The sequence below is a fragment of the Oreochromis aureus genome, linkage group 19 (assembly GCF_013358895.1).
Source record: "Oreochromis aureus strain Israel breed Guangdong linkage group 19, ZZ_aureus, whole genome shotgun sequence".
Taxonomy (NCBI): Eukaryota; Metazoa; Chordata; class Actinopteri; order Cichliformes; family Cichlidae; genus Oreochromis; species Oreochromis aureus.
The window spans coordinates 14,897,908-15,042,086 of record NC_052960.1 but is presented as its reverse complement, the minus strand read 5'-3'; the positions used below and the strand labels follow the sequence as shown (position 1 = coordinate 15,042,086).

The window sequence follows — 144,179 nt, the reverse complement described above, 5'->3', positions numbered from 1 at the left end:
GATGTAACGTGCAAAAAAAAAATCCTTTTCATTCTTTGTTTCAATGGCTGAAAAGATCTGCAACACTAAAGATGCAAAGCTGTTTTTCCCTCACTCTCTCTCTCTCTCTCTCTCACACACACACACACACACACACACATGCAATTAAGTCCCTACAGAAAAGAAGTAAAACCCTAACTTAAATGTACTACACTTCACTTAAGTAACCGTTGAAGATCACAGTACTTTCTTTTTTTTGTGATAAAACATTTGTGACATTCCCCTGAAAAACCTAAATAAATTGCCCAGTAAATTTTTAAGCAATAAATTACAAATAAACAAAATAAATCTGGCAATTACTTCATGGTTCAAGCTTTAAAGGGATAAAGAGGTCAAGTCAGAAGCTGGTGATGCTGTTGGTTTGCTTTCCATACAAAACTCCCTAATAATTTCATCCATGTAAGGCAAAGCTAATTACATGACAACCAAACTGATGGAAAGAAAACACAAGAATGCATTTGCTTTTGCCTTCGTCGCAGAGCTAATTATTAACAGCAGTCACACGAGCATGGGGGTGGGGGGTGGCGGGATAAGAAAAAATACACTAGTCAGGAACTTCTGGCAGGTGTTGACTTTAAAAAGGCGTTTCCTTGCATGGTACCAATAACTAAGATTGAGTCTTGAATAAACGTGTTACAGGGTACGCACAAGTGTTCGGGATTGGCAGACGTCTGGATTTTTAACACAGTAAACAGACAGCAGTCTGTGATAAGGAAACGCTTCAGTTGTTATTAATTTGTTATTTCTCTCGTGTTTGGATCCTGGCTGGATTATCATGTTGAACACACAGTCCAAATTCCACTGTAAACATTTGCAATTAATCTTCTCACCAGCCCCCCTCTTCCTTCCTCAAATGACTGATTTACATAAAGCTGATCAAATTGAGTTGTTTGCAGTGGCTAAATTCTGTTGTCACGTTGTCTGGAAATGCTGCAACATTCAGCAAATCGATGTAGATTTCTTTGTGACAGTAACCAACCATCACTAGAATTAGCATTATGAGTGCCTTTTCTTCTCTGCTTTGCATGTCTCAGGAATAGCAGACATTCTCAGCTGGAGCTCTGAACCTGAATCTCTGTGCACAACAGCAAACAGCCAGTGTGATTTATATTAGAGTAATCCCTCAATTAATGTCTATACCATATTAAGTAATTCAGTACAGCCAGTTAATGGAAATGCAGGCAGAGATATCATGTTTTGCATAAAACCTTTAAAGCCACTGCTTCTCACCATGGTCTGCCTCTGTCATTTTGTTCACATGACATATTCACATCCAAGGTAATCCCCAATCTATTTTGGGGCCGTGGCTGAAAATGATCATTCTGTCTAAGAGGTCTAGTGCATGTTACTATATGAAATTACTATTACAGTCACATTGTGTTAAAAAAATACAATTTCTGTTAGATTTAGCAGACCAACTAACAGGAGAATAATAGAAGAATAAAGAGCTATATCATCAACCAGTACTGTAAATGAAATTATATGCATATTAAAGAGTTTTGCATTTACTATCATAGCACAGGTGATCTCATAGCCTTGTGATACAGTCACACTAGAGAAAACAGTGGTTGGACACCAAGGCATGACCAAAACCACTGCAACTGTTTGCAATTAACTTGTGATTTTATTGCCTTTGAAATGGTTGCGTTAGAGATGTGGACCAGATCTGTGACCACTCGCAGTCAGTTCCTTTCTTTATAGTAAATTTAGTGTGTCAAGATTGCAAAAAAACAGCAATAAAACAGTCAGTCAACTATCAGCTTCAAATTAATTTGCGATCGAATTTAATTGAAAATTGGACAACACCTCAAGTATGTGGCTGTACATACACAGAAATTCACATTTGAAAAAAATTGAATAAATTGCTTACATAGGCAATTGGAAATTCCTTGTTAATTCTTGGAAACCACCAGTTTTCCTAGTCAGAAGGACTTTGCCATTCTGGTTTTATTCTACTGTGACTGAGCCAATTGGCTTGTCTCTGTACAGAAATGAGACAGAAAGGTATCATTGGGGTGAAAGGACTACACTGCATTTGTTTAATTAATTTTGAGTCTTCTTATTATCCAAAACGTAAATATGAAGTTCCACAGAGTTAGTTATTTTATATAATTATATAACTGTATATTATATAATAATATTACTATAATATTTTTATATTATTAGTTACAGACTATCTAAACCCAGCATTTAATGTATCAAGTTACCTTTAATCGTGTAAGTAGATAGAATTACAGTGGCCCAATCACTGTTGAAATATTTTTGATACAATGTTAACTATTATGGCAACACAGCATTATATGCTCATGATTTCCATAGGAGTAAAACAAATCCATATCTTTAGTATTCTGGTATGGTTTAAACACACTAACTACAGAAAGGTGTAAGCCTTTTGTAACCCTCTCGTGATGGCCTGAGGGACACTGAGAATACATGAAGACATCAGGAATCCAAATGACTAACGCCTGGAGTCTTTACTGAGCAGTCATTTTTCATAGGATGACTGACAAAAAGAATCTATGGGTGGAGTTTCTTAAAAAGCATCTGACCTGCATCTACATACCAAACCCCATCATGTCATAATGAAATTTTTTGACAGTATTCAAAGTGAACATAATGGAAAGCAGTAAACCATGAATGCTGTTTGAAGATGCGTAATGCTCTCCTGGGAGAAAGCTGCCTTAGTGGCGAACCTTTCTTAAATAACATCATTCAGATGGTCTTAAATTGGTCTGAATGTTTTGGAATCAGCCTTATAAATGTATGCGTATGCGGTGCATAATGAGCTCCAATTAAAAAAGTCTTTCTTCACTTAACATAGAAGCTGTTTCTTTTGTTGTACTGAGGGAGGATGAAAAAAGTAATATGGAAATTGTTTTGTCTATTGACTGTGTAAGAAATCATGTATACTCACCGGCCATTTTGTTAGACAGAGTTTGCTAGTACCCGGTTGGATTCCCTTTTGTCTTCAGAACTGCCTTAGTTCTTCATGGCATAAATTCAAAAAGGTGTTGGAAACATTCCTCTGAGATTTTGGTCCATATTGATATGATAGCATAACACAGTAGCTTTGGATTCATTGGCTGCACAAATGAATGTGAATCTCCTATTCCACCACATCCCAAAGGTACTCTATTGGAGGCCATTTTAGTGCAGTGAACTCATGTTCAACAAACCAGTTTGAGATGATTTGAACTCAAAAATATTGTGCCGTAAGCATCATCAGAAGATCAGATATTGTGGTCATAAAGTAATTGACCACAGTATAGAAACTCAGGTAGGCTGTGGTGTTTAAATTATGCTAGAGTTGTTACTAAGGAGCCCACAATCTGCCCAGAAGATACCCTCCAAACCATGAACACGCCATCACCAGCATGAAGTGTTGATACAATGCAGGATGGTGTCATATACAAAGGACAACTCATCAGATCAAGCAACATTTTTTTCAGTCTTCTATTGTCCAATTTTGGTGAGTCCATGTCAATTGTAGCCGCAATTTCATACCTTGGTTGTAATAACTGGTTGTTTGAGTTACTGCTGCCTTCCCATCGGCTCAAAGCAGTTTGGCATTTCTCGTCTAATCTCTGGCATCAACAAGGCATTTTTGCTCAGAGAACTGATGCTTATTGGATATTTTTCAGAATATTATTTATAATCCCCACAGATGGTTGTATACAAAAGTCCTAGTAGTTCAGCAGTCTCCGAAATACTCAGATCAGCCATACTGCAGTCACAGTAACTTATATCACCTTTCCTCCCCATTTTGATGCTTGGTTTGAACTTTAGCAGGTTGTCTTCATCATTTCAACGTGCCTAAATGCATTGGGTTGTTACCATATGAATGATCAATTAGATATTTGCAAGCAGTTGTATATATATATGTGTATATATATATATATATATATATATATATATATATATATATATATATATATATATATATATATATATATGTATACATATATATATATATATATATATATATATATGTAAAGTGTAATTATATCTAAAGTCACACATATATAACTTTAGGCAGGTGTTACCATATTTGATGCTTTTAGAGCTGATATTCAAGTGCAGGACAAAAGCATGTTTGATCAAGGCTTTAGACCAAACCCAATGAGAAGAGGTTGACAATAGAGATTGGAAGAGCAGTGCGTTGTTGACACCATTTGACTGTTAGCATATAAACCATCCATTGTCAAGGCCAGCAGACAGCCATTGGCTCAACTGATCGCCATGTGAAACAAGCTTAGACCAAGCTTTTTTTTTTTTTATCAATGGAACTGCTTTGGGCCCTGCAAGTCTCAGGGTCTTGAGGGTCACAAGTCTAGGCACTATGGACTAAAGCTAAGGTCGTAAGGCTGCCTTAGGATTATATACCAACAAAAGGGTTTGGGTTAAGAAAGAGACTACGGGTCAGATGGATTACTAAAGAGCTCTCTTACCATTTCTTGTTTAATCCTGACAAAAGAAAAAAATGATCAACATTGCCTTCTATACTGAAAGCAAACAAGAATACATTGCATATGGCTTAGTTAGAAGAAGTGACTCACATGAAAATCAATCAAATCAAATTGCCTGTAGCCGATAATTGTAGATACTTCATACTTCACCAGCTGGATTTCAACCATCCATACTTGTGAAGATATAGATGATGACTTTGGGGATCAGCAGTGTTCAGACTAATTGCCAATGGGCTTGACAATCAAGACAATACATTTTTAGTTTATTCGTGTGAAATATATTATCAAAATAAATCTATATATAAATATATATTTAAATCTATATTACTAACACTTGCAACACTGAAGAATTTATGTACATCTATCTCTGGTTTGGGAGGTACTTAATGTCTAAAGCTTCCCAAGTGCTAATCCATCTAAACGCAAGGTAGGTCTGCCTCACACACCCAACATACATATAGTGACAACTATAAGCATGCTAGAGGTTCTCCTGATGAAATTTGGTGGAGGCAACCCCCAGCACGTTTTTATGGCTTAGATATACTATTTCAGTTGCTGGTATAGCTCTATACATTTTTGAGGAGTTGCATGTAGTTTTCATGATGTCATTGGGCAAATTGTCCTGCAAGGGGATACTTCACCTGCTTCCAAGGTGCATGGAGAAGATGAAAGAATTAAAAAGCAGGAACTCCAGCAACACTTGAGAAACGAAGAACAGCTTTAATAATTGACCAACGCGTTTCGGCTTGTGGCCTTCATCAGGGTGCACGTTTTTTAGCTTAAAGTCAAAAATCTCAAACCACACAAGATACGCAAGAACAGGGAAGGCCATGAAGACAATGGATACAGGCCAGGGGACAGGGATGTCATATTTAGCTCATGATTGCACTCAGGGTAGACAATAAGTAAGATTCATTAGGTCATTTTTTACTTTCGTCTGCCAAGATCTGGAATGAAATGTTAAATGTTTCATGGGCTAAGAAAAGGGCAGAATTTGTCTTTGTGTTTGCCATTAGAGAGAGAGAGAAAGGAAAGGTAAAGCGAGGGGATATTATAGGTAGACCTAAAAGAATGAAAACAAGGATGCAAGGGGAATACCGTAAAAGCAAAAGACAGTCTGTAAAGGAAGGAAATTGGCGGGAGTGTAAAAAAAGAAGAAGAAAAAAACAAAGGAAAGAGTAAAGAGGGAGAACAAGTGAGTAAGGGAGTGAGGGGGAGCAAAGAAAGGCGGGAGCATGGCTGGGTGTTTTGGGCTGTCTGATGGATGAGGGTGTAGTAGGGTTGGTGGGGGCGGTGTCTCCTGAATGATGATGGCCTAATATCATCATCCCCCTGTCAGGCCTAATAGGCTTTCCTTGGTAGAAATCACTCACACAGAGCCGCCATAATGCCCAGGCCCCTGACAGCATCATCCATCCACTCAAGCCAAGCGAATGTCTCCAAACTAATAAGGAAATATATGGTTCAAGGAGATCTGAAAAATTAAACAGGTATCTTATGAACAATTTGTTTCACAGGGATGTTTATTATATTTATCGAATGTTGCACTGGGTTGAGGTGTCTCTTGCACTGCAGCTTTATGTTTGAGACATTGGCTTGGAACCTGATATGCTGACAAGGCAGGTCTATAAAGTGTGAAATAAACACCTCCTACAGCATCTCTACCTCATGGATGGCCTTGTCCTCCAGTGTTGCCTGGCTTTACTTTTGTCATTCTTAAGCAAGACAGACCAGGTCTTCTATCTTGGTAAAGCTATATTGTCTACAGTCGTTGAATTAACAATAAACACAGTGTGGAAAGGTCATTTTCAGATGGAATAAAAATACTTTTTTGAATCTTTATTCCCCGATCTCACGGTCCATTGTTCATATCTTCTAAAATATTCTAATTTTAGCGGCAGAGCTTTGGAGGAGTCACCCATTTCTGTTTTCCTCGCAGTAAGCCTATCTCCAATACACCTGTCATTGCTTTCCCTCATGCAATGGCTGATCACAGCACACTTTAAACATGGTTACTCTCCTCTTATCTCCTCTCCTACCCTACCAATCTCGCTATCTCCAATCGCTGCTTTAATCATGTGACACCTTTGCAACTAACCCCCCCCATCAACATCCACATGAGAATACTGCCGCCATCAATAACGACAAGAACTTTTTCAAAGTCTGCTCTTAAAAGCCCCAGTCCCATCAAAATGGTCAGATTTGATTATCGATTGTGCATTGTAAAGAAACTCTTTCACACATTTACGGATGATGGTTTTGGTTTTGCCTGCAAAGCTTATGCATACATTCCAAACATTGCATTGACACATTTACATCACCGGTCCTCTGGTGTCTTTCTTATGCATATAAACTAATTACCTGAATGCATATCCTCTGTTTGACAGTCAATATTTAAAACTGAAGGAGAATGGAGAGGCCCTACATATGCATTTACGTATTCCTTGCATTCTTTTGTTTTACATGCTGTACTGTATATAGTTACGTTACATTGCTATTGCCAACTTTTCACTGTTGATGATAACAAGTTAGAGATGAACTGGTCCATCAGTCAGAGACTCAGACTGAGCTGTTCAGTCCCAGATAGTATACTTGATTCCAATGATATGAGCACTTTTAACCCAACATTGACATGCCGATGAATGCATCAGGGGAAACTCAATACCAATGTTCTGATGGGTAGACGACCTGTTCTACTTCGTGAGCGTTCACTTACAGTGCAGTGAAAAATTATTTGCCCCCTTCCTGAAGGGGCCATACAACAATGTAGGGCCTGTTTAGGACCATGCCAAAGCATCTCAATTGGATTTAAGTCTGGACTGTTTTGCCTTTTTTAGACTTGCTAGTGTGTTTTCGATCATTGTCTTGGTGCATAACCCAAGTGTGAAAATGAATGTTAGACATTCTCCTTCGGTATTTCCTGGTAGAGCCAAATTCATGGTTCCATCACTTTTGGGATGTCGTCTTGTGAGAGATTTGTGTGTATTAGCAAAAGAAGCAACAAAGCAGCTTGGGACAATCACTACCACTGGTATGATGTTCTTTTTATGAAATGCTGCGGTAGTTTTACACCAGATGTAACATGGCTTTCCAGAACATTCAACTTTTGTCTCGTCGGTCCACACAATAATTTCCCGAAAGTCTTGGGGATCATCAAGCTGTTTTTTGACAATTATAAGACATTTTGTGTTCTTTGCTAGTCTCTTTCTTATTGTTGAATCATGAACTCTGAAGTTAACTTAGGAAAGTGAGATCTGCAGTTCTTTGGATGCTGTTCAGTCTTCTTTTGTTACCTCCTAAGTGAGGGGTTGATGCGCTCTTGGAGTAATTTTGGTAGACCGCCCACTTCTAGGAAGGTTTGCCACTCTTCCAAGTTTCTAAATTTTTCCCATTTTTTTTCCCAGCTCTCATTGTGGTTTGCTGAAGTCCCAAAGCCTTAGAAACGGCTTTGTAACCCTTTCCAGATTGATAGATCAATGAAGGAAGTTTTACTTTTTGAGATATATGAGCCTACTTCTCGTTCTCTTTAAGTGAATTCTTGATTCGACAGGTCTGGCAGTAATCAGGTCTGGGGGTGGCTAGTGAAATTGAACCCAGCTTTCCAAAAAATTTAAGTTAATTCATGATTCAACAAGGGGGAGGGCAATTACTTCCTCACATAGGGCCAGGTGGATTTGGATAGCTTTTTTCCACTTAATACACTAAATCATTATGTAAAACTGAATTTTGTACATCGGTTATCTTTAAAAATAACATTTTTTAAAAATCAGAAACCTTTACGTGTAAAAAATATGCAAAAACCCTCCCTGAAGAAATTAAAAAATCTGAATCAGTTAAGCGATCTGTAATCTGACCGTGTCTCTAGAACTCTAAAAATGTTTTCTTCTCTCAGTTGTGGAAATCTCACTCTGTGTTTTGTTTTGTAGTTAAACTGATGTTCTTCCAAACATATGGCCAAAGATGCATTTCCCTGCTTTTTGATTAACATCTCAGTTTAAATGAACCTCTGTGTATTCAGCTGCATCTCAATTGTGTTCAGCTTTAATGCTGACATATGCTCATCTGCAGCCATGTTATCATTGTGCTTGTGGCACACAGTCCACCCTCTAAACGCCCCTTTCCAGTTGTAGGTTGAACCTGCAGCACCAAGAGTGTGTGTTAATAAGAGAGGGCATGTTAGGTGTGTTTGAGGCCATTGTGGTCTCCACGCTCACTGGTTTTCTTTGTGCCATAAAAGCCTGGCGATACAGTAACAGCCAGAGGCAGAAAGGAGCTGTCTGTCGTCGAGACGGCTGGTAACACTTGCTTCACCCACCCTTCCAGGGGGCCATGGAGAATAGAGGAGAGGCAGCTGGTAGGCTTAACAGGAAATGCAATGGTAACAGTGTCAACAGCTGCCCCCATGGCCACGCAAGCCAAACGGCGGGCAACAACAGGCAATATGAAAAGCAACATGTTTGGATAGCTGGGGGGATTTGCTTCGTACTGTATCTCTGTGTAATGCTGCAATACCAAATGAGTGCCATTGTGTGTTTTCTCATTAGAGCTTTATACTCCAAGCTTAGTCATTTCACAGGTGATGACAACATGGACGCCGGTGAATGTTGAGTAAACAAGGCAAAAACAACAGCTGAAGGAGAGCAGACGGCAGTGCTTTGAGTGCTGCTTTTACGCAGTGGATTATCATTTCAGCCTGCTGTTTACTCATGTGAAGCTAAAACAGTATCCTGTTTCAAATTTTAAGTATCTTCTCTTCAGGATGCTTTTTGATGTAAGAACTCTGATATAATAAAATGGAATTCTTATAAAGAGTCTGAACGTTATAGATATTAAAGTTATTCTGATTCCCTTTTTAAAAAAAAATAATGTGTGTTTGTTTAAAGTGAAGATAAGGACAAGAAAATTCCCATTACCCGTGCCTGTTACAGTGACCTCAAACTTAGGTCAAGATGACCCCCTGAGGAGTCAATAAATCACCGTGTCACCTTTGCTGCCTGATCCCCTCATGCTATCAGTAACTTTGAGCGTCCTTAGCATTCTTTCACTTCCCCTGCTCCTTGCTTGACCCCCCATTCAAACAAACCGCCTGTCAGCACCGGTACGACAGGTACGACAGCTCCAGCTCACTGTGAGGAGTGATCTCCCCCAAAAAGTAACACTCTCCCTGTGCTCGACTTTCTGTCTCCAGCACTCTGTTTCCCCTCCCGCTACCTCCTCGATCTCCCTGGAACTCAAGCCTCACTTTTCCTGCCACTTCCTTTCTCTATATCATCTTGGTCGTGCCATTTGCAATTACTCGGTGTACACTAAGCTGTTTGCAGATGGAATATGTTTTTAGTCTTTATCCAAATTCCATGCGAGAGTTTTCAAATAAGGAACATAAGGGTAGCATTGTAATTTTCTGTCTACAGAAACTGAGTCTTTAAGTCTTACATCCAATTTGTCAGGAGCTTTAATTCACCCTTACAGGATCATTGTTGGACATACATTTTGGAATCTTGTGGTATTATCTGCCATTTGCTAACTTTAATACCTTGCTGGGATTGCTTTGTGCTAGAGCTTATTTTATGTTAGACTTGAAGATTTTGAGCCGTTTTTTTATGTACAATTCATTACTTTAATATGTAAAAGACTCATTGGGGTCATCATGGAATGAATGTAGCCATTAGTTTACATTCTTCGTCGTCATTAGATGAATAAATATCAATGAGATTACCTTGTAAGCCTCGGCAAGTTCCACCCCACGACCCCGCTGCTACCAAGTCTTCTCAGACATGAAGTAAGTATTAAAGGGCTATTTCAGTTTGCGTTTAAAATCCTAGCTGTAAAATAGCCCCCATTTTTGAGCCCGGGGGAATTATCTGAGATCTTTTTCATTTTGCAAGAGAGACCAAGGCGCTTTCTTATTGGTAGCAACACGGCTGTGATAATAGTAAAGAGGGAGGCCAACAGACAGTGGAATCTGCTTTCATTGACCTTAAATACTTTATCTGCACCTTTGAAGCTAGAGCGAGGTGATTGGCAGGTCAATTTGTGATTGTATCGGTCGATGTACTTGGCACTCTTAATGCTCTTTGCTTCAGATAAGTCTGCTTAATATGAAAACTGTCATAATTCATCCGCCTTTTCAGCAATATACATTTTCTCGTGGAATCATCAATCCGGTCACCTGTCAGAAGAGACGTGTAAGGATTCGTATTCCACCATCCGCCCTTCTGTGATTTCACTTTATGGAGATTATCCCGCACTATGAAGCAGTTAGGATTATTCCTCTGGTACGCTGAATCAAAGTTAGTTTTTCCCTCCCTGAACACTGTGTGTTGACAGAGATAGCGAGTTAGAGCTAGACATCCAGGCTCGCAATATGGATGTTTTCACTGTGTCCGCTCTTTGTCCAGTCTGCTGTCAAACCCATCACAGCCCCATCCCCTCTCAGTCGGTAGTTTCCTGCGTAAATTAACAGACTCAGTGGTGAACTAGGTTCCAATTTTGAAGCTGAGTACAGTGTGCAAATTAGCCATGTTTTATAATTAAGTCCCGTGCACGGCACAAACGCAGAGGTCCATTCTTCCGGATGGGGCAGGTGCAAATTTATTCTCTGGGGAAGCGCTGCAATGTCCGTCCTCCAGCCGAGTCCCATCCTTAGCCTAATCAGTCCCCAGCTTGAAAAATGTCTACGTTTTGGCACTCTCTTGCTGGGAGCCACCGCTGAGAGTGGTCACAAATTATTCATTATTTGAGGACCTCATTTGTAACATTTCTATCAAAGGTTGCCACCACGCAGACTAACTCAACATTTGATTTTTCATAATTATGGTTGCTGGACAAACGTATTGTTTATTTTTTCTTCTTTTTTTTGTTGTTGTTGCTGCGTCTCTGTGGTGGTCCTCACCTCCATCTTACTGCTTTCTGTGTTTCCTCAGGTATGCTGTCTTAGGATGCCTTCAGGATATCTCAGTGGATGAAGGAATGCTGGGAATACTGTCATTTTTCATCTGGTTCTTCTTTATGTTTGGCTTGATTTTGTGAAGAGCTGAAATAACACCTTAATCAATTAACTGTTTAAGTTATTTGCAAGCAGATTTAGTTTATATTTTGTTGGGGTTTTTTTCTTCTTCATTAAGCTCATACTGTAAATAATTAAGGTGTATGATTTAACTTCAGAAAACCTAATGCTTTGAGCTAATCTTTGAAATTGAACATCCCGTTGTAGAGTGGGAAGGACGTGAGATACAAAAAGGCAGATTCCCTTTTGGGTGACAAGGACAATTGTGCTTTCTCTTTGGGTTGCTCTCATTCCTCTATGGGGGCTTGAATCAGACGGGGACTAGCCACAGATAATGAGCCGTCTTTAATCATGGCAGACAGTACTTTGAGATGCTTTGCATCGCAGTTTCTGGATGGGAAAAAAAGGGGGGTCTAATTATTGTACTACAGAAAAATCACACAGCTTCCTGTCCATCGGAACTGATGCTGAGTCCTAACGAACCTTGACAGGAAGTGACAACAAACACTTTCTCTAGCCTGAGCACTGGAGAAAAAGAAAAGTAAAAGATAACAAAACTGAGGAGATTCATGATTGGAGAATGTATATTAATGAATATTTTTCTCATCAAAGTGAATCACTGATTCTCTCTCTTTTTTGGGGGGAAAGTATAGATAACTACGAGTCTCGATAAAATACAGTATATTTCTCAGAGTTGACAGCATATACACCGCTATATGCTTTATTGATGTTTTTAAAAATGCAGCTCTTGACAGCTTTGTATGAATATTTCCAATGCTCATCAGCAATACGCCCTGCCTGCTGACAGAATAAAGATGAAACAGTGTACATCAAAATATAAATGCATCAGAAAGTAAGCTGAAGTTGACTTTGACTCAAAACAGGCTCTGACTGAAAATGACAGGATGATGTTTTTGTAAAAAAGAAAAAAGAAAAAATTCAAACACGGTATAGAAGCTGTGAATACATTTCTGGATCGGTGACAAAAACCCAAAACATGTATTCCTTCACTGTCTCAGACACTAATTGCAGTTGACACCTTATGATGTTTTAAAAAATGAAACATGACTCACATTGTACCTGTGAGATTTTGTTTTTAGTGAGTTCAAGAAAATCCAAATTTTCACCTAGCTACAGTGAAACCCATAAAATTATAAAATAATCTTAATGTTTAGATTCTCCTTACTTCATTCCACTACGTAAAGTTCATTCCACTAAATTAAAATGGTTTCCTGAGATAAGTCCTCCAATCCCTGCACTATTTCATCCTTGTCTATATCCATAAAATGCTAAACAAAAAAGAAGAAGAAAAAAAAAGATTTCTCCCATAACCCTGTTTGATCATTTGCATCTAAAACGATATTCGACATTTGTTATTCCATCAATCAATACCATCTCTTCTATTCTCTGTGTGCATAATCTCAGGGCTTGCATGCAAAATGCTTAACAATAACATGTATGTTATACACGAAGCCATATATCATCCCTGGACGCATTTACATCCTGTTAACAATTTCTCAGGGCAGATTAGAGGGCACTGAGACAGCAGCCCAGATCCCATGAGAGGTAGGCTTTGGGAGCTGATAAGGCCAACCATAGGAAGGCAGGATTAATACATATGACCAGGACACATGGAGGCTCTCTGATTATTCCAGCAGAAAAACGGCCCCATTGCCTCGGCCCCCGTGTGATTAAATACAGCCCGAGTGCGGACAGAGAAGCAAAGGGATGGGGAGATAACCGATTTTATTTATGCAAGCCGGTTAGCCTGGCAGATCACGTCTGAGGATTGTTCACGCTACAGGGGTGAGGAATCTCACCAGGGGAGCTCACCCCTGATCACACACAGGGCTGCTTTAGCTGTCACTTCACCACCTTGCCTTCTTCCCTCTGTAGAATATAGATCAAGCATTCCCAAAATATTTCATGTCAAGAATTTCCAAATAAAAATGCAGAATCTAACAGACCAAACTGGAGATTATTTCTGTCGTAATAAATCACTGCAGCTGCAGACTTTGTGCTTAAGGTGCTGTGTAACTTGGTTTAATTACTTGATGGTTTTAATGTCAGCAGGCAGATTTATTGCTTAATAAATTTTCCTCCATTTCAAGTTGAGTCTAGAGTTGTCTGAGCAGCAGTCAAAAATAAGTATTAACATTGCTTTAATGTTTAAAGGTTATTTTTTAATTTGATTGGTCATTTATAATATCATTATAATAAATTAAAATATATGTCTTTGGGACAACAGACAAAACTTCATTCTGCTAAAGCTGAAGATGTTTTTTAAGACTATAAGGACTGTGTGAGGCCAATTGCAAGTACTGCTAAATTTTATGTAAAACTTTATGGGTGGATGTGACTGTTGTTAATCATTCCTGCACGCACACACACATTTAAAACATAAGTCAATTACTATGACCACAGCAGTTTGAGGTTAAACGATCAGCCTGCGGGTAAATTTACATCAACAGCCAAGATTATTACAATTGGGGTTTTAAATTACTGACCAATGAAATCAATGCCTGTGCTGTCTCTTTTAAAATTACAGATTAAAGGTGCACGTTCACAGTGGTCATACAAACATTATGGTATTCTACTTAACGATCAAACTGATTCACAGGTTATTTTTTTGTCATTCAGACATGTTTCTATGTAGCTTGAAAAGAAGACAAATATATATCAGTTTTACACGTCTGTTGTATATAAATAACCAAGTTTCTGTCGTTTGTCTATATACAGTGAATAAACAAAGATATTAAGAAGAACAAGATTAATTAACCATATATGCCTGTGCCCTTGATGAGTGAAGCGAAAAGGGCTAGTAATAATAATAATTAATACTGTGCTTTTTTAGATGTTAACTAAACCAGCTACAGTTATAATTCTAAGTCGTTAACATTAGGCTACTAACATTAATGAAAAAAGATAACCTGTGTTTGGTTGATTGAACATTTGTGTGGTACCTACATGTGATGTTCTTTTCTCCTCTTTAAAAGATCCAACTCTTAGGATTTCTTGCTCAACCATCCATGCTGGACTAAACAGCTAATGGTCGCCACTTCCTGTGGTGACCAGTCAACCAATCAAACAGTTTGATTAGGACTTTTCTCATCAGCTCATATTTAGTCGATTATCAGGAGCAGCCAAACATTCAATCAGCAGTGCCACATCTGTTTACCGAAAACACCCCACTTGCAATTCCAATCTGTCTCAAAGCTAGCAAGCTGGGCATTTTACCCATTTAAAGTTTAACACTGTATGGATATCTTACTTAAGAAATAGACCAAACAGTTTTTAAAATAGCCGGTTCATTTTCAGTCGCACAATTAATTGGCTGACAATTGCAGTTCTGTTATTCAGTTAAGCAAACCCCTTATTCGGGGACCCTAAGAAAAATCAGATATCCTTAAACTCCACTTTGTGAACTCAGCTGTGAAATCACCTTTGTCAGTGCCCACGATGCACCATATGGGTTGTAAAGTTCTTGAGCTGTTCATCGCAAGTGGACAAACTCTCTTAATTTATTTAATTTACTGCTATAGAAAACACTGTTTGTTCTCTCTAGTCCAACTTCTTTGGCTACATTCTTGACAAAGACTTCAGAAAGTTTCAACAGTAACTGTAGTTCACATTAGACTCTGTTCACAAGACGTTATGTGAGCTGGGATTACCTAATTAACTTCTTCAAAAACGTGTACTCATTATAGATTGAATTCCTTTTAGGGTGCTTTATTAATTAATTGTGTTAATGACCCATTAATGGTGAGGCACCAGGAATTCTAATGAGCCACCTTAATTAAATATTATCTCACTGTTTAATCAATGCGTTTAATTATTCACATGATATTTTCTGTGGAATCAATTTGGTCCTGGGTCGTTAGAGCAAAATGCTGATTGTGGGCTCACTCACTGATTCATCACTGAATTGGTCATCCAGTTCAAAATCCTCTTTTAATCATTGGGAGTATAAGCCATTTGGCTCAGATCCATATGTTTTCATGTGAAAGAGTAATTCTGATCATTTTGATATCAATTTTAATTGACCCTGGGTCACATTTTACATCTGTTTGAGAGACGAGTTTTTATTAGAGATATGAAATGTTGCAATTACTTGCCATGGTTGCAGTGAATTCCTAACCATTAAGGGAGATAAATGGTAGGATTTCCGATATTTTCATGTAATGATGGGCAATCTACCTGGAAGTTTTTTTTCATTGTTCACTGTGCTGCCTTATGCGACAGACTTTATGTATTTTCTCTCAACAATGACGAGTGTGGCTCAACAGTTTGAAGCTACCAGATCAGCTGAGGACAAATTCAGACGCTTGTCCCTGCACATTCACAGAAACGTGTAGTTTTAGGCGGAAACACGTCCATGGGATTTGTAGCCATGTCATCACCGAGTTTCTCTCCATCTCTAGGCCCTGAACTTCTGCTCTTCCTCTCTTCCCTGCTTCCCCCCTCTTCTCTAGAACAAACTGGAAGACCTCAGTCATCATCCTCATTTTAGCTCAAAATCGGTGGGATCAAAGGTGGCCAGCTGGGTGGGGGCGTGGAGCAGATGGTTGCATGCTCAGGGGGACCAGGCAAAGGCCCTTCAGGTTTTAACACCTCCTCTCCCTTGGGTGCTCGGGTGGGGGGGATCCGGCTTGGGGAACCTACCTGAGCTCAGTGGCATGACCAGCAGGCTTCCACTGCACCACCCCCTGCTTTGCTCACATATGGCGCCAGCTATGGGGTCTTTTAGCTGGGGTTCTGACCTGAGGAAAATAAACTGTGGAAGGGCAAGGGAAGGTAAGCCTCACTCATTAGGATGAGTGCAAAAAAAAAAATCCATTCATTAGCAAACTGAGAGTAAACTTTGTAGGGATTTGACTTTGATATAGTGCCTAAAAAGTTAGATTGTTTAACAAATTCTTGTATGTTTTACAATAATTTACAGTAATTAGGACATTTTATGAAAACATATAACAGGAAATAAATGGAATTTTCCAAGATATCAGAAGTTCTACTCTGTTTCTTTACCTCTGCTAACCCACTGTTTTGGGGTCTCTAGCTGGTTACAGAGACTGCAGGTGCTGGGGCTGATTAATCCCTTGCCAAATCAGCTCCGCCTCAGCAATCTCAAAGTTCCAGGAAAAAGAGCCTGCTGGGAACGTGAAGTGGTACTTGTGGTCTGGGATTCTGACTTTCAGACTTGTTGGCCTTGAGAACACAAATGTAGCCTCTTGAATCGAATTTGCAGAGGGAATAAGTTCTGTGGCTGGGAGGGGGGGTTGGATTTATCCACCGACCAATGTTTTTTTGGAGATAACTATTTTTCCATAAATCCATCTTAAGTAGTCACATTCTCCCTGTGGCTAATAGGATCATGATGGGAATAATCTTTGCAAATCTGACAGAAAAAAAGAATGTCCTGGCCTTCAACTTCTTCCTCTCGGTAAATGAACAATTTCAAGAGTCTTTCCTGTGGGACAAGGGGAGAAAAAAGACTGGCAACGAGACAAATAAGAGGAAAAACAGCATCATTTTCTCATAAGGTTCTGGTACTATTAGTGAAACCATATAGGTTATACAGTACCTAATGTCTGCATTTCCACTGGAAATGCAAGTGATTAGTATGTCACTCGAGTACAGTTTAAAAACAAGTTTCAATCAAATATTACCCACGTTTCTGTGGTAAACACACAATTTCACCTTTTCTCACTACTTGCGAAAACTATGAATACAGATAAGTTTGGATTTATTTTATACGTGTATAGTAAATTAGTCTGCAAATAATAGTGACCTTAAGGTGTCCAGTGAAGACAACAAAAATAAAACTGCCATCAGATTCACAGTGGACTGAAATGGAAATGTTACGTGATCCGACATTTGTTCCCCATTCTCACCTTGTCACTCACACCCAGTTCTAGTCCCACAATAGCCTCGGATGCTCACGATATGACCAAGCAAACCTCTTATTGTCATATCAAACTGTGACAGCGCTTGGATATGTTTTTGCTCTGCATTTACTCACCTGCTCCACGTGTACAAACACATATTACTTTGGGCCCTCACACTCTCAGTGGACCTAGAAAATAGTGATTGCTGATATTTATGACTTACTCACACATGCCTGGCCTCATAAAATTAAAAACTGTGATACTATCGCATATCAGTCTGATGTTCAGCAAAATTCAGTCTTACTGGAGCTCAAACAATAGAAAATTAATGAATCGTGTCCAAGTTATTCTTAAAGCAAACACTATCTGGTTGAAGCTTCAAATATATGATTTGCTGCTTTTTAAAAATATATAATGTATAATGACTGTTTTTATTTATTAGTGTTCTGTTCTTGATCAATAACTGGGTTATTAACCAGACATATAATGGATTATCAAAATAGCTGCCAGTAATTTCTCTGCTGATTGATGAAGTCTGTAACTGAATAACGGTCAGATTAAACATGCAACTTCTAGACAACACATGGAAATTCTGCCATTGCTTTTTGTGCATATTGTACTCCAAAACAGAGCTATTAAAGAGTAAAGAAATCCCTTGACATTAACTGGAATTGCATTCACAGTGTTTAATCTCTTGAGAGACAGTAACAGTATTGGCTATACTGAAACTGAAATCTACAACTTAACAAAGAGCTGCTAGGCCCATTGCATTCTGGGACAAAGGTGTCATCTAGGATCCATCTATCTTATAGCATCACAGTAAAAAGCACGGAGTTGATTTAGCTTCCACCTTTGTTTTTTTTCCCTCTATGCCTTTTGTTTGTGTACTTGTGTGTGTCTGTGTACGTTTCTGTGAGTGACCCATTGTGACCAGACACCTGCCCACAGGCTTCTTGTCTGACTGATGAATCAGTGTCTAAAAGGTGTCTTTGAAGAAGTCTATTGTATGCCTTTGTTCTACAGTCTTAAGCGTCCTGTCCTGTGCCTCCCTCTGCACACTAAAGAGAAAATAAATCCACTGCTGACACTGCTACAATGAATGGCCCAGGCCACTGTCCCATCAACCATCTCCTCCAGCTCAGAACAGTAGGAGAAAAAGATAATGGATGTTGGATCAGAGACACAGAAAGGAGCATCTCTTTTCCATCTACCAATCTTTGCCATGAAGGAATAAATTAGACTGAAAAAAAAAAACTTCCCCCAAAACTTTTTCTGTTTTTATTCAGTTTTCTCTTTACTCACTCCATTTGATTTCCTTCCTATTTGTGATGTCACACCTGCTATCATTCATGTGCTGCACGGTCTGTCAGGGCAGATTAGAAGCTGGGGCTTGTGCCTCGACAGCCATCGTACAGTATCAATATTGTGACGGCTGAGGAGCCACCCGTCCTCACATCTCCTCAGAGTGCAAAGACAATTGAAAAGAGGAAGCGTCACAAACCTGACACTCGAGTCACTTCAAGGAATCCCTTTCAAGAAGAAATAAAACCTCACCTGACAAAGCAAAGCTAGTCCAGGACAAGAGTAAATAGCATCAAACAGCAAGGGTATTTCCACTTTTAACAAAAGGAAATGCACCCGCTGGAATTAATTAAGATTCAGGAAGTGAAATTGATTATGTTCTTAAAAGTTCTGTTTTTGCCAAAGGAATTTTCATTAGGCATGTGTGCTTTTGTGCATGTTTTTTTAAACAAATAAAACTAGACAAAAGGAATTCTGCTTGTGTCAAGGAAATGCAGGAGGCAGTCGCGGTTAAAAGTTGAGGTGATTTCAATCAATAACAGTCTCATTATTGAAATGAGAGGTATTTTATCCTACGGTTAATGATTGTTGGTGCATTTTTCAAATCTTCTAACATTAGGGATAGTTGCTTTGGATTTTTTTATACGTCTGCCACTGAGATTTTTAGTTTGGCAAAATGTAATAATTTCCCCTTATACAGTGCAGCTCATTAACCCCAATTACTCTTCCAGGAGGCTATCAAAATTACTCTTTCTTCCAGTGTTCTAATAACTCCAGCTGGTCTCCTCATCAACCAGTTTAATCTGGGTGAGTTAAACTGGGATGTAAGCCAAATGAAAAAATGTTACATGAGGTTAATCACCCTTAATACAGCCTCTAAGTAATGTAATGTGTCCTTTTTCTGCCTTTTCTCTTATGTTCCTCATACTCTTACCCTGCTGAATTTGTCATTAAAAGTTAGACGTTCCTTTTTGTAGCGAGATTAGTGAAGTTTGTGACCCACTGACTTTTGGGAAATACATTCACATGAAGACAGGGAGAACTGTCCCACGTTTTTTCCCCCCACTAATCTCTTAACTTGGTCCGTGTTTTAACCAAATTCCCCTGTTTTCACTAGATGGTATTTGTTTTAGACCCTGTTTAACCCTGGTAGCTTTGACCCTGGATTAGACCTACCAGAGTCTACACAATGTGCAATCTTAAGATGCCTACGCAAAGCAGCAAAGGTCCCGAAAAATAAGATGAGATGGAATAAACTGAGAAAGAAAACAAGAAGAAAAAAAACAAGCAGAAAAAAAATCCCAGGGTGATTACAAGATCAGCACGCCACAGTACAATTACCATCACTTTGAATTTGAAATGGCCATTTAAAGGGCAGTAGAGCATCCTGGAAAATTAAACTGGAGCCTAATTAGCACACTCCAACCTGACAACAGTGCAGCTTTCAGCCTGGCTGAGCAAAGCAGTCAAGCAAGAGGAATTGAGTGACTGAAGGACTGAAGGACCAAGGAGGCCCTGCCGCTCCTCCTCTGAACCTATCATACACCCAGCTGGGAAAAACACTAATGCACAGACATGCAAATGCAAACACATACATGCACAGGCACACACAAGTCCTCTCCTTTCCACCCTACCAATGATCAAGTTTAACTTATTTATTACGTATCTGGCAGGTTCATGTTGTCATATGAGGTGAATTCATAACATATTGTTAAGAAATTTGTGTGCATTATGAGAGGCCAAAGTATTCTTTTTCAGAGTGTCTTTTGTTCTCCTCACTCTGCCAGTAGTGGTTAGGTCAGGACGTGACCCCCTGACTCTGTACTGTTAAATTAACTCAGCCCCCAGTTGTGTGTTGTGCCAAGTGTCAGGAGAGGTCTCTAATCCTGTCTCATTGTCTGGCTGGACAATCAGCACAAGACTACCTTTCCTTTCCAGACCAATCTACCTCCAAACCAGCCTTAGCTCAGCTGCTGGAGGCTCTGTTGCACGGAGTGAAGACCACCTCCTCACTCTGCTGGAATGCTAGTTCAACCAATTGGATAGTTTTATATAGCACTAACAGAATGATGCAGCAGCAGAGTTTTCGTTTTCAGATTAAACTTTTGACGGTCAAAGTGGGTGAAAAGTGGCATTGCAAAATCCTGCCGGAGGGATGGAAAAGTGCTGAGGGGAGGTGAAACAAGAAACTGTCAAGACAACTGTCTGTGTGTGTGTGTGTGTGTGTGTGTGTGTGTGTGTGTGTGTGTGTGTGTGTGTGTGTGTGTGTGTGTGTGTGTGTGTGTGTGTGTGATTCACCTCTGTCTTTCCTGAGCCCTGGGGTCTTTACTGAGGTCTGGTCAAAGACAAGGAAAGCCCCATGGCTATATCTGCCATAGAGCCCGAGAAGGCAACTTTAACTTCCCTGAGAACTTTGCTAAGTTTGTGGATAAAGTTTGGAACACGATGTGGAAAAATTTCTAATTTCAACAAATATAATTAATGAGCGATATCAATGGTAGTATTACAAGTGTGCTGCTGTTGTAATATACTAGATCTTATTGCATTGATTGCAGCTTGAGCAAGAGCTCATTTCCTCTGGGCAGATCAATTCAAACCTGTTCCAGAGACCTACATGACCTCTCCATACTACAATCATGGTGCACCAGCATTGTCTGAAGGCACAACTAATTTGATTTAAGTCAAATGTTGGGCTCAATCACTGCCTATTTAATTAACCCAGGTTTTTGTGCACGAACCTCATTGTCAGATCATTTTTCTGTTGTCTTATTCAACTCAGTCAAAAAAAAAAAAAAAAACAGCTGCCAATATGGACAGCATATAGAAACATTAGCCTTTAATGAAGGATGTGCACCAGATAGGAAACAGTGCATTAGGGGTTAAAAAGCTTTGAATATAAGAATCTTTTTTAATTGAGTTTATTCTTAAATTAGGCATTTAAACTGGTATAACATAACTACAATACGCTAAATATGTATATAGATTTTTTGTTAGGCTTTTTTTCCCACTGTTAGGCTAAGTAAAGTAGCACAATATATAGAGAGCAGTTATACAGTTTTAACTGGTCTTGTTAGCTTGTCACATAAGTGTCCTATATTTTAAATCAAATTTCCAGAGCAAGTCAAATTAACAGTGAAGTCTGACACATAAAGAATGAAAAGTGCAAGTCAATCACCTTCAAATAAAATGACATAAATACCATGAAATTCCATAAGATCTTGTTTCACCTCACTCTTCTATTAATGCCTTTCTCTCATTTGAAATGACTTGATATTTTTCCCTGTGATACGCACTGTAATTGACAAAGCCTGGCTACACTTTGCCAAAGAGTATTGAGCTGCTGTCTGGTTGAAGAATACAAATTCATCCTGAAATCGGAGGTGCTCAACAAAACTGCTGCCAATTATCTGAAGCCCTGTAAATGATAACTCTGTGGCCACTCGAGCATAAAACAAGGAGATGAAGATGAATCTTGCTCTTCCCCATCATTTCATTCTATTTAATTGACAAGCTCTCACTCGCTGTTAAATTTAGAAGATTACAAATATGAGCTGAATCTCGAGCACTCAGTCCTTCTGCTCTAATCATATGCAGAACCAGTTGCAAATTAATCTACATATTTTAATAAGGTGCCAGTAGCGGGGAAGGTGTGTGCAGACATTTAACGGATTATCATCCGCCGTCCCCTGAGTTCAGAAATTGAATAAATATCTTTCACATAAATACATGGGAACCTCGGCTGATAGTGAGGAGCTTTCCTCTTACCAACTTGCTTATAGTCTTTTCTCTCTTCCCCCTCTCTTCTTCTCTCGCACATGAAAATGTGGACAAGGCTTTCAGAGGCTTTCACTTCACTTGTGGACCATAGTCTTACACTCAGACCGATTAACAGTCCCAAGCACTTATTGAACAGAGAAGATGTAATTTCCCCGGCTTGCTAATACCAACAGCTCCTGTATTTTTGTACTTTCAATGTAATCTTTGTGAGCACAGGAGTGAAATATCGAGAATTAAACCTGCTTTGGAGATGATGAAGCCTTGTGAGTATAAAAATGGCCACGACTAAAGCATTACTATGAGTTTAAAAAGTTAAGCAGGCATACTCATACCAAGAACTGTAGAAAAACTTAGGAGAAGCAACTTTGTGATTAAGCTGATTTTATTCTTATTTTACCTCCAAACTTTTACTTTGGACTCTCAATTATTTAATAAATCGTCTATACTCCAACAGATTTCTCTCAAATTGTTTCAAATTCTGATCATCAGTCTAAACAATTAAATGTAACTACAAGACTATTGGAAAGTATCAATTATGTGTTAGTTTAAATCTAAAGATCACAAGTATGTCTTTCAAGCTATATGTGGCCCACCATTTATATTTTCACCATCTCTTTCTCCTGATTTTCTGCATCTGCCTCCTCAACCACTGCTCTCTTCTTCTTCATCTCTACCTCATCCTCTTCCTCACATGGAACCTTATCTCCTGAATAGAAATCGGGGTTCTAACATAAGAAAACATGCATAAACGTGCTTATTTATGACACATAGCCTAGCTAACATTGGGCTCAAGTGTCCTAAAGATCAAACTTTGCCTCTGATAAACAGTTTGTCTCACATCATATGAGAGTTTATTCACTAACTGGCTAAGGCTCACCATGTTAAATCCAATACAAAGAAATTTTCAGTAACAGCGGCTAACAGTTGCAAAAACAACAGCCCTTACTGACAGAAAAGTTCAGGATATCCTCGAGAACTTTATTGACTTTATTGAACCATATCGGATTCCTTTCAGTTTTCCAGTGTAAATAGATGTGGACGTTTCACAACCAGCACTGGACACTTAATACAGATGAATAACGATCAAAGCATTTGAGGTGAATCTGAGATAAAAATATCATGAAATATTTAAGTGGCACAAGTGCCTGTTTTACTCTCAAGTATTGTTTAGTATGTATGTATTTAGTATAGTATGTACAAAAATGGTAAATGGACTGTACTTATAACTTTACTTTCAGTAATCAAAGTGCTTTTTTACTACAAGCCTTGTCCCGTTCAGACATGCTTTTTTCGATGCCTAAGGGCTTTGCTTAACATTCACACACCGATGGGGCAATGCATCTTGCCCGAGGATACTTTGGCATGCAGACTAGAGGAGCCAGGGATCGAACCACTGACCTTCCAATTAGTAGACAAGCTGCTCTAATTCCTTAGACGCACCATTGTACATATATATATATATAGAGAGAGAGAGAGATTTTTTTTTACATAGACAGTAGTGAAAATGTGCTGCTGGTGTTACAGAGAAATGTAGAATGGCTGGCCACAGCCATTATGGGGTCGAGAGGGATAATACTGAGTAATCATACCCAGAACAAGGAAAGACTCCTAATTTGCTTAAGTTTCTACCTACACAATGCACAGTTCTTTCATACAATGGCCTTGACATTTCCAAAATTAACCATTTATTTTTCATGTGTACTGGGAACACGAACAATGATGAAAAGTGAGGTTAGCTTGCACTGAAGCACAAACGGTAACATGAAAACCCAATAACCCATTTGCAGCAACCCAAAGTTTCTAAAAATTTCAGAAATTTTCCCACTGTTAACATTTTGATATGGTTCTGGCCTGTGGGAGTATGGGCCAAGCAAATGGTAACGCCACATTAGCTAAAAAGCATGTTAATAATAGGGAATTTCCTACTGTGATGACATTGGAGGTGAAAATAAAAGAACTCCACTGGGACATGTAAAAAGACACGTGTTCACAGCAGCAGCAGCAGAAGATTTGGCTTTGCTTATTGGAGAGACTTTTTTGATGGGAATCTGCTGATTTAGAATTTAAAAAGACAGAGCTGTTTGCCATTGTGGACAGTGCTTATATATTTTGGATGTCAAAATATATGGAAGGACTTTAAAACTAGAAAAGGTCTGAACAGGTCAGGGATTTTCTTGTAATATTTAGTTGGTCTATAGATATGCAGGAGACATTTTTATTTGCTAAAACCACTGAAAAAGTGGATATTGCAAAACACGTTCCTTTTGAAAAAGGGAAAGTAATTACCCAAAACAGCAGGTCACTATGGGTTAATAAATGTTACTCATTAACTCATTAACAACTACTCTAAACTGCACATTAAGGCATATTTTGGTGCACTTCCAACTACTTATGGTGGTAGGAGGGTACACATTGTGTTGACTAAAAATGAACTACGCTGCACATACACACACATATATAATATGTTAACGTAAAACAATTATTTTATTCATTTTAAGGTGAATTATTGTCTTAAAAGTCATGCTGACATTTGTGTGTCATATGTATCTACAGTGTATCCACGTGTTTTAATCCCTGCTCTAAACGCATGCCCTTCAAACCCATAAAAAAACACCAGCACTGAACTTGCAACTTAACCTGTTATTCACCTTCCTAAACATACCTATTTTCCCTATGAAACACTGAAAATTAAAGGCTTCCTCATTCACTGAAAATAAACTAGTGGTGAAAGTCCTTAAGTGGCAGTACAAGGAGTTATAAATTGTTTTTGTCTCACCTTTTCACAATGCCAGAAGGAATATAGCCCCATTACACTCTTGAGGGTCACTTTTAGTGTCTGAAGGCAGTGCTTACACAGACTTTACAGCATTTGTCATTATAGCTTGCCATATAAGGAAGCAGCTAGGATGGGAAAGGGAAAGAAAGAGGATGTCACTGAGGCTGTCAGCTTCCGAGAGGAGGTGATCAACGATCAGTGCTAAATTATCACTACTTAAGTGAAGTGAATCCTTTCATTCCTGCTATACCACCTGTTTGTGAAATCAGCATTTTGAACATGTGGCTCGTCATATAAAGGCCTAATATCTTTTCTTTGTTTTCATGTAGCTAAAGCTCTCTTTCTGTGGCGATACGCGAACCCCTCTGAAAATCTGAAATATCACTCTCAAACAAGTGTATTTATCTTCAATCAGTAAGAGACATATCTCAGGACTAAGACAAAACGGTGATAAACCACCACCGCGACAGTGATTTGTCATTTAGAAGTGATTCGTCTTGTGTTGTCCCATCTCCTGGCTGAGTAAGACATCACATGTCAGCACTGATTGACAGTTCCCAGTTCTGTCAGTTAGCTGCAGGGGAGCTGCAGGGAGAGATAAGGACATCTATCTGTGTAGTCCCTAATGGCAGGCTGGGGTCACATGAAGGTCCCCTCCAACCATGATGATATCTGAATCTAGTAGACCTGGATTGACTCCTACTTTAACATCTGTCCTCGGCTGACCTTTCAACTCTACCTGACACTGTTTATCTGGATAAATTCACATGATCAGTTGTTAAATAAAAAACGTGGCTAAATATACCCCCCCCCCCCCAAAAAAAGAGAGAAATTTATGAATGAATGCCTCTCTTTAGCTCCACAGATTCTGTTGGTATGTCACGTCATCAGCTTTAGAAGAATCAACGATTATTCTCATATTTTTGTCTCAACCTTGGACATTTGTAGTTATTTTAGTAGTATAAATAGGTGATCATGCTAACACTACATTGGGCTTTATTCTGGCAATCAGGGCTCCCAGGACTCAAAATTCTTTAATCTTTAAATAATTATTGAAAAATGTTCAAAAGACATCATATTTTTATTTTCTGACTGTTCAAAAAGGTAAAAGTTTTCATTGAATAATTCACTTTAATGGGAACTTTAAACTATCAGCTGCGGAAGCTAAGGCTCTTGATAGACCTAACCTTACCAGACTGAACAATACCATAAGTGTGTTAGTAGATTTAAGTGCCCTTTATTTTTATCTCTTCAAATCTCCTTATTTGGGTTTATACAAAAGCAAATGGGGAATCAGGCATTGCAGGGGGTAGAGTGGGAGTGGTGGTGGCAGGGATGGTGGATGGGCTGGGGGGACGGGAGGCACTTAACCCTAAAGTACCTTGTATTTAAATCCCTCAACATATGTAGTCTGGATCTCAGATCTGTGTCAAAGTTTGTTTGAGTGTGTTTAACTGAATTGCTGTTTTGTAATGTTATTAGCTCAGCATTACCATGTTGATGTTACAGTTAAGAGGTCTGGGTGCCCTGGTGTGCCCTGGTGGTCGAGTATATTCTATCCATACCCACGTGGAGCCATCTGAACTCCAATTACTTTACCGACGTATTAGAGGACGGATGGGTTTAGAACAAAACAGGACAAACACTTAAACAGAAAGACCTTTTAATTACAGTTTAGGTTTCACTGTCCATCTGTCACTGCGATATCACGAAAAGCCTCTTGAGTGATCTGATTGGGTAACATATGCATCTGTGTATATGTGGTGGCATGCCGACTGTTTGTTATCAAAAATGAAGACCATATGAAGTCACCTGGGGTACTTTAGTAAGCATACTTACCCAGATCTTCCATGTAGGTCAGTCTGACCACATGGCCTTGTGATTTTACTCTTTATCATATATGAAATCAAGTTTAGCAACACAATTATCATATAAAAAAGTACCGAAAGGCACTAATGCAAGACAAAAACAAAAATAGCCGCTCCAAATTCATAAACGACCTTGTCTGTGAAGGAAGCGAAGAAAAAATTCAAATAGCAACGGGAAATGACAGCGTGGAACAACAGGACATTTAAAGGAGAAACGAGACAGGAAAGAATCGGGGGGTGTAAAGGGTACGAGAGAAAGGCTTGCCTATTATCCCAATCATTGAGCGGAATAATAGGACAACAAAAAGCCTGAGTGTGCCTGAACCTAGCAGTCTCTCTGCCTGCCAGTTGGGCCTGATGTGGTTAAAAAGAGTTTGGCTAATCGACTAAGCTCTAGCCGTCCCCACCCCAGTGACCCAGAACAGCCATCTTCCTCTCCCTGCGAGACCCCTACAGAGCAAACACTGCAGGGACATTAAACACTCATACACATTTTTAACCATTATCCTAAATGGCAAGGACTGTTCTTTTCTCCTTCCATAAGGTTTGAGCCATTGAATAAACTCAAATGATAATCCATCAATTTATTTCTACTTAGGCTGGTGAATAATGGTGCAATATGAAGCTGGGAAGAAGCATTGGGGAGTACAGATAAGTTCTTGAAAAATTGACATGATGTGTTTCAGTAGGAATTTCTTTTTAAAACTTTGCAGTGGGAAAAAAAATGCTGCCAGTTCTAACTTCTGCACATTGACTGTCATTATTTTCCTACAGCCCCATTTCGCCCTCCTATAAACACTCACATATGGCTATGTGGCACTAACATGGGCATCGCGCCAGACCCATTGTTAGTGTAAATACTCATGGGCTAGTGGTTCTCCAGAGAAATATAGTTTGAATAGTAGCTCTATCTTAACCACCTGTAACATGTGAACTAAGTTTGTTCCCTCAAACATTTCCTGTCCCAGTAGAGAACATAAGGCTCTGTGGTGAAAGGTGGGTAAAATCCCCATGTGTGGATTTCCTGCAATTACAATAACATTTGAAGTTAATTATGTACAAAGCATTTTAACAGCACGGGTTGCCTGATCTTCTGTGTCATAAATTATTTAAAAACAAGAGGCAAGTTAGTTTTGTAAAGGGAGATAAAAGAGAAGTCAATCTACTAAAAAAGTAAAAATAGAAAATGAATATAGTGAAATATAGTAAAGCAACCCCAGTATAACATCACTCAGTGGCTACTGTTACTGTCTTGATTATTTTTAGTTTACATTTTAGTACAGTTAGCTATGGTATTATTATAATATATAGTTCCATTTTTTGCTAAGACGTTTTTCTTTGTCCACTATTTTTAAATTGTGGTATTAATAATTTTATCTTACCTTTTCAAAAACAGTTGAAACCTTTCAATTACACGGGTTAGGGTTAGAGTGTGAACGGATGTCCATACATCTCAATACAGTATAGATAGAGTAGTAGTACCACAGCCTGTTAGAAGTACATTTTACTTCATCTGTGGCATGGTAAACTGGTGAGGAATGGTGTTATTCATACCAGTGTGGACATAAAAGCATGAGATTGCAAGTTTGAATCATCAGTCAGGTGACTATTTTATTATTATATATATTTTTGTGTGTGTTATTTTATTCAAATCGACAAAGAAAACAGACTTTCTCCTCCTCAAAGTCTAACTTCGATGTCTAGGTGAGATGTTGAAGGCATACCTCAAGCAAACGCTGGACTAACTTCTGTGATGTCAGATAAACTTTCATTTTGGAGCTATTTGTCAAAAGAAAAGACGGCCAGCTGATGGTTACTACTCATCAAAATGTTTGCTGGCAATTCAGTCTCTGGATTCCTGACTACTAATAGTGTTTTGCAGTCTTTTTTTTTTTCAAAGGAGGTTATTGCATGTAAGCCCCTGGACAAGTAATTTTGGTGACAAATGCAGACACAACTTCTGTTTACTTTGAAAAAAAATCTCATTGCACTTGTTTAGTCCACCACAGGTTTGAAAGTCACGTTAAACAGCTCTTTTCACGTGGCACTAACTTATAAAGTCTTCCAGGCAGATAAGAAAACAACAGCCCACTCTTATCAGATGCTCCCCTAATTTGCTATTTGCTTGAAGGACGCGAGCAAGTTGGCATGCTGACTTCCTTTGTGCATGTGTGTGATAAAGTACGTGTGTACGAGTTTGTTATAGCGAGGTGATTGTTAATTTACATCCGTTCATTGGCATCCCCTGGTTTTAATTCTGCCATTAGAGCATTAAAGGCGCTGCTGCCAGAGGCCCCATTACTCTGTAACGGGGGGATGTTGGAATGAAACAGTGTTATTATATAAATACCATTGCACTTTTGACTCCAGGAAGCTACTTCCTGAGGTGTAACCCTTAGTCATTCAGGGACCTGATTTACAGTAACTGGCCAGGGGTGGACGTGCTTCTCTAACACTTTATTTCACCCCTCCGCGCTCCTTCCCTCCCCTCGCTCCTTCTTCTTCCCACTCTTCACAGACACCCAGGTTTCTCATCTAATTTTAGGACTGGAAATCTCACTCTTTGACATGTCCTGGGGTTTATTTTCACCTCGACCACCGGCACAGCTGTCCATCCATGTGACGTCCAGAGGCGAGATGTTCTGCTTTATTAAAAAGTGTGAATATAAAAAAAGACTGGAGCGGGAAAGAGAGTGAGACACGCATGCACAAAAAGAGGTACAATGGCACAGACTGTTAACATACATCTGTCCAATTTGTGCATGCACAGATACAGCCTTGCACAAGCTGGGGCTGAGGTGTGTTTGTTTGAATTATAACTGGCCGCCGTGCGTGTTATGTAGCCTACAAATCCTTAGAAGAAAGCACAGCGTTGCGAATCCATTCATCTGACAAACTTCTCAGGCAATTTGAGGTAAAAGACAATAACAATTTACATGACAGAGACAGGAGGGGTGGGGGTGGGGGGGTGGTGGAAAAAAGATGCAAACTCCCCGCCAATCAAACTTTCTTTTGTGTACACCACAGCTGATAAAAAAGAACCTGACTTTGGAATCAAAAGATTAAAACAAAAGCTCCCTCGTTGAGAGTCTGTAATAACACAGACTCTCTGGCTACTGATTATATAGAAAACAAGTGCAATTACATTTCTGGGCTCAGAAGACAGAGGCGAAGAGGCAAAACCAGGCCCAGGAGAAATGATTAATATTCGTACTTTTATTCAGACACAGCCAATGCACTGACAGCTGCACCGTCTCACCATTTTCTCATCAGCCAAACGCTAGGCATGGCCACCAGGAAAAAAAAAAGGCTGTGTTTTTCTGGCACAGAAAACACATAGGCATCCCACTCTTTTTCTTGCAGTCTCACATTTGATGAGAGAGCAACAGTAGCGTTTTAATTTAAATGTGAAAATCCCAGTTCTCTGAAGGAGAATGATGCTATTTCCCCCCTAGTGAGTCTTTGGAGAAATCCTCAGCTCCCCTGCGCCTCTGTAACTCCTAATTTATTTCAAGAGTGAGTGTGATTAGAACCCCCCCACCCCACCCCACCCCTCCTCAAATTACTGTATCACAAAAAATGGTATAATTAAATTAATATTGGATGTAATAATTACTTTGTGGATTCTCATTTTTCATACACACGGCTGCTTTGTTGCCCGAACCATTAGCATTTGTCTACTGCAATTAACAAAGGCTCTAATGAGATTTCTGTGTACGCCCGTGTGTGTGTATATGTGAGTGTGACTGTATGGGGCCTCGTTTTAGTGTGTGCTTTCGTGTGCGAGTGCTTATGCATGCAGATTTCGCTGTATAGGAGTGCAGGTTAGCAGGCGTGTACCTCACACGTACAAATATATAACCGCTCTGTATTTCATGACGTGTTAAAAGGGTTTTGTCATCGCAGGTTTTTTACGAGTATCTTAGGACAGAGTAATTTAGCTTCAATGAGAACATGAACTTTAAGGAAAAGGTGGAAAAGTTCCCACTTTTTAATGACTAAAGGTTGAAGAATCTCTGTGGTGCCAAGAAAGGTACATTACTCTCAATCTCATCTGTAATGTATTCCACTACTCGTGAAAAATAGCTACATTTGTCTAATGCATGTCATGGAACTGACTTAATTCTGAATGATGACCCTGTCCACCGATTTCATTCACATTCTCACACTTACCAAGGACATGAGTCATTTTCTTTCAGCTTGGAATTAGAGTTTTTCGTTCATGGTGTACAAAGAGTTCAACACGGATGTTTGGACTCAGGGAAATCCACTCCAGATACACTTTCGGAGTTTCATGTCAGCAATAAATAAATTCCATGACATAAATAAAAGTGCTAAATATGTCAGTTAGTCAATAACTGTCACATCCTGTTGGCAGGTTGTGACCCGCTCCACCACCTCCAGTGCTCCTTGAGATAACTGTCCATTTGTAATGACTACAGTGGGTGTCACAGTTGTGTTTTCTGACTGGCAGGTGAACCTCTCTTTTCTTCAAACAGGACAACAGTCTTCTTCCCTCTCCCTCTGTCTCCCTCTCTTCTTCTGTCTACAACAGACACACTTCTGTGCCAGCACTGTCACCACGGATGAAAATGTCCCCTAGTTATCTGCCTGTGTAATTGCTGTCTTGTTTGGTTAGGAGATTAGAGGGCTGAAACTCTTTGTGTGGTCTTGCAGATTGAACAAACAGGCTGCAGTAGGAACCCCTGTCCAAAAACCACAAGACAGACTCTTGTCTGTGTGACGATAGCGAGCCAGATGGACTGGCGCAGGTGATAATTGTGGTGGTTGGCGTGTTGATGGGCCATGTTAGGATTTGACGATGTAGTCTCATTTGAAAGCCATTCCACGCTGTGCTATAATGTTTCCAGATGAGAGCTGAAGTTTTCCTGCAGAGTGTGGAAGAGTATTTGGACAACCCTGCTCACAAATGCATACACATTACACCTGCTGATTTCGATCTAGTTAGCAACAGCAGAAAAAATGTCGTGAAATGAGGCAAAACTCTTTTGAGCTCAGAACCAAAGTTTGCCTCTATTAACTGACCTGCTGTCTTTAGCATACTGTATACAACTGGTTCACCTCTTCAAGCAGTGAAGTCTGGTTAGGTCTTTTGTGCACTGTCGCTAGTCAGAAGTGACAGCCTATATTTCAGCAGTCTGCACTTTTCCTCCCCATCTCTGAGGGTGGTATCCCATCACTAGCACAGCCTCAGCCTCAGCCCCCGCACAATACCGCACTCAGGTCTTCACTATTAAGGCGAATTTCCATCCCAAGCCCTTCTTTGGCTCACATGCTTTTATTTCCCCTCGTCTCACTTCTTTTTCCTTTTTCTTTCTGCTGTCCTCCCTCCCGTGAAAAGCGAAGGGAACGTCAGGCTCCTCTTGTCACGGTGGTTCCAATCAGTGGGGCAAAGCTCAGGGATCATGTTTGATACTGTCAGATGGCCTGGAAAATTAAAAACCCAATTAAAGTGGCAGTCCAGAGGTCAGCTCTTCTGCATATCAAAAGCTCTCCTCTGGCTATTCTGCACAAATTATATCCGTTAACAGCTCACTTTGCTTAGACTGCAGCAGCACAGCACTTAGGGAGTAATAAGTGCTTTCCCTCTCTCTGTTCCATTTTAAATGTAAACCTATGTGCCTGCTCAGCCAGAGGAAATAAAGATGAACAACTCATTACCAAATAATTTTTTTGTTGTTTCGTTCTTTGAGCAAGACACAAAGGTCTGTCGTGGGTGTGTTATTAATGTAGCGGGAGGGAAAGAACTACAACCAGGAGTTTATTTTTAGATATGTTGCCACCTTACTCTTTTTTTTCCCTCTTTGTCCACACATGACATGTTACATTTTCGCCCGTATTTATCTTTCGCTTTTGAGAAATAGCCACCAACCACGCTCCTCATTTCTCTTTCACTTTCTCTATCTCTCTTGTTCTTTTGTGTACCCTGTTTTAGCCACGATTCATTAATTCCTGTACAGTGGTAGGGAAAGGACAGAGAGAAATGGCTAACCAAGCTTAATGGCATGCGTCTCGAGCCAGGCCATTAATATTCAGCTTAATGTTTCTGATAACAGGGCTGGGGGCCACGAGGAGCTGCTGGCCCAGACAGCCTTATTAAGCAGCTGGAGTGGAATGATGCTCGCTCACGTCGGGGATCAAATGCAAGAGTAAACACATATGCACGCACACACTCGTGCACACACCCACTCACAATCAAGACAGTTATCTTTGGGACTTCAGACAGCATCAGGATCTTCCCACTAAATCGCTCTCACCATCCGCCCTCTCTTTATCTGTGTGTCAGTAGCAGCCTCAAAGGTTTGGTAAGTTCCAGTAGCTGTTTGTAAATGCATCACAGTTTATTGTCATGGGTTGGTCAGCTTATTAAATGTTTACGTCCCCACAAATGAACATAGCCTTGACATTTTTTCCTCTATTTTTTTCCGCATTATGGAGTTGGTCCCCCCCCCCCTTTTCCTCTCTTTGTGGAGCATGCCACAAGTCCTTCGCTTTGGGTCTTTTAGCTCCATCTCATTTACATTTAATGACATGATAATACACATTAGCAGACTATTTCAAATAATTACAGCCTTTCAATTGCATTTTACCCTCACCTCTCTCCCCCAAATGTTGTTCTACATCCTGCAAGCGCTTTTCTCCCACCCCCCCAAAACTTTCATATTTCTAATGGAAATAATAGAAAATGCTTTTCCTGGAAACAATATATAATAATATGTCACAGGGACAGAAAAAAAGGGATTGAGCAATTTTCAGGGCGGACATTAAGTTCTTTTCTCTAGTAGAAGTGGTGAGGGTTTTTTTTTCTCCGTGTCATGGTGACAGGGTTTTACGTTGAAACAGCAGCCAGGTTGACAGGAAGGTGACAGCTCTCCTGTCAGGTTAGCCATGGCTGATGTTGAATAAGAGCTGCTGTAATTCTCCTGTAAGTTCAAAGAAAACAGGCTGAAGATGCATTGTTTTATGTTCCCTCATAGATTTCCTTGTTTCAGAACTGCATTTAATTGAAGGAGTTTGGAAATATATTAGTTATATCTGAATCTGAATGAATTAGACTTCAGCTATATTCTTTTTATTCTGCATTTATTTATTTATTTATTCATTTATTGCCCTATGGTCTTGCTCTGTTACTGTAGCTAGTCTGTAGCTAGCTGTGAATTAATAGTAAGGGAAATACTGTATCTCCAACATACTTAAGCATTCACAGTTCCTATTTGTAGTGCATTTACACTAAATCCTTTACATAGAGTGTTTAAAAAGCGAGCAATCACCAACCAACAATATCATAAGCACAGGCTAAATGCTAATGCTAGCTAGCTAGGTAAAGGCAGCAGATCTTTATGTGCTAATGTGTGTTTTGGGGTTTTTGTGAATATTTCTGTAAATATTGGTTATCAATAAAGTATATTTTTTAAAAGTACATTTAAAACAACAAGTTTAAAGCATTAGCAGAAGCTAAAACCTGTGGTTTAAGTAAGCGTATTGTAAGTGTCTTGCTGTGCTTGAATTGAGAAAACTGAAATTCATGCACTACACAAGAGAGTGAGTGTGCACAGTCTACTTCATGGGATTGTACCTGCAAAAAACACAAGTTGAAACACAGAGAAAGTTAGCTTCTTTTCCAAATTTCTATTTTATTTGATGCATGTGTTCACATTACATTATGTTTAGCATGTTTTTTGGCATCTTCGCCTTTATTAGACAGGACGATATATATAGAGAGAGGACAGGAAAAAGTCTGCTCAACCAGCACCCTACTGCCATGTTCAGGATCAGTGGTAGAGATCATTTTAATAATTTGTGACACACAGTAGAGAGGTATTTCAATATTGCATACATATCAGAGAAAACTGAATCAATGAAACAGGAAGAAGAACCTGAAAATTGCATCTTTCATTTCAGTTTTTATTCTTTTAATTTATCTTTAAAACCTGCCAGTAACACAAACACAGTACAAACCAAAGTTTAGTGTAAAGATCAATGATCAGTTTCCGTGATGTTTTTCACCCTTGTTTTTTAAGAAATTGAAATTCTTGTCTGAAGCTTATTGGGTCTGAAAACAGTGAGGAAATAGTGCTGGCGCCCACTGTTCCCTCTAGTCTAGAAATGGCTTCCAATTCCTTTGCAGTTATGGTCCCCTGCAGAGTGATCACTGAACCTAATGACTCTGAAATGTTGGCTGACCGTACCGTTCCAGCACTACACCTTGTTTAACAGATGACAACAGATATTGTGGGCTGAGCCTAAAACCATTTGAATTTAGGCAAAGGCGTTAAAGATAAATCACCATCAAACCATTATATTTCTTTGTTATTGTGCTTTTCATACCAAGCAATGCCAGTGCTGGCTAGTGCCTATACACACAATACAAGTCTCTTAAGGAAATGGCAGTTTTGTTTAGCATATTTTGAAAGAACTTTCAAGGTTGCTTGTTGTCACAGTCAAGTTATTTTGAGGATTTTTTTTTAATGGTTTTCATTCTTTGTAAATGTGTTAATCAAAAGGAAATTTTGCTTTGACTTTTTCTATAGCTGACACATCAGTAACTGACAATGTCCCACCTGTGAAACTGCCTTTGTGAATTTCAAAGAAGTTTTATTCAGGGCTATTCAAGTGTTACGCCAGGTCACTGTAACCTGAGGCCTCTCTACAAGTCTGCGCATGAAGCACATCAGCATCTAATTATTCATATTGCAATGCAAGTTGTCCAGTGGATACTCTGGCGTTGATGCGGAACTACAGCATCAACTACATTTGCACATGAATGTCAGTTCGCGCATGCGAGCGTGTGCCTGGGAAGGAATGGAGGGAGTTGTAAATTAAATGGGGTTTTCTAAAGTGTCTATTTTTTTAAATAACATTTTGTGATAGAATTAGTCATGTGGAAGAGTAAGCAGAGCTCCCTCGTGGTGCCTGCATGAATCTATTCCTCACAGTTGCACTGTACTGGTCAAACAAATTAAATTACTACACCAGTATGTAAGTAATTTTATGTAAATTATGGTGTTAATGTTCTGTGTCGTGCTGTTGATGATGAGCTGGTGTGTTCCTTGTCTGGTGGCTCTTGTCTACAGGCCTGCCTGAAAATGAACAAGTACATTTGCCAAGATTGGTCAACAGTCTGCCCTATTTCTTTCTATCGACTGTCTGCTCTTGTAAAAGAATTTAACATGCCTTTGTTGGCTGGAGGCTAGAACACTAGTGGGACTTTGTTAGAACAGTGGCTGCGCTGCACATGTTGGTCTGTTGCTGTGAATAAAGATCCTGCGTCTGCGTCCTGTTTTGTAGATATTTTAGACTTACAATGTCTGAGATATAAATCAGTATATCTCCATGCCACGTGCTTCCGAAACATTGTTTTATCCAACTTTCAATCCAGGAACGTAACCACTGCAAAACAAATTTGGACTTTATAGGCACATCTTCTTTCTTCCTCACCTCAAGTCTCTTCCACTGCCTCCCTCCCTCTCTCTTCCTCTCTCCTCTGTCTGCTACAATTTATACAGCCACAGAGGAGTGCAGGATTTACACTGGATTTTTGTTTCAGCCATCTACGGAATTAAGAAGTGTATCCTTGCATTTCATTAAATCCTGCCTAATGAGATGACTGTCTCTCCCCAAAGAGCAGATGATAAAGTACCCTATGCCATGGTGCATAAATTAGTATGGTGAGGTTAAATGCTGGAACTGACTCATGTTTCACAAGAGGACCCTATCCAGCAGTTAAATCAACTCGCATAAATACTGCCAACTGCACGCAGGCTGAATTCACCTGCCTACTAGAGTCTCCATCCAAACTAATGGATCATTTGTTGGAGTGTAATGAAATGAAAATGTGAAACAATGAAGTTAAGCGGGAATTAGTAATATTCCCTATGCACTAGTTCTCAATGCGACACAGTATTGTATGGGATTACATGTAGCTGTGTACTGTAAGGAACGGTAAAATATTAGCAGCTTTAAATGCTTGAAATTAAGGCATGTTGGTGTTCCGCTTGTCTTTGTCTGCACTTTCAAACAGGACTGGTAGTGTAGCTCATTTTTAGCTTTAACTTTAACATCATGAGAAAAGTCACTCATCTAGTGCCACCAAATTGACTCTGGCGGTTGTTTTCTGCTGGGTACAAATTGAAATGATCTCAGAGGTCTGATAGATCTCGTCAGCTGTCTTTAGAAAATAAAAGTTTCAAAATGTAACGACAGACAAGATTACTTGACAACATATGTAGTTTTGCGGTGTGTGCTGTAAGTAGTAGCTTCTGCACCCATCAGTTTAACAATGCATCATTTGTCTTTGAAATACAAGAATATTATGTGGCATAAAGTGTAAATGCTCAAGTGAAGCAGAAGCACCTGCAAGCTGCAATAAAATTCCTCTGATACATTTGTGTAGTATAGTACAATATGCATGTATATTTTGTGTATACTAATTCAGTAGATCATATTTTTCATTGTTATATCCCTGCTGCTTTTTTCTGTTGATGTGGGGTTGAGATTACTAAATGAGCAGTGATAATCAGTTTGATATATTTCACCCTAAATTGTTTTACTACAATGAGGAGCCACACATGGCTCCTGCACTTTGATAGAGGCATTTCCCATGTATTAGTACAATTACCACTGATGAGAAAACTAACAAAATTTTCTTCTGTGAGTTCATCTGAAGCTGGATCCACATCACACACACTCATTTACTCACAGGTTAAGACTGAGAGTGTAAAAAGAGACAGAAATTGGAGAAATTGCTGAGAATTCATGAGTGGGGCTCATGTATGATTTGATCATTGCTTCTAATTGGAAGATAATTTTCATAAATCCTCTCAAACAGCTGACAGCTTCCTCCCTCCATTCCTGTCTATCTCTACGACGCTTTGGTCGTATTTTTCCACGCTTTAAAAGATGCCCTCAGCCAGATTGAGAGTGATTAGAGGAGATACTGTGAGTTTGCTGATATTCCAGGTATTTTAAGCTTTTGGGTCCACATGGGTGTAATGGACTTATTCTCAAGCAGTTCTTGTCTCTCTAATTAGTGGTCCCCCCTCGAGCCGTAACAAGGGCACTGACGAGAGAGGCTTTTTCCCAATGATAATGTGAATGAATACCTGCAGGGGGAGATTTCTGCACTGTTCCTCATCCTGTCAGCCACTCTGGGTAACACTGGGGCTTAATGAACCTGAAAACAAGACACTGTGTGTGGTGACCGGTGTGTGTGTGTGTTCTCATAAATTCAGATAGATACATTATAGTATCTTTTAGAGGTGGCTCTAGTACTGTATATCTTGAAAAAAAAATACAGATATATCTGTACACCCCCCCTCCAAAAAAAACGGACCCCTGTGTTGTGATGATGAAGTCAATTATTTGTCTGTGTGCTTTGTATTTGGGAGTTTACTACCTGTAAGGGTAAAACCGGCTCTGGCGAGATTCACAGAGACACAGTTGATCTTATGTAAAATCGTCAGAGAATCTGACTCAGGCCGCATACAGCTTCCCTGCTGGAGCTGCTGAACATGTATTGTGATATGTATGTCCTGTCTGTGAGATGGTTTGACTGATAAGTTGACACCGCGGAGATGCATATCTAGGATGCATGCAGTGTCACAAATGTCACGTGTGATCGATCGAACGCCGCACTGTCAGAGTGAGAGGTCATTGCTCTCCATATACAGCCGGGGGGGAGGACTGGGACAGAATGCCTGGTCAGCACATGGCCACATTTTGGATGCACCATTTTCCCTCCATGCCGTCCTGGGTGTGTAATGAGCTGAGTTGTTGTTGGTGGAGCACACGTCACTCCTGCTGACATTAGACTCAGTCAGTGCAGAGCAGACCCTGCGCTTTATCTTGGACATTTGGCCCTTCACTGAGGGGCTGCACCTACCTTCTCGAGCCAACTGACATGAATGATGTGTTTGTTTATTATGGCAGATAGGTGTCATGTTAGACATGCATTAAGTCCTTGCGAAGTGAGCTTTGCAATTTTTTTCTCCCCCAGTAATAGTGCTGTTGACTAAAGTGAGGCTGAAGTGAGTGGGAAAATGCATGACAGACCAGAGAAAGCAGAAGACTTGTGGACAGGTTGCATGTTAGGGAGGTCGAAAGACAAAGAGAGAGAAAAACAGAGACAGAAAGAGGTAAAGACTGAGAGACAAAGATGGAGGAAGGGAGCCACAGATGTGGCGGGGCCTCGGGCAGTACAAGTCATTATGGTGTAAACTGCTCCAGTGGTGATGTTGTTGAGAGAGCATGGAGGTCACCATCTTGGGGTGTGTCAAGCAATACATGCACGCATACACATAGCAGACACACACACACACACACACACACGGAGGAAATTGAGAGAACATCTGGATATGTGCCACCTGCCTAGAGGAAGTCATCTAGTTTACACGCAGTACAGGAGGGGGTTTGTCCCTTCCTGGATGTGCAACCTTCATGCTAGTCTGCACCACTGGGAGAGGATGGAGGACAAAGTGGAGAGTGAAGAGCGTGCAAACCGAGTGACACACTTTAGGGGTATTAAATGTTAAAGTAAACACGGATATCGTGAGTCAGGACAGGAAATGGGGAGAAATGCACACCACGGTCTCCACCGCAGACCCCTATCATGTCCCCGTTGATGCTTGTTTTACTCAGCTTTAAGTCCCTGGTCAACCGTGTCGGAAGGACACATACCTAAAAGGTATTCATGCAAACCGTGCCAGAGGTAGTAAACTAAGATAGAAGCAAAATGTAATATAACAGAAGGAAGAAATTGTTTGTTTTTGTTTTTTTAGCAGAAAAGCAAGAAAAGAGGAAAAGTAAGATAAGCGCCACAAAACTCTGCACTAAGTATTGACCATCTGGCTCCAGCCCAAGCTAGCGTGCCACAAAACAATTGCATTCATTAGCTTAATTTATCATGGTGGTAAGCTCAATTTACTTTTGCTTGTGCGAGTGTGGCTCATTAAGATTCAGTCTGCTGTTTCCTCAGGCCGTCTTGTGATCACTCACACAGGGTTCAAGCATTCTGGACCAGATAGGAAGCACTCCAGGGTTATCTGCCAGACCTAAACTGTTTAAATAAAGGCAGCGTAAAAAGAGGTGGAGAGAGGGATTGTAAAGGCAAGTCACAGAATGAGAGAGAGCGATGGGGGGAGTATCAGCGGAGGAGTGATCTAAAGAAGAATGCTGTTGAAGAGGACTGGCTGGAAAGAAAGGCTCAGTTCTCAGTTGACAGAATGGATGTTGCATGGCTTTGGTGGAAGAGGAATGGAGAAAGAGCACGGGAAGGGAGGCACGTGACTAAATGTATTCTGATAACTGAACAGCAGATGTCTCGCATGGAGCTCCTTTGTTGCCTGAACAGCAGGACCCTGCACTTCAGTGGGCTCACTTCACACTGCATTCATTTGCCTGCCAGCTGCCAATTTAGGGAAGAGAGTGAAAAAGAAGGAGAAAGAGAGGGAGTGAGAGAGAAAGGAGGGTGGCTCACACCAGTCCGTCCCTCCCCTCCCTCGCTATGTCTTGCAGAGAGGCTGCCATTCCGTTCTCTCTTTCCCCGGTGGCCTGTACAATTAGTGATCTGCATAACCACCCACACCTCCACGCACTGTTCTCGCAGAGCAGAGGGGGAGCTGCCTTTGTCTTTTGGCTGCTGTACAATGAGTCGCTTTGGACTTGGCTGGAAGCCAGAAGCTGTGGTACAAAACTGCATGTTCTTGATGGATGACGAATACTCCCGGAGTCTTGTTTCCTTGCGCAGCTGATTTGCCAGGTCAGAGATGAACTGCATCAGCGGCCATCAACAGCTCTTTTGTTAAAACACCATATAAGCGGTAGCGAGGGATACGTTTGTGAATTGTGAACTCTTATTATCCTCCCAGGTACCTTTGCTCAATAGAGGCACACTCTCATTAAGGCTGCAAAGCCCACAGTTCATTAACGCCTCCGTAAAAACAAATTCACACCCCTCTGCTAAGTGATGCGGGCCGAGGCATGATGGCATCGAGGCTTTGGTGAGCTTAGCTGTGTGAGGAAAGAGACAGGTAACTACAACCGCAGCTTCACAGCTCACCTGATGTTTGATCTCACTGAGAGCCAAATCACATCTCACTTTGTGCCGCACATTTCCAACTTGTGAGCATGAGGAAAAGATGATTGTGATTGTTCCGTTTTAGTTAAAATAATTGGCTCTAGACACTCTTCATATGGAATAGTTTTTCAGAAAATTAGATTTAAAATGATGTTATTAGGCTTTATTTCTATATATCCATGCCTTATTGCCCTCTCCACTATTACAGCACAGTACCACGAACTTTGCCACCATGTTATCTCAAATGTGGTTGCCCTGTTCTTAAGACCTGTATGTAAATAATAAAGATTTTGATTTACAACCTCAGTTTACAAAACTTTATTGCTAACATTGGAAAAAGTTGGACAGGCCAATGCTTTCCACTGTGTAGCATCCGCTCTACTTTTAATAACAGTCTGTAAATGTCTGGGAACTGAGGAGATCCCTTGCTGGACATTTGGGAAAGAAAACTGTCCTATTCTCATCTGATATAAGATTCTAGCTGCTCAGCTGGTTCTTCTCTGTCATGTGTTTTCTTTCATGATGTGGCAGATGTTTACAGCTGGAAATTGGTGGTCTGGACTCCAGGCAGGCTAGTTCAACCCCCGAACCTTTCTACTATGGAGTCATGCTGTTTATGCAGAATGTGGTTTAACATTGTCTTGCTGAAAAATGCCAAGCCTTCCCTCAAAAAGACATCTGGATGGGAGCATATGGTGGTCTAAAACCTGTATATACTGTCCCGAACGTGCAACAGGAAGAGATAGGAGTGAGACAAAACATTTTTTTGAGCATATAATTTATTGAAAACAACAATTAAAGTAAAACAGGCTGTTTTACAGCTGATTAAAAATTTAGGAATACATGCCTTTAAAAGGGCAAATCTGTGAAAAAATGTGGATTCGTTGTCATTTTCTGTCAGGTAGTCACACCGTCATGACGTTCTGATGGCAAAGGCAAAAAAACGTCCCCTTTTTAAACGTGGTCGGGTTGTTGAACTGCATAAGCCAGGTTTCTCGCAGCGCCATCGCTGCTGAGGTGGGATGCACTAAGACAGTCATTTGGAATTTCTTAAATGATCCTGAGGGTTATGGAACAAAAAAGTCAAGTGGAAGACCCAAAAACATTTCACCAGCACTGAGCCAGAGGATCCAATTAGCTGTCTGTTAAGACACTGAACAATCCTCTACCCAAATTAAGGCCGTTACTGGTGCCGACTGCAGCCCCATAACAATCAGACACCATCTGAGACTGAAGGGCTTCAGAAACAAAAAACATCTTCAAAGGCCTCATCTCCTTGAACGCCACAGAACTGACCATTTGGACTTTGCAAGAGAGCACCAAACATGGGACACTGAAAGGTGGAAGAAAGTTTTATTCCCTGATGAGAAAAAATGTAACCTTGATGGTCCTGATGGTTTCCAACATTACTGACATGACAAGCAGATCCCACCTGTTTTTTCATGAAATAGTAAATTATGTCAGTTTAAACATGTGGTGAGTTTTTCATGTTTTATCGTGAAGACGTGGGTTTGTGATATTTTTGTAAATCATGGCAATCCATTTTTATTTACATGTTACACAGCATCCTAACTTTTTTAGGACTGGGGCTGTGCTTGCTTGTCACAGTACAAAAGACAGCACTAGCAGATCCCTCTCATCACCCACTTCAGTGTCAATTCAGGGGATGAGCAATGGAACAAGCATTATGCCCGCTTCCACTTCCAGGTTGGGGTGCGGGTGGGGGGGTGATAAAAACTTTTTGATTAAGGGAAGGGAATTTTCTGTTTCATTCTGATTCAGAAAGCAGGAGAAAGAGCGGAGGATTAATCTTAAGGCCGTCGTTTTACTGCCTATCCCCACTCCTGTCTCAGAGCTGAAGAAGCGCAAGTGAATAATGGGGTGTCCATCAGCCGTGGGCTCAAGCCCAGATTGGGATTTTCTCTGGAGATAATACAAGCAGGGCGACAATTGATGATTCATAATGTGCAGTTTTAGCCTTGTGCTACCGCTGGCTATTGTGGTGGGGTTGGCATTAGTGTTAGTGTATCTGCCATAGAGGTTTCGCTCTGACAGCAATCTTTGGAAGCGTTCTTCTGCTGAGGATTGTAGAATCATGAGTTTATAAATATGGATATATAGAGAATCTTGTATTCTGTAATTCAGATGACAAATTGCACCTTTTGAAAAAACATTCTCATTCGGTCATACATGCACTGTGTAATATTTACGAATCCTCTGAAAGAAAGGGAGGATCTAACTGGCAGAAACCAGAAACGAATAATGGCATCTTGTTATGTTCACTTACTTCATTTTGTACACACGGGCTTTACACTGAACCAAGAATAATCCCGCTAACAAAGTTGTCTGGCTCTCCAGTCATGTGAGCAGCACCTGTCGTGGCAGGGAGTGGAGGCTGAGGCGGGGCTGGGGATCCATGGAAGGGACGCTATCCATCAGTGGTTCCATTTGATATTTAATTTAGACTTTTATGAGCCTTAGAGGATGGGCCATGTCATTTTCCTCTCGCAAGCTCTCTCTGTAGGGATGGAGGATAAATTCCTTCCATCCGTGCAGCAGCCTTACCAAGGCTCCTGCAGATTTATAACTGTATTGTGTGCTGGTGATGCTAGTGGCGGTCAGTGAGTGGCCTACAAACTGCGTGTAGCTCACAGGTGTCTGTCCAGGTCATATCGCTGAGAAAAGCTTCTGCAATTTGGACCGAAGTTGCACTTCATGGAAGGTTCTAATAGTTCCCATAGAAGCTGACCATGGACATTATTGTAAGGGATTATATTTGCAAGGAGAAACTACTGTGATGGTAATTTTGGAAAGACCAATATTCCCATTTTAAAGCAGCACAAAATCAATTAATTTTGCATCAGTCAGCTGAGTTAGTGATATTATACATACATGTTTTTCTCCATGAGTGATGGATGAAGTAAAATAGGCGCTATTCTGAGAAGGTAATTTTAAGGAACAGCAATGGGTTTTATAAACTATTTCTCTCGTAATGGTCTGTTTTAATGTAATTTATAGCTTCATTCATTACCTCTTTTGTATTAGTAATTATTTCTAAAATACCAAAGAGCCATCTTTTCTTTCCTGGTTCTTCTCCAGCTTTGATTTATCGCCACGGCTCTGGCCTGATGCTGTCTTCCCAAGGTGTGACATTTCAAAATATTTATAGCTCTGGCACATTAAAGGCCTTCCTTTGAAGGTGACCGACCACTCTTCCACACCAGCGTAATTAATAGAATCTCAGCTTGTTCGCCTTGTGTTATTTATCTGCTGTTCTGCTATTCTGTTGAAATTCTATGGAAAACAGCAAGGTGTTGGCTCAGCTACTTCATCTCATAAACAGACTTTTTATACACGCCATTCGGCAGGATGCATTGCACCGAGGGCGACAGGGAGACCATTCCACTTCAAAGCCCCAAAAGTTTAATATTTTATTGATTAGATCTAAACCTTCTGTCCAAAGTGGCAATTAAAATTCAATTAAACTGACTGAAAGCATCATATTAAATTTCATCCCTTTATGAGCTCCAAGATAATGCTGGAGGACAGGAGTTGAATATAATCACAGCCTTTTTAGATTATATTATCCGGTTCATTCACTATAAAAGTGACACTTTTAGGTATACTTTCAATATTTCTTAACTATAACCTTCTAATGAACACATTTTATAGCCATTAAATCAACTGTTATTGGGCATTGCAATAAAGAGAGATGGCTGCTTTTTTGTTCTGCTCTCCACATTAGAAAAGAATGAAGCGTTCCCAGTTTTCATACAGGTAAATGAAAAGTCTACCTGTTATGCAGAAACAGACTGATTTATCTAATTTATTAAAAACTTCCATAATTGTTAGTAACAGTGCACAAAACTAGTGACTAACCATTCTAGCAAATCAGTGCTATTTTATTTTTATTTGCACAAATATTTTAAATGTTATGCTTTGTTTTAAAACTATAGTCAGGTATTAATCCAGTACTATTTTTTACTGGGCTCCAGCCCTGACTGTGAATTAAAGTTGCAAAGGAGAAAATAAGGAAGTAAACAGATGACAGCTAAGCTAACGCTTTTCTGCAGTACTTCTATAAAATAAAATGAAGACCCGCAGTATGTGGACTTTGATCAAATAAATTGGGATATAACCCAAACAACCAAGCAAGTGATGTGTATCCACATTCTGCACTGAAATGTGGTCACTAGCATGAACAAACAAAGGCTACTGTTGCTAGCAGTGCCACGGTTAGCCAAACACTGCAAACGAATCTGATATTGTGTGTGCCTGCAGAGACGTTCATGGCACAATTAACGAGGAACACAATTAATGGGTTCATATAGATACACAAAATACACATATACAAAATATTTGTATATTTGTATAATTATATGACCAATCTTTAACTTCATTCATTTAAAGTGTAATCTCAAATGCTTCCTGTGGATTTTACATTAAGCTTCAAATCCTGGCTACTGCTACCCCTACTGTTGTTGTGACACTAGTTGAGATGTACAGCTCCAGTGGAAAAGTCAGAGGATCCCTAAAATAATCTTTAGGTGTCATCCATAAGGAAGCATTGGTTTCTGGGTAAATTTAAACTGCAATCTGTACAATAGTTGCATATTTTACTAGAAAATCAAAAATTACAAAATGATTGTCACACCAATTGAAAATGTACTAATGTGAGTAGGATTATTCATCTTTGGATGATAAATTTGCTTGGCAGCAGCTGCTGAGAAATTATGTCAGGACCAGAGCAGTGAACGGAGTGACTGAGTACTACCAGAGTGGCCAAAAATTTGACCAATATGTCTCAATTATTAAAAGAAAAAAATCACTTCTCTTAAACTTGTATATCAAATATTGTGTCATGGCTCGTGTTGTACCATCACTACATCCTTTCATCCTTTTTTTTCCTGTGGGCTCCTCCAAGGTGTCAGGTCAGCGGTAAGCCACAGCAAAGCCATTGATCCCACAGCATCCACCACAGTAAGCAGGCTATTTAGATGTACACAGAGAGCAGTGTCAGAGACTGAGAGAGGTTGTTATTACTGAGTGCCTCTCTGTTTCTCCCTAGACTGTTTGCTCTGTGTGATTATTCTCTCCAGCTCCCCGAGCATCCCAGCTTCTGCATCTGTGATAAAGATATTCATTTACCTGATATGAAAATCTTGTTCATGGTGATCCCAAATGACTCTAGATAGAAGAGGAAGAACGCGGGGAGGTGAGACGCAGTGAAGGTGGGTAGGGTAGGTGATAGAATGGGAGTGCATGAGGGAAAGGAGAAAGAATGACATGAAATATTAATACACCGTGAGACATCGTGACGCCTTGAATTTGTGTGATAGCAAAATAATACTTTTGTATAAAAAGTGGGAACTGATTTCTTTTTCTTTTTTTAATGATTTGTGAAGAAGGCATCACATAGTCATACAAATCAGTTAAAGTGAAAAACATAAATATCTGCTAGTGATTCTGGGAAATGAATGAATGGATGGTGTGTGTTACTGTGCGTGCACAAGCTTATATTATAGGTGGAAATGCGTGCGGCTGTTTCTGTTTTGGCTGGCCAGGAGTGTCTCAGTACACATCCTCCCCTTTGTGCTAATGATGAGACTCGTATCATTTTTACTACGTCTGAATGAGGAGGGTTTGCGTGCGGTTCTGGCTTCCCTGCACTAGGTCTTCCTCCTGGATGAAGCAGGGAGAGATTGATATTATAGAGGAAGAGAATTAAATGTGTCTTCTCAAATGCATCCTTGTGGTTAAAAGGGTAAAATGAGATGAAGGGGTTTGATAGTCACTTCTCCTCATCTTGTAGCCAGCCCCATCCTCTCTTCCTTTATTTTGTTTGAGTATATGGCTCACTCATCTCAGGTTTTATTGTCTCTATCTTGGGAGTGCTGCTTTCCCCTATAACACGGTCACCATGCGCAGCACATCAGGCAAGTTCTTGATTCTGTACTCAGTAATTTAAAGCCTTTATAGAATTGCAATTTCAGGGCTCAGTGCTTGTTTTTCTAAAATGTACTCAAGGAATTAGCTACTCCAGCCACAAATCAGTTGAATTTATGCCCAGTTGTAATACACTTTATGGGCTCATGGTACATTGCTTCAAAAACAGCAGATGTGAAATTATGATAAATATAATGAGGTTTTTTTTTTCCTTTTCACTCGCCTCTTGCCTGTCCCTCACCCTCCTTCCTCCAGTCTCTCTCTACTGTGAGAGAGAAGGATGTGAAGCGTGTTTACTCACCCCATACAATACATTTAATGTCTTAGTAAGGGCCGCCAACAAAACCTGATTAATGTCCTCATCTCTTTTATTAAAGATAAGAGTGGCACTGCAGTCAGGAGATAGAGAGAGTGCCATAAATCTTAGGCAAAATGAGCAGTCAAATAATCACTCATCAGAAATGAAATCTACATACATTAACACTCGCAGACATTCTGCTGTGAATATAAACACAGGGCTACGGGCGATGAAGCCGGCTCCATTTATCCACATATTCGCAGTCGGGGGGAGGTAAAGGTGTCTGAAGAGGGTAAGCTCTCAGCTGGTGATGATGTTTAAGGGGGTCCTGTCCTGCTAAGCTACAGTCCGCCAGACTACCCATGTGTCCAGAGGAGCAGACGCACAATCATTAGGGCAATGGATGAGTTGGATGGCAGAGGCAATTAAGCATCTCCCTGAATAGGACATAATGTTGATCCATCCCTACGATTAATCAAGGCATGCACTAGACAGTGATGGGCGACCCTGTGCCTTTGTGACAAAATGATTCTTCATTGCATGTTTGGGGATTGGGATCCTGAGGTCCCTAATGCGCCTTAGAGGTGCCCCAATGAAATCCTGTCATCTATTTTGCTTCTGTCCCTGACAGCTATCAACCTGTCTTCTGTCAGCCACGGAACATTATCTGAACTCCCAAGGCGGTTAGCGACAGGGACTAAGCTTATGAGTGGTGGTCGCAGGCAGGCAGATATGTTAAGTAATGATAATGCTACCTTGCTTTTGTCCTATCAGCGTCAACTCACGTGCACATTTCCTATATGTACATGCAGACAAAGAAGGACTGCATATAGATGCATGCAAGCTTGTCTTTACTGCAGACATTTTTATGCACACATGCAGAAAGCATCATATATAAACACTCTGTTGTGCCTCCACCACAAATGTGCCTTTTCCGTCAGTCACATCACAGAGGCCTCCCGGTGACAGATGTCATATATTGTGATTAAAAACTTGTGGAAAATTAAAAACAAATGCACAATGCACTATGACTGCTCTTTGTTTTGGTGTCAATCATATCTTAATAATCAAAATGAGCTGTTTTTTTTCTTTCACTCATTCGCCACTACTTTGGCATCTGGCAGGGACAGGCTGACAAGGTGTCTTTGCAGCGGAAATTACAAGAAATGAATTTTCAATGCTTGATAAAAGTCACACACAATTAGTGGGAGTGTCAAACCACTTCATATAGAGTTGTGCAAAGTACTGAAGCTCCACTCATAATATTGACAGCGATGCGTAACAACGTCAGTGGTCTCACTGTGATAATGACTTGTTTGCAAGCTGATACTTTACATGCGCTCCATAGACACAATGCCATAGTTATTTTTTTATTAGTATCTCATGATCTAATCATGATCTCTCATGAGTTTGTTATGTTTAACTCTGTTGCTATTTAACTGCTCTCACCCTGTGAGTCTTAAAAAATGTTTAACAATATAATGATATGATGCAATAATCTCCCTTCGTTGAATTTATCTTTACACATTTTTCAATGTGTAAGGTGTCCACTTGTTCTACTATGCAGTTTTTCTCCTTTATAGTCCCCATTGCCCATGCAGTTATCTATTCACCTGTATTGCTGGATCATGAGATCATTACCTCCGTCATTGAGCCCAGGCATCTGAAAGCCTGTTAACCTGGAACAGGCCTGGCTGTGCAACCCTGTGCTGATGGTACAATATGCTCCTTGTTATTCTAGGATCATTGACGCTAAATCCCTGGCAATCAAGTCAGTTTTGTTGAAGCTCATTGGCTCAGTGGGGCCTCATCTCATCTGCGAGCTTGGAATGAAGAAAGGAGTGTTCGGGTTAGTTGGGTCGTTAGGTAGAAAATCTTCGATAATGGTGCATGTTACATTAGACCCTTACAAACCAAGGATAAGTGTTTCAGACTCTGTGTAATGTAATTTGGGGAATGGTTATGGTAGATAAGAAATTCTCTTGAAGTGTGAAGTGTGGAGATGAATAGTTCCTTATTAATCTAAACTCATCACATGCTATTGAGCCAATACAGTTAGAAAGTGAAAAGATTGAAATGTATCATGGACATTTTTATTGCAGATGATATATGGCTTACAGTAACTTTTTAAACTGCAGCTCCAACACAGCAAGCAGAAGGGTGTGCTTGTTGCTGCTATCATATTACTTGTTTAAAACAGTTGTCCAAATAAATGGCTAATTTCATGTAGCATTAATAAGACATTCAGAAACGGCCATTAGTTGTGAGCAATCTCTCAGCATTAACAGGAGCCGGATGAAATGTACACGCATGATGGAATGGAAACAGCTGAGCAGCTGAAGCAGGAGTGCTGAACTCCAGCCACTGGATTCCCCTCATGTGTAACAATGTGTCATGTGACACTTCTTAATTTGAGCTCAGTAAGACCACCATCGCATCACAACTGATAGACCAAGGTTGCGTTCTGTATAACACTATCACGAGGATTCAGTCCTACATTACTGTATGTGTAGCTATGCGGCCGTGCAGGTAAAAGCAGCGTGTCCATCCATGCATCCACCCTGGCCCCATGGACACTATGCTTAAGAAATTGGCACAAACTGAGCAGAACTTGGTTGAGCAAAGACAAAAACCAAGGTCAATGTGACCTTATGCAAGACTTTTTTGGCCACAACTCAAGAATTCACGCTAATAATGGCAAAACTGTACAGAAGAAGAAGTGATTACATTTCACTGTGAAATCATAATGTTCTGCAAATAAACCTTTCTGGCCACGTTTCAGTGCAGTCATTTAGGAACTGAGGGGGGAGTTTGTAACCCAAGTTTCACTCTATACTAGTTTAGGGATAGTAATTAATGTCCTGCTTGAAAGTTTCTGTATAGTTTACACTACATATGTATTAGTTTGGACAGATACTCTTTCACTCTTGAAAAGAAATCATTTTTTACACTATAAGCCACATTCACCAGTTCATAGACATATCTGTGCAGGGCTTTTCTTCTACACACTTCTACCATCTACTCATTGAAAGGTTGATGGTTTGATCTCCGCCTCAGTCGGTCTGCATGTCAAAGCTTAGACGATCCACTCTACCTCCTGAGCCACAGCTGCCCCGTGGAAAATGCAACTGAAATGTTTTGCAGAGGCAAACAACAACAAGGCAGTAATTCTAGATTTATATCATGACATGGATAATATCTGTTTATGTTATCTGTTCAACTCGTGGATGCAATACGCGAAAAATCTAAGCGCTCTGTTAGAAAAGAAAAAGAAAGAAAGCACATTTGAACTCCATTAAAATCAACTCTTCAAACAAATACTGAATACTTGAAATGCCCTTTCTATTATTTCTAATCTGTACACTTATATAAATAAGAATAAAAATGTTGTCATACTTTAGTTACTTTTAAACATGATTACTTCATGAAACTTGTCTGCAGTGAGAGTTGTGTAGGTGTAAAACTGGATCTGCTTCGTACACCTTGTAGCAAATTACCACCTTCAAGTTTCCTGTAGTGTTACCTTCCAACCACAACTCAGCATATTATCAGGTTCAGGTTGTATCACTCACACTGTAATTACAAGCAACTGCATTGGAGAAAGAAATATTCATGCCAGCCAATGAGATATCATTTTGAGCTGGAGATATGTGGAATTTCTGACTTCAAGTGTCAACAACCGGCATCCTTGGCGGTTATTCTAAATAAAAGTCAAACAGTAACATAAAGCATTCAGCCAGTTTACGTGTATCCAATTTCACTTGCTAATGAACTTCTGTAACTATATAAACCATTAAAAATACTGCATGGTTAGGTTACCGAAGTACTTGGACTTGGAACTGGTGCAGATTGTTGAGACTCTTGTGGAGAACTTCGGTTGCTGTGTCAGTGCAGTGTGTACGTACGTTTTTACATGGATATCATAACTTCGAGAAAACCAAAGTGTGATTGTGATCCTTAATATATTAATACTATTTTATCACTCTTCAGTCCTGGGCTGTCCTGAACACTTGAGCTTACGTAATTTCCACAGAAGCATTTCCAGTTAATCCCTCTTCCTTTGAATGTCGGCCTTTCAGAGGAAGAGCAGGCCATCTTTGAGGAGGTGGCGTCACACATCTGCCACAGCCTAGCAAAGCTCCTTGAGGAAAGACATGTTGTCAGTGCACATTAATCATCGGGCCCGCCATCGGAAACAGATTCCCCTCATAAGCAATTTCACTCATTAGAGTTACTGTGCTGATTTGCTGATTGGAGTTACGCTGAGGCTACTGCACTGCGAGGGAAGGAGAGGAGAAACGACAGCGAGAGGAGAGAAGGAGGGAGGAGAGTTGGGGGGGGGGGATGGGGGAGAGAGGGGAGAGAGGGTCTGACACATTTACAGTGACGTGAAAGCTGAGATGTTGATTAATGTGCATTGTTCCTGTCACATAAACTGAATAAATAAATATCAAACAAAAGCAGAGGGAGAGACTCATTTACAAACCAGGAAATGAAAGTTCCATTTAGTTACGGAGTAAGACAGACTGGGGTGACAGTCTGTAGACATGGCTGTAAACAAGAAACCACCACAGTGTAAGTCAAGCCTGTGTGCCCACATGCTCAAAGCACCTGGTGCGCCTGATTCAGGCATTCCTTAAACTAATGCAGTTCACTTCTTGTGTCACAGACAAAACATTAAGTGGAGAGCCCCAAAGCCCTGCCAGCTCCTCTGGAGTCGGCCACTGTGATAAGTGGCCTTCCTGGTAAGAATGACACGTCGCAATCAGCTCTTGAAAGCCCTCCGGCTGCAATTGGTCTCAAAACAATCTAACAGCTCACAGTTCAAGCAAGTTATAAAATAAACACTTTTTTGGCAAATTGAAAAACCATCCTGCATGCTGCAAGTGATGCATGATGATAACAGAATATCCCACAACAGCACAACCCCATTCAGGTCATTTAGGGTAGGCTGTTTATATTGATCTTCATATCCCATCCACAAACACCCTTGTTTACATAAATAAACAATATTATGTTTGCTGCCATGGAAACAGAGTTTACGCAGGCCACAAAATCACCATTTAATGGACTAAGATGTTTACATGCCTGAGAATGCTGGCTAATAATGGCATATCTCAGCTGTCATATTCTGAATTCTCATAACTGGGAAATGTGTTTATCCATGCTGTTGGGAGTGGAATGTAGCATTTGCAAACTGCAACTCTTAAACTTTACGCTGCTTAATACCAGCTATTTTCAGCAGATTTATGCGAACATTGCCCCTCTGATAATTCTCTGGTAGGAACAGATTTAGAGATTTAAAAAAACTAATTGTTGATCGTTACGATGAATTTTATTTCCGTTTATTTTCACACTCGCAGATATTGCAGCTGCAGGATTTAATTACTACAAATTTGTTCCCCAAGACAAATTAAATCCACTTGTTTAACACTGCCAGCACTGCACCGTGTTTTGGTTTCGATCTTATCTATTACATCCTCTCAGTCAGGTCTCATGACCCCTTTGCCAGTCATTTGATGATTACTCTGTTTTAGGGAGCGGCAAATGTCTCAGGCTGCTTCAGCAACCAAATGGCTTAATAATTAGTCACAAACATAAGGCAGCACTCACGTCAACAACAGACATGAGGTTTGGCCAAATACTATGATTTAGTGTAGTTACATGCATTTATATGAAGGCATGTTAACTAGCACAATCCATTTGATATTTTTCATGTAGCAGTTTGTGCATGATTTTTACCAAACTGTGTGCAGATACACTCTGCGTGCTAATTAGCTGTTATTTTGGCAGGTTAGCGACGGCTCCATTCCTCTGCCATTTTCTCGATGGGAAAATGCACTCCTGCACAAATTCCTCCGCTTGCTTCCCTCAGCTCCTTTTTTCTCCCCGGTTTTGCAGATTCCTCCTTCTGCTCGGGCATCTTGGGAGAAGTCGTTTTACAGTTCAATCAGGAATTCTAATAAACTGACCTGTGCTTTAATGACTAATTCATTGTCTCCTTTACTACCTTCATGGGTATAAAGCAGATTAATGACTTGAGCAAGGTTAAAAACAGTACCACTGTGCTTTTCCTTCATCTGTTATCAATCATCCTTTAGATTCTTAAGAGAGCAACGGAAATTGAAGGAAAATTAGTAATCCTTTTGATGGATGATACCATAGGTAGGAGTGTACACTTAAGATGAGAGTATGGCTATAGCATTAAAGGGAAATCGGCTGATAAGTAGCATCACGCGAGGAGCTTGCATTTCATTAGATGGCATATACGCTGTATATGGAACAAACTATAATGCTGTGTGACAGGAGAATTATCGTTGTGTGACAACAAAGCCGTCACAGTTTAAGTTAACCCACTCGAGGAAAAGAAGTCATAATTTTGATTATCCTCTCAACACTGGACTTCCAAATACCGTTATCAAAATGGCCCAGAGACATAATCGCACTGCACATATTTTTTTAACAATGTTTACAAAGAAGAGCTTTAAGAAAAAACTCTTGAGGAAAAACTCACAGCAGTTTTGAGAGTGGAGGCTAACAATTTCACGTGAGTTGTTAAACTTCTTTGACAGTTTCTTTACTTTTCCTCGTACTGTACTCCTCTCTCTTGTTCGGAAATCCCATGAAAGGGGAAAGCAAAAAAAAAAAAAAAAACAATACAAAGAGGAGGCAAAGGGGAACAGCAAGGAAAAGGAAGACCGGGTATAAGGCTGTGTCTTTGTTTACCATTCCATATTCCCATCACATGCACGTACGCCTTTGCTGCATCTCCGGGCTCTTCCCACTCTTGGCCCAGTCATTTCTGACAATGTTAATGATTTAGTGGAGAGCCCTCCACAACGGATGATTTGTGACATGTAGGAAGGCTCGAAACGAGGGAGGACTAGGCAGGTTTCTGTGGGGAGTGTTTGGGATCCAGGGATGCCTTGAAGATAGTGATTCATTATATTTAAGACAAGTGTGACATCCTACTTCAAGGAAACAGCACACATATGTATGGTGGGGGAGATTTTTCGGGTGGCCAAAGTGAGGAGGGGTAGGTAAGTACAAAGGAATGCCTCTGTGTTTTTGGAGATGACATAGGGAAAGGAGGCAGGCATATGGAGACGGCAGACTGGAAAATAATGGGTAATGGAAGAATTTAGCCTGAGGCTATATGCCTGCTTTGCCTACTTCTGTATAACTAGTATATCTATAATTCAAATACATACCTTTAATAATTAACCACCAGTGAATATTAAAGGAGAATGTGGGATATCTCTTCTACAGATGGAGTCAGGTGAAAACAGGATTAAATTTCAAATTTGACAACAGCACAGAACAAAGGACCGGAGAGCAAAAACAAAAAGTTATCTGGCGTTTTTGGGCCAATTCCTTATTTTGTGTTGGTGTAAACAAATAGCAGCTTTGTATGAGCGTGACATTTATTTTTATACACAATAGTGAGTTTCCGCGTCTATAAAATTTGAAGTAATGAACCGTCTTAGTGTTTCTGGGTTAAAAGATATGTTTGTTCACTGTAGTTTCATTTCTGTTAAAGGGCAGTTAGTCACCATCTGTACTGTAATCTAGCCGAGGGCTACTCCCTGGAAACATACGTCTAGAGTTACACAAGCAAACATCTCACTGATTTTCTCCGAGTGTCTCATTTGCTGTTTGTCACTGTGAACTTTTTGCTCTGCTCTAATCTCATCAGCCTCACTGTACCAGAAATGTTGACAACCTTTTGTCTAACCGCAGCGTGGCGAATCCACATCACCTACGACATCCGTGTGACTGACTGATAGCGATCAGCTCGTGTTAAACTCGAATCCTGCTTTACATTCAATTACATAATTCCAGCCACATTTAGGCAGCTGCAATTTGGAAATAAGAGTGCATTGAAATTCGGTGTATTTATGCCGCGCTCTGAGTGTGCCTTTTAAAATAAAATATCCCAGAGGACAGTGTGTTTTGTAGTCTGTACACAAGTGGCACAGAAGAGCTCTCACAGACTGTGTCATTCGATGTTATGCAAACACCAGAGTTCAACAAGAATCGATGTATTTGCATATTCTGGATCTTAAATGTGTTCCGCTTTTTTTTTTTGCATGTGTGCAAGCCCCATTTCTATCTCGGCTCTTTGATGTAGCTCATACATATTGACGAACCCATTCAAGAAACCAGCCGTGTTAACTAAAGCATGAGCTCAATTTGTGTATCCTCTTTTTAAAAAAATGGAGCATTAGTTTGTCCCATTTATATTTCCTGGGTTAATTAGCAAGTGAGAGATTGGACAATTAGTTCATCCATGCTAATTGATTATAATATTACAACCCAGTGATGATAAGATGAACATAGTCTTCGTTCCACATTCCTCTAAGGGATTCAATAATATATACAATGCTTTTGCGTAATGAGGGTTTTAAAAGGACGCATCAACTAGGGAAATTGTTCATTCATTTCCGCTCAGAGTTTTTCAGGACACAAATGACTTGAATGGCAGGGATGCAAGCATCGTATGGTCCTTTTTGCTTTTGAGTCATGTCAACGCAAATGATGTGCATCACTGGTTCCCTTTTTTTTTTCTTTTTTGGGGGGGGGCAATCTGCATTTTGAATCTATATAAAGCTTCTACTTGAGCGAAGCTTTTTCTACTCAAGCAAACACTATGAGTGTAAAATTACACTTTATTTAACTCTTCACTGCTCCTCCCTTGTTCTTTACCCAACCATACAGACCCAGCTCTCTTCTTAGTTGTCAAATATCTGCAATTTAAAGATCAGGTATGGCCCTCTAACCACCTCTCACTGGTGGCCCCACTCGAGTTCCATCACAGTGTGACAGTTTGTCATGAGGCCGCAAAGCTGCGCGGAGGGGAAAAAAAAAAAAAACGCTTCAGGAATGTGTGCCAATGGAGTTCACCTGGAAAGTTAAACAGGAAGCGCTCAGACTTTCATGTTATTCGTTTTAGAGTGGCCATGCCCCTAATTTTGATGTAAGAGAAACGTTTCTGCGCTCCGCTGTTATCATCAACTTTCTTTGCCTTTTAGCTATGATGTTAATTATGTATATTCATACATATTTCGCATGTTCTGCTTGATAATTATTGCTCTCTATTTCTTAACAGTTTTTCTTCAATTTCTTCAGCCTCACCGGAAGAACGGTTTTTTGAAATATGACCCATTTCACCTCAAAATGTTCATCCTCAGGTACAGCAAATAAAAAAACAAGATTCAAGCATTACAGTTCTATGCTGTGCTTAATAATTAATCGCCCATCCCATCACACTATGAATATTTACATGCAAAGCGTCCCTGGGAGCCATCCATATGCCAGAGGGAGGGAAGTCTGTGTGTTTATAGCATTAAACGCTCAAATATCGTCACAAACCCCATTTCGCCTCCAACCATGAAAAACACTCACTAAAGCATTGCAAGCATTTTATTTGGTGTTGCACAATGTAACCTATTCAACTCCCATTTAGACGTGGAGAGTCAGATTACAGGTACTCTCTCTATGCTGAACAGAAATCCCAGGATGCCGCTTGTCTAGTTCGAATGTGAAGGGATCAGAAATGAGTTTTTTTTTTTCTTTAGGTGCTGTTTCCAGCGCAATGACATTGTTCGCTGAGGCCGACCTCCACTTAATGTGTCAAAATGTCAAAGGTCCCGTTGTCAGTGCTGATTGAATTGAGGTGTAGAAGAAATTACACAGTATATTAAATTATGTAGTGAAAGCAGAAACGTGCGGTGGGAGCAAAAAGTGTGTGTGCTGATTTAAAAAAGGAAAAAAGAAAGTTTTAGACTGTAATACTTTGAGCAAGAAGAAAATCAAAAACAAATATTGCTCATTATAAATGATTATGTGGTTCTGCAGCTGAGGACTTGCACTGCCAAACATTAATGCACTATTCAGTTTTAATCCTGGTGACTACCTTCTCTTTATTCCTCCCTTTGTATGTGATCCAGAGATATAGAAAAAGTGCTGCTGCAGAACATTGGAAACACGGCGTAACCGTGCTGCCTGTGACTGCTGCTTCAGAGTACAATACCATTCATAAATTTCCAACCTTTGACCTCTGAGGGAGACTCAGCAGGATGCACATCAGGAGGGTCCGGGGATATAGCAAAATTCATCTTGTTAAAGTTGCACTGTGGCCACTTTAAAGTATACACAAGCTAATAATGGATAAGTGGGATATGTTATACAAATAAATATGCTGTTACTAGTGAACCTGGGCATGTTTGGCTCTGTTGCTCCCATTGGTGATATTTATCCAGGAAGGGAAGGCTGAATGTTGTTGTTGCCTCCCTGCAGGTCCCCGAGCTCTCAGATCTCCTCTCTGTCTCCTGTGCGGATAAGTAGTGGCTGCAAAGGCAATGCCGGTCTTTGATATTTCACTCCTCATTTGAATCAGTGGTCGCTTTATTTGACAATGCCAGGTAATTACTCGGGTACCTTGCTTGATCATGTGAACTCCTGCAGAACCAGAGCAGAGGGAGGGAGCGAGGAATGGAGGGAGTTTTGGGAAGGAGGGGGGTGTACTGGGCTGTGAGAGAAGATGGAAATGGCAATGCATAAACAGAAAAAAAAGCAAGGGGACCAAAACAAAACACACAAACACAAACAAACCATCTGCATTTGTTTACCTGCACTGTTTCAAAAGGGGGGTGTCATGCGTAAGAGCTGAACTGTGTTGTGTTAAGCAAGTCCGATTTGGTTTTAAATTGTCCAGCAGTGCTTTTTGTAGTGGGGCTGTCCCATACTGTGAAGGGAGTAAGCAAAAGGTCAGACCGTGCAGGTTACAAACAGATGCACTTAAGTGCATGCTTACCACCATTCAAATCAATAGGGGCTGTCTCATGGGTTGAGTCATTTGATTAGTTATAGTCGCTGTGGCATAGGGGGAAGAGCGGGGTGTCAGCTAATCCCAGGGTTGGAGGGTCGATCCCTGGCCCCTCCACGTGCTTTGGGCAACAAAGCAAACCTCACCTTGTGCAAGCCATTTGCTATATGTACGAGACAGGGGAATGATTCAATGAAAACTTACTGAAAGTATGTTTTTAAAAAAAAGAGAGAGAATCAAATGAGAGTTTTGAAACATTTTAATTGCATTTAGATTCAAGAATTTATATATAAGGCATCAGAATCACAAAATACACAATACATTGATTTTCAGACAAAAAAACAAAACAATTTTTTAAATAAAGGCTATTTATGATACAGGCTAAAATATATGTGTAAACAACAATAAATGCAATGTCTTCATTAATAAAGTAAAAAATAAATGCTGATGCTTAGGTTCAGTATTTCAAGTGGCTTTGATATGGGGTCCTTATCAATGATGTTTATTGAATAAGAGAGCAGTGTTTACTCTGTTGTGTGACTGGAATATCAAACCCCGTCGCACCACGTGAATGCAGCTGCGTTCAGGCTGACTAACTGAGCTCTCCTCAGAGGAAACCAGCAGACAACTGAGGCATGGACCTGAAGTTTAACTGAAAGCCTGTGCCAGCAATAAATAAAAATAAATAAAAATAAAATAATAAATCCCTTTTCCTATAGGGATACCGGAATATTAAAGAGGAATTTTATCGATAGAATTCTGAGTAATAAATGCATTTTTTTTCTACACACACGCGCACACAAATCTCAAGAAAAGCCGTGACCGGATAAAGGGAGCGTGTATTGTAATGGTCTGCCTGTGTACTAATTCATTAAAGCTCGCTATAAATAAAGAAGAATGACGGAAGTCACGTGAGCCTCTAAATATATCTTGTCTTGGGGAAGTTTTTTGCCTTTTTCTCACCTTTAATTAATTTTTCCAATAAAGCAGCTGCCACCTGTGTACATACATACACACACACACACACACACACACACATATATATTTATATTTGTAATATTTAGATTTTGATATTTTGAATAAAAAAGGAAAAGAAAAAAAATCTGCCACACTCGAGTTTTAACGTCGTGCGCGTTATATCCGCTCTGGGCAGGTTTGCAGGCGCTTGGAGTCTGCATTTACAGTTTTATTCGCCTCCTAATCATACTTGAACCGTGGCGGACCTCCGCACTCACGTTTCCTCTCTTCCGCGCTGGACAAACAACAGAAGAGCCACATTTATATTCGTTTCAAAGTGGAGAGGGGAATTAAGATAATTTAATAAAGACTTAAACCGCTGGGGTGTCTCTGTGGCGCCTAAAGACACGTTTCCTCTGATCAGCGGAGGAGGGCGACTTTATTGGACGTGTTTCTATTTCCAAATCCGCATAACGGCCAACGATGCATGTATTTCCTATAATGCAGATAAGGGAGAGAGGGTTTGATATGTAATAAAAGGTGGGTCTGCGTCGCCTGTTTAAGCCCCTTAAGCCTGATAAATGATGAGCGACAGAGGCACAGCAAGAGGGTCACCGCTATTAACTCCTCGGTTTCCCGGCCTCCACTTAAACTTCTCTCAATTACATGTGGTAATGTGGCTGGATACGGGACTTAGAGGCTTCGACCTGTTCAGGCTGACTGAAATAAAATAAAATGAAAGAAATGAAAAAGAAATCATAGTCAAATCTTTGCAGTGTTTTTAGGTTGTCCCTAAAGCCACGTGTTCAAGGGAAAACACAGGGATTACGGTCTGTGGCGTTACTAACGCATGCACACCAGGTATTCTGGGACAAACACCCAATGCAAGCTCATTAAATCAGCATTTGGTGTATCCGAGCAGGCGTTAACGACGGGCTCTAATCTCGGCGGTGACCTGCTCAAACTGTGTCACAGCCGAGCAGAGCTGAGACTCTCTCTGCAGAGCGGCTGCACGCACGGAGGAGGGGAAATATTAGTAGTTTGTGTAGTTTGACAAGGGGGGGGGAAAGGGGGAAAAAAGTATTTATACATACATGTATGGGGAAAATGCGTTGGGGAAATAGGTCAATATATAATTTTATACGTGAAAGATCTTTTTCCTGCAAAAAGAAGAATGAAAAATAAATCATTTTCCAGCATTAATATTTTATAAATAGTTTTTTAGGTGCTGAGGTTGTTTCCAGAATCGTGATATGAATCGATTTGCTGACTTTTTTGTGCCTCTCTTGCGTAAAAGCCTGTAAAACGTTGAATTTGTTTATTAGTTTATTTCAAAATCGCTTATAGCAGAAAAAAAACGGATTTTCAGATTCTATTATTATTAAAATAACCACATGAGCGTTCTTATTACGTGCTGTTGGTTTTCTTTGTCCAGTTTATTTAGATTTATGTGGCTGCAGAGTTAATTTCAAAATTGGCTAAAAAAAAAGAAACAAATAAAAAATCAGATAAACTCGATAACTCAAAATATACGCGGTGCCTTAAATTAAATGCAGGCTAAGGCTGATAAAGGCCAACTTTTTTCCCCTGTTTTCTGTCCCACAGTGACCGTCTTATAATAGAATTAAATATAAAGGACGCAGACATTTGAACTTAATTTATTTTTGAAGCACCACAAGAAAACAAATGGCAGGTTATAAAAAAAGAAAATGCGTGCACTATTTAGATTAAATCACTAAAACAAAAAAAATGGCATTTTATAAAGTTCAGTTTTTGATTTATGGCCTCCGGTACCTCAAGAATAAACAGTTTGATGGAGCTACCTTTAATTTTAATTTTAAAACACATTTGCGTGGTCATTTTTCTGGGGATTTATTTCGTGTTAATGTGCTTAATTAAGTTTGGCGTATTTTTGTGGGCCTTCTCGCGTTTGTGGCAAACCTTCCGACGGCTCGGATTTCGCTGTGGCCGCCAGGTGTCGCTAGAGGGCAGCATATTTCATGCCGAGCCCGTGAGGAGGGGGGAAAGCCGCGGTTACGTTTTGTCTTGGTCTCCTCTCTCTCTCTCTCTCTTCCTCTCTCTCCCCTCCACCCTTTACTAACCCTCTGACACCAGGCTCCGAGAATCGGTGGAGGGGAAAATGAGGCTTTGGAGCTGAAGAATTTACAGTTAGTCGCGAAACTTTTACAAGTATTTGAGTTGCTCACTCCGCTTTCTGAAACCCTATAGTCACATTTCACTCCGGGGTCAAAAAGAGTTCAGACGCAGAGGACTGAGGTAATGCTTTGTGAAAGAAGGAAACAAAAAAGCGGGCCAAAATATCCTAAACAAATCATGAATAAAATAATATAAAATATGTAATAAATAAATAAATAATGGCAAAGTATATGGACCTGGTAATTATGGATTAATTAACAGTCTTCTGTGGAATTGGAGACACCGGGAAAATGTCGAACTGCCTTGTTTTTATTGAGCGCAAAATTAAATGCTGAAGTAAAATTCTGCCAAATTACGTGATTATTTTTTTATTATTATAAATTTAAGGAACTGGTGCAAACAAACAAAAAGACACTGCAAGGTTTTTATTTTCCGCGCTTCTCCTGCAGTCAGTCCATGAGCCTGTCTTATCTCAACCTCTCTATACATTAGCTTTCCTAATTTGCATAATCTCATACTGAAGTGGGCCAAAGAAAGAACAAAGTTACAAACAAGATTAGGGCGATTTTATTTGTTCCTGCGGTTGAGGGCCAATTGTTTCTTCAGGAGTGTTTAAGGTCACTAAGAGGATTTGAAGCTCGTTTCATATCAGTGATCTTTTTGAGGGAATTAAATCAACAATGCATTTCTCTCCATATTTAGCAACAGGCTTGTGTGTGTGAACAACCGAGCCCTGCAGGGCAGGAGAGGGGGAGAGGGATTGTAAGTCCCGCAAAGAGTAAACAGAGGAGTGGGACTTGGAGTGCTGGTGCTCGGGTGGCGCGCAGGCGGTCCTGGTGCACCTTAGGATGTGACATGCAGTGGATCTTTAGCCTGGTGACTGTCCCAGTAGTGTTTTCCTTGAAATGGATCCTCTCCCCCCCCTAATGAATCCAAACGCAGCTGGCCATGTCCCACACGGACACCGAGAGCTTTAACCCTAAACTGACCTCAATTTGACACCACCAGATGAAATTTTACCGCCTGTTAATGCCATCTACTGATTTTCTTTTCTCTCTCAAACGCGCGGGAGTTGTGCACCTGAAAAGAGCTTTAACGTGAAGAAACATAAAACTACTTAAAAAAGTCTAATTGTCTGTGTTAGGTGTCCTCCTGGAGGTATCTTCCTTGTAAACGCCGTCAGGTTATAAGCTGGGGAGTTTAGGTTGGCACATGTCTTGTTTATGAGGAAAATTAATTTTAATTAACCATTGAGTGAATGATGATTAAAATGAAATTGGAAAATTAAACACCGACTTGTGTAATGCCACATAAAAAAAAAGTTGTTATTAAGCAGATTTAATAACCTAAATATTGTCACTTATGAAGCCTCGTGTTTATAGCGTTCATTAATTACTCGAGTAAATTTATCACAGAAGAAAAGAGCTTAAAATTTCACGTCGTTGGGAGTCATTGCCGCAAGTTTTATAGGGAAGGATGTGTGTCTGTGGAGCCGTACATTGGACACGCATAATTAGCTTCTCCTATTTTCACACGCTCTTCGGGTGTTTACATCACTCTCCTCCGGGGCAAATCACATATTTTCCTGAATAAATGTGGGGAAAAAACAACAAAAAACATGAAATTCGCAAAATCTAAAAGTATGCAAATGGGAAAAAAAACAACGATAAAATTCGGATTTTCTAAGCAGTATAGTGCAAACGTCACCTAAGCTTAAAAAGAAAGAATTTTGTCTGCATTTGTATAGTCCAGCCTCACAACTTTCCCCATGCTGCGCCCCGAAAGGACGCGCGCTCACAACAAAGCAGTAGATACAATAAGGTTTATGCTACTTACCATGGTTGTCCAAAGAAGGAGGATGAAAAAAAAGTCAAGCGTTAGTGCACAAATCAATGTGAACGACAATATTTAGCTTATGAAAATATCAGTCTTCAATAGCAGTCTGCCGGGCTGGTTGTGTTTACAGAGTGTGAGAGAGACTTGGAGACGGCGAATGCCTTGGCTCTCTGCGCACCGCTCTGCTGCTCCTTCCCGGGGTATTGCACGTTGAAATGTCCACACAGCCGTTTGTCAAAGCCTGCAGTCCTACACTTCCCACCCCCCTTTATGCCAACAAACATAACTGTTGTCACGGTTTCATTTATTAAATCTTTTTCATTTTTTTTTTAAAAAAAAACCCTTCTATTTCTGTAATCGACCCTGAACAGCTCTGCTTTGTATTTTGTTTGTTGGGAGAGTTTATTGACCCTCCAGCAGTAGCCACAGCCTATCTCCCTGAGCGTGTGTCTACCTTAATCCTAACCTGTGAATAATTAATTCCCACCATCAAAAAATGTCACGGAGCAATAAATGGAGCCTTTATGTGAGAACCTATCAATACAGCCATGATGCCATATTAGCACTGATGGAGCTAAATATTAAAGGGGATAGATGGCCTGCTTCTGTTTTGAGCGTAAAAGTGCTCAGGCTCCAAAGAGGGCTTCACTGCAATCGATGGCCGGAGCGTTGCTCCTCCTCTAAACTTCAATCTCCTCACATGATTGATGATCTCGGGGAGCTTTGATAATTGACTACTCTGAGGTAAGGAACGAGTTTCTATCAAGAGACGGGATTGGACGAAAGAAACACACAAAATTACTTTCTCCACAAAAGCTTTTTTTCCGCTTGGAAAAGTTCATTCTGGGCTTAGAGGGGTGCTGCGCGCCGTTTAATTGCTAAAAAGACCAGAGCAATAATTAGCAGTGAGATTAGGAGGTATTACTGAGATACTGAGTATGCACACCGGCTTATAACCACAAAACAGAAAACAAGTAAGCGTCATGCTCATATATTAAAGTCAGCATTCATAAGATCTCGTTGTAATAGCTTTCTATCAATGAAAATAAGGACGTAAAATATTTATTTTGCCGTGCGTAAAAGTTTGGAGTCGTAGTGCGCAATTCTGCTCTAAATGTAGCATTTTATTGTTATTATCATTATTTTCATAATTCATGCAGATACGTTCAGTCGCTGTTATGTTTAGTTCAGCTCGGAGCATGTGTAGCCGAAGTGTTTAAAAGTGCCCACTCTGGTAAACCTCTCTCATTCAACCTTTTTCTGCTGTTTCTTTAGGACGCTTATCGGCGAAGAAGAACTGGGTGGGAGTTGGAGCTGTTCTGCGTTGGCTTTTTACCCCCAGTGTGGAGTTGAAGCCGTCCCTGTGCCTCGCATATACTCTGCATATCACAAGATTTGGTCTCTCCTCTCTCTTTTCTGGAGCTGCTGTAGGACTGGCTATGGCCACCACTACTTCCGGGATCCGTCATTTCATTCGCCCACCGCTCAGCGCTGCGAACTGACTCTGTTTCTATAAGCAAGCTAGCAGCCAACCTGCCAACACTCGCTGACACTCACTCATCTCAGTCTCGCCAGATAGACGAAATACCTACGGGGGAAAGAAAGGAGAGATCTGAATCGCAATCTCTTAATTTCGACTGCTTTTTTCTTTTTTTCCTCTTTTTTTTTTTACAGTGATAATAAAACAAGATAGCGATCTGGAGGCATTAAAGGAGACGCGGACTTGCGGGATGAAAACGGACTAAAAAGATTCGTCCTTCTCTTGAACATCATCACCAACCGTCATTCATTCATTACCTTGACAACCTCTGGCTTTGATTGACAGCTGGAGTGGCAAAAAGCCATGAGACACGACAGTTTAGTTACATGCAGGTTGTTGATGGGCCGATTGTAACCTTCACTTTGGCGCATTTTTTATTTTTTTTTCCAGGAAAGAGGGTAAACAAGAAAAATTGCAAAACTCCCTGATGCTACGCTTTCAACTGAACCACACTGGCGAATAGGAGAGTTCGCAAAGTTGGTTGAAAAAGGAATCTTGCCACTAAATCACTTTCTAACCGGGACTGGGATATTAAATATACGACAGATTCAGGAGTTTATTGGAGCGCAGCCTGATGGCGCAAAGGGTAGGTTTTTTAAATCTGCTACACTTACCTGTTCAAATCCACTGTAGGGAGGCCCTCGTATCGCTAACCTCTTGTCGGGTGGTGGCAAATTTACAAAGTATTCCTATCAAAGCAGTTATATTTGACATTTTTGCAGCGCTCTCACTCTTCAAGCAAAGTGACAGCCTCTGCTTTTACCGACAGCCTCCACGACAGCCGTGGAGCAGTTTCACAGAGGACTCCAAACTAATTCGATCTGTTCGCCCACCAAACTCTGTTCCGCGGAGCTCCTAACTTATTATGTTTTTGGTAATGACACACCGAGTAGCAGATATAATATATCACACTTTTCTGCCCTGGCTGCAGCGTAATTTTCCACTGCAAGCGCTTTTTTTTTTTTTTTTTTTTTTTTACTTTCTTCTTTGCGTTTGTTCAGAATGAGACGGCATGCTTTACTTTATACATTTGTTAAGAAAAGAAAAAGTAGCTTAACCGGAAAGTCGGCTGACTTTTGTTCTAATTTTAATTCCTAGTACGATGAGCTGGCCCATTACGGTGGGATGGACGGAGTCCCGGCGTCGATGTACGGGGACCCGCATGCTCCCCGGCCGCTTCCCCAGGTCCACCACCTGAACCACGGACCGCCGCTGCACGCCAGCCAGCACTACGGAGCCCACGCTCCTCATCCGAACGTTATGCCCACCAGCATGGGCTCCGCTGTCAACGACGCTTTAAAGAGGGATAAAGATCAAATTTATGGGTAAGGTTTACACACGGATCTAATACGCGCTCACGCACCTTTTCCCCCCTTAACTTTGCAGCTTTTCTTTAAGTTTGCTTTGTTGGAGTTTCTCTCCCACTACCAAATTTAAATAGTGTTTTGTGCAGGTTTGACCGCAATTTTGGACCTCTATTGTTGGTTAGGGGAGTTTTGTTGATGTGTAATTTTACACTCATTGTACAAGGCATCGAGCAGCCTGCAGTAAGTAAGAGTATGAGCCTTAAGCTTGAAATACAAGCTGCAGAATAACATGGAAGCTCGCTGTTCATAGTCCAACCTCCAAATACAGAGACTGCAAGGAATTATGATAAAAAATTATTTTTAACATCATTGCAATTGCTCCATAGTGCAAAGTGTGCCTTGTAATATCGCTGCACACTAATATTCCTCCATCGTAAACACAGGCTGTACTTATTAAAACGTTCTTGTTCCTGCTTGCAAATATATTGTAAATGTTTTCAAAAATAGTTTGCGGTGACACACACACATACACAGCCAGCGCGTTACAACACATTAAATGTCTTTATAATTTTATCACATTAATCTAAAATAATGTAAGAATTGGCAGGCTACTTACTACTGAGGGCAAAACTAAAAAAAAAATTATGATTACAGATAATGCTCACTAATACGTACACAGTAAGTGCTATAATCCCGATATAATCTGGGATGTGGTGTAGAGTAAATCCAGCTCATCATTTCTATTTTTCTTGCGTTTTCATATGGGAAATTGACTCTATTCTCTTTAATACCTAAATATATACGTATCACAATTAATTAAAAAGCCAATGTCAGATTTCTCCAGTTATCGCTGGTGATAGAAATAAGGAGTTTGCTGAAATTATAATCTGCATTTTAGAATGATTTGGGTGTTTGTCTCAAGATGCTGGATGACTGTAACAGCTGGAAGATAGAGTTTACACATTTCACCTCTGTGAAACGATGAAGATGTAGGCCTGTGTTAAAATAGCAGTAATAATAATATTAAAGTCTTCGGTGACGACGTCTTAAGTGTAACTCTGTGTTTTTGTTTTTATCCCTGGCGACCGTATAATTTCTTAAAATTCCACTGAAATCTGTCGACAGTCAGCTTTGTGTTTTGTTTGAAGTTTTGTTCACTTCTCAGTCTTTTGTCTTTCGCACTGCAAGAAATGTCTGTCTCGAGTCTATTAATAACATATGAGAGCTCAATTGCTAAAAGAAAATGTACCAAACGGGGTTGTCCACATGCATGTGTTACTAGAAAACTACTAAGAAGACTTTTCTGAAATCAGACACACTGTTTTAATTGTCGCCGTCCATTTTTAACATATTTTAAGACATGTTTTGATAGTAGAGTAATAAAAAACAAAGAAACAACTAGACAGCGGGATAAAAGTAAAAAAAATAATCGAGATAAAAACTTTTTTTTTATTGTGATTATTATTATTATTAGTTGCAGTAAAAATTTGAAGAGCAGGGAGCCGACTGATACGCAGGTTGACTGGACATTTTTTACAGTGGGCATTGAAGAGCCGGTGTGCTGTTTGTACTCAGGCCGTGTTTCCCCTCTTGCAGTCACCCTTTATTTCCACTCCTCGCACTGGTTTTTGAGAAGTGCGAGTTGGCGACGTGTACTCCGAGGGAGCCCGGCGTAGCAGGCGGCGATGTCTGCTCTTCAGACTCCTTCAATGAGGACATTGCAGTCTTTGCCAAACAGGTCAATTTTGCAGTTTAAAAAATATTTTTGGATGGTGTGTCTGCGTCACGGCAAATAGTTTTCCGCTTGCTTTATTTTCTTTTTACAATAAAAAGTTGCCTTTTTTAATGATTTATGATTGTTATTAATTACAAAATTTCCACTTAAAACACACAAGTTTTTGCTTTTTTTTTTTTTTTTGGCTTTTTGTTGTTTTGTTTTTTTCAACTTTAAAGTTGTAGCTGTGGGCCACATTCCACACATTTCATACCAAACTAACTTTGACATTTGGTGTATTGTTTTAGGTCCGAGCAGAAAAACCTTTATTTTCATCAAATCCAGAGTTGGACAATTTGGTAAGCGCACTTCTTTGTCTCCCAGTTCCAGTTCCCTCCGTCGGTACACTGAAATGTCCACAGAGTCTCGAAGTAAATATGTGAACATATGATTTAGACTTCCGCACTGATGTCAGATCAGTTTAGAATTGAGGCTGTGTGACCACATTTGCCGCTGTCATTGTTCAATCTTCCCATCTAACTTACCCAGCTGACCACTGTGTAATCACATATTAGAAGTGTAAGAAGTTAAAAAATATATAATATATGCATGCTCTCGCTGACTGTCGTGCACTCATAACTGGAAGGTTTTATTTTATGACACAATATCCACCAATGTGAAAAAATGTACATATACATTATTCTTGTCAGTTTTGTAATTTTAATTGTTGTTATTTTTGCTCTTTCCCCCCTCAGATGATACAAGCCATACAAGTATTACGGTTTCACCTCTTGGAATTAGAAAAGGTACATTTTGATATTTCTTTACGCTCTCTAAACTTCACCTGCCACACGCACAATATGACTGCAATGTAAGCGATATCACTAAATGTGCTCCAGAGGTAATCACTGCTGTACATATATCACGGATATGAAAAAAAAAAGGAAAAGAAATGCACCGAGAGACGTTCTGAGGATGCTCATTTTCATAAAATATGCTGCTTTATTTAGCCAACTATCGATGCAGATGAAGTGGATATTGATAAAATATGTTAGAACCTCTTTGCCCACGTTGCTCATTGTTATTGATCTGCAGATTTGGTTTCAGCTACTCATTATTTCGCCAGCTTACGGCGTGCTGTTTATTATTATTTTTTTTCGTCGTTCAACTTGTTGCTCCGGCCTCAGGAGAATAATAAGCTCTGCAACAATTTCACTATTGTTTCCTCGCCGCCGATAATGCCTCTTAATTGAAGTTATTCTTGGACCTGGCTGAAGCGTTTCCCCATCCTGAGAAAAGGTGTTTTCTTCCCCTTTCTAGGTGCACGAGCTCTGCGACAATTTTTGCCACCGGTACATCAGTTGTTTGAAAGGAAAAATGCCAATAGATCTAGTTATTGACGAACGGGATGGCAGCTCAAAATCAGATCACGAAGAACTTTCGGGATCGTCGACCAATCTTGCAGATCACGTGAGTAACACGAGCTTTTTTTGTATTCGTAATTTGTTATGTGCTGTTTTTGTCTGTCTGCATGCGCATCTGCTGCTGATAAAAACCAGGGACACATGAGCCCTTAGTTTTCAGCAAACAATGCATTTGAGTAGCAATCAACCATATATAAATATATATATTTAAAATAAAAATTTTATAATAATCACATCGTTTGATTTATCTAATAGAGCCAACTTTGGGGGCTACTTAGCTTCTGCTCAGTGTGTGTGACCCTGCTGTGCCATCAGTAAATAGAGCATGCTCTGTTCTGCAAGGAAAATCTGCCGATCGATGTTCTAAGGTCAAAAGCTACATGTGATACAATAGAGTGAGTTATTGTTTTAGTCTTTTGATTAGGGGCAGTCATGTGTGCATAACGCGTCCGTGCTTGCTTGCGTGCTGGAGGCTTGAGTGGGTGTGTACGTGCGCGTGATAAAGGGTGCGCGTGCGCGTGTGCAAATCGCTGCCCTGCGTTCGTGGAGAGTGGCACGCTGAAAAAAAGACGTAAAAAAAAAACGCGAGGCAATTATCTGTTACGCAGGTTTAACGTTAAAGCAGGGTATCAACGGTAAGCTTTAGCTTTAGGCCAATATTTAAAAAGAAAAAGGCTTTATATTTGGGGGCTGTGGGAGCTGAATATGGCCTGCGCGTAAAGCTGTGGATTTTGCTGCAGAGGTGGAGAAAGTGGTAGCCTATTGAAAGAGATCTCAGAGCTAAAGGCTTACCATCAATGTCAAGTTCACAAGGCATATGATGGTTCGTCTGGAGGCCTTCCATTGCTGTTGATGTTAATGTGTTTAATTGTTTCGTATTGATTGCCGTGTGGTTTGCTCTGCAGTTGCTTTCTCCTCTGCGACCCGCCCCCCCCCCCCCTTTATGGCTGGAGGCTCCATAATGCTAAATTCAATTATATGCACCTGAAGTACAGTAGCTTTAAATTTGTAGATCGATTCTCTGCTTTAAATTGTACATTTTCGGTGTAATAAACACAGATTCTAACTCCCCCCCTCCGCAGTATGGATCGAGCTGACAGTGTAGTACTAAGTTCATATTTGTGAATTACTGTGTCTTCTATGTCTGCGATAAAGCTAATGTTTTAGTGGGGGTGGCGGGCTGGGGGGGGAAATCGGCTAGTGTAACAAAGTGACTAGTTAATATCTGCGCAGCACAAGGCCAAGCCTATTAGGAATTAAAGCAGATTTAAGTGTTATGCAAAGTCTCTGCGCTGCATCTGTTGGGTCTGGCTATAGGCCTAGTGGATTCCCTTTGAAAGCCCGTCGCCTGTGCAGGGCCACGCAGCGCGTCACACAAGGTGAAGCGAAGCGTGTTTAGCTCGAAGATGCCGATGCTGGTTTGAGAAACGGTCAAAACGGCAACATTGTGGCCCTCCAACACAAGTGTAGAAATGAGGCATGCTGTTGTTTATAGTGCAGAGATTAGATAAACTAGCCTGTTTAGTTTCATGGCAGATGGTTGGCACTCAAGCCAATTTCCAATGGTGCCTCCAGTGCTCAGACACCAGCTTTGTCATCAGTCCACTTGTAAGAAATATTTTGATAATTAGAAAATTAAATATGCCAATAAAGCAAATCAGGAGCAGCAATAAACAAAGAAGGTTGCATGACAAGCCATTTATCTCGGGGTTGTTTGAAATGACCACCTCATTAGCTATTTAAGTTTGAGGGATTTATTTCACTTTTGTGGCACCAATGAACTTTTTATTATACCTAACTGCTGGGCTGGATTTTACAAAAGCAGGAGAAAGTCCTTTTTTTCTTTTCCTCTCTCTCCTTATTTGCTTTCAGAGCTGTGTCTGAGCAGAGTAGGGAGTATTTTTTTAAATAATGGCTACAATTTATGGAAGCATACATACTCCAGCTTATTGTTTTTAATAAATAGAGGCGCAGGGCAGTGTGTGAGAACATGTGTGCACCTCATGATGCTTAAGTGGGAATAATATTTGCAGAAAGGGAAAGAAAGCGAAACTACAGTATAGTGCAGCCATGATCTAAAAACCTTGTAATAAATAGTTAACTTCTCCAGCAGTCATTGCCACATCTATTTGAAAAGCGTCCAGCTTTGCATGCCGAAAATGTGTTTTCAGTATTTGGACACAATACACCCCCCACCCTCCCCCCAAAAAGGCATTTGGCTGCCAAACTGTGCCGATGGATGGGAAACAATTTCTGTCACTCTTGTCCTGATTTATTTATTCTATCTATTCACTTCTATTATTTGGCTCTATTTTATTATTCATTTCTGTCCTCGCATCTCATTGAGGAGAGGAAGGCGGCTTGATAGTTAGATATGCTAATTTATTTAGTTAGAATCTCACACGTCCATTTTTCTTTGCTTTGATATGCATTTTTAATATATAGCCCTGGGCTACATCTCATTTGGTGAAAGTCGGTTTTTCTGGAGATGATCAGGCTCTTCAGTGAGGAGGCAGCCCGTTGAGCTTGTTTTTTATGAGTGCATGTTTGTGTTACCCCTTCCTTTTCTATCGCTTTCTTTTTCGCTCCCGTCCCTTCCTCATACCTTACTGCGGAGCTTTAAAGTGTAGTTGTATTTACATTTGAATGCAGCGTGGTCTTAGAGATGATTGGCTTACAGCATAGATCAGGATAAGGCCTCACTGACACTGTTGATTTCCCTCATTCGCTTGCGGTGACTATCTCAAGCATGTAGCCCACCCAGTGTTTCCTAACTCATTGCCCCTCCTCAGATTGACTCAATCATATTTAAATTAAAGGAAAAATAGAATTTGTATTACACATGAAGGGTGATAGGAAAAAAAACACACACACACAGTGGTGTAGTTTTGCAAATGGTTGGTGTGTGTGTGTATGTGTGTGCACTTGTCACTGGTTTGCTCTCGTCTTTTAATTAATGAATAAAATTTCTGTCTCTTCTATGCTACATCCAATTAGGGAGACAAATAGAATTAACAGTGTCTGAGTATTATCTGTTCTAATGAATTAGCCTTTGTGTCTTCTTGTGCCATTGTGCCGCTTCCTTAGTCAAGCCATTAGCAGAAGGGTTCTCATTTCTTTTATGGATATGCATTATAATGTTGCGACTGCAGTAGAATTTCTGCATAGTTTAAGATTTGCCAGACAGAAATTCTTTTGCATTCAAAGGTCCCACTGCTTTGTTTTGGAGATCTTTCCTCAAGGAGTGATAGTGCTCATAGTTATGGTATAGCTTATTTTGCATTTGCTTGGCTGTAAAAAACAGGAGGAAAAGCCTTTTCTGCTTAGGTCTCGATCTCTGATAAAGGCTCTGGGCGCTGTAGACCAATGGTCAAATGCACTGATGTCACAGGTTTAATCAAGTAATGCAATAGCTCATCTTGAGCCTGTGCATAAGTGTGTGTGTGTATTTGTGGAGGTGCGTGCAGTAAGATCCTGTCCTATTTCTGTACGTCACTATGCATAGTGCAGTGCATACGCAGCCCTCTGCCTGTGGACAGCGAGCCCTCAGGCCAAGCTTGCCTGCTGAACCATGCAATTTCTCAGTTTTGGAGGTGTTCTAATTCTACTAGCTTTGTCCTCCTCGAGGGCCGACTACGTTTGGATACCATGAAAACAGTGCATTGTTGACTTGGGACGCTCTGTCTGTTCCACGCAATTGTTTTGTGATGGTGGGATGTCTGGCCGTACATTTCCTATTTGATTTGTGTTCAGTGGCAGGGCCTTGTTGGCAGGCATATCTAATCATCGGTATGGTGGCTGAAGAGAGGCTATGCTAACTTGTTGCATCTTCCGCACTCCCCTTTATTTGGCTGAAAGCATGGTGTAAATGACTGCAGTGATCAGGAGATTCACATTAACTTGTACATTGTTATTTTAAAGGAATGAATGAAAGCACAAGTGTTTATAACATTTTTTTGTCATTTGATTTTTTCGGGATATGTCATATTAAGCTCTGCCAAACCCATGAATCACTTTTTAAAAAAAAGTAATCTCTTCTTTCTTTGCACACATAATGTACTACAGCGAGTAAAACAGCTTTTGCCTCAGAGAAAGTTTTCAGGCATAAATACAATCAGACAATCCTCCTTGTCTGTTAAAACATGCTGTGGTGAATTATTAGCTGCTAAATTAAGGACTTTTTATATTGTGGGTAATTGAGGGGGTTGTAAATGCTTAGCCGTTCAATGGAAATGCACCTACACTTTCCTGAAGTGGCTGTATATAATTACGAGCTCAACGCAACAGAAATGTGTGAGAAGTTTTTCTCTTTCTTTGTTTATGCCATGTGGCAAGATGTGTCTTGAAATGTCACATCGCCTCGTGATTTACGGCCCCGTGTGTTTCTGGTGCGTCAGCGATTCCTTACATGTTCAGCGCAGGATCTTTGTAGCTGCTCCGCGCACTGATAGCTCAACATACGCGCACACACACGCACGCACGCACACGCACGGACTCACAAGGTTAGTCGTTCTCAGCCTGTGTTACACTGCTGCTACTGCACCAGATTTCCCCCCTTTCCCTCCAGGTTTCTGGGGAATTTTTGAGGGAAATTCAATGATGCTGCTAAATCAATTTTATTTGAAATTCCTAGGGATGTAGGCAGAGTGCAGTGAGGGAAGTGAAATTGTGCCAGGCAGGTGTTTGTAAATGAGAAACAGGGGACAGTGGCAGAGGAGACGGCAGCATTCTCCCACTCTCCTGCGGCCCGGCTGCACTACGAGCCTTCCTTCCCATATTGTCTCCTGCTTTTATATTAATTACAACTTGTATTAGCAGCCGCCAGTTGCTAACCCCAGCAAATAGAAAAGGCTGCCCCTAGAGACCGCTCTTCTTTTGTATCTTATTCTCTATCTAGTCCTGTTGTGTACATTTGTGTGCGCGCTTCCTCCTGCACATGTATGTGTGTTTGCTTGCTGGCATTCTCCTCCTCCTCCTGGTAACACTGCTCTTTAACACAATTAGCGAGGAGCATGGAGTGAACCGTGTTTGACTCCTAATTATGCCCAGCTTTAGGGAATAGTCACATGGGCTGGAGGCCCTTTTTGTCTCTTTTGCATCTTCCCCTGTTTTATTCGAGCACTTCTTGTGTAGGTTGAAGACTGTTTGTGTGACATGATTTTTTTTTCCTGCAACTTGTTTGAACTTTATCAGACCCACAGGGGTTGTGGCAAAATGGTTGTGTGTGTTTGTGTTGCACGGCGCAGTGTCTGATGATGCACCCGCCATAGCTTAGAGAGACCCACTAAATTATTCATAGGGAGGAAAGGCTGTTGCTTTTGTCGCCTTGTTGAGTGTGGAAAGTTAACACTGTTGTTTTGATATTCCTTGTCTTGTTTTGCACACACGCTTATGAATGAGCGGTGACTTACAGGTACTAAAAGAGAAGTGTGCGCTCCACTGCATATGCATTGGTCTTGTGTGCACTCTATTATTATTATTAGGTCATATAAAGTGCTGCAGTCTTCTTTTTCCACTGTAAGAGCCAAACTAACAAAGCTTTATCTACATCCCCACATAAAGGCCCATTAAATCCACAGGGTAGCAAATCACAGCAAAATATCATTCCCTTTTACACCATTAGATGAGGTGTCTTTGAATTTAATTTAGTGCCAGCGCCATTAAAAATGACACATTACTCTGCAATGATAGCTAAATTAAGTCCTATCGATTCCACTGTTGCATTAAAACCATAGCTGGCTGTGGCCGTAGCTGGCAAGTGTTAAAGGGAGAGATAGAATGAGAGAGCAGGCATGTGTGAGAGCAGTGAGCACAGTTTTTCAGGTCTGTCTTGTGTCTCGCCGGCAGTGGGTGTCTCATTGTGAGGAAGTAGAACCCAGTCATTTTCTTCTCTTGGAACAACAACAGCCCGTTCTGAGAGCCCAGAGCCCAGCTCTGCTTAAACACACTATTCACTCTGGGAGTCTGGGATTTTTACCTCTCCTTTCTTCCTTCCCTCTGTGTTGAACACGACAAAGACAAAATTAGACTGCTTTCGGGGGGTTGATGGGCTTTTCCCACATTAGGGATTTTACTTAGCCTGCGCTGTGTTGAGAATAACAGAAAATTACTATAACAACAGACCTCGTTCCCATGAAGTGTTCCATGTGTTGATCAGTGGCCCAGAGAGTGAACACATCGTAATCATCCATCGCTCTCAGTACGGGGACACTTTCCCCTTCACTCACTCTGGAGGGCTAAAACCCACGCACGGGCTATTGTTCACGTTGTCTTCTTACCCCTCTTCTGAGTAATTCTCTGAGCTCTTTATCTGATTGCCATCCGGTGAACAGCTGACGCTGAGAGGGCCTTGAGTGGAGCGCGGGGTCTGAAGGGTCTTGTGTGTTTCTGTCTGCTGTTTTCAGCTCCAAGCTGTTTGAGAAAACAGCCCGCCTTCCCCAAAAAACTTAGCAGATAAAAGGGCCTCGCTTACAGGCATAGCAGCAGCCTCGCCTCCGCAGCAGAACAAGCAGCAGCACATCAGGACTGTGTGCCCAGGGGACCTCGGCAGCGGCGTGTCTTTAGTCTCTGTTTCCCTGCGAACCTCGATTAGTCTCCAGGCTCTATCCTGTCTGTCCTCCTCGAGTACAGCTTACTCTGACTGGGGCACAAAGGCAAGCAGGCAGGCTCCTCTCTGGCGGGGACTGAGGGAAAAGTTCATCAGGAACTCTGCTCAAGTTGGACAAAATGGTAAAAACGGTCTGTTTCTAGGAATATACTGTGGCATGTACATTTTCCCTCTACTTTCATATGTATGTATATGTGTTTATGTGTGTTTGAGGGAGAAAAAAACACATAGCGGGAACTGAGAAGTGGGTTGAGGTTTGTGGGAAGCCTTGGTGCAGGCCTGTGTTTGTTTGGCTTGGGCTCTGCTCAAGGGGCTGCTTCTCTCGGGCCCCAGACAACGTTAGGCTCGAGTTTGCCAACATTTTGTCATCATACTCAGGTGACATGTTAAACTGGGAAAGACTAGCGAGGGCTGCGTGAGCTAGGATGTCGTATCAACTCTGTGCGAGAGGCTGTTTGGAGTGCGTAGCTGATTGAGTCTGTGTTTGTGGGCACAGATGTAGTATATGACGTGATCAGTCTGTCCCTCTATTGCCTGAATGGCAGAGGAAATTCCAGCTCTAGTCTGCCTTCATGTGGCTCTGATAAAGCCTTTCCTGTACAGTAGAAAATCCTGTTTCCCTGTGTGTACTGACAGGGGAGTAGGAATGACCAGGAAAGAGAAGAGGAGCCGAGAAATTGAGCTGGACGTAGGGCAGGAGAGAATAAAGTCAACTTAAAAGCTATGAATTTGTTTATGGTTATTTCTTTGAAGTTAGCCAGCAGAGATTTAACACTTCTTTTCACGATGCCTTTGTATATATGAAAGTGAGTGTGCGTGCATCTGTGTTTATACTTCTTGCTCTATTATGTCATTAGCATGTGTGCATAAGTGTATTTCAGCAAGCCTCTGTGGGCGTGTGTGTATGTCAGTGTGGGCGTGTACACATTTTTGGCAGATTAGCAGGAGAATCACTGTCATATCTTATTTTCATTTCTGACAGTGGTAATGATTAATGGTGGCTGTGGTGTGTTTGGACTTTTTACCTCTATATTTCTCACTTGACACGGAAGTCTCAATTGGTTATGGTACAAATGAACTGCACTGGGCTCCGCCATATGTGTTTAGACTATTACTCACAAGCGCTCTACTTGCAATGTTCAAAATCAAATGCCACATTAACGGTGCTTTGTTTTGCCCTCATACATTAATGAAACACTTTGATTACAGTGTTTTGACTTATAGCCAGTTGCGTCGGTGCATTCGTTTGTTTCTATTCAATCACTGTAGCTACTTTGATTATCTGCTAGCTGAGAAAAAAAGGAGAAAAAAAAGCTGCGGAAACAAACAGGCCAAGGACCTTCACAATGCATTTAGACTCTTACAGATGTCACTTTCACATTTCCAGCATTCTCATATGAACTCTCTCTCTCTCTGTGTTCCTTTCCTCTCTATCTTCTTCTCCTCCAACTTCGCCCCCTCCCTGCTCTCTCTCTGCTCCTGGTTTGTGGTTTGGATGGGGAATGTGGTTGGATGCACGGATGGATGGATGGATCCCACGCTCGCTTTCTCCTTTTTCAAACCTCAGAACCCAGCTTCCTGGAGAGACCACGATGACGCCACCTCCACACACTCAGCCGGCACACCGGGGCCCTCCAGCGGGGGACATGCTTCACAAAGCGGTGACAACAGCAGTGAGCAAGGTGAGTCAGTACAGAAATGGGCATGCACATGCATGCACATTCGTAACACATGCGCACACATTGGTCTAGTTTTGCGCTCAAGCCCAAGCACATAAACATACATAGATTTATGCAGGACATATTAATCATCGCGCATGGAGGGATTTGCCAACTCTTCACTTTAACCCTGTCTAATGTGAGCTCTATAGTGAATAGGTGGCACATCTCTCTTTACACGTGTCCCAGTCCTTTTCCTTTTGCACTTTGGATTATCCAATTTTTTGACTGGCATCCATGTAAACACAGTCACACCTAAAAATGAACATGCTTATCCACTGTTGTACTCGCACTGAAATACCAGCAACAGCCACTGGAATACCATACCAACCTAGTAAAAGGCTTTCCAAAGTGTTGCTATTTAGAGAGCTGAACAAAAGCTGGTGATTAATAGTATATTTCTGCCAGTTCTTTCTTGAATTTAAACCATATTAACTTTGCCTGCACAACAGCCCCTAATTATGTCTCACTGAGCCTTGTGTTATCTACTACACGACCTGCCAAACACTTATAATGCATTTCAAAACAAATGCATTTGAATTTAATACAGATAGTGTGTTTGAGTCACAGCGACCTGCCTCGTATTTTTGTCACGGTCGGTATCAGTTTTGACATGAAAATTGTCAAATGTAGGTGCTGTTAGGTTTATATAAGTTTATATATGAGAGCAAGCGTTAAATTCTTGTGAAATTAAAGTAGATTAAAAGTGAAATCTGCTGCCTGAACCGAGAGAGCAGATGAAGAGTTCCTGACCCCACTTCTCTTGTCTTCATCTTGTTTTGAATGCACCAGAGATGTGTGCTTTTGTGGGTCTCTTTCTGTATCCATGGGTGCCCTCTGGCAGTGTCCAGAGTTTTTCATGAAATTTCATCACGCTGTCTAAACACAGAAGCAGACTCAGATACACACCGATACCAGCTCGCTCACAGAGCAAAGCTGCTCGGTCTGCCTGTTCTGTGCTATCATTTTGCCAATAAGCAGTCAAATGCATTGATGATGTGTACTTTGCGGTGGGGCTATTTAAATCATCTCCTGCTCCTTAGACGGAAGCCTCTGAAACATTACTGACCACAGCAGACATCTGTGGTCAGTTGTGTCAGAACTAGTTGGATCACAGCCTGGTTGGAAAGATAACTAAGACTGGTAAAGTAATAGGATATGTCTCAGTAACACTGTACAAGGAAAGAATTCTTGATAATAATGCGTCCCTTAATAAATCTAGTTAGGCATTGTTTTTCCTCTTCCTGTGACAGATGCAGAACTATCTGTTGGTTAAAGAAACTACAGAGTGCCCTGCATGCTCGCAGACAGCATAAACAGGACATTTTTGTTAAATGCAACAAATGTCTTAAAACTAGGACCTGATTAATACTGGATCTTGCAAATACAGTATCTGTACATTAGCAGACATACTTCATTTTCATACACGTAGGTATACGTACAGTATGCTAGGGTTATATTGAAAATGATGACGTTGTTGTTTATTTATTTAACCGCAAACTAGGTGGAAACTTACTCTGCAAAACCGTCTGCTCAGCTCTAATGCTAATCTGCTACATGTGCTCCGCAGACAGTGCTGAGAGTATCAGCAATGCAGACAGAGCTGCTCTGCCGGACAAACTATGTGATGACATTTTCTGCATTATGTTATGCAAAAAATATACGTATATATCAGAGAGTACTAATATATTCGGCATCGACAAATATAGGCCGATTTTACTGGCCAAGTGATATATGAGTTGAACTATACTTAAAACTTTAGAAAAGAAAAATCCAAGAAATTGCTGTGAGTTAAATGGATTTTCTGCTTTGAAGTCATAGTATTAGTTAAAAACACAGCATGACAGATCAGAGGACAGAGCACACGTAGAGTTTTTGCACTCCTCTTTGTAATTGCAAAAGAAGCACGGGAGATGAAGAGCAACCGAAAGAGGAAGGGGATGAGAGAAAGAAATGCACTGCCTATTGATTATCTTACACACATAAGTACAAGTGACCTGTAATCCACAGAGCACTTATCGACTCCTTTCCCCACCGTATCCAGTAACAGCCAATCAATACGGGCCAAAGACAGTTACGGTATAGCACCGCGTTCTGGGCCAAGATAGACCTAGACTAGATCAGGGCCAGAGCCTGACCTGCACTGAGTGTTAAATGCAAGATCCACCAGCTCAAAAATATTTAGCGGTTAGAAAAAACACAAACTAAGCAGCTTAGAAGAGAAGTGGAGATTTGAACAAAGCTGAAGAACCACTGAAGTACAGAGGTTAAAGAGCAGAGAAGGTGAAAAAGTAGGATCAGGGAGGAAAAATGACTAAGAGAGTAAAAGGGAAAAAGACCAAGGGCAGCTGATTTAATGGTCTAATGAGGCCGTCCTCTAGCCAGTTGTTTTGTGTGAGGCATGCTCTGACCTTTCGCTTCGCTCGGGAGCCCCACCGCCTCATTTTTCACATTCTTGCAATTACGTTAACGCTTGAAGCGCTCGCTGACTCCCGACTCTGGCCCTTCCATTCTGACAGAGCCTTCCCTCTCCAACCTCTCCACCTTTCCCTCCTCGCCTCTCTTCTCCTCCACTCCGCTCCATGCATGATCTCGCCTCCTATCTCGATACATTTCAACATAAAATTTGTAGTCCGCACTCTCAAGTCCACAGAGAAAATGTGAAATGTGGGCTTCACTTCAGTAATGGGGTCTTTAACAGCTTGGCCCCTGTTAAAAGGGGTGACAATGTGGATCGGTTGAGGAAGACAGAATAGATGGGAGAAAGTGAGAGAGGAGCAGAGTAAAAGAGTGCGTGAGATCTACGGCGCTTTTAGGTTTCGGCTGCCAAGAAAAACAAAAAAATTTTTTCTGCCGTCTTCCCTCTTAAAAGGTGTGTTCTATCTGTGCTTGAGAAACATTGAAATCAAATTTTAATCGAGAAACATCCTTGCATGAAATATGAAACCAGTCCATTTCTCCCAGAAATATCAAAGGATTTCTGACAGTGACCAAGTCCACTTTTATTTTAAAGACTAGCTTTTTTCTGCCTTTCCCTGTTAGAGGATGTACACGAGAATAAACGTCTGTATCACTCGCTTGTTTCTTTTTCTTTCTTTTTTTAAAGTGCTGTAAGCACCGTCATACAGGACTCAAGAGGGTCGCTTTGAACACAGTCCTCTTCTAAAGTCTTTGGCTTGTATCTCAGTGCTGAGCGTTGTTCTGAACCTGCGCCAAAAAGCAATTTAACAAGTGCGCAAATATGTATTATCCCTCGTGTGGAATAATTTATTGTCGAGCAGAAAACCAAGGTGAAGCATGTTCGTAGCTGTCAGTAAAGATTGCCAGCTAAGGTTCTGACACATGTTAAAAAAAAAAGTTTTCTGTACAATTCTCAGATCTGCATCCTTACCCTAATCCCTCCGCTTAACAGACTTAAAAAAAAATAATACTTTTCTCAGAATTTCCCTCCAAAAAAGAAAATATGAGTTATCGTCCTCGGGGCAAAATCAACGCTCTGACTCTCAGAGTGACTCCCTATGTTCTAGCTAGATAAATAAATACAAGGGGAGCCGGTTCAGAAGGTAACACACAATAACTACACTGGCTCTGCATTCACATCATTTTGATTAACAGTCCTTTGGAGCTTTTCCAAGCTTATCTTGAAACATCATAGACATCAGTTGCAGGGAGGTAAACTTGATGAATGTGCGTGCCTTAAGATAGCACTCGTTTCCAAGCAGGTGTCTGTTATATGGTAAGCACCCAAAGTGTGATGGAGCAGTGTGATGAAATACTCTACACGTTTGCCCACACCAAACACAGTAAAGTCAAATGCACTCAGTCATGAACAGTAAATCCCCAACACTGATTCAGCATGGTAGGTAATGCGTTTGCCCTCTTTCTGTATGTGTATATGTGTGTGTGTGTGTGCGTTTGAGCATGCCGCAGCTCCAGTCCACACTTGTAATTATTAGCTATGCATGAAGACCAAATCCACGTTGACATCTTGAGTGCCGAGCAAAGGGGCTTTCTGTACTGTTCCAAGATTCTACTGTAGACGGACAAGGCTCAACAGAAGAGAGGAGAAAGCATTTTGTACATTTTCTCAGCAATTGAACAATCCCCACGCTCTGCGGATAGACCGACTCCCCAGAGAGACTGAGAGAGGCAGAGATGGAGAGAAAGGGAGGAGAGAGAGGGAGAGCTTGAGTGTTCAGCTCCAAGGGAGCATGTTGCGCTTGATGGTGTTGTGGTACGATTGTGTTTGTGTGTGTATATGTGTATGCGTAGGGAGTGTGGTGAGTTCGTTTGGCCCTGGCTAGGGGCCCCAATCAGCAAGGTCTTTGTGGTTGAGCTCACTAGAAAGAGGTCATTCCTGTTGGGGACTCAGCTCCTTGTGTCCCAGCATGAACAAGCCCTGTTGGATCTTATAGTTTCCAGACCTTTGGCTTTGCTTTTTTTCTCTTTTATACAGTATTTCTCAGGGCAAATGTGCAGGTAGAAAAAGAAAGAACATGTAATCACATTAGAAAAAAACACAGCAATCTTTGGTAAACACAAGATGGAAACCTTGTTGCATTTTAGTAGCCTATACTCCAGCTCTGGAGTGATCGTTGAGGTGTGTCTGTGTATTTACAATGCATAATTTGCGTGCGTGTGTATTTGGTTGGGGGGTGGAGGTTGTATGCATGTGCATGTGTTAGCTGGTTCCTTCTAAGTGCCTGTTAGAGTTTAATTTAGTGTAGTAATTAAAGCTGAACACTGGCCCATAAACAACAGATAAACAATAAAGCAGGCCCAAGCCCTGCTGTTTCATGGCTCTCACTCCCAGCTGTTGGAGCACTGATAATTTTTTACACAGTGCCCCCACCTCACCACAACACAATGTTGAAGCAACAAGGTTTTCGCATGTGCGCATGGGTGTTTTTTAGTGTGCGATGGCAGAGGCTGAACAAAAAGGGCTGAAAAGGCACATAAACACACAGGATATGTCCACTTCCTCTCTCAAAAGAAAACAGAGAACCACAGAAAAGCAGAGAAAGTTTAAGAGTAATATGGCTCTGTGGCCATTTACACAACCAGATCAGCAGGGAGATAACATAGACATGAGTATGTGCAGCCATGACGCGCATACAGCTTGTTGGAGCTCAGTCAGTAGCCCGCACTTAACATAAACCAAAGGTATACTTGCTTAATGCCAAAACAAACAATGCTACAACGTTTCTCAATGAGCTACCGTGCTCAGCTTTAGCCATGCCGCTGCATGTCAGTCACATGTTAGTCAGGTGTCTGTTATGGAAAGAGTGCAATATGTCTGTCTGATGGTTTGTTGGGAAGGGGCAGGGCCATTGTTGAAAGCTGAGAAGAGTTGCTGTGCGGGGGGAGAAAACATGGTACAGAGGGGATACTTTCATGATCCCATTAGCATAAAAGAGACTAAATTATTCATGTGGAGTGCTTAATCTATGGGGAAAAGTATAGTTAATGCACATAGTTTTAAAATGGATCTCTCCTAGCCTCGGCTCTAACACCAGATTCTTGCTGGATTCAGCATTCGCGGGCATTTACGGGAATGGCTGTCACTCTCTCTTGCACACACACACACATATAGACATAGAATGTGCGGGCATATGTGCACACTTGCCTAAGCACTGCTGCACTTCAAGCTGTTTCAAGGGTCTCTGCTCTCAGGCTCATCCCCTCTCTCCATAAGTCCCTTTCCCATCCTCTCTCTCCCCCTTTCTTTCCATTTGTTCCTCCATCTCTCTCCTCTTCTCTTTCTCCCACCCCCTCCCTCACTTACTGACTCCCTCGTACTCCTCTCCTCACTCACCCTTCTCTGTCTCGCTCTCAGTTCCGCAGACTACCTGGCCCTCATCCAAAATGTGATTAAAGAGAATGATCAGCTCCCTCAGCTCCCACTTTCCTTCCTCCCTTCCGCTCTCTCTCTCTTCGTTCTTTTTTTTTGGGTTTCTCTGTCTTTCTTCTGACCCTGTGCTATAGCTTAAAAGACTGGAAAAAAAGGTAATGTAAAAGAATAAAAACTGTCAATACAGCCAGTTTCCAGTAACATAGGCTTCCCACAGTATTACCACCATCACCACCTCTTGGTCTTCCATCCACGCTCCCTTTTTCTCTTAGCATCTCTTTTCTCCTTATGGTTTTTCCCCTCTATCCACTGACCTCTGCCTCAGTACTGTTCTGGCTCCTTTCACTCTGATCCATAATCACAAACAGGCCTCTGGTGTGACTTGGCCCAGCCCAACCTGGCCAGGTACTGAGCCCACACCACAGGAAAAACGTCTTTACTGTGTCAGCCTAATGTGCAAACTAATGTTTGGAGAACATAGGGAAAAAATTATCCAGATTATTCTGACAGCAGCTGAGGAGAATTTCTGTTTCACGCCATTAAGGGGAAACTTAGGGGAGATTTTTCTTTCTCTCTTTCTTTTTCTCTGTTTCTGTGAGAAGTAGATGAAGACCAGCTTAACTGGGAGTGAGCTGAGCATAGCTAAAAAGCACAGAGGAAACGGTGTTGCAGGGAAGTAATCAGGATTGAACTCCAGTAAAAGGAGGGGAGTGGCTTTTTCATTCTTTTACCCAAAGGCTTTAGGCAAAAACAAAGACAGTGCAATGCTGTTGTATCAGTTCATTATACAGTGGGTTTACACACCCTTGTTCCATTGCTGATTACACCAGCGCATGTGGTGATGATGAGAAGTGCACAGGGGTCTGATGTAATATGGCTAAAAGGGATTTGAGCGCATGCCCCAAAGGGCATTTCCATGTCCATTAATGCTGCCGCTGCTGCATTTTCACGTGGACGACAGTGCTTCGTTTCTTTAAAGGGAGAGAGTGTTTTCCCAGGAAATTTTCAGTCTTGTTTCAGCAGGCTAGCCTGAAGGGGGTCAGCCAAGAAGTCACCCTTAAGAGGTGATAATCCAATTGCTTTAGTCCTCACCAGATTTGTTTTCCCCTTGTCTGGCGGTGTGTTGGTGTGTGCGTGTGTGTTTATAGAGAATGTAAGCATGTGTGTGTGTGCGTGTGAGAGAGAGAGAGAGAGAGAGACAGCAAGATGCCACTAGTTTCTGTGTCCAACCCCAGGCCCCGTTCTAGATCAGAGAGAGGTTATGGGGGCCAAGTCTGTCAAAGGCACACCTGCAGGGAAACTCCAAAAACCTTGACTGCTAGCTTACATGAGCCAGTTTAAGGTGTGCTTATTTGGAGTTTAACCCCGACTTCAAATGTCCTTTCCCTCTCTTCCCCTTTGTGTTTGACCAATGGGCCTTGCGCTCTTTTACTTTCATTTCTTTCTTCTGCCTCCCTTGGCTCTTTAATCTCTTTCACCACCCCCACCCTCCCAGTTCTCCTCCCCCTGATGTCAAAACTGCACATCACAGCAAAGGTCCCTCCAAAAGACAGCACATGGTTGAGTAGAGTGGCTTAGCAAGGCTAGCTAAAGCTTGTTCACTTGCTGTGTGGTTTTTTTTTTCTCTTGCGTAAACCAGGGTTTAGACACTAAAGCATATTTGGAACCGAGCAAAGCAGCTATACCCTACAGGTAGTGCTTTAACCATGCTGCCACCATCCAAAAGAGTGGGAGGACGATAAAGGAAGTGTGTTACAATCCGAGTTCCTTCTCTCTGCTGCTGATTTTCACGCGCACATCTTTCACGTTTATGCAAAGCTTTTGAGGGCTTTATGCAAGATAAGCTCATTTTCTAGTCTGATTCCCACTCTAGTACATGCTTTAATGACTCTTAAAGCCAAGGGCTGCTTTTTTAGGCATAATAGCAGTCCCGCGGTCTCTCAGTTTCCGTGTAGCCAGGGTGCTTTTTCCACACCTGATCACTTTTGTTCACCCATTTTATGGCTATTGGGGAGCAGGCGGAGGTGAGCGATTTGACAGTGGTTAGTGCCATGAGCCCTAATGTTTATTGGAAGCAAGCGTCTAATAATTTTTGATTACCCCAGAGGAGGTATTAGCCATGTTAGTCAGCAAGGATAATTTCTTATTTACATGCCCCAAGCAGTGAACACTCCGAAGGAACACTGGGGCTAAATGCGCAACAAAACGAATCAAACATGCCAAACGAGATGCTCCATCCTGGCTGGCTGCAGGGCTGAAGCTGAGAAAACCTTCATTATGCATTTACCATAATTCATTTAGAGGGTTATCAATTTGCAGAATACAGAAGAGATGTTTGGAGGGGGAAGCAAGAACACCATATCAAACGAAGGAACAGAAAAAGGAACAAGGGAAAGCGAGATGAAAAGGAGTGAGATATTCAAGGATAGCTCAGTGCCTGTATTTTTAAAATGTTGTTCCAATTACACACATTTCCATGTTCTGAGGCAGAACTTGCATGGTAAATGGTGCAATCGCTTCCCTTTTACCAGTGTCACGCTCCACCCCCTAAAAAAAGCACAAGCTGATTTCACTTTAATGAAAGCTGTTTAGCTCAGGAATTTTCTTTTCTACATCTTTTTTTTTCTTGCAAGATTGAGGCTACACAGAGATGTTCGAGTTCAAATATTGTCTTTCTGTTCATTTAGGGTTTCTCTTTGTTTGCCTTCAACCCTGCTTACTCAAGGGTTTTTTGTTTTGTATCTGTCTATCAGTGTGGATTTTAGGACAGTTACTACATGTTTTCATTTTTCTCTCCTGGCAACACATACGAAGAGAAGAAAAAGACTTTTAAAAGCATCTTTCCCTCTGCCATCAGGCAAGGATGACTAAGGCCCCATTAGAACAATTGGAGGAAACTTAGGGAGACGGGGAGTATTTAAAGGAATGAAAGCAGCAAGAAAACACCACTATCTTGTGATAACCAGTGCTTTCGTTCATTATCTCAAGACAGAAACCCCCACCTTGGAAAAAATTGCACTCACTTTGGTGCTTCATTCAAAAATAAAGCAATGAAAACAAGAAAGGCAAGAAAAAGCAAGACAAAAAGGAAAGAACTGTAATATTTTCCAAAGTGAAGGGAAAGCTGCATTGTTTAGCGCAAGTGCTTACTCCCAGGGATACAGTCTGTAGACAACTGAGTGTCTGCAGGAGACATCTGTGAAGCCTGACCTTGTGACCTTGGAAAAAATGCTCTTAAGGTGGGGGGAAAACTGCCTTTTCCACTGCATCTTGGCCTACAGGACATCCCAGGAGCAGCACAACAAACACAACCACCACAGAAAAAGAACAACCCAACATACAGTCAATAAAGAAAGAAAATGAGGCAGAAAAAAAGTGCGATTTATATTGAGGCAAGTTAACAAGTAAGGAAGCGATGGATGCTGGAAAAAAAAAGGAACTGAATATGAGAAAGAGAGGGAGGGAAAGAAACAAGAGGCAGAGAAGATGTAACAGAAAACACAGATGGACTTGGTCTGAATAGTGCCTCACAGGCCTGGCTGTCTCTTACTCCTTTGGCCCCCCATGAGATCATTTTCATCCTTTATGAGTCAAAAGGAAGCCTGGTTGAAAATGAAAGGTTACACAAGCCAAAGCCCAAGCCCTCGGAGTGAGAGAGGAGAAGATCCCCGCTGCAAGGGCCCTGCTGCTATTCAAAGCACCTGCCATTGTGTGGGCGCTCATCCAGCCCTATTGTTGTGCAGAAATTAGTCGTGCTCCCTTTGGCTCCCTTCGGCTCCAGAGGCATGCGGCAGACCCCCTTGTTGTTTCGGGTTCAGATACATGGTTGGATAGATGCGTGGCCCCGGCTACCATCACCACTGGCTGTGGCCCTTTGCCCTCTCTCCAACAGCACACTATCGGGTCGTGTTTTTCCCCCCTCATCCTCTCACTGCTGTTCACTTCTCAAGAACACTTGCGAGCCAACATTCCTATAGTTTTCTCCATCTTTCTTTTGTACTCCTACTCTCATTTTTCCTTTGGTGTATATGCTTATTGTTCTTTGGAGCACCCTCATTATACCCATGGTTATATTTTAAGGGCCTCTCTCTTTGATTTTGGTCTCATGGGGAGTGAGTGGTGGGCTGGTGGGAGCTGTAGGCCTGGCCCGGCTCTCAGGGCTCCCCAGCCAGCGTCTCGGAGAGTAGGCTTGGGGGTATTGTTGGGTTGGCTACCACACTAGAAGCACTGGCGCTACTGCTATTGCAGTGGGTGGATGTGAGGGGAAAATTGAAAAGTCAATAGCGAGGCCCCACAAAAAAAAAGAAGAAGAAAAGAAAAAAAGAGGGCGAAACAAAAGGAGATGGAGAGCTTCAAAAAGCTGAGAGCTATAGAACACTGCTAATTAATAGCATCAGACGAAGAGCTTTTTTCCTTCCTTCTGGAACTCTAATGCTGCATATTAACTTGTGAGGCAAGGCAATTAGGAGCTCAAAGCATGTGTCACGTCCATCTGTTGACCGTGCTATGTGAGGGAGAATTGATAGGTATGCACTGAGCTTCAAGGAAAATAGAAAGCGTACAACCCTACCTTTATGAAACTGCTGAATCAGCAATAATTGTGATAGTAGTTCATTTCAGTAATTCCTGCAGCTATAGTTTGTCCCTTATGTCAAAATTGTGGGACACACATTCAGTAAATACATATGTTGATGCCTTTCTTATTCCTATTACTGAACAAAGGAAAACATTACTGTTGAAAAGTATATGTAAGTTGTTTTTTTTTGGGGGGGGGGGGTCTTCAAAAAAACAGTAATTGGCTCTTATTCTGTCTTTACACGCAGCTAACATCACGTAGACTGTGATGAAGTGCGACTTTTGGTGGGTCAGCGTAGCAGATTGGCACCAATTTGAAGTGGCTTTGCAATTTGTATTTTTCACTGGCATAATAGGCTCCTCTCTCAACCATCGTACCATCGCAATTTCCACTTCCAACAGCTGTCAAGCCCCTAAAATCAAAATTAGCGCCATGGAATTGGGCCTTAATGAAATGACCTGCTGGATTTACCTTAAGGAGCAAGGCGGACAGTCAGTACTAGCCTCGTCAAAACCCTCTCTGCGCGTGCTGCGGTCCCATTAACAAAAGGAAATAGTCTGTAAATGTATTAAGCACTACTTCCATTTTCTAATTATCTTTCTCCTCTCCCTACATAATTCATTCACTCATTCATTAGTTCTTGATATTAAAAAAAGGATTCTGTCTGTTCTTTTTTCGTGAGATCACCAATTATTTGTCACTATTTATTACGGCGTTGTTGCTAGAGTTTCAAATTGAAACTCTAGCATTATTCATATAAAATTAGCAAACAATAAAAAATAAAAAAAGGCTCTGAAACTACCCCCCTACCCCTCCCCACCTTTGCTTCCTATACGATGAGGTGAATGTGTGCCAAGGCCCAGTGGAGGACACTAGGCCCTGGTTATTGACTTGTAAAGAAGCCGTTAGGTGAGGGGTCTTGACAAGACATGAGCGGCTGAGTCTCTTGTAAAGCTGTATCTGATTTCTCTGCTAGTTGACTCCCCGGAGAGATCCGTTCTACCCTCTGTTGATCACACTCTCACTCACAGCTGTATGGAAAATGCAGCGATGAAAAAAAAAATATGAAAGAAAAAACGAAAAAGTGAAAAACAAAACAAAAAAATACTTACATTCAGTATGCCACGAGTGCCTCGCTCGGTGAGAGTTAGAGCCAAGGAAGGAGGGCAAACGAACCAAAGGAATCAATAGACAGGTGTTGTCTCTCAGTAAAGCACAAGATAACTCTCAAATTAACGTTTTGGTGAGCTGTGTAATATATACTTGTCAGTAAGGGCATCTGCATTTGTGTTGGTGTGATTGGATAATAATAAGAGTGAAGTATCAGCAAGAGGCAGACAAAGCAAGTATCAACTTAGCGAGATCTTCACTCCACAAAGATCTGACTAATTTATGAGGGTAAACTGCTCTGACAGAAAGAGAGATGCAGGTGAAGGGAGGAAGTTTTCATTGGCTCTCTAGAGCAGGCCAACCCAAAACCCTGGAGGGATCTCTCTCGGTTTGAACTTTATCAGGGGCTACGCTTAATCAATATACTATCGGAAAAAGAATTAATTACTAAAGCAGAATAAAACAGCTGCATTTTAAACCAAGGATTCATCAATTCTGTAATCTCTTGGTTACAGCTCAGGTGTCAGGAGGATCATTTCAGCTCCATGTAATGAGGAACTGTGGGAGTTTACCCCAGCCCTGTGCTGCTCTCCTCCTCCTCCACCTTTCTCTTTCTGACCCCTCCTTCCAACCAAAACGCTTTCTTATTATCCCGTTCCTTACCTTATCAGCTCTTTGTCATATACCTACAATATTCATCTCACTCCTTTCCCCCTGCCCTTAATACACTGACTGTATTGCACTCTTTTATACCCCCACCCCTACCCCACTACATTCCCTTCCCACCAAATTCCTGTCTTTGCAGGGATGGGACGAAAGGGTATTAAATTTGAAATCTCTGGTGCGAAAGCCGACTAGAACGGGACATTCCCGCTGTTGCAGCCATCAAGCCGGACATTCCTCTACTAAGACTGAGACACCACTGGTATTGTGAAATGGGGAGGGGGGAATAAGAGATGGGGGAAGTTGGTGTAAGACTTGAAAAACAGCATACCACATTCTTGTTGTATATTTTAAAAAATATATTTTTGGGGTATAACATTAGAATAAAAACCAAAGGAGAAGGTGAATTAGAATGAAATTAATGGTGTATGGAAAGAGAAGCCATGCAGGAAGTATCCCCTGTTTCAAAATAATCTTGGCAGCTCTGCCGTCGCTGCCACTGACATCCACCCATCGCAGCCCTTGACCCTGGCCCAAAGCCTGTAAACGGACTGTCCTTGACTCCCCATAATGGGGGATTTCAAGGCAGGTTGAGAAGGGGTTATGGGTGATGAATTGGGTTTTTAGTGAGCTCATTAGGAAGCCAAACAGAGTTTAGACTGTCGGAGCGGAGCAACAGTGCAGTAATCAGTTCTGCTCGCTTTGTTCCCTGCCTCCAGGACATTTGTGTGGAAAAAAAAAAGAGAGCGAGGAGGAAAGAAAAAAAACTTGGCATTTGGCTGATGAGAGGGCTGCTGAGCAGAGGCTACAATCTGATGGTTGACTTGTTGATTTATAAACCTTTTAATTCATTTACTGTACCAACCCCCCCACCCTCCACCCCCACCCCCAGCTCTATATAGACAACCCCCTCCCATCTTTGTTGAACTCTTCTTTGATGCCACTGTCCATCAGGTGTGGTAAGGACTTGACCTCCTCTTCAGCTTAAAAACAGCAAGTTTGTTTGGTTTTAAGTTGTAATTGAGGGTAGAGAATCACTGCTTATGCTGTTATCATGCATTGCCTGAAACGATGTAAGCTGCTCTGAATGAAAAACAAAAAGAAAGGAAGAAAGAAAAACACTCAGTTAAATTGGCAACCAGCTCTTTGCGGTTTATGTAGAAGACTTTGATATACAATAGTTCCTAGAGGGGATTAGAAATCTATTTCTTTACTAGCAGATAGATCCATATGATGTATCAGCACTGTCTCCACCTCCTTATTTTATTTCGCTCTGTCTCATTTCCCCCCTGCTTTAAACATTTTTTAATTCCAAAATAGAGCAAGTTAGTAATTTTTTAGGACGCATATGGTGTGAGAGCACCTCATTTTACCCATGTTCATGTTTGTTTCTATTCACTGTACCCTAATTACTTTTGGTAAACACTTCTTCTTTAATATTTAATGCTGCATCAAATCTTGAGATGCAGGTATGCTTCTCCGGGTGCATCAACGTCCTATTGTAAAAATGATAAATTATTGAGCACTGTCAATATATACAATCCCAACACTAACAATAGCTTCAGTGTACCATAATAAGAGAAGAAAATAAGACGGAAGCAGTCTGGTTAGACATAAGCGAGAATTGGACTCATTCAGTGGCAGGTTTGTAAATTTGTTTATGAAGAAACGAGTGATGAACTGAGATTACCTGTGAGACCAATTAGCCCCATTCAAGTCAGAATGTAAGGGAAGAGCAGCGGCAGTTTCTTCTGCAGTGTTAGAGTGCAGGGGGGAGCAGGGTGGAGTTGTCAGAGAAGCAGAGAGTGTGAAATATCTGGTGGAGACCCAAAGCCCTTCATTAGCCACTGATCCCTGTCTGCTGAGTGAGGGGCAGTCATGGGCATCACAACTCCCTTTTAGCCCCCCCCCCCCCAAAAAAAAAGCAGGGTGGGGGGGTGGAGGGTAGATCCCCCCCATCCCCTGCAATTTAGCCCTTTGCCATTCATGCAAATTGGGTCTTGACATCTGCAACACCCTGCCTCCTTTCTTTTATACATCTTTATTCCATCTCTTTTCTTCGGATCTTTTTTCCTCCTCAAAGCCCCATTTAGATGGCAGAGCCTCGTCGCAGCTGACATGCGTTCTTTTATATATAACTCACATCTATGTAAAGGCAGGATTTTTGCTGTGTGTTCATATAGACGTAAATATGCAGAGAACTGGAAGAGTTTATTAGAAGAATCGAGTTCCTGGGAGACTTAATTTGTTTGTGGGATTCTCAGTCCCGGTTTATGAGGAAAAAACTTAATTGTTGTTGCAGGTATCAGGTTGTATTGTACATTCTCAACAGATTGGAATTTTATGAAATGATAAAAAAAACTGTTGGAAGCTGTGAATATAGACCAAAAAAAAGAAAAAAAAGAAGCTGTAATCAGGCAGCTTGGCCCACCTCCTACCTCTTGCTTCTGGACAAACTATGATTCCTTGGCTACAGAAGTAAGGCTGAAAAGTCTTTGAAATGGCTTTGCTCCAGCCCATATTTTGGGTTAAAAGGTAAAATAGCCTAACTGGCTGTTAAGAACAAGTTTTACCTCCCAACCTACACCCCCCTCCTTTTCAGCCTTCACCCTCTATGGTAGGGATGTGCAGAGTAGGGTCAACTCTCTGCCTGTGAGAGGAGAGAGGCCTTCTATCGGTGGAGAGGCGATAGTTATCTCCAGCATTCCAGGGATGACAGAGAGATATCTGCCTGATGGCAGGGTTAGGGGGCTTAGAGAAGGGGGCAGAGATGGGAGGGAGGGAGGGGAAGAGGTACAGGAGTTGTTGAGCAACCGCTCCCCGACATCCCTCCTCCCGCCCCCACCTCCCTCCTTCCTTCTCTCCATGCCTTTCTTACTGCCTGACTGCCTCGCTTCCCCACACATAGAAAAAAAAAAAACATCTAATTAGAAGCTCTTATTCCACTTCATTTAAGGGAACACTTAATGATGTGTTTTTCAGGGGAGACAACTACACATTATTTCTCATGCAAAAGGAACCACTCAGTTGTAGCCCCCAGGATGCAGATACAGCTGTGTTTGAGATGGAGGTTTGTCCTCATTTCTCTGGGGTGTCATGGCTGTTGGAGAAGAAGAGAGGGGAAAAATGGTAGTGCTTTCTAATTCACCTTTAGCCAGTGTCCTGGCAGTAACGGGGGGTGGTAAAGAGGAGGCGGATGGTGACATCTGAGTTTGGCAGGGGGACTTGCTGAAGGAGAGAGTTTGTTGTAATTGCTCTGACAGGTTTTAAGGCTGTTAATGACTCCGGCCTGAGCGCTACCAATTTGTCAGCATGCTTGCTGTTTACTAAGCTGTTGTTTTATGGTCCAGTGCAAGGGCTGCTGCTTGTTTAAGCACAGATCAGGAAATAATCAGCGTAAAACACTGGCTGCAGTGGTGCAGCCACACTAATACAGTTCAGTTTAGAGCCCTCATCTACTGTATGGATCTGAATGAGTGCAGTAAACCATATGGCGTGTGTGGTGTGTGGTCACACTAAGACACACAAATTCACAGATGCTTTACTTTTATCTAAAAGTTAGAAGTTTAAGTGTGTGTGTTTAACCGGTACGGCAATCGTGTTTTACTTGTTAGCACTTGTCTGCGTTGTGTTTCACATGAATGTAAACCATATTGCTAGCTTGCGGTTATAGCAAGATGATCTGTAATCCCTAGTCGGCACAGAGAAGCAGAGAAATAGCCATTCCACTAGTGTGAATAGAGCTTCTATGTGTTTGTGTATGTGCCTATGTGAGAGATTGTGTGTGCATCAAGAGCATGTGGTCCCAGAGCCAGCAAAGACCCCTCCGTAAATCCAGAGTAAATAAAAGGGGTAACCAGACGGACAAAAGAGGAGCCCCCACTGCTTCTCTCATTCGCTGCCATTTGGGGGACTGAATGTGCTAAACGCCGCTTATGTTGGCTGAAAAGTTGAGGAGAAAAAGAGGGAAAAGGGAGGCTCTAAATCCCCCTTCTTCTTTTCACTTCATTCTCTGCGGCCAAGCCTGCATGGATAGAGGTGGTGGTAATAGGAGGGTGTTGGAGGGAGAGGTGTAGGGCCCGGTCACTATGGTTTGCTAAGGCCAGCGAAGCTCCTAAAGCAGCAAAACTCTAAGCTTCTGGTATCCATCTGCTCCTCTTTCCATCTAACTCTCCTCATGAGTTTTTCTCTTCCCCCCTTTTTTTTGGGTGAGCTTGGGTGAACACGCTTCACTAGTTTGGGCTGACAGGGGGCGTGGGGGGTCTGTTGTAATTAGTCACTTTAACCACAGCTTCCATAAGCCACTGCTTCTACACTCTTGCTTCATTACCCTGAAATAAACGCCCAGACTTCCTAGTGCAAAATCACTGCACAGACTTTACAATGATACACACACACAACATCTAAAGCTTGTCTAGAGGCTCCACGGTATGATTATTAATGGTATACGGACCACTCTGGAGTGTTATGTGATAACTAAACATGGCTGGATTTGAATGTGTTTTCCAGCTATTGACAAGTCATTATTTATTCACGCATATGAGAATGGCAAAGCAGCAGAGGGAGGGCATTCTTGTTATACAGATAGCTGCAGTATATGTTACACATGGTCATATACACAAGACAGACTAGACCTTAGTGGGTCCCTAAGGGGCAGGATACCTACTAGACACAATACAACTTTTGCTCTAAAGTCATTAAGAGTCCACTGAAGTCTGCCCTATTCTAAGCAGAGACTGTAGGACACTTTGTACTTTACAATTTTCCATGCAAGAAATCCTGAAGTGACCCTGAATGTGCCAGCATTAGATAAGCCGAGTTGCAGTGTGTTTACAGTCCTATCCCGACCCGTTAATGAGCTCAGCCCTGAGACCAATTTACTCACAAGGAGATATATCTGAATGCATTTTTAATAACCACCCACTGGTGATGAGAGAGGGAATGTGTGCGAGCGTAATGTGCTTTGGACTTGTGCTTGTTTGTTTGCTAGTGCGCTCACTCATTCACTCTCTCGCCCTGATCGCGTCCGGTCATTGTCTTCCATCTTGCCTGATTGCACCTTCTCCACTCGCGTGCATCTGAAAATCTGCACAGAAACTTTCATTGCAGACACTTTAAGTCAAGATCTTGATAGCGTGAGCGAGGGAAAAGGAGGGAGGAGGAAAGGTTGAGGGAAGACAGAGAGAGAGCGGGAGAGAGAGAGAGGGGGCTGTCTTTTTTCTGTCTCCAAGGGCGCTGCTTTTCCAAAAGTGCCTGGGGCTACACTCCAGCACCTCAGCTCCCCTAGGCCTTTCGACTGCCTCCTAATAGCCAACCCCCATCTGTGTCACATGGCCAGATGATGGGACACTCATCCCCCTGCTCTGCACTTTTTTTTTCTTTCCTGATTTTTTTTTTCAGAGTGCACATCCACACAGGTTAGAATGGCAGAGTTGCCAGGGAACAGTCAGAAGCCATTAGCGTTTGGGACAATTTGCCCTGCAGCGTTCCTTCTCTCGCTCATAAGAAAGGAGTGGGGGTGGATGCAAAGCACCAGCCCTCCTTTAGATGTAATGAGGTTGTGCAAGTTGGATCTTCTTTATTCTATTTCTACTCCTTCTTTTTTTCTTGCGTCTTCTTGTTTCTCTTCTTTCTTTGCTCTTTCTTTTCATGTTCTGTCCACATTTGATTTTTCTTTAGTCTTTATTTACTGTGTGCACATTTTCACATATTTGAAGTCATACAAAAGCTGTACACAGTTTGTATTTAAACTGTACACAGAATGAATGCTCGAATGCCACATGCCTGATCTGTGGACACATGTCAGCATCCGTGCGCATGTAAGAGAGAGAGAGGAGCTGAAAAGCACCGGAGTCTGGTTTCATCCTTGCGGGCTAGGGCAGGAGGCAGCGAGCATGCTGGGTAATGAAGTGACAGGTCAGTCTGTAAATACGCACGGGTCGCTCTGGCCCTGGCCGGGGGGGAGGCTATCGCATTGCAGTGAAAATGGAAACGTCAATAAAATTAATCTGCCAGCCTTTTGGCCACTGTGTGGTTCTATTGGATGAGCCTGACTGCTCACAGCAGGAGAGGGATTTGGAGAGTAGCTCGAAAATCAACACAAAACCTAGCGGCATACAAACAAACAGCAAACTGTGTATCAACATTATTCAGTGAAGCTCAAAAGCAGAGAAACAAAAGGGAGTTGGTTAAAATTCACAGCTCACTAGTTGTGTTTTTATTGAAGTTTGGAAGCAAACTCAGGGAGTTAGACTTAGCTTCCGTCTGGGTCACATTTCTCAGGAAGCCCCTCACAGTCAGGGTAGGGCTATGGCCAGACCAAAGTTTATTGTTTTAAGCTTTCCTGAACAAGGATTCGTACTTAGTCTGGGATTTATGGCATTTGCCACTAATGAATGCCCATTCTACAATTACAACACCCCTAGCCTGTGTCCCCATTCCCATATGTCCTTCAGAAGGACTGTTGCTTCTTTAACTTCACACAGGGAGCGCAAAGTCGGCACTTCTCTGTTTTCCTCTTTCGTGTGGCTCTCCACTAATGATCTGGAAGGAAAACACTGTGCAAGACAGAGAAGAAAAAGAGAGGCAAAAACAAGGGGAAGAAAAAAAAGTGGGAAAAGTAGTTAGTGCGGGCCCCTGCTGTCCTTGTATTCTTCATTTATTTTGCATTAGATTACGCCACTAGTCGGATCCTTTTTCTTTCCCCCTTTTTAATGTTATTAGTTCAAATATTTATGCGAGATTAAGGCTTGTATAGGTGGTTGTGATTGATGCCTCTCCAAAAACAGGAGGACATATGAGTCTGAATTTTGAGAATGTCAGGGTCCTTCTCTTCCTTAGTGGAGGAGTTTTTCAGATACATAATTTAGATGCCCTCAAGGAAGGCTTTCAAGGCATTTGTGCCCGGGGGCAAGAAAAAATAACTATGACTGTTAAAAGTAAATCATTTTTGCTAATGCACAATTAATGCCGAGGAAGACGAACAAGGAAAAGGCAAGGGACAAAGATGGAAACTTCAATTTAAAGGAGAAATCGTGCCCGGGTATGTGCACGCTTTCCTTGTGAAATCAAACGCTGATGGACATTAATGCAGGCAAAGCCGCCGCTGGCCTGTCATGCTAATCTCGTGGCGGAAGCTTGGGGGTGGGGTTGTTCAGGGTTTCGGGAAGCCGATGAAGAGTCCATTATGTGCATCGAAGTGCAACAATGAACCACCCAAAATAACATTTACTTCCACGCACTTTAACTGGATGTCCTAAATTCATGAATTTCTGTGTGTTACAGTACATATCTGCATAACTCCATCCTGTCCCCTTTGGCTCTCATCAAAAGATGGGAAAAAACGCTCTACATTATGTCAAACATGCAAATTTAATTGAATTAATGACATGAGTCCATGTCTCTTCTGTACTTGAAGGCTCTGTGTCCATTTTTTTTTCTTTCCATCTCCTCCTACTGTAAAAATGGAATGAGGAACCCAGTGTTTCAGCGTCCAACCATAACATTAGAGTCATTAACCCCTTTTCCCCTCCCTCGTGCTCTGGGGTATAGAGCAGCTCTGCGAGGCTTCCATGTAAGCCCCTCAGTCTCTGTACAGCCCTTCGTCTAAGGCCATCTAAATCCCCCTACCTCCATATATTCACTACACAACACTGGCTTTGCTGTGGAAATTCTTTTGGCCTTAGTGCAGCACTTTCCAATTCTTTCAAAGTTATCTGTGGTATTTGTCCGTTTATCCATCTTTCATGAGCCTTAAACTCAGCTTTGACTGTATACCTCTGTTTCATTTTTTTGCTATTGTATTCTGAGCCTGTGGTGTGGTCGGGGATGTTATTTAACCCTGGGTTTGGTTTCCGTCCAGGAGATGGCTTAGACAACAGCGTTGCATCGCCTGGCACAGGGGATGACGATGATCCAGACAAGGATAAGAAGAGGCAGAAAAAGCGTGGCATTTTCCCTAAGGTGGCCACAAACATCATGAGGGCGTGGCTGTTCCAGCATCTCACGGTAAGCACGGCCATTATAATTTGGAGATATGTCTATATTATTTTTTAAAAAACACAACAAACCAAATAAACAGTTAGAGACACTCACATTCAAGGCACATACTCACACGCACCTGTCACACAGTAGCTACTGAGGCAGTGGGGAGAGAGTGATGGCGCTGCTGCGATGCTCACTTGTCAGCCACCTGTCAAAGGGACACAGTGACCAGGTCAATCTAATCAGTTTGGGCTGTTTACTCTGCTCAGCACACTTTCTGTAAAAAAAAGAAAGAAAGAAAGAAAGAAAGAAAAGGCCCAACAATCCAAGACATATATTCTAGTATGAGATGCACTGAGGCTCTGGCCTGAACAAGTAGCACGATAAAAAAAACAACTTGGGAAAAAAAGAGAACGACTGTGATTGTGTAGCTGTGTAAAGAAGCAGGATGTGGAATTGAAGGCCTCTTTACGTGATCAGTCTTTCTGTGGACTAAGGGAACCTTAATCTACTTATCTCTCGATAAAATTGACATGTGTTAGTTTATTTCTTCTCCATAGCTCCATAGGAAAGTGTTTGCCGTACAATTCTGTCAGAAAACTCTGACAATGACTGATCAGAGTCTTGGATCATATGTCTAAATGTCACAGTAATTTAAATGTACACTGTAAAATCACAAATGTTATTTTCACGTGAGTATGTTTCTTAGTGAAACGGGGTGGTCCACATGTCCCCTCACCCTTTCTAATGTCAGGACATTATCAGAACATCAGGCTGTATTGATTTTGCAACACAGGTCAGATTTCAGAAGGAGGTGGCCACGCCGGGACACATAAGCTGCTTGAGCTTGTGGTTCCCAGTTCCAGGGAACAGGGACAGTTTAGGGGGATGGGCAAAATAAAAAAAGAAATGAGAGAGAGAATGTGAAAGTAAAGGAGCCTTAGTTTAGAGTCTTTTAGAGCATCCGCACATTTAAGAGGGTCATGTGCCCTTTGTGCACTCTGTAGCCCCCACCACCACCACAGTGCCCACTCCCAGCTCAAAGCCCCGTACCCTGATTACCTAACCAAAAGCCCAAGTAATAAGCAGCCAGCAAATACAGCCTAATTGAAAGGGCTGTAAATCCATTACATATTGGTCAGGGATAATCAGGAGTGCTTTAATCACTTTTATCTATTCAGGAGCAGTGAAGCTGCAACAGCAAAGCCCTGAGCCTCGCAGGCCTTAGCGGCTCCACCACGCCAGTCTGCACGCTTATTATTCTCATCATTATCAAAATGACTTCACAGCTGTTCGCGGCTCCCATCGCTCTATGACTGGAGACCTCTCACCAAATGCTACAGACCAGGCTTCAATCAGACATTAAACTTTTGAGTACCACTAACTGTTAGTTGAAAGAAAAATGCTGTTAGAATTTCCTGTTTTTGTGTGTGTCATTAAAACACAACAAAACAAAAAGGGATCCACAAATTATAAACACAGGCTTTATGGCAAGACTAGAAATTTTCTCAAGATTGGTCATTTTTCCTGATGAAAGCCCCATACAGCTTCTGCACAGACCTTTTGGAAGAGTCCCTGCCAATTATCTTTAGAATTGTTTTAAATTTGAATTGAAATAGCGGTGAGGAAAGGAGGGGCACATTTTTTTCAGAACGCTGGTTAATTCAGACCCTCTTTTTCCCCTTTCCCTCTCACCCCTTTATCACAAACCCTGCTTGTAGATGTTATCCAATCTTTATTTGTTTCTTTTGTGCAAAGCCTTGGCCAGTCTTGTACAAATAATAATCCCTCCCTTTTAACCTGCCTTCATTTCTCTACTGAGGAAGACGGCTAATTGAATTATCCCCCTTCTCTTCTCACCATCCACTTCTCCCACCCATAAACTCTCTCGCTCTTTTTCTCTTTTTCTCTTGCTCACACACACACACAAACACACACACTCACACCCATTAACCATTCTTCTTTCTTTTAATTTGTTAAGCAAATGTATTTGCCATAGCTGGATGCATTTGTGCAAGGGTGAATTCTTGGGGACTTTGGCCCCTGAATGGCCTATAGCGGCATTCTGCCATTCACGCATTCATTAACTGAGGGGTGAGGAGTGAAAGGAGCGGGCTTGTATTTTCTCAAACTGAGGGGCCAGCATGGAGCTCCTCTTCCATGAGCCGCAGGGGTCTCTCTACATATGTTCTCAACATCCAGCCATTGTCACATCTTCTGAAAAGCTCAAAAGGACAGGACCCCCTTCAAACACAAAAAAACAACACAGGCCAGTAGTAACAACTGTTGGCTTTTAGATTCAGTATAACAAAATTGCCCTTTGCCTCTCCCCTCCCACCCTCCCTTGCTTTACTCTGACCTCACACTCTCATGGGAGAACTCACAAGATTGTTTCCTTCATGACGGTCATATATAGCAAGTAACCTCACTTCAAGTCATATTTACCGCTAATCTCAGTATGCCAATTTCCCAGGCAAGGGGAAAGTACAGTTTTTGCACCATATTGATCTCAGAGACAGTTCTTCACAATTGCGCTATCAGAGAAGGCGGCGATAACCCTGATCTCTTTTATGTCAAGGCCATATGCGTATTCACTGCAGAGCTGGCAACCTTAAATGCCCCATATGCAATTGGCAGAAGGTTGGACAGATCAGCTGGTGTTAGCTGGCAGAAGAGGGTCAGACTGTCTCTCCACTCCCTTCTTCTATCTTCCCTCCCACTCTTTCTCTCTAATACCCCCCCTCCCTCACCATGAGGTTCTGGATGTCTTCCAGCCACATTAGGGGAAGGGAAATCCCAGACTGTTGGTATAAGCTTTTCAATACTACAGGGAGATTATGTTATCAGAAAGGTAAACTTCACTGTTAGGGGTAAAATGTTCTGCTGCACTTCAAAAGCATGGACCACAGAATTCAGGATAGGAAGAGAGAGTCAGATAAGTAGATAGAGAAAGATTTCAGAGAACGTGTCAGAGTTGTAAAATTGCAGTGATGGGAGTTTTTTCCTACCGTTGCAAAAGTAATGCCCTTTTGTGCTCAGCAAAAGCAAACTTTAAATTTTACAATTAGCCCCTTGGCGCCCCTGGTCTTCCTTCCCTCTCAACCCCTGCTAACCCCCCGCTAGCCCTTACTCACCCCTGTAAAGACAAGGGTTGGCCTAAAATGAAAACAGGAAGCACTCAGATACAAAGATACCTCTCTGGGATCTGGCCTTGTCTTTTTGACTAGTGTAAATTCTCCAACACCTATGAAAATAAATAAGGAACCTCAGGAGCAATCAAGGCCAAATTGAAAGTTTTCCTTAAATGTGTGCACTCAAACAAGGGAGTGAGGGATCGTAGGAGAGAGGGAGAGCGGTCAGTCAGACGAGTAAGTAGGTAGCCAACTCGAGCATCAAGCGTCTCAAGTTCTGTGCTGGGCCACCCTTTGGCCTGGGTGTTTTGGGAAATGCTGTTAAGCTGCTAAGCCAGGTGTATTGGTCCCCTGGGCTCCTTGAAAGGGAAGTGATATATCCTTTCGTCATTTAGAGGGTCCTTGGACTGTGAAGTAGAACTAAATGTTCAGCTCTGAAATGTTTATGTATAAGTAGATGGTATTTAAATGTAGCTATTAGTATAATTGGCTTTTATCATCCTAAATGTAACACCAGTACGAGTATTGACTAATGAGCTATGTTTTGACTGAAGCAATGAAATATACCTACGAGAACACTAAAGATACCAGTGCAGATAATACAGGTGTTCACCAGAGCGAGGAGTGTCTTAGAGTTAAGAGCATTGTGCTGAAAACATCATTAGATACACTAGTGACAGTAGCTATCCCCCCTGCCCCACCCACACATACGCACACTCCCGATCCAAGCCCAACATAGCATTAGTCTCCATGACGACAGGGTGTCATCGTCAGGTCGAGCCCTCCTATGGGAGCTGCTCTCTCTGCCACCCTTTATAGACGCACATAAAAGAGTCGGTTAGGGTCATTCACAAGACATGGACGCAGGCACGGCCAAAACCTGGCAACGGATGTTTGTTCCATACGATAAACAAGTGTACAAGTCCATCCCTTAAAAAGAGAGGACATGTTGTTTGAGTAGACTAAACAGTCAGCCCTGTAGTATCCCCAGTTTTGTTTAAGCTCCTCTAGTCCTTCTAATCCTTGTGTGTTGTTCCAGTACAAGCAGCATTTAGCTGGTGCAGACACACATCTGCAAACAGTTTGAAATAGCCCTTCCTCCTTTTACATCGAACTGCCAAAAGCTATTTATTCCATATTTGTTGGTGCCTACTTTTTCTTTCCCATATACATGGCACAGTACTTTTTTTCAATAAATAAATAGTCAACTTACTTATAATTTCATTTAACTGGATGGTTCATTTAAAAAAAAAAATTGTGTTTGATAATAGATCAGACAAAAAAAGTTTTAAATTGAAAATATTATTCAAAGTAACTTTAGCCGTCTTTTTGTTGACTGCAAAAAATAAAAATCTGTTTGCTTGTCCATCTCTCTAGGTTGTTGATAGTTTGGATGAACAAAGGAGAGGCAGGGGGTGGCTTTAGGGGTAAGAGCAGGGGGTGTAAGGAGGGGACTCCTAAGGGTCACAGAGGTGGACGCCTGGAGGAGGCCCACACACTAATCTGTCATGTGCTTGTTTGCCTCGGGAGCTCAAAAGTCAGTTCTCCAGTCACCCGTAGCAACCTGGGCGACAATTTGGTTCACTGCCACTGCCCAAATGTGTGATCATCAGTGGAAAACGCAGGAAAAAGAGTCATCACATGGTTACTTTTGTGACAAGACCCACTGCTCTGTGTGTGTTTGCAAAACAGATGTTAGTGACAATATGACAGGATAGTTTGGTGATGTTGGGCACAGGGGTAATTGAAAGTCATTGATAATGAGTGTGGAAGAGACCTTTGGTGGGGGTTCGAGGTTTGGTGCCTAGCTATTGTCTAGCCTCTGTGTTCTAATGCTGGCTGCTCAGCGACCCTGGAAAACAGACACAAGCCACCTCAGTCTGCCATCTGTTCTTCCCCAGCCAGTACACCACAGAGGGCCTAACGCAGCAGTGGCAGACCCTCACAGAGAAATGAGGCTTATTTTACTCAAGAATTTCAATCTACAAAGAAGAAAACAGAATGAGTAAATGAGTAAAATAAATCAAGTTTTTGTTTTCATTGCAGAGCAACTATGGCATTGTTTTCAAATGTTAGTGTGTCACAGCTCTTATGACTGACAAAAGCTTTGTTTACAGTGCTTTGGCGTAGATGGTAGGTGTTTCTAGAGATTTAGTGCTGTATTAGAATGTAATAAACCCTAATTCGTTTCATGCTCCAACATCAGACCTTTACACTTTGCCCTCTAATCCAGATCTGTCACAGTTCCACTTCAAAGCCAACTAACCCCACTTGGAATCTACTGACATATAAAGCGTGGCACATTAACCTCGCATTCGCTATACGCTGTGTGCGAGAAAAAAAAAAGTGTTGGCATGTTTTTTTGTAGTTTTTTTTCCCCTCTTAATCCCATACGCTTGCTTATCCTCAAAATGAGCATCATATTATATTGTGTATCTTTTAATGCTGGGATACCTGCACAAACACACCACTTCTCCTCCTCCGTGTTTCCTCTCATTTCCATCCCTTCCAGTTAATTTTCACTCCTGCTGTTTGCATCTTAATGCAGGTTGTTTAATGAAGTAGCAGAAATGAGTGCTTTCGCTGAGGGACTGTTTACGGTACATTCCCACTGCATGGAGGTGATTAAGTTGCGTGAAACTCCACAGTGTTTGCAAAAGAAAAAAGAGAGAGCAACCTACAAATTATCCTCCAGCAAAAATAAAATAATAATAGTAATAATAACACGTTTCACAAAAGGTGATATTATATGCATTTCTTTAAATAATGGTTTTAAATAAGGTGTCCCGGTTGAAGAGCTCCAGCACAGCGTGACTTTGACTGGCCCCTGTGGAGGTGACTGCACATGCCCTGACCACAGCAGACTACAAACAGAACTCAGCCTGTCAAGGCCGCTCAGATTTATAAACTTACAGCTCACAACAGTTGAGAGACTTCCAAGAACACACGTGCACAGAAAGGAGGATGCTTCTTTAAGTCTGTGTGCTCCACTGAGAATTGACCCCAGTTCAGTAACGTTTCCCTGCCTTCAGCACTGCTGTCCATTGCTTCTGTAGTAATAACACTGATCCAAGCTAGGACCTGGCTGAGCCAGCTCAGCGGGACATGGGACAGAATGACATCATATGCAGTGAGGGAGCCCAGCGTCTGCGATAGTGAACATGCCCCTGGTTAAAAAACAAGGTTATTAAGATGGTTGGAGCTGATTGTGTAGGATTTTCCTCCCTTCAACACTTTTCGGGTTATCTTATTCAAAACAAAATATATAAGAGGATTTTGGTTTGACGTCTCAAAACTAGTTCCCTTAAATTACCCCTTACCCTTCCAGAATATCCACCCGGCAGGCTGGTCTCATTGCCCCCGCGGTTGATTGCAGGGTTGTGGCAAGAGCTGTTAGAGCAGTGGCGGTTGCTTGCTGGGGACCATGGAGGCCAATGAGATTCTGCTGCAGGCCTCCAAGCTGCCCCACTATTGCTTTGATATTCATCTCACACCAAGAGGAGAAAATGCAAAAGGGAAAAGGAGCAGCACAGGAGTGGAAATGGCAAACCAGGCTAAAAAATGGGAGGGAGGCAAGGACAGAGAGATGGATGGAGGCACGGAGTATAAATCAAAAACAGACTATGTGTTTCACTGTTTGGTTTGTCATGGGAGCCTAGCTGCACCAAATCCCACTCCTGCCATTTTGTGTGATTTTTCTCCCCTCCCGTCCAACTCTTCTCAAATGCATGCTTTTGTTTTGCCCGGCTCTTAGTCCAGGGGTAGGCAGTGGGATTCCTGCACAGTGGGGTCCTTATAACTGGGAGCCATGCCTCTTGTTCTCACCTCTTCCCCCCACTTCCTCACCTTTTCATTTTCCCCCATTGATATCCTATCTCTATTCCCTCTCTGAACATATGGACTGGTTTTTTTAAGAGAGAGCTCAGTCCACATCAAAGACACAGGCTGAGCAGGTCAATTTGTTGCTCCTTTCCCCGACTCTTCCCCCTCCACTAGCCACAGTAGACCTTCCCTGCACGGCAACCATTTACCCAGAATGCTTCATTGCTCAAGCATTTCTGCTCAGCGCTTATACCGAGCCATGTGTTGTGTCTGCTCTCCACACAGAGCAGATGTAGTTCACTCCAGAACTCTGGATTTCTCTGTAGCCAAGTCCCTCCAAGATCATGTAAGGCTGAGCAAATGAGCATGTGTGATAGATAACAGTCTCTCTATCAAAAGTAGGCTTTATCACACACTGATAAGAAAAAGCAGATGGATAGAGGAAGAAGAGAACCAATGAAAAATCAAATAGGAAAAAAAAAACCAAATATATAAATCCAAATCTAAGCAGAACAGGCCTTGGCTCCAGATGTGAATCTCTCTTAATATTGATCTTGGGGAAAGCCAGTCCCCTACATCCCCAGGGCTGTACCAACTGACACACAAAGCACCTCTCTAAAGCCAATAAACCCGCTTGTACAATTATTTAGATAAAGAGGGTAACAACAGCAGTATATGCCTCCCAAACCAGCACCTCCTCCTTGGCTCTCATGCTCCTTCTCCAACTCCTGCTCCTCCTTTTCCTCTTTCTTCTCCAGCAATAGGATGAAGAAATGTAAAAGAGTGCGAGTGTGTGTGTGTGGAGGGGGCAAATGTGTAATTAGCCACACATTTCTGAATCCTCCTTAATGTTCATTACTGAAACCAGGGGCAATTACAAGTTCAAAGAGGTTTAGGGCACCCGCAGCCTGCATAATCAGTCACAAATTAGGCACCGCTCATTTGTCATAGCACAGCATGCACACTTGTACATGCACACAGAAACACACATGCATGCATATTGTCAGAGTTGAGTCATAGATAGGCTGACAGGCATCAATTTCCACAGAGGCACAAATCTCAGCTACCCGAAGGGAGTAAGTTAGGCCGCCCAATCCTCTTATGCTCTGAAGCTTTGTTTTCTTTACACAACAGCAAACACCACTGACACCTTCACCCTAACTTGCTCTGTGTTACACTGTATCCTGCTTGCAATCATCCTCTTATAAGCGTCCTGTTTGCATCTACAATCCCTCTCACCACCTGTCCTATCTTGTCTCCATTTTACAGCTTTTTTTTTTTAAACGGCTGTTTTCGTCTGTGTCAGTCTCTACCCACCTGGCTGCGTCTCTGCAACACGTGACAGTGTGCGTTTCATGTCTGTCCCTGGAGGTGTATCTCAGTTACCTCTGGGGTTGGGTCACAATAGCTAATCCTGTCTTCAGGTGGCTGTTTAGCACACTGAGAGGAGAGCTCGCAGAACCGGAGGTGAGCTCCTGTTACAGGACTCCCTGACCAGGGGTCACCTCCAACACTGTCAGAATGCGCACTGATACATGCACAAACAGACATGCACTCGTACACTGGCAGATGCATGCACACAGGCATACTTACAGTCTAGAATACACACACACATTGAGCCTGCTTATCTATCCCAGGTGGCTCAGCCTTCATCTCCCCTCTTTCTTGTTCTTCTTTATCTTCCTACTGTAATACGGTTCATCTAGTCTTTCCGTGACTTCTCTCATTCTCAGATCACTCTGAGTCTTGTTCACATTAGGATTCCCTGATATGATCTCCATGAAGACTTGCTCGAGTGGCCATGCGTTGCCTGTCCGGCCCGAAAAGCTGCTCTCACACAGGGGCACAGTTAGGTCTCTAGTGAATTGAATGGAGTCCTATCATGTGTGGCTCTGCCTCAGCATAGTAGGAGAGAGAACTCATTTTTCACTGAGGGAATGACATCCATCTCAGCAGCCAAACGCTGGCTGTTTCATTAAGTAACCCATCCAGGCAGACAGATGTGTTCACCACACAGCCATGTTTGCCTATGCAAGAGCGTGTATTAACCCACAATCCTTTGGGGGAGATTAATAGGGTACCAGCCCCTTTCCATTGATTATCTCCATGCCATTTTCCCCTCCTTTTCTTGGCTAGATATTAAAAACTAATGAAGCCTATTGAAATCGGGAACCGCAAGTCTCTTCACGGATCATTTTAGGTTATTTGGACTCAAACAGAGAAGGATCTCTTTAAGGCACAGTTTGAGTCGAATTAAGAAAATAAATGTGGAGAGCAGTGTTGAAGAAACAAGAGGGAAAAAAGAGGGGAGAGTGTGACTGTAAAAAGATGTGTGTTTAAGAAACGACAACTCCACTCCGACACATGGAGCGGAGACATGGCAGATGTTTGCAATTCCAGAAGATAGCAAAGCATTCCTAGTGTTAGAGCCATGTCCTAATTGCCATAATGGAGGTGGTAAGCACTGACAGTAATGGAATCGTGGGGATCTATCCCCAGCAACCTGAATTAGGGGCTGCCTGGCAGATCCACTTCAAGATGGCCTGTGCTTTTATGTCGAGATGACTTGTTTTCACTGATCCCGTTCTCATCCTTGCCATGGTCTTAGAACTTGAGGTCTTTGGGTTGGTGGTTGGCAGAAGGTGGTGCAGAGATGAGGGGTGTGAAGTAGATTAGTATGAAAGATCGGGCCAGTGAGTGAGCAAAGAGTTAACAGCGTCTATGTGATGGGCTCACCTCTGCACCAGGCCTGTTGAAAGGCGGCGGGGTGCTGTCGGGGAAAATGACTTCCTGAGACATTACCATCAATCACCAGACAGGTCAGGCCCCCCAATCCCGCCATGAGGATGGAAGAGAGAAGAGGGGGATGGGGATGCAGGATTAGACTAGAGGGGACAAAAACAGGGAAGAAGACCGTTGAGGAACAGACTATTAACAATCTCTTCCTCTCGCTGTTGGACTGTTTTATATCCTTCTCTTCCTCTGCCTATCTGTCTCTTCATGTCTTCCTCTGTTTCTATTTTCCGGTCCTCCATAAAACGGCTACCCAGGCATTCAGGAATGGCCCCTGCTGGTCAGAGTCCTCTCCTCAGCTCAATTGCATCATTAATTATTCCACAGGCAGTGGGCTAGAAGCAAATCTAAAGAGAGGAAGAGAAATAGAGAGTGAGCAAGAGTTAGATGGGGAGATGGGGGGCAGCTGTCTAACACCCCCAGTTGGTCTCGGTCTCACTCTCTGTCTCTCTCTTTCTCTTTCCGCAAATGAAGGATGGGAGAGGGGAGGGGCTTGGGTTACCTCAGTGAGCGGTTGTGTTACATTCCTGAGAAGGGAGGTGGGGTTGGGAGGGGGGGGTTCAACGAGTTGTTGAAAAGAACACAGTCGCTTGTCAACAGCCTCAGAGCTGAGGAGCCATGATGCCTTGCATCAGGCCTGCAGGTCAGTGACCTTCTGTTGTGCCCAGATAGAGAGAGGTAGAGGAAAACAGTGAAAAGAAAAAAACAAAACAACCGCATGGATGGTATGTGTCACTGCTGGTCTGTGACAGAGGTCAGTGAAAACTCTCAAAATTTCCAAAGCCTTCTCTTTACATCCTCAGCCACATACCACTGTATGTGTGCAGTGCCTGAGTGCCTGCGGATTATCCTTCTTCAAAGTACGAATAGAATAGAAGGGAGAGAAGAGGCAGTCGGAGAAGGAAAGAGAAAACGGCAAGCGCTGGCAGTCGTGCTAAAATGGCCCATTAGATTTAAGGAGTAAAAGTTCATCAGCTTTATTAATGGGAAGGTATATAAATGAAGTATGAATTACCTGACTTTTATGGAGTGGCGAGAGTGAAACTAGAGTGTCTTATGATATAATGTTTTAGTGAGCTGTTCTGAGCGCTCTGATGAGCAGGCTGCAGAGAGGAGGAGGGTGAGGAAAGAAAGAGTGGAGAGAGAGAGAGAGAGAAAGTGTGCTGGGGTCCCCTGAGTCCAGCGACTGGAAGGTTGCCTGATTGTTGCAAACATGTATAGCTGATCTGGTTAACTTGGAGACATGACCTATTCTATGGAAAAAAGTTCCTGCACAAAAATCTTCAGTTAAACATGTCTGCATATGCACATGCACATTTCTAAACATGCATGCATGCAAACATACAATAAATGCATAAGACATAAGCATAAGGACAAACACATATGCCAACACACACACAGACACACATGCTCCCCAGCATCCTGTAATAAGCAGTAAGCTGAGCTAGCTGATGGTCATCCTCCCATGGGGCTGCTGGGTGGCTGCCAACTTCCTGCCTGCTTTGTCAGTGGATAAAGCGCCTAACAAACGAGAGGGCTGTAGCTAGGCAGGCCAGCCAGGGCAAAGGTCACCTCGGCCTGCGGGCAGGATTGAGCCTAAGAGCACTACAAGCAGGGAGAAAATAGGATGGAAGAATGTACCTAAAGATTGGCTGCTATTGACCAGACTAAAAGCAACATAAGCCTAACAGGCTCTTCTCTTCTCTTCTCTTCTCTTCTCTTCTCTTCTCTTCTCTTCTCTTCTCTTCTCTTCTCTTCTCTTCTCTTGGCAGCACTTCATAAAGGCATTTTAACTCCTGTCACATGCCAACTCTCCTTTGAGAAACATTAAGAAAGTGAAAGATCCTGAGGGCATTTGTCAGTCCACACAGCCCCATGCAGCCAGCCGCCCCTGGGTGTTGAGCAATGACAGGAGATATCTCCTTGACTCATACACTCCTAGATGAAAGGGGAGCTCAGAAGACTTGCATTTCTGAAAGGCAAAAATTGTAGTCAGTAAAGAGAACAGACACAACAGGTAGGGGCAGGGTGGTGACTGATCAGGGCTTGGCTGACTTTGTTCCCTGGAAGTACTTGTGATCTCAGATGAATGCACCTATGCTTACTAGCAGCTATGTTCGTCCGGCTCACTGACAGAGACGTGATCTGAAGTGTCTGCCTGCCATGGACCTTCTTTTGCTGGCAGAGGGTAGAGAAAAAGGGAGGCAGAGGAGGAAAAGAGATAAAATGTTTCTTTCCACCCCAGCTGTCCATTTGGAGGGGGAGAAAATTTGACATGGTTGACTTGAACACATTTAGCATCATTAGCAAACAGGAAGTGTCCCCCGCAGCTGTTTTTTGGTAGGGGAGGGGGTGTTCCTGACTGCAATGTAATGGACAAATGTTACCGACCGTGTTTGCCTTTGATTCTTGACCTGAAAACAAAAATTGACATTACAAATGTCCTATGATATCTTCCAAATTGGCTTGACATTCCACAGTGGGCCCTGGGGGTTTCTTGTTTGTCCTCTGTAAGTGGTTGTGCTCTCGTTGTTGTGTCCTGAGGCTTACTATTAGAACGCACTGGCCTTTCTCTTGAGAATGTGGAGTCTTAAAGAAACCGAGGGAGAGAGTAGAAAGAGAGAGGGATAGAGCTAAAGGAGGTGCTGGATGTGTATTTGAATACTTATTCTCATTAAGTTAGTTCACAATGAAAGGGAGAACCGTCAAGTGGAAACTCTCAGAAGCTTCTATTTGAAGAGCGAACACCCCCCCTTTTTTCTGTAGCTCAATCTGTCCATCTTACCAAATGAATCTGTTTCTATTTCAATTGAAGATCAGCCCCACTTTACTTTGACTTAGGAAGTTAAACAAAGTGTAAGGAACACAATAGAGTAAGAGGGTAAACTTAGAGCGACTCTGTATGTTAATATTAAGTACTTTTTCCAACAAGCTCTTAGTTGTAAGTGCTTTACTGTCTTGACACCAGCCCCTGTTTTCCTGACATTTCTATGGGATGGTTTCCAACACTCTGTATTCCTGTAGTATACATTTGTCTCAAATTTACTTTGATACAATGTATTTTTAATTAAATTACACATTACTTTTTAAATCAGTTGCTCATAGCGTCTAAAAAAATGTAATGTTTCAGCCCAAGAAAACGGCTGCTTCCTTTGTAACATGTGCACATTGCGTGTTACTAAACCAGTGCCGATGTTTATTCAGAGGTTCACGTTGCCATGACTTTGTGACTGGCAACAATAACGCGTGGAGCTGTCTCATGCAGGCAAAGTGACCGGATCGACTGTTATGACCAACCCAGCAAACCTCTAATGATCTCTTCATAGGTTTGAAAAGTACTGTGCAAAGGCAAAACACCAGTCATTTCACAACTCTAACAAGCAACATCATAGCACAAAATGGAACAGGAGAGTCATTACTAAGAATTATTTTTTTTAAAAATCCACCAAAGGTTGGAAAATGTATACCAATAAAGTTTTAATAGGAACAAATCCCTTTGTAGGATGATCCTTTGGCTCGGCTGTAGTCATTGCAAGAACATGTTTTAAAGATTTCTTGAGAGCAAGTAGTGAGCGTGGCTGTGTGTTGACATCATGCAAGCTAGAAAGGAGAGCAGAACAGAGCTGGGTGCCCCTGAGCAGGCAGTTACCACAACAAAGCCAGCAGCCTGGACTGAAAAACCAGGCCAAATTCCTGCCCTCTAGGACCTGGCTTAAAGCTTGAGCGGAAACTTTGAAAAAGGGGGACGAGACGAGATGAGAGGAAAGGAGAAACGATGAGGTGAACTAAAGAGGGTACGAGATGAGGGCAAAGGGGTTAGTGAGTATAGCGAGAGAAGTATTGCTGTTGGGACCTATAGAGTACAGTGGGAGAAGGAGAGATTGAAGGAAACAAGAGAGAGATAGAAAACCAGGGCCCACACTGCAAGGATGGAAGGATCACGTTCCTCCTCTTGAAAGCGCAGGGTCAGCCATGCGGTGAAAAAATAAGCCATGATCTCAATCTGACGATTAGACAGGCGCATTTCTGTGTTATGTCTCCGGGCCACAAGTGGGTCTGCAACACAGCACACATGCAGTTTGTAGATATAACTGTTGGCAAAGACTAATAGATTTGTGGTTGAGCTCAACAGAAACTCATTTGGGAGTTTCATTTTGATTTCTGTGTACATAATGAGCAGGTTTTTTTTATTTATTTTTTTAAACATTTTTATCTCCTCTATTGGATAAAATGATATCTTTCATTTCATTATGCATGATAGAATTTGGAAGTGTTACCCTAAAACATCGCGCTCTTTTTGTTGGTCGATCGCTAAGTCTGGAGGTGCATTGGGATTGTGTGGGAGTGATTGCTATTTAGCCTCATGGAGCTTGGTACAATCAGATGCCTATATCTTTCACATCCTCCAGGGTTATTTCCTCACCCTCTCTTCCATTCATTCCTCCCTCTTCTGACTCCCCGCACCCGCTCTTACTCTTGCTGGAGCTTGGCAGGCAAACGGGGCAGTTATGCCGTAGAGCTTCTCTACAACCTTGCACTGTCTCCAGTGAACATAAATTAATGGTGTAGAGCAAACAGGCTGCTGGCAGAGGTCCAGGAGCTGGCTTCAGGAGCCCAGCCAGCGATTGTTGTGGGGGGCCGTGGCAGCAACAGCAGTAGTAGTACTGATACACTGCCAACCAGCCAGCCAGTCAGAGAGGCAGACAGACAGACTGGGGGCCCTTTTGCTCTATAATAGATGCCGCAGGCCTCACCAGTCCACCTTGTATTTGCAATCATCACTGTTTTACTGTCAGAGGGCAGTCCACTGAGAGCCCTTATACTTACTGTGGAAGCTTTGGAGTTTGCAGCGAGAGCAAGACAAGTGTAGTGGTATGTTCTGAATGCAGATCGTATGAGGTGTAGATATGGATGTACTTTTATTTGCTGTTATCAGAGGTTGGCATGCAGTGCGTGCGGTTTCTTGTTTGGCATCATGTGAGTTCTGTTTATAAGCTGGCAGTATCCCTGTGTGTGTAGTGGAGTGAGAGCAAGAGCGAGAGAGAAAGGGAAAGCAGCAGGGTTGAGTCACTGAGTCATGTGGCATTCTTGCCTGTTTTCAGACTGTTGTCAGGAAGCAGTGCAGTTCCTAGTGAAATAAAACAAACACCCAAATAACCCTCAACTGCCTCCCATCTCCATTTCCCCCAAATCACACAAAGACAGGGAGAAAGAGAGAACAGAGTAGAGAAAGTTGGAGATGAGCTTGAACGTAGGGAAGGACAACAGCATTTTTTTTATTTTCAAAAGTCCCACATATGTATACCCAAGTTTGCCATTCTTACCATTTAAAAGTCCATTAAAAAAAGTCCATTATTTGGAATCAATTACATAAATAAAACTGATCTTTTAAATAGTAAAGCTGGATTATTTACCAATTGCAAATTTCTTGCAAATTTGTACTCACTATTACCAAATTTAACCACAAATATTTTTTTGCATTTATTCAGACAAATTTGAAAAGTTGATTTCTCAGAAATAGAACGCACTTCTCTTTTTAATTGTCATGTGTCCGTCCATTTGATGTCTAGAGATGGACGTAATTAACTGTATTTTTCAATATAAATCACAAAACCTGTCAGAAACCTGCGACTAAAAAGCCAAACATTAGGTAGGCTGTGTGCATAAACACTCGCGAGGATTCAAAAACTCCAACTGGATTTATTTGTCATATCTGTTTGATCTCTCAGTAATGCTGATATGCATTCAATCTCATTGTCATTTGTCAAAGAAGCCAATTGTAACATTATTAACAGCCCCAACTTGATATTTAAAATGTGCCAATCTTACCCCAGCTCAATGCCGAATCCATATTAAAATGTCATTCCTATATTTGATTGCGTTTATTTCTGACAGTGAATATTATTATCATCCTCCAGTCACTTTGATTAAAAACAAATATGATTCCAATCAGTGTGTGGAAGGCGTATATGAAAGGAAATATTGAGATGCAATATTTCCGTAAATTTAAATACAGAAGAGTCACAATAAAGTCCATCAGTGGCTCCAACACATGAAAAAGTTCTATATCTGTGTAGCAAATACTTTTTTTAAAATTTAATTAAAATTACCATGAAAATCAAAAAGAGGTTAAGCTAAATCACCCCACTGATCCCGAGTACATTCTTTGTGTTGTCATTGCACTGAGGGTAAACAGCCAATGGCCTTTGATTTCCTGTGAGTCATTAGCATGGAATTGGTTTGCAAGCCACTGTAACCTTGTGACCTGCCTCTATAACTCATGTCACACACTGATGATGTAATTCATCAATGGGGTCCAACTGCAGCTCATGCAAGGAGCTGCAGGTTCAGGGGGAGGAGTGGAAGCCGCAGTGCAGGAAAAGTGGTGGGGGTTGTACGGAACAGCCGGGATAATGACCGGGCGCGGGATTTGATGATGGGTGCATATAGGTGTCAGGAGAGCACTAAAGTGATATATGACAAACTGGATGTTGGATGAGTAGATAGGTGTGCAAAAGGTGTGGTGTCAAGTTAAGACGGGTCCAGCGGTAGATGTAGTTATTGCATACAATGAAATGCCAAGCCGCTAAGCTGGGTTCAGGCAGGGGGTGGTGGGGGTGAGGGTGGGGTGGGGTCAAGGACCGTACGCAGCAGATGCTAGAGCTACCTCAGCTTGTAATGTTCAGCAACCACAGGGGCCATTACATCCAGCACTATCAGAGAGCACAGAGCACATTAAACCCTGTAATTTAGCCAGCAGTCGGTCACACACACACACATACACACACACACATCGAAGCACAGACACAGCTCAATTCTTAGGAAAAGACAGAATATGGTCCACCTGCATCGGTGTTTGTGTTGATGTTTGTCTGAGTGGGTTTTTTTTTTTAAAGATCAGACTGCAGGAGCTAGACAACATGTGCACATCAGGATAATGTGCCCTGTTCCATTAACAGGTTTCAGAATAATTAACGGGGTTGTTTCGATCCGAGACTCGCGCTGCCGGGACAACAAATTGAAACTGCTCATGTCTGCCTCTAATTATTTATAGACTGCTTTACATTTTGTGGTCAATCTTCTTTTAAGGATATTGGCTGTGGTGTTTGTAACTGAACATATTGAGTGGTTCCAAAGCCAGTGGGGAGGTTATCAATACCATCTTTGATCTTCCACTGTGTTTGTGTTTCTTCCATTAAATACTCATGTCATATGTCCCCTGATGGTAGAGAGGGACATCTCCAGGAAGATACACATTGGAGCTGGGTTTTTTCAATCAATTCGCATTCATAGAAGATTTTGTCATATATATATATATATGTGTATATGTATTTTTTTGTGGCAGTTAACAATCAGAGATCACTTTGAGGTCTAAATAAACATTCTCCAGTTTCACAGCTACTCCAGACTTGTAACCACTAAGCCCACCATGTCAGCTTGTTTCTCATGTCCGTGTGTGTATGTTTGTGTGTGTGTGTGTGTCACCTGGTCTGGCTTGCATTCTAATTCATAAAAAAATCACACATATGTCGGGCATGGAGGGTCAGCAACAAATGCAAGACAAAGAATGCTGAGCAGAGATGAAGAGAAGAGACTGATTATGTGCTCACGATGTTTGTATGTTGCAGTCTGTTTGCGTTTAGATTTGTTTCTCTGTGTGTACGCTCAGCAGTGCCTATGGGCGAATGCTTACAAGTATTAAGATTGCAGGGGGTGATCATCTGACACAGGGAGGTATAAGTAAGGAGGGGAAGAGGTATGAGCTGAACGAAATAGGATTTTTTTTTTCTTGTCTATGCGGTCAGAGTAAATCTCCTTACTCAGGGGTTTTGTGTGCGAGGGGGGCTTTAACATCCCCACTCTCCTTGATGAGACATCTTTCTTGTTTGTTCAAACCATTCATTACGTGGTGGCTGTTGGACGAGCCGTGCCGCTGGCCAGCGTATTTATCACCAGGCTAGAGCGCGCTCTGGCTGACAGTAGGCGATTGATGACCGGGTCTGGGGCTGAGAGGCTGAGGAAGCCTTAATACAATGTAAATGACCCACTCCCATTTCCAATTTAGGCTGCTCCTATCTCCACACTTCCATACAACATCATCTTTAGCCAGCTCTCTACTTGTGTAGGTTTTTGGGCACATTTGCATACTCGAGGTTTGTATAGTGTATACTTAGAAGGAAAAATGGATAAAAAAAGGATATATATATAAACTAGAGCTTGTATCTTGTGCACCCTGTGGCTTCTCTTGAAAATGTTTACACAGAGACACACGCAAATGTGCATACACACACACACACACAATACCTTAGCAACTCTGTCTCCGGTAGCCAAGGAAATGTCAACACCTGGCAATCAAAAAATGTATTTCTATGCAAGCATTATCATCTTTCCTTTGTTAATGATTTTAGCATATTAAAAAGGACTAAGTACACAAGTACAAATCAGATTAATCCCCCTCTGCAGCCGGGAGTCATTATTTGTCCAATCTCAGCCTTGTTTGTTATTAATTGTGCACATTCCTCAAACCATTTTTTCATCCTTTCTTTAATTAAAACAGACTACATTTAAACAGGCAGGGCTACCTGAAAGGAGGAATCTCCTTCTTTGCTGATATGAATTCTCATATAAATTATTACAGCGGTAAATGAGAAAATGCTTCTTGAGCAACTGCTATCATTTCAAGTTAAAATTAAATTCAATTAACACAAGCTGGGCATACATTGCCAGCTGTGAAACGTGCTCAATGAGCATATACCCGGAAAGGAACTGAAACAATCAAATTAAAGTTTTGAAGATTTAAGGTATTTTTTTTCTTTTTTGGGGGGAGGGGGAGTTATAAACATCACCTCAAAAAGGATTTGTGTGTTTTGATTTGTAGGTGTCAGGTCTATGAATAATTTTCATCTGTCTATTTGCATTTCTGTTTGCACGTGCTTGTGTGCATGCATGCTTTCTGTTTACAGCGGCTGAATGAAACACATAGTGTCTCATTTGTTTCGTTTGCGTGCGCCCCGACTCCTAATCTGGCCCTTAAAGACATCTGTCACCAGCGATCACTGTTGTTTTGTCATGCTTCATAGCAGGCCCAGGGGGAGCAAGGCAGCCCAAGGTCTGCCATTTATATCAGCCAATGTTCTCTAGATTGGACCTGACACAAATAGTATCATTGCAGACCTTGTTGGAGAATTACATTTTCAGGTAAAAATCTTGGCATATCTGTGGAGCACATTTCACAGCATTCTCTTCTTTTAGCATTAGTCTCTTTTCAGCTGCTCTCTATGAAAGAGCCACCACCGGGATACATGTCAGACATTCAAGGAAAGATAAATGTATTCTCCACAAATCTTCACCCACTCAATCTGTTGCTCTGCTGGTATGTTATAAAAGGATTCTCAGACACCACAATATATGGCTTAGGCCTACTGGAAAGTCATGTTTGTCAAAGTGTGTATGGTCATAAGTGTCTTTTCTTTCTGGAGGTGTGCTATATGTTGTATTTGTGTAGGCAGGGTGGGGATAAAGAATGGGGGTTATCACTGGTGACAGTGTTGACGAACTTGTTTGGCCAGCTCCTACAGGTTTTGCACTGAACTGTGTGTGTGTGTGTGTGTGTGTGTGTGTGTGTGTGTGTGTGTGTGTGTGTGTGTGTGTGTGTGTGTGTGTGTGCGTGGGTGGACACGTGTATGGTGTGAATGTCTATAATGTGCAAGGGAGAGGCGGCATTGGGTGGAGGTCATGAGAAGGTCCAGTCTTAAGTTACACAATGCAACAAACACAGGAACATATCGAATAGATACAGTAATAAGCAACAGCCATGAAGTTGAGTCGAAGCACGTTTTCCAGCGCTTCACTGTACGACTGCTTACATGCATGGATATTTATGCTAATCTGTATGTCAAAGAGGCTCATGTATGTGTTTGTTTCTCTCTCTCTGCTTGCTCCTGCAGCACCCATACCCTTCTGAAGAGCAGAAGAAGCAGCTAGCCCAAGACACGGGCCTCACCATCTTGCAAGTAAACAACTGGTGAGTCAAGATTTCCGCTCGCCCTATCTCCACCACCAGCATCGCTCTGCCTTTTATTTTCAAAAGCCTTCGCCTCCCTCTCCCCATCAGCCAAGACGGCTAATGCTCCTAAAGTGTGAAAACCGTTTATGTACATCCCTCCCCATCACGTACAGACACATGCAGAGGTTCACACATAGACATACACACAGACAACCTTTGTAACATTATTATATGTAAGCTACCAGGATGTTCCGGTGTTATCTGTAAAGTGTTCCGCGGCTAAGTCAGTGGTCTTTGTGGTTTGATGCACATGTATTCACTGGGATATATTTAAGGGAGACAGGCGCTGATCATAAGCTACCCCTACAGCCCCCACACCCACCCCACCCCTTCATCCAAAACCATACCTAGCACCGCCACTGGTGCCCCCACAAAAGGCAAAACTGCCTTTCCACCCCCTCCCCATTTTACACCAGCTATATGGTGGATTAAGGTTTTGGTGGCCTGGCCAGCAGGGCCTTTGTAGATGGCTTAGCACATAACTGGGGGTGGTGGATTAAATAAAATGATCACAGAAGCAAAGAAATGATACAGGAATTACTTATCAAAATACTAGCCCAGGTTTTATCTGCAGCTTAATTTTGTTCAGTACATTCTCAGGGTGATGTTCAGATTAATTGAACTGACAGCTTCCTTTCAAAATTCCGGGAAGGTATTTGCACGGATTTCAGGTCTTACACAAACTTAATTATATGGAACCCCATTTTATCATTCTAATTCCATGTAGCGGGGGTTCTATTTACAAATGACAAGTCTGTGCCTTTTATTCACAGCTTTCCTTAATATATTTATCAAAGCGGGTTCATTTACAAAGTGCTCTATCTGTTGGGTACAGGCAGGCTGACATTAACGAAGCTTTTAGGTTTATCAGACTCGCAGCCTGACAAGCCACCCGAGGGTCAATTGATTTTTTGGTTCTGTGATTCATTTTTTTCTCATTTTTCCTGGATCACAATGAGAAACATGCCTGGAGAATTAGCCTGGTTTGTCGGCCTTATCTATCAGCCCCCTCCCTCGTGCTCCCCCCCACTATCTGACATACTCTGTCTCCTTCGTTTCTCTCTCTCTCGCTCCCTCTCTCTTTCTCTCCCTTTCTCTCCCCTTCTCTCTCACCCTTTGCTTTATTCCCTTCTAGCCAGGGGAAGTCAAGCTACTTAAATTGGCCACAGGAACCGCTGTTATCAGACTTTAATGCACCCTACAGTGTGGATAGCATTTCAATTACACTAGTAACCAAAGATTAGCCCCCGCTTGCCTGTTTCATGCCTCGTGCCACCGTTTCGGGACGCCATGCACCTTACCTACAGGAGCAGAAAATTGAGTTGCCTTGCCTGTGTCATGGTGATTAATGCAGAAATACTCTGCTAACCTGGGAGGAGAGAGAAATAGACAGAGACATAGACAGAGATAGATCTGAGACGAGTCCCTGCCTTCTCATTGGCCATGAAATTCAAGCCATCCATTTGGTCTGAAAGCATCTTGCACTGTGTAACATCCTTGAGCATACGCACACAGATGCATAATCACAGATGATCACAGAGCTGTGTATTAACTTTACACCAAGCCTCTCATAAAATACATACCAGTTACTGAAGAGGCTTGGAGTCCATTAGTGTATCTGTGCTGCATCCCGGCTGATGTCGGGAGGCCTGGGTGACTCTGCCACGTTACTGGCTATGTTACAGTAAGGGAAAGGTGAGAAGAGGGTGCAGTTTTCCACTTTTTACTATCCAGGCTAGGTAGCGAGTTATAGTTAAATGTCTGACCTTTTTGTTTTTCCCTTTGATATTTGGTCCAGTGGCTGCTCGGATCATTCACCCCAGATATGACAGAACTTAGCCATATGAAATTCCTGTTTCAAAAAAAACCCCTCAAATTCCTGGCTGGTCCCTTGCATTGTTCTGTTATTCCCTTTGATGCGTGGTTACTGCCATGTTACTGACCAGAGAGAGGGAGAGAGAGAGAGAGATAGCGACAGACAGGGGGAAAAAGAAGCAAAGGATGAGTGGGGGGAATAGGGAGGGGATGGCCGCCGTCTTCGGTTTCCAGAGCTCTCCCTCGGGGAAAGGATGTGCTGAATCAGGGCTTTGTCCGCCGGCACAATCGCAGCCCAGCGAGGGCACAACGGTGCACTGTGTGATAGTCAATAGACAGTGCATCTCACTCTCTCCCCTTTTGCCCCATCAAACCTCCCAGCACCATCCCCTCCAAATGACACCTAGCTTTAGGTTTACCTGGAGCTCACCTGTGCATGCAGAAAGCAAAACTCAACTGGTTTAAACCCTTTTGTCTCAGCGCCGCACTCTGATACTCCGGCAGATTCTAACTCTAGAATATATAATTAGAAAACAGCCTCACCTGTTTGTAGCCCACACGCCATCAGCTGTTTGATGTTAATAAGGGCAAAGGAAAGGGTTAAAGTCCACAATCTCATTGCTCTGGTGTCGAGCTTATGAGAGGAAAGACTTGATTATCCTGTTAATAGTTTCCCCTGCGTTCAAAGGTGTGTTTGTATGTGCATTATTACTAATGGGAACTTCAGAGATGTGTATGAGTATACAGTGTGTCAGGACACCATTAGTTGACCATTAGATAGTGTGGGGTTTTGTTTGCCCTGCTTACATTTGAGACAGCAGGCGTCATGCTAAGAGAACGTGGGAGTGGTCTGATATGTAATTGCATTTGTTTAAGATTGCAGGAAAAGGTGAGGGCCATGTCACACATGGCATTCTGGGATAGCGAAGTAGGTGAAATGGCAGACAGGTGTTCATAAGCTAAAGAAGCATTTAGAGTTTACAGTGTCTAGCAGCAGATTTGCCTTCCTCAGCAGCTCCCAGTGTCCTGCTATCATTCTGAACTAAATGGAGCCTGACCGAATCCTTTCATGTCTCAGCATCACACCCAGCACGATGTGCCCTCGCTCTCTGCCATAAACACACACACCGACTATCCTGCCGTTATTTACCACGGCAGCAACGGGCACGCGCGCGCTCACACAGGCGGCATGTAACTACACACACAGGGTTATTACATGGGCCTGAGAGATGACGCCGATGACAGATGACTGAAAGAAATGGCATCTAAAAAAAGGAAGGAAATCGGCCCGTCATTATTCCCTCATCTCGCAGGCAGCCAGTTGGTCATTTCCATGGCTGAGTGAGGGGGTTGGGTTGCAGTCGGGTGGGGGTGCAGAACAAATCAGAGAGCGAATATGTCATTTGTTGGCATCGATGATAACTGACTGCTGTGCCACTGGACCACTAATAACAATAAAGAGGGCACTAAGCCACACTCTATTTTTACTTGTCTGCCTCCTCTCTACAGCCCAGGGGGGACTACATGCACAGACACACACACACAAACACACACACAGTGAGGAGAGGCTCCAATTAGCGGCAGAAAGGAATACAATGAGTGAGTTATTAAGACACAGAGGCGGATCGCAGCCAACCTTTGCCCCCTGTCGGAGCACAGGTCACATGATAAGGGAAGGATATCCGCCAGACAACGGCGCCAAGCAGCCTGTGCCCACTGAGGAGATGAAATAGGCTCAATCTCTGTGGCAGTTCAGTGTGGAGTGTGGTGCACTGATTGTTTTCTTCTTTTTTTGACCTTGAACAGTCACCAGCATATAACTGTACATGTACTGTATTAGCAATAGTATGTTTAATTACTCTGTTTTAAGAACAGAAGGATGTGCTCTGACTAAGCTAGCAAACTGCGTTATGTGCGACCAATGTCATTCATATGTCGAGTAACTGAGCAGGCAGGTGCACTGGGGAAATAAGCTAAACAGGACTGAAACAGGATCTTGAAAGAATGCCACAAATAAAATAAAAAAGAAAGAAATAAGCACATAAAAAATCAAAAGTCATTACAGTCATATGCCTTGAACTTTAGCCTATCTATATAGAATCCCGATTATGACCCCCGATCGCGCTCTGCTGTGGCACAGCATGCAGATAAACTGAATTTAGATGGCTCTAAACTGACTGATCTGTAGCTCTCTTCACAGCAGGTTCCCCATTCCCATTCAGATCAACTCATCGTGGATCACCTCTAGATTTTACAGACTTCAAATCACTCAGCAGCGATACAAAGTAGCTGCACTGAAGGTTCATGTGCAAAATGCTAACATTTGTTTGTGGTGTCTGAAAACACGAAAGAGAAAAAGCAAAAGCAGCTTTGTTCCTCCACTTAGAAAGCATTTTCCATCCCCCTTTCTCGGGCCAAAGAGACACTTAGGAACACTGCCTTTTACGATTTTTTACGATTTTATGATTCTCTGGTTTGGCAGCGACGCCCATTATGAAATGAAAAATAATAACTAATATTTTCCAAATGTAACATAAAGTTATGAAACTGGCCTAGCCGCCTGTTTTTCCACATTCTTTATAAGTATTTACGTCTCATGAATCTCACACAGAGTCTTTTGAGGTCCCCCCCCACCCCGTACTCTGCTCACTGCCCACTCCCTACTTTTCTATCTCTTCTTTTCTACAACATTGGTGGGCTAGTTGACTGAAGTTGCTGGTTATCTGTCTAACTTTGACCCAGATGGAAATGTCATGCCTTTTTTTGGCTTCAACCAGGGACTCCCAGCAGTGGCCATCTCATGCCCCTGGCTTTCTAAATATACAGCCAGAGTGTGGAGAGGTTGTGGCTGCGTGCGTGTGTGTGTGTGTGTGTGTGTGTGTGTGTGTGTGTGTGTGTGTGTGTGTGTGTGTGTGTGTGTGTGTGTGTGTGTGTGTGTCTCTCTGGTGTATCTGTGTGTGCAAGCATGAGTGTATATGTGTGTCTAACTAAAAAGAGAGACTATCGGGGCGCTGCCAACACAGGCATCATGATCCCTCTCATTTAGGGACCGCTAATTGGCAGTTAATTAGCAGAATTGACTCTGTTGTCGGATCCCAAGTGCCATCCCCCCTACCAACACCCTCTACCCGCTAAGTTCATTTGATCTGGCTTCTTTCTTGATGCTGTAATAATAATCCCGTTTCATCTGTTTTGGAGGAAGAAACACATTTAGAAAAACATATTCTCACTATTGGCAAGATTAGAACAGAGCGGGCTCTCTTTTCGTAGCAGGTTTCATTTTCTTTTTCATTTTGTTCAGCGGTTGTTACAGATCCAAATATCTGTTAACTGCACAATCTAGACACATGCTTTACTCACAGTTTAAGCCATGGGAGTCTTAAACAGCTGACGCTAATGTGTGCCACCGTGCTCTCACAGTATATGTGAGTACATTAGCCCTGCTGAAATTCTCACTGTGATTAACAGGGCTCACTCACATTTTTATCAGGCACTGGGGGGCACGCTGGCTCGTAGCATGGTATGGACACCCAACGAGGCTATGAAGCAACCCAGTGCCCACCTCTGTATGAGTTATGGAAAACAGGTGGTACTTTAACAAAAACTGGCAATGTCGGCTGATCGTGCACAAAAATGAATGCCTTTTTTTAACTTGTTTTCCCATTGCAAGCTCAAGATTCTCCAAAGCGCAGACGGCATGCAAGAAGAACGAAGCCAGACCAGGCAAGATAGAGCGGCAAAGAGCTGAAAGAGGCATTACAGAGAAAGCATTAGAGAGAGATGGGAGGAGGGAGGTCTTTGTACTTCTCTGCTCCTTTTGGCTCTTTTATTCCTCAACGGCTTGGTTTTTATTGGTGGGTCGTTTAATAACAAGGGCTCTGCGTTTGAAATGAAGTCGAGCTGCGTTTGCGTGGGCAGGCCCCCTTTTTTTATTTTAAGATGGTAATTTCTGTACTAGGGGTGAGAACTGGGGAGAGATCGAGAGAAAGAGAGAGAGAAAGAGCGAGGAAGAGAATCCACTAGAGAGAGAGAAAGAGGGTGAGAGTGTGGGAGAGGGAGAATTCAAGGAGAAAACAAGGCAGGAAAGTAGGTTAATTTATTTCATTTGTAAGAAGAGAAAGAACTTAAAAAGAAAAAAGGGTTGATGATAGTGAGAAAGAAAGTGTAGGATGCTGTTTTCATGAACAAGCAGCTTAATGCACACGGGCAGCCACAGTAAGCCTGCTAGAATCTCCCTGTGCCTGAGGCCATCTGTGAGCAGAATAGCAATTTTATTACTTTGTCATTAAACCAATTTCACAGCAGTATTGTTTGTTAATGAGCAGCCACAAACGAGCGAAGATGTCACGTACTAGAATAGCAGCAAGATTTGTGACCCCAGCACTCCTCTATCTCATTCTCCCAACCTCTACCTCATTCTTATTCTTCTTCTCTTTCTGCCATCATCTTCTTTCTTTGCATCCTTACTGTCATCCTTTTTCTCTCTCACTCTTTCTGCCATCCTCCCATCCTGCTTATCCCTCCCGTTCTCCCCCCTGTTATAGAGATCCCTGGCTCATAAAAGGGGGAAACTGCTGAAAGATAAAATGCAAAGTCTATACAGTCGAGTCTCTGTTTATGAGCTTCCATTTGCCTTTAGAGCTCATTGGGACGAATAGTTTCTCCACAGGCTTTCAGGGTGTGCTGCTGGAAAGCCTGGCATATTGGCCTGTTATTTAGCTCTAAAGCCTGACATGGGTGCCAACATCAAGTGCCAACAGAGGGACTAAGCATTTGAATAGGTGCATAAGTCCCTTGGATTGTATGCTGGATGATGTCATGCAATAATTGTGATTTTTCAAAGTTGCTCAGAGCGCAAGGCTCGATCCCTGATTTTTATTGTGTTGTGCATTTTTTTTAAATCTAACTTAAATTTTGGCAGTTATGTTGAATAGTCTGGTTTCACAAAGAAAGTCATGCACTTCAGCTGTTGTGATGCTATATGTGTTTTTATGGCTAGTTGCTCTGTTTATGTTTTTACTTGGGAGGTCATCTGGCGCAGATGCTTGGTCTTTTTGTGGCTTATGACTGAAAGCGAACCAATGACACACAGGGAGAGAGACAGACAGAGGGAGAGAGAGAATTAAACTGAGGCCCCGGAGGATCAGACAACCTGACAGAGTAGATTTGGAATAATTAGTTTTATCTGCTGAGGGAGATAGCCAGCGGAGCTGTGTGTTAGCCACAGGGTGCTGCTATGTGTGCCTTGGTGGTGATGTGAATTAGGAGAATGGATGTTATGTATGTGTTTTTGTGCATTGGTGTGTGTGTTCAAAAGCAGGGGTGGGGTGCAGAGGACTAAAAGGGATAAAGGTGACCAGGTGTAACAGAATGGCCTTGAGGGTATATGTGTGTGTATGTGTGTGTTTGTGTGTGTTGGAGCCAGAGAGGACAGGAGCTCCTTCTTTGGCTGAGCTCTTTAAACTCCGTGAACCTTACCAAGGTATTTTCTCTCTGTCCAGGCATGCTCATTCTCTCACTCTTTCTGTTACTCTCTGTTTTCCTTTACCTCCTCCTTACACAATTTTCAATTCCCTCTGTCCTTGTGTTTGGGTGCACGGTAACACGATGTAAATAAGCATGTTCGTCTGTCTTTGCTTTGTTTCTGTGGTGCCACATTCAAAATAAGCTCCAATTACCGCCCACTCCGTCCTTTAGGACGTGATGAAAGTGAATGTGGTCGGGACAGAAAACGGGAGAGAGTTGTAATCACATTCTTAGCAACACTGCAGTGTAATATTCTTACCTGTTGTGTGCTTGTGTTTTTTCTGAAGCTGTGATTCATGGAACTGTGCCCTCTGTGGCTTTGAGGTGTAGGCCAATAAGCCCATCATGGGAGACCCTATAAATCAATATAGTCCTTTGTTGGTTTAAGCCATGCTCTGCCCTAGTTCAGGCCTGTTATGGATGAGATATCAGTAGACTTGGTGCCAAGCAGAAGAGGGAAGGGAGAGCAGGAGGGGGAGAGAGGGAGGGCCTCTCCACAAAAAACAATCCGATCTTAATTGGAGTGTGGCCCAAACTCCTGCACATATCAAACCTGCTAATTTGCAATTTGGGAGAGGTGAGAAATAAACAGAGTAGCATGCTGCCACGTTCTCTGCAAGCAAACAGAAACAGACACACTTTGATGAAGTTATCAGAGGTAGCTTGAGGAATTAGCCAAGATTATCCAACACCATAACATGCATAACAAGATACAGAGATATAGAGGAAGCGCTGGCAAAAGGAAAGGGAAAGAACAATGAAGAGTATATTACCCTAATCTAGGGTTTCTCTATTCCCACCCTTATGAATATTTATTCCTCCTATTACTGGTGATGATGTTTCAATTGGGACTCTCTGTGAGCACGTGAGGTGGAATGGGGTGTCAGCCTGGTAGTAGAGGGTGTCAAGCACCCAAGATATGCCTGCTTTATCATCCTCTGGTTATATTGTATGAGATACATTCTTTATAATGTATTTGGATTGTTGAAATCTTAAGAACACGGATGGCTGAGAATTGAGTTTTCTGTATTTTGGGGCTTTTACTAGACATGTCATATAAAAACATCTCACATGACAGTTCAGAGGCTTAAGTTTAAGGACCTTTAAGGATCTTCTGCAGTGTAGGCTTAATTGAATGTGGCTTTGTTGTATTTGTTTAAGGCTGTCACATATGAAGGAGGCCAGTCAAAGCTTTTACACAGTTGGTGGTAGAGCTGATCTGAGAGGCAGAGGGCTCGCTTCAGGCCACCAAGCACATCAGAGTCCCTGTGGTCTGCTCCACAGTGTCACTGCTGTTTCTGCCAGCAGTCCCTTCCACAAACAACAGCTATTTATATCACTAGCCTGCTGCTGGACTTTTTAGCCCTAAACTCTGCTTCTGACCGTGCCGGCGCATGTGTGTTTGTGTGCCTGTGAGTTCACTCGTGTGTATTTCAAAGCGATTATGTGCAATTGAAACTCAGATTAATTATTCAATAGGGAAGTGAGAGGCAAGCTGACAACATTTAACCGGCGACTCTCTCGCGGTCACCAATATGTGCTAGACGCAAACTCGCTCACTCAGACACATCATGGAAACGTGCTCGATGGAAACACTCAGTCACACGCCAGAGACGCAGTGATGAGAAGATGATGACATCCCAGAGGGAGGGAGAATCCCTTCCCAAACATACACACACAGACTGAATCCTGTACTCTGCAGTAGTCTGGTTCTGAAAGACTCTCAAGTGCAGCGGCACCTAAAGCCAGGCATTAGAGAATCTCACTGGTCGATCCACTAGGTTTAGGTGTCACTTTTTAATTGCTCAAACTGCAGTGCATTTTCACTGCCCTAAATTCACGGTTAGCAGCACACCAGCATGAGGAGTAAAAACTTCAAGAGCAGGGGGGAGAATATGAATGTTTACATATGTTTGGGAACGGGGTGGTTAGATGGGGGCACCTTTTATTCTTAATGCCTTCTAATACATTTTTATATTCAGGAGTGCAAGCTGTCTGCAAATGTGGGAATACATGTACATGCATGCTCACATGCGTGCATCCAATTATGTGTGTGTGTGTGTGTGTGTGTGTGTGTGTGTGTGTGTGTGTGTGTGTGTGTGTGTGTGTGTGTGTGTGAGAGAGAGAGAGAGAGAATGTAACTGTTGCTCTTGGCAGGCCCCCTCTCTTCTTCTCTTTGAGCTGAACCCATTACAGTCTTATAAAAGAGAGAGAGGAGAGAGGTTTGATATGAAGCAAAGGAAATAGATTGGCCTTATTTCCTGTCTGGCTGCCGCAGAGCAGACACTTGTGTTGCCTAGACGATGCAGGCAATTGACACTCAATTTTGTTTGAAATATCACGCCTCTATCATGTCATTATCAGCTTCTCATGGTAATCCACAAAGCCGCACTGTTTGATATCTGACAATAAGGGGGAGTCACAGAGTCACGGAATCTCTCACTCGATTACCAGGCAGAGAGAGAAAACGGGGTTGAGAATGAAAGGGAGCAGAAAACGAGAGAGCGGGGAGACAAAAGACGGGGTGAAAGAAGAAGAGATGGAAAGATAATTCAGGGGAGAGAAGCGAGAAAAGCCACAGATTTTCTATGTTGGCACTAAGAAGTGGAAGGAAACTGAGATTATACCTGCCCACTTCGCAAAGACATGAAAAGGAGTCCAACAGGTCTGGCATAGTGGAGGGAAAAAAAAAAAGGAGAAGCGAATGTGGGCAATAGGGGTGGCACTCTTCACAACTGTGAAATTGGGGTGATCTTGTAAGCACACCCACTCATCTCAGGAGAGCTGATGGGTAGGCTGGGGTAATGATAGTGCTGCAGTCAGTTTCTCTATTCCCCCCGCCTGGCTGTGTGTGTGTGTGTGTGTGTGTGTGTGTGTGTGTGTGTGTGTGTGTGTGTGTGTGTGTGTGTGTGTGTGTGTGTGTGTGTGTGTGTGTGTGTGTGTGTGTGTGTGTGTGTGTGAGAGAGAGAGAGGCAGCCTGCCAATATGTGTTCTGTGTATCTGTTCTATTTCTTGCTGGTCCTTCATGAAAGCAGGAAAACCTCACCCATCCAAAAGGTGAGAAGCTGGCTTATGAGGAATGAGCATTACCTTCCAGCGCTGACGGCCTCTGTCACGCGCTATGTACTGGAGCCTTTGACGAGGGCTAATATTGACCTAAGAATGTTGGTTGTTTTCAGGCGCTCTTCAAACAAGAAAAAATGCAGCTGTTGGTCCCTTGGCTCCTGTGCAGGCAGAAAATACCTTTTGTACACCTGTGCACATTAATAAGGTGTTGTCTTAAGGTGGGTGTGGGAGCGGGGAGGGGGGGTGTCTTGCTAACAAGGGATTTGTGGGATCAACTCCTTTCGTATTACCCCCGTCGAGTGGCAGTTGGTAAAAAAAAAAGGAGGAAGTTAATGAAGGAAATATTATACATGAAGGAAAATTTTAAGAGACTGTTGATAGAAAAATGTAGATGAGATGATTTGGTCCTTCTTTCTAACTTCAGAAAACTGGTAGTGCTAGGGCAAGTTAGTAACGCTGGGTTGCTACAATAAGGTCTCTTTCATACAGGTGTGTTGACGCCTGGGGCGGGCTTGGCCTCAGTCCATTCCATTCACCCTGGCTGATTTGAACAATAACTATCGTATCTTTTAAAAGAGAAGGGAGGGTGAAGCGTCAAGAAGTAGATGCCTAAGAGCTCTGTTGGGGCCAAGAAAAACCCCCGCTGCCGTTGTCAGAGCTTGTTGATGTTGTAGGGAGGAATTTTTTTTTTCGTTTTTGCCCCCACCCCCATAACCCCCACATTTTTTTTCCCACTTCTGCGCTGGATTTGGTGTTTTGTGCCGTAGGACAGAGTGTGGTGAGGAGACAGAGGAACAAAGTGCTGCTGTGTGGAGCAGCAGCTGCTGCTTGCCGGATCAAAGGGGCAACAAGCGTGGTCTTCCTGGCCCAACGCTGCTCTGGAGGTGTTTGACGGACAGTCAGCAGCTGGGGCCGTACAGCCCGCCCTGTAGGGGTCAGGCTGCTGGACTGCAAGGCCCAGAGGTGACATACCGTCACTGGACAGGGGGAAGAGGGGAGAAGGTGTTAGATGGGAGGGTAAATAGAGGGAGAGATGTCTATGTTTGTTTCTTTTGTAGTGTGTGTTGCTTTGGTGTTTTAGTTTAGAGCGAGACTTTTGGGATTATTGTTCCATATTTCTATCAGATATTTACCCTTTTGTGATGAGTGAGTCAGTTCCCACTTATTCTTCATAATGCATGGATGACAGCTGCCTGGTTTTAAGGCTAAACAATTACTTTCCTAGCGTTGCGCTCCACACTGCAGTATTCCACCTCTTTGGTACTGACAGAGAATCCGAGTGAGAAAAGAGAGACAGAGAGCAAGCATGCCGCAGTGCTATTGATTTATTTTAATTAGCTCCTCGTTAAATCTTGTCAGTTTGCAACACAAATATATAATTCTTTGTCTGATTTTCCACTGGAGTCTTAATGACTCGTACTCAGCGGGTTTCAGAGAGAAATGACTTCTGCCGCTAGACTGACAGAGCAATGCAAATGTTAGTCATATAGGACTGAGGGGGGAATGCCACAAATGGGCAATGAGTGGAGTAATAAAAAGGGAAAGAAAAACAGGTCAGTGAAAGTCCATGGAGGAGAGGTGAAACAGTCCCCCTTTCAGAGGCAGACAAAAGAGTGTGTGTGGGGGGGTGAGGTGGCGTGGGAGGTGGGAATATGGAGGCACAGTGGATGTGAGAAAGAGAGCGAGAGAGAGGGGAAGAGATAGACAGAGGTAAAACTATGTAAACACAGTGGCTGCCCTAAACGCGGGCCCTCACCGACGTTTCTAAAAAAACGATCCTGTCTTGCTCTGCTTCACATCTGCACTAAATCAAACACAGGGGTGAGGTAATGTTCGCCCGGCACATGTCTCTTGACTCCTGTTTTAACTTAAAGAAGCGAAGAAGGTATAGAAAAGGGAAACTCTGTCGCTGATGAGCTTGAGAAAGCTTCCCCATTCCTACCTCCTTGTCCCTTATCTCTATCCTAGAGGAGTGAAAAGCTCCTTTGTGATAGTTTATGATAAATCCACAGATACTGTAGGTTCAGTCTGGTGGCAAGCTATGTATAAACTGTTACAGGGGCCTGCCTGGACCATGTGAGCTGATTAAATCACTGTTGTTGACACTACAGTGGATCAGTGTTAGAAGTTCAGTAGCCTTGGACTACCCTGTGTCTGACTGGACCATAATTAGTGTTTGCTTATACTAAACACACTCTCTTCATGGGGTTAATTTGCATGCACTTCCTGGTCAAAGGACATCCAGTTTCCACTCCTGTCTCTCTGCCTTTCTTTTTGGTGGAAGAGCATCAAACTAAAGCCTTCCTCCTTTGATTCTAGTGAGTTGTGACTCAATCGCTGGGGGTTTGGAATCTTTATTTCTGTCTGAAGCGGAAGTATGGAAGCAATGAGCTTTAATAGGAACCAGAGGACAGTCATGTTTGCAAGCAGTGATCATGGATTGAGTTCAGTATGTTCTTGTACAGATTGTGTTGCATCTAATCTTCCTACAAAGCCAGACGAATAGGGGCCCAGGAATCGGAAACTTGCCCCCCTCTCACTATATGAGCTTCCAAAATGGGCATGTGTAGGTCAGCCATGAAGGCAATAAACTGTCAACGATTTTTGTGACACTGTTTCAAATGCTTTGCGCACTGTACAGCGCTATGTTTGGAGTAGCCCAGTGCTTATTTTTTGGATACGGCACGTTCAGTTTTCTGCATTTCATTCTCCTGTCTCACTCTGTCTTGTTTTTTTTTCTTTCTTTCTTTCATCACAAACTCGTCAAACGAGTGACCCCACTCCTGATTGGCTAGGCCTCCTGTGATCTCCACCGCAATTGGCTAACTAAGCGTTGAGACTCTGTTTCGCCTCTCTCTGTCTCGTCTCCCTCCCTCTCGCTCTCCGTCTCTTGGCTGTGCTCCAGGGTAGGGTGGTTTGGCATGACAATTTCTCAGCGAAGGAATGCTGACAACAGGAGCGAGTTACCAGGTGTGGCTGTAAGTCAGTTAACCAGAAACAAGGCCTTTCTGACAGATTGAGATGAGGAAGTAAGAAAAAAAATTAAGACAACACTGAGTGAGACGGACTGGTTTGCTGTGATTACATCTGCAAACCTCCAGTAACCTTTGATACTATTATGCTTGTGATGCAGTTGGCTTGCTGCATTAAAGGGGAGCGTCGTAAAATTGAAGGACTCTACTTAAAAAATAAAGTCTCGTGGTATGCTTTAGGATTATGTAAGTTCACTAGTACATCTATATCTCTTCTTCTGCGCCTGACCAGATCTTGATCTCAGTCCCTCCACACTCACGTAACTACAGGCTATAGCAAAACACAGCATGCTAGCCAGGGTATTTAAACCTGGCTGTGAGAGTAGGTAACAAGGGATTCTGTGTTGATCCAGCCTAGTGGAGACTCTGTGTCAAGTGGACTCCTGCTTCCCTGTCTCCATCATTCATATCTGCCCACTATGTTCATATCTGGAATCTGCATAGTAACACTCCTAACAGCCATAGTAAGTTTAGCTTCTTATATCATCAGGAAGATGGGTACCAGGTCTTCCTGTGGAGATGCATTATTGTATCTGCACACAAGCTTGTGCTTTTCAAGTGCGTCTTTCACGCCATCTCAGTGCATAAAAGTGCTTCTGTGAGCCAGCTGGCAATTGTATGTGAAGAATGTGCTGACATGCATTATACACACATATTGACTGACATGTGCATACATATTAACATGCAAGCTCTAAAGTGTACTTAGCACTGTGAATGCAGTTTTTGAAAGCAGCTTGAAAATGTGTTTAAGGCCTATTGGCTGGACAAAACCAGTTGCTAATATTAAACAGCAGTGGGCCGCAGCCGCCAACAGCCCACTTTTTCCTGGGTTATTGTACACATTCTGAGCTGTATCCCAATGAATGACCTCCACACGACCCCCTAACCTTGCCTTTAATTATTTGTTTGAAGACAGCACGGAGTTCCCATGCTGAGAGGTACTCTGTGTACTATGTGTGCATGTGTGTGTGTGTGCGTGTTGGTGTTTCTGTGCTCTAACACTGAGCAGAGGCAGGCCATAATAAGCTAGACCACCAGATGTAGATAATAAAACATGGGCTTTCGGTTGGAGGTTTTTTAGCTAGTGTCCCCTGTGAGCCTCCTGTGTTCTGGTTAGCCTATGGACACACTGGTGGTGGTTGTGGTTATGTCCATGGTGTTGATGTGTAGATTTACAGCACGCACACACACACATGTTTTAGCAAGTGGCTTAGGAATTCTAAATCCCTGTGGTCAACCTCTGTATCTCTCTCAGGACTTTGGGTCCTCAGATCCATCCATCTGACTGTCCATCTGAGTTGACTGGCCCTCATCTCTGGAGGATTCCTGGTTGTGTTGTTCTAAGCACACTCCATTAGCAGCTCACGGGTGGAGGGAAAACAGTGTTATCGGGCCCGGCTCTGATAATCTCAATTGACTTTACTCAGACTGATAAAAGGTGCTCTAAGGCCACAAGAAGCACCCCCACCCCCCACCCCACCCCCCCAACTCTTTTCGGTGCACATCGTCGCCTGCTGGTTACTGTGGCAACTTGTTTAGCGTGCAAAAATAGTCTTTGTGAATCTTTATCGTGACAGTTAGCCAACAGGGAACACCGACAACAAGCAGGTCCATTTGGGAAAATATCTGAAAATCCACATTTTTCCATACCCCAAGAGCTGTTTGGATACTAAAAATTAGTAAACACTGGCAGCTAAATGCTTCCCTGCATGCTTAAATTTATATATTTTCTGTGAGGAGATGGAAAAACACAAATATAAACAGCTATTTTTCCATCTGAAAATGACACTTTGATCCTACTGAGTACTCTCCAGTGGAGTATTTCCTCTGCAGTCACTAGAAACCGTATGGTTGAATTTAGCACCTGGGAAGAACATTCCTAATATTATGTGTTTATGGCTGTGACCCAGAATACGTTAGGTAAGAATGCACATGGTTGTGATTTTGAGCCTGTTGGTGCATCCACAAAGGGAGAAAGCAGGACATATATTTTGGCAAGCCTTACACTCTGTACTTAAAGAGGGAGTGTGATACGAGGAATGTCTTAGTGTTTACTTGCTCAGCTGGTTTCGATGTTGGAACCGTCTTTCTCCCTGAAGCACCTCGGGCATTTCTTAGAGTATAGCTATCGCGCAATGTTTTGTCCCCTTTGTTCAAAAATACTTCAGAGTTAATAAAAGTTCATCTTTATTCCTCCCTTAAATTGCAAATCATGCGTTACAATGGTATAATATCCAATACAGCTCTCTCCTTCACTCCATTCCACTCCACCTCTCATCTTCCTCTTTCATTCTCCCTTATTCTCATGTGGGTTTGTTTCATCTTTTTTCTCTCAGGGGCCTGCAGTACCCCATGCGTACCTGCACTCTGGATGCCCCCTGGCAAATGAGCACCGCGTCTTTCTTTTCCCAACTGTGCATTTTGTACATTTAACCATGTCACTTTGAGCCGGGCAGATTACAGGCGTTTAAGTTCATTGGAGAAGGTAAGGGCAGGTATCAGGGCTTCATGGGGGATTAGGAACCCAAATTGGTTCCAGCTCTCCCTTCCTTCTAATGACCAGTTCTTTAGCCGTATTGATGGTGCCTTGGCCCGTATGTTAGGAGAGGGCAGTAAAGCCTTTTTTTTTCTTCCCTCCACTGTGTTTTTTGGAACTAGCAAAAGACTCCATGCTGGACAGCTCCAACGTGATTTGAAACCCCGCATTAATATCAACCACATGGGGGTACCCCTAGTGCTAGGTCCATGCTATGTTTTCAGGTTTATTAAAGCGAATGAGAGAAAGTCGGAATGGAAAGAGGTGGCAACAGAGGTAAAAAGAAAGATATAAAGGTGGAGAACTTCCTTGGCCTTAGTGGGCAGATTGTGTTTGACACAGCCCAAGGCATCCCATTCCAAGTTAAAAAGGTTGCCCCTGGCTGGCAGTCACCTCCAGATGACCTCCGGCTCTACACTGGAAAAGCCACAGGAGCAAGACTGGCTGGGGAGGCTTTGTGGAGGTGCACTTACTCGCTGCTGTGGTGGTGATAAAACTTCAGACAGCCTAATTGATGGGCTCACTGACATAACAATACCTTGTGAAAGCACGGCGTGGCCCATGCCTGGTCCTCATTTCTGGACAGCTGGAAGGGGAGCAGAACCCCCTACAATGCAGCCAGAGTTGGGGGTCCCACAGAGGGGGAGGGAAGAGATGGGGGTGCAATGAAAGGAACCATTTATGTCCTGCATTTTGAACTTAAAGTTCATTTTGGAATTCAAGTATCCCCACTAAAATAACATTTTGGAGCAAACACTGTAGAAGATGCAGTACATTACATATAGAGTTGGTGAGCGTTGGGTAGAACTATAGCAGTAGTGACAGAAAAAAGAAAGAGAGACAGAGAGAGGAATGGATGTGCCATGTTGAGGGTTCTTCTGTGCCCAAGTTGCACTTAATACTTGAGGAATGTCTCCCTGGTGCCCATAGCAACCAAACGTAATCAAAAGCTTTATTAAAAGAGGGGGGAATAGATCATAAGGAACATTAAAAGTATCCCTCACTGGGTTCTCAAGTCAGCAGACAATTGCCCTTTTGTTTGTTGCTGTTGTGTCGTGAGCGCCTCTCTCAAGGACTCGGTGGCTAATGTTGCCATTAAGTCATGCAAAACTGTTTTGTCTTTGTGGAGGTTCGTGATGAATCTTTCTGTGTGTGAATGCGGCGTGATTTAACGTTTGCTTTTCTCTGTGTTTATTTTTTCCTCTGCCAGGTTTATCAATGCCAGGAGAAGAATAGTACAACCCATGATCGACCAGTCAAATCGAGCAGGTAAAAAGAAAAGGAAAAGACAAACAAAAATTTAAAAATGAAAAAACCCAAACAGACAATCCAGCTAATCTACAGTAGAGTACGGCTTCTTTTCCCTGCATGAAGACACCCTTTCCAAATCCTTTACTGGCAAGCACATCATGCCTGGAGCCCAGATTTTTAGAGGGGTGCCCTACACCTACTCCCTCCTCTTCCTCTCTCATCGTTCATTCCCTTTTCCATTTTCTCAATGAGATGTGTTCAGCAGTGGTGCAGGCTGTTTGCTGATTGACTCTAATTGGAGATTTCCCAGTCTAAGTGGCGAGAGAGGTATATTAGCAGTCTCTCTGTGAATTACTAATTGGACACAAGAGGAGTGCCAGAAATGCTAGCAGCAATTTATGAGTTATCTCCCTTTTTTTTTTAGGCTATTTTGTTTTTCTTTCTTTTTTTTCAGTTAAGGGTAGGGGGCTTTCCCCTGAATTTTTCTGCTGCATTTTTATTTCCTTCCCTCAAGAATCACTCTTCTAAATTTTGATCTTAAGTAGTCATTCACTGCATTGCAAATATCAAGACCTCTCTGTTTTTTTTAATGGATTCCACCATTATGTCTTGATTTATCCCCCATGCACGAGACATCTACATTGGTTTAAAACAATGATGGAACACTTTATATTGGTAAATCATAACACACTGATTTTCCATGTCTAATGTGTTCAGATTTCCAAAAGCACAACCTAGTAGTAGCAAGTACGCCACTATGTGATCCTGCTGAATGTTTCAGTCACCCTAAGCTTCAATGACTTTGGCATTACCAAAAAAGAAAAAAAGAAAGAAGAAAAAAAACAAGTAATTTGTCTCAGGGAGGGAAAAGCTTTGTTGATTAGCAATCTCCTCGTTTATGAAGATCCCTACACTCAGGGGTGGAGATTGTTCAAACCGACACGAGCCATGATTAAAATGAGATGCACTTACAAATGTGGGCGCCTCTTTCTATACTTATTGCTCTTTTGTGTGGAGTATTTGACAGTCTGCATCTAGTGTGTGCCAATCAGCAATCTCTACTAACACAGCATGACTAACATCTCCCTCTAATCTTTGAGAATTACAGATTATCCAAGATAATTCTGTTATAGTCCCAGAATGCAATGGTTTCTGCAGTCTCCAAAATGCATTAGTTCAATAAGCCTAATAATAAACAAAATAAGATCCAGCTGAGCAAAGATTGCTGCTCTGTCTTCTTTATTATTATAACAGCTAATCAGGTAATTCATCCATAATACATATTAAACGATCTGGCAGTTTTGGGATTATCTAAATTTGTATGTTATGTTCTTCTTAAGAAAAGAAACATATACATGTGCTATGGATTTAACAAAATATTTGAAAGCTGAGTCTGGATGAATTGCCTGCCATGGCATAAATTCTTCCCATCCTGTCAAACTGCATGCTTTCTTCTCTCGGTTAGAGAACAATGTGTCTCCTGTGAGCGTGGTTTTGAATGACACTGGCTGCGTGTACGCACAAGTGTTTGTGTGTGTGTGTGTGCTTGCATGCATAAGGACCCACTGTATGCATGTTTGCATGCCACGCGTCAGTCAATGCTGTCCACAAACATGAGCACAATGTCTTACAGTATGTTTGGGCTGGAGCTGGGACAATTGCTGATTGTCTGGTGTGTTTTCTCTTCTTCTTCCCCCCTTCCTTTTTCATGTCCACGTTTTGACTACAATCAGGTTTTCTTCTTGATCCTTCAGTGAGCCAAGGAGCAGCGTACAGTCCGGAGGGCCAGCCAATGGGTAGCTTCGTGCTGGACGGTCAGCAACACATGGGGATCCGACCAGCTGGTAAGTCCATCCGCCTCCTTTTCCTTCATCCGTCTTCCCTCCATCATGCATGCTTTACCACACGAGAGTTATCGAAGAGCTGAACGACACTGACCCTGCTGTCTGTAGCATGAAATGTAGTCACCTCAGCATGGAGAAGGTCTCCCAAGTCAGTCACATAAACCTAACACTAAGTGTGCACCTCAACCACGATAACGCTTGTCTTTAAAAGTCCCCCCGCCTGCCTTGCTTGTGCTTTTTCTAATCTCATAATCACAACAAATGGGTCTAAGGGATCCAGCGAGAAATGTAAACTCTTAAACCGCTTCTTCACATCTTCCTCTTCCTCTTCCCTCATTTTCCATCTAAAGCTAACCAACCTCATCCCTTCTACCAGTTGGTCGTCTCTGACCTCGCTGTGATTCAAACTCCTGCTGATGCTTTTTCTGGCATTTATCTCTTCTTTCTAGGGCCTATGAGTGGAATGGGGATGAATATGGGCATGGATGGGCAATGGCACTACATGTAAACTCCATCTTGTAACTCAAAAAGCAAAGAAAAGGGGGAAGTAAGTACTGGGCTCTTTTCCTTGTTTTTTTTACACGTTGGGGCTGCTGGGTTTTATTTTTATGCTATTTTTTTTTACCCACAATTCCCTTTCACTTGACCAGCACAATGTCTTCTCACACTGGGCAGAATTTTACAGCGAGCTTGGGCCCCTTCCTTCCCAGCAACAACTTAGGTAGCCAGAAAGATGCTTTAAACGTAGAGGATGAATTGAAGACTTGAGAAAAAGGGGTAATCATCCTGGGACAGAGAGGACCCGACTTGTGGCGCCAGACAACATGAACAACAACAGAAAAAGGGGGGGAAGAAACAACCTGGCATGGCATGCACAAATTTATTTATCACAACAGCGCCATCGCTCTCCCCATCTTGGACAGCCAATGCAAATGTTGGACATTTAGGGAAAAAATAACATCTCCTGGGGAAGGGCCTGACAGGGAGAAATTAAGCAGGCTCCAGTGAAGCGATAAAGAAGGAGAAGTGAAACTGTCCTCCGAGTGACATAAATCTGTCTGGGGAAGGATTGATGCCCAAATTATCTTATATGCAAAGACGGGAACACCGCAGTACATTACGGCCCCTGAGCAAGATATACGGGCCGCGGGTGACACGGCCGATCCTTCACTGGGGGTTTGGTTTGAGCTGTGTAAAGGGAGGAATGAGTGTGTGGGGGGGCTGTGTGTTTTGATTATTTTTTACTGGAGGGAGACGATTTGGGGAGCGGGAGGAGGCAGTGAGTGGCCTGACCTGAGACTCGCAGACAAGAGCAGGGAGACACTGAGATAAATTTATAAGGTAGAAGACACAGGCATGCACACTTTGTCCAAAAGGAGGGGGTCTTTTTCACACATACAGATACTGTTTTGCTGTCTCTGTCTCTCTTTCACACACATACACACACACACAATCCCTCTATAGCTAAATGGCGGCAGTCTGATTAAGCTGGCTGTTCTGCCACAGTGCTGACATTTGAAAAATCAAGACATATAACATCCCAAAGGCGGCGGGGCAGATGAAATTTTATTTAACACCTAAACTCCCTTGCCCAATGAGGCACAATATAATAACACTTACCTTGATTAAAAGAACCCTTTATATGTAAATGGAGACTGGATTTTCCAAAGGGTCACAGCGGTAATTCTGCCGACAGAGATCATTTCACCCTTCCAGTCCTTGCATTCTCTCTCTCTTCCTCTGTTTCTCACTGCCTCTCGCACGTTTTATCTCATCCCCTCCTGTCTTTGCTAATGGCAGGAGGGAAAAAAAAGAGAGAGAGAGAAGGGAAAATCAGGAAGCAATGTTCCCTAAAACAGCCACACAGAGACAACATTTGCTCAGGTTGGCTAATTCTTAATATAGGGCTATATAATTTTGAGACTATTTAATTACGTAACATACTTTATGCTTCATGACCAATTACATTAATAGCTTAATACAGAGCAATATTATCCTCTCTTGATTTGATTACACAGTCACACAATATGGTATATTTGGTACTTAATTATGGCCAGCCATTGAGCAGGACTACTGTGCCATAACAGAAGTGCGCAGCCAGCTAGGGGGGCAGGCATGCAGAGATGGCAAGGGAGAGAGGCCCAGTCTGTCCTCAGTCATTGTCTTCAGATGGTTTTACCACTCTTGTTAATAAAAGAAGGGGTGGTGGGTGGTGGGGTCTCAGATCTACTTAACGGAATGACTGGAGCTTACAAGACTAGAGATTACCAGCTTACAGTGTCAAAAACATCTGCTGGGCCTTTTAACAGGAGCTGTCCTGGGTTATATGGAGGTGAGGGCACCCATCATACCCTACTAACACCCTGAATGATTTATTTATTTTATGACCCGAGTAGTGAGGTTTTAAGAGACCTGTTCTGACAAACACTTGCATTTCAAATGAACTGACATGGAAAGGGAGTATTAGAGAATGGCATAGCTTTCAACCAGTGCGACTGGCCATTAATCTTGGCCTTTGCTGTCCCTCTCTCCTTTCTGTCCTCCTCCTCTTCCCCTCACCGGGGTCCTCCAGTGTAATTTCTTAATTGCAGTGTTCTAAGGTGGAGGAATGCAGAGAGTGAGCATGCCTAGTGACCTTGCAGCGACCTCTCCCCTCCTATTACAGCTTCTAATCCCCCAGGGGTTCACATTACAAAGCAGGCCAGCCCAGACCCAATCCCAGACCCAGGCCCCCTGGCTCCAGCGGGACCTCCTGCTCACTCGTTTCTCCCCAAGGTCCAGGCCTCTGGACCAGCCTTGTTCCCATACTCCAGTCCCAGGCCCCAGGAACAACACCCCCACATTTGACTTTTTTTTCCTTGCTGATTACAACAAACAGCCATGTGAAAAGCCAAACAGTGGCACTGCTGAGCCAGCCCTGTGTCCTGGGTCGTGTCACAGTATGAGAGCTGCGGCATGCTGAGGTCTCTACACATATGAAGTGGAGTCCACCTTAAGAGATATCAGCATAAGCCACCGCCTTTCCCTTTGCTCTCTCTTTCCCCTTCTTTTTGTCTTTGTTACACTGTCTTGCCGCTGTTTGATGAACAACTGGTACTTTGTTTTGCTTGAAATGCTCTTATTCAGAGGCGGAAACAAGTCTTTAATGTTCTCTATATTGGTGATGCAACTAACCGAGACCTAAATTATTTAACGATGTCTTTAAGAATTTCTAAATCAAATATGTGCACAAAGGCACATCCCCATGAGAGAATGCCTGTTCAGTTAGTCACTAAATTCAGCTGGGGAACTGACTCTTCCACTTGTAAAAGTATTAGCACTTCTCCACATCAATACGCCTGCTTGGTTTTCCTCACATCCTCCAGGACTACAGTGTCTGTGGATGACTGAGGATCATTTTCCAACCTGAGACCTGACCACAACGCTATTGGGCATTGTAAACCACTCACCATTGCCTAAAATAGTCTGCTGCAATAATGTCTCTCTTTACTTGTAGGAGCTAAAAGCGCTGCAGTCACAGGCGCAGTGTCATAAAATCTGTTAAGCTCTTTGTTGGAGACGTTGAGTTTAAATTGAATTAAGGTCTGTTAATGGAGAGGAAGCGTGTCAAAGCTGCGGCGAGAAAACAGTTTTAGTGACTGTGTAAATACGTTCTCGTCTTTCTGCCTTTCTTCTCAGGTCTGTCAGGCATGCCAGGGGAGTACGTACCTCAGAGTGGTCCTATGGGCATGAGCATGACCCCACCCACTTACACCAACCCTCATCAGCTGACCTCTCACCCTTCCCAGCTCCGACACGGGCCCCCTTTCCATGCATACCTACCCGATCATCCCCACGTCCACCACACTCATCACGCCATGCTGATGCACGGAGGACCCTCGTCGCACCCAGGAATGACCATGTCTGCACAGAGACCCCCTTTGCTTTCTCCCGTTGACCCCAGTACTGGAGGACAAGGCCTGGACATCCATGCCCAATAGCATAAGGGAACTTTGCTACGACATCACAACAACAGCAGCTACTACAAGAAACCAATAAGAATAAAAAACAAACAGCAACCAACAATAAATCCTATTTTGAGACTATTTTTAAGAATAAGAAGCAAACCCTTTTGACCAGAATTTGACACGAACGAAACAGAATTCCAGATGAGCTGTGATAATTCTTTTTTTTTTCTAACTTGTCAATTTTGTTACTTTCATCCAAACGGAGGACCAAGCTGACAAGAACACTTTGTAAAGTCTTGGGCTTTTGGTAAAGATCAACAGAGGATGTTTTGACATACGCGTGCAAAGAACGGACAGACGCACCCGCTCGAAAAAACAAAACAAAACACACACACTTTTCTCACACTCACACTCACGCACCGTCATAAACACGTTCAGTACACATTCATGTGATGCGCTCAAACGCTTCTATAAGATCACTCTGGAAGATTTAAAAAAGAGAAGAAAAAAAAAGAAACAACAGAAAGACTCCAAGAGTTATAACTACTGTAGTATAAAAGTATAGATAAATAAGTTAAAACTTGTGCATTTTTTTTTTTTTTTGTTGATCACATGGTTTCTGTTTCCTGAGCTAGTTTTAGAATTAAAGGTTAACCTTTTCTCTCTCACACTGTGTGTGCTCCTTCCTGGAGGAGAAACTGTCTCGCAGCACAGCACTATTAAAGAAAAAAATAAGAAGATGGAACATCTCAAAAAGGCTTCAAACCACAGAGGGCAATCAGGTCCTGTCCCCCATAAGAACAGGGCATGATGGGAAAAGGCTGCTAAATGACACCGGATCTCTCCAGAAGATTCAGTTTGAACATTTGTCATGCCCCTCTCTCTCTTTTTTTGTTTTTGGTTCATGAATGAATGTTGCCCTGTAGGTTTTAAAGAAAAAAAAAAGTTCTTTGTTTGAATTGCCCAAGCACTGGATTGTGTTGGTTTTATACATTTTTATTTTAATATTATTTTATTTTTTTTGTACCCTGGACTCTCATTGATGAAGAGCATTTTGAAGGAAGCTTAATAGTGGAAAAGCAACATCCTGCAGCGCTTCTTTATCTGTGGATCAACATTCTTGCCATAAGGACAATGCTGACACAAATGTTGATTCTGTGGCACTGGAGAAGCATTTGATGGTTGATGCACCAAAAAACCTGAAACACACACACACACACACACACACACACAAAAAAGAAAAGAAAAGAAAAAAAACTTAAATTATGAACTCAATGCTTTTGGGAGAAAAAAGCTGAGAGAATATTGTAACAAACTTCGTACAGAGTTCAGTCTATTAATTGTTTCATGTTAGATATTCTATGTGTTTACCTCAATTGAAAAAGAATGTTTTTGCTAGTTTCAGATCTGCTGTGGCATTGATATTGTATGTCCATGAATTCCTTCCTTTTTCAGCACGTGTTCCTCACTAGATGATAAGATGCCGTCTCCCTTAAGCTTTGTCAAAAATACATTAAATACTTGTATGAGGACTGTGACGTAATGTTTAAAAGGTGTTCAGTCACAAATGCTGTAATAAATATTTCATTTTTGATTTTTGTTAGATTTTTGTGTGATTAACTGTGTTACATACAAGTCTTAATTCACGTACCCATTTTAACAGAACACAATTAATTGGTTTATTATTATTATAACTCAGAAACCCTTTTTTTTGTATATATATTGTTGCCTGTTGAATTTATTTTTGCAAATGGTCATAAAAATACACCATTTCAAACTTTCTTCCAGCACTCTGTTTGCAATAGCTTGTTTTAACCAGACTGCCCGTTTGAGTGCCCTCTTAAACTGACAATAACAAATTGTGGTTGAAATACATCTTGCCATGGTCATTTATTTAGGCACACAAATATGCCCTCCACGTAATAAATTACTGACAAATGCAAATAAAGTGTGCAAATTGCAGAGCAAATTCAACACCAGCCCATCTCAGACTTAGAAGGCTATTAGCAGTGAAGTGGAGGTACATTTAAAAGAAAGAAAAAAAAGGCTGACAGTGGCCTAGACTTATTGATAAGCATAAACAAAACGCTTTAAGGGGCATGTATTTTTATTTTATGTATTTATTTATTTTTCTAAAGATATCCTACATGAAGAAAGTGAGTATGAATTGAGTGGAAGTGAATTAGTTTAAATATATTTTAAAAAATAGTAAAAATAGAAATAGAAAAAAAGCCAGGGTATTCCCCGTACCCTCCAAAAAAGAAAAAAAAAAAGTCCACATAGATTCACCTTTTAAAGTCTCCCTACTTGTTCTAACAACAGAGCAATGATTTGTTCCCACAATAATTGCCTCTTCGGTCAGAAGCATGGCGGCCCTGTGTGTGTGCTTTGTGCTAATTTCTGCCGTTTTGCAGCGCCGCCTGTCGGTCTAATCGGGCAATGTCGTCCAGGAGTACAGAGATGGGCTTTGAAAGGCTATCTCTTCTTTCTTGTCTCTATCCCTGCGCCGGTGTTCGCCCGCGGCCACCCAAGTCATAGCCTTAAACCAGAAATGACAACATAACTTTGGCTGAAACATTTTCTGCTCTTTACTCTCTTGCACTGGATTCAGGGCTATAACTCCTTCATTTTTTTCTCTTAATTATCATTGCAAACTATGTTTTAATCTTGTTATTATGTGTGAAGCAACAAATATAGTGTATGGCAAGTTATTGTTATTATTATTATTATTATTATTATTATTATTATTATTATTATTACACACTAACCAAACTGGCTTAGGATTCTCTTTTTTCTTTTTAAAATTTTCATTCTTTATTTCTTCTTGTGTTGTCGTTGTTATATAGATTTTTCTTTTTTCTTTTTTTCTTTTTTTTTTTTTAAAGATTTTCGTTTTATTTTTTGTGGGTTTAAATATTAAGCGAGCCTTTCTTTGCTATTTTTTATTTTTTTTTATTTTCAGATATTCTGATTTATCGTAAAAAATGATGCGTCTGTTTTTTTTTATACATTATTGTTTAAATTTGTTTGTTTGTGACGCATTTGTAGGCCTAATCAACTGTTGACTTTGGTTTTTTATTATATATTTTCACTGCATATTTCCAGTCTCTGCATGGAAAGTCCTTTTCTTAGATTTAAATCCAGCATTGACAGATTATTATTGTTTATTTATCGTTCATATATTTTGGCCTGCACGACAGTCGAAAAGCAATATTTCCTTTTAGGTATTTTCCCCCTCTTTTAATTGGTTTAAACGATTCCCAGGTTGTCGGTGAAAGATTGTTTTAATTGCAGACACCATACCTGAAGAGATAATCGTTATTTAACAATATTTTTTTCCAATTCGGAATGCTGGGCCTTAACCAGGCAGAAGAAAAAAAAATATTGGTTTTGCACCAAAGTCTAGTTTGGTGTGTCTTCTTTTGTCGACTATTTAAAACCTAAAAGCCCTTTTTGTTTTTTTAGTGGTCTATTATTCTGTGGATAAAACGGAAGGAAGAAACCCTTCGTTTTGTGCGGAGATTATCAGATGAAAAAGAGAGAAAACGTGAGGATTACTGTGGATGGAGAGGATTTTAATATTAATAGTTTTTTTTTCTTTTCTCCCCCTCTCGTCCCGAC

General features: G+C 42.0%; 1 protein-coding gene across 5 annotated transcripts; it reads left to right on the top strand.

Annotated features, from left to right (window-relative positions):
- The first annotated feature begins 64,056 nt into the window (after positions 1 to 64,056).
- Positions 64,057 to 142,163, top strand: meis2a (Meis homeobox 2a). 5 transcript variants are annotated; one of them, XM_031747188.2, is made up of 14 exons: positions 64,057 to 64,210; positions 64,512 to 65,362; positions 65,875 to 66,101; positions 67,680 to 67,821; positions 68,106 to 68,156; positions 68,553 to 68,603; positions 69,118 to 69,267; positions 77,396 to 77,510; positions 97,608 to 97,753; positions 117,423 to 117,499; positions 134,727 to 134,785; positions 136,501 to 136,611; positions 137,061 to 137,158; positions 140,290 to 140,428. In XM_031747188.2, the coding sequence occupies exons 2-13, from the start codon at positions 65,351 to 65,353 to the stop codon at positions 137,117 to 137,119; spliced, it is 1,200 nt and encodes a 399-aa protein (XP_031603048.1). In that variant the 5' UTR covers positions 64,057 to 64,210; positions 64,512 to 65,350; the 3' UTR covers positions 137,120 to 137,158; positions 140,290 to 140,428. The 5 variants fall into 5 exon arrangements, with proteins under 5 accessions (XP_031603048.1, XP_031603045.1, XP_031603047.1 ...); XM_031747189.2 differs by having other exon boundaries at positions 64,058 to 64,210; positions 136,522 to 136,611; XM_031747185.2 differs by lacking the exon at positions 137,061 to 137,158 and having other exon boundaries at positions 97,611 to 97,753; positions 140,290 to 142,163.
- Positions 142,164 to 144,179: the final 2,016 nt, after the last annotated feature.

Bases quoted from the DNA above. Each gene is read 5' to 3' on its own strand.
- meis2a (XM_031747184.2), top strand. The intron at 69,268-77,395 runs GTGAGTAACACG...TTCAAACCTCAG, and splicing joins CGACCAATCTTGCAGATCAC to AACCCAGCTTCCTGGAGAGA. The intron at 134,786-136,500 runs GTAAAAAGAAAA...GACTACAATCAG, and splicing joins CGACCAGTCAAATCGAGCAG to GTTTTCTTCTTGATCCTTCA.